This window comes from Pterocles gutturalis, unplaced genomic scaffold (genome assembly GCF_000699245.1).
Source record: "Pterocles gutturalis isolate BGI_N339 unplaced genomic scaffold, ASM69924v1 scaffold8118, whole genome shotgun sequence".
Lineage (NCBI taxonomy): Eukaryota > Metazoa > Chordata > Aves > Pterocliformes > Pteroclidae > Pterocles > Pterocles gutturalis.
Genome location: NW_010118010.1, coordinates 1 through 124056, shown reverse-complemented (window position 1 = coordinate 124056; position 124056 = coordinate 1). Strand labels below are relative to the sequence as shown.

General features: G+C 39.4%; 1 protein-coding gene across 1 annotated transcript; it reads left to right on the top strand.

The window, feature by feature from the left end:
• Positions 1–21991: 21991 nt before the first annotated feature.
• ABLIM2 (actin binding LIM protein family, member 2) lies at positions 21992–118788 on the top strand (the record flags this gene model as incomplete). The annotated part of the gene is made up of 20 exons (XM_010076036.1): positions 21992–22007; positions 30005–30148; positions 43568–43751; positions 53255–53370; positions 57257–57383; positions 59267–59360; positions 74867–74954; positions 78198–78256; positions 82267–82344; positions 86990–87136; positions 92796–92916; positions 94655–94753; positions 100380–100481; positions 101738–101791; positions 107453–107505; positions 108097–108244; positions 114677–114735; positions 117060–117114; positions 118474–118538; positions 118708–118788. Coding segments are annotated over exons 1-20 (1890 nt in total), but the record flags the coding sequence as incomplete, so codon positions are not given.
• Between the last annotated feature and the right edge of the window lie 5268 nt (positions 118789–124056).

Sequence of the window (124056 nt, the reverse complement as noted above, 5' to 3'; positions counted from 1 at the left end):
TTTCCCTAGATCTATAATTTTGACTTGTGATACGCCTGAGCATTTTTCCAAGGTCAAGGGTGATTTTCTGTAGGAATAACACTGTCTGTGTCCTGTAAAGAGTATGAGACTGACATTAGGGTGATACTGCTAGCTCTGAAGAAATGCTCAGCTGGGCTTTCTGCATCTTGTCTCTGAAGCACATAAGGTCTACATAGATCTAGAAGTGTGCCATAGTCATGCCTATTTCAGAAAGCAGCAAACAGCATGAGCTGCAAATTTAAGTTGGCAGAAGAAGCCTGGCTGTTAAGCTAAAGCTGTCAGAAACTGCCATAACGTTAGTTGGATGCTTGCTTGATTTACCTGTCCTCTTATGAATTTGAAAAAGGCAGCTTCTGAGAGTCTTCCAAAGTACTTAATATTTTTGGAAATATATAGCTATGTTGTATATTGGAGGCAGTCCCAGCTTCAGTCCTGGTAATTTTGATCCTGTAGATGTATTTTCTATGTGCTGTAGTGATGCATTCAGTAGAATGATGGCTGCTTTCAGTATACTGTTTGTACTGTGGACATCAAACAGCTCACCAATTTCAGTTCTGAAATTCATCTTTAATTCTATTTATTTTTTTAAACTATTTTTATGACATTGTCTAGGTTATAGGTCAAATTCATTTGCTAAATGGTCTAATCTTCTCCTGCTTCTCTGTATAACTGGTAGTTTTTACTTGCATATCCCAATACTGAGTTGTTTGCAAAAGTAGAGCTGTCTTCCCTCAAGATGACAAAAGATAACAAACTTGTAACCTCTGATAGTCCATTTCTGTACTAAGTGCTCCGCTTGCTTAGAAGATAACTGTAATGGTTTATATTAAAAAAAAAAAAATCTGTTTTTTCTCTGGTTGAACCTATTTTCTGTAAGTGAACCTGTGAATGTATTTTAAGGTGTTGTGCATTCAGTGTTGCTTACAGAGACATTAGATGGGTGAATACCAAACCTTGACATGTTAAAGCAGGCTTCCTACTCTTAGCCTGCCCTGTGGCTTCATCCTGCAGATCGGGAAGGCAAGTGATGACTCTTGTGCTCTCAGTGTGCTGGAAGGCAAAGAACTGAAGTTTAACAGGTAGCCCTTGTGAAGTTTCTAAGGAAATTATGGTAATTATGCTATTGAAAAAAAATTACAGTATGGAAAGTATTTCCACTGCACTGATATTATTGGACTATGAAGAATTAACAGTTACTAAAGAACCTATATTGGTCACAAGCTATTTGGCATTTTAACTTGACAGCTATGTATAGCACTTGAGCAGAAGGGAGGGAGGACTTTGGGTGGACAGTAAGAGCTATGCGGCCTGGAGACATGTTGCACTAACCCGTAAACAAGCCACCCTACATGTTTCACTCCTTTTTGTCTCTAGGCTATAGTCTCTTATGCAGCTGCTGAGATGACCATTGCATCTCACTGTTAGTGTTAAAATATCTTTTTATCAATTTATTTAGACTTTTTGTTGCATACTCCTGTGTAAGCATCCTAAAACATTAAGCCCTAAAGAAATTATTAATGTAATAAAAGTTTGGAAAACTCTTAAATACAAATAATGTAATTAATAGGGCAATTGCTGTTATATTAATATTCCCTGTATTTTGTCTGACTGCAGTTTATGTTGTTTGTAAACTTCGTGGAGGACATACTGTCTCTGGCTTTGTGTACTGTATAAACCGCTGTACTATTTTTTAGTCCCAAGCTTGAAGATAACATCATCTCTTTAGGAAAATTCTGCTATATTTTGCAGAAATTCGTTCCTTTTCTGGTAGGATGTATCACTCTTTACGTTTATGTTCTCTGATGTCAGTGTTTCTTTTTTGTAGAATTTCATTATGGTACTGTTGGTGCTGCATATTTTTATAACTGTATTTAGGTTTTTAATAGTATTTTTGGTCAGTTGACTGCAAAGCTCTCACAAGAGAAGGGAATTTTCTTGTACACACAGGAGAAATGAGAAGACACGTGTGACTTGTGTTTGGTAGGATTAGTCAAGAGGAAAAGAATTTGAAATGCCAAAGTCTGAATTAACTGTTGCATCCGTTAGGTCACTCTGACCTCACGTGTATGAGGCTTAATACATTTTGAGTTGGTTTTGACATTGGCATCAGTGGGCTGGCGTTTGTCTACAGAAGTCAGAAAGGAAAACAAATGCTTAACTTGTTTGCCATCTTCCACTAAGTTTTGAAAAATAATGTTTGGTCCTTAGCTCGTCCAAGGGCTCAATGAGGGAAGGAGGGAGGAGAAGAGTTGGGCTTGTAAAAAACAACTTCAACAAAGCCAGTTTCCTACTGTTAAGTCCATGCCCAGGCAGCCTAGACATCCCCCCGCCTTGATTTTTGTTTCTCTCTGGACCATACCCACAAGGAGATTTCAAAAAGAAACCAGGATTACAACCAGTGTCACCCATCCAATAAGACTGCACATGTAAAGTACTTAAAAAAAAAAATCCCACAAGAACCAAACCCAGGAAAAAGTTGGTTGTTGGGTTTTGGTTTGTTTTTTGGGTTTTTTTTGTTTTGTGTTTTGTTTTGTTTTGTTTTTTACATGGTAGGAAAAGATTGCACGTACTGGCACCCGAGCTGCAAGCGTGCAGCCCCACCAAGGAATCTGTGCAGCCCACAGTGACGCCTGTCCCAGCAGACTCCTGCCAGCAGCTGCCACTGTCACTTGCCAGTTGTTTAAAGCTCTTTAAAGGTGACATAACGTGTCAAAGAGTTAACATGCAGCTCCTTCCTCTAGAGGCAGGCTTTAGTTAATATTTCCCCAAAGGCCAGTGTTATAAGTAGGTGCAGAAATCTGGAAAAGCCCCTGCTCTTCTCTCTGCTCGCCTACTGCTCTTTCCCAGCTGGGTAGGGAAGCTGGGGGTGGAGGCAACTTTCCCGTTTTTCAATTTCTGCAGCTTTCATCGGTCACAATCACATGAATACAGTAGGTAATTTGGAAAATATTTGTGATGCCTTCCAGATCAGACTGATAATGTGTGTCAGCTTTTGTATCTCCCAGTGACCTGAAAGCTTAGTTATTGGGGTGAAGATTATTTCATTCCTGAGGGCTTGTACTGAGTCAAGCTTGTGGACCGGGTACGTTTGTCTAGATAAAGTGGACCTACTCCAAGCCACACATAGCACTTCTGTTCAAAAGACGTTTGAACAACCAAGTTCATCTTAAGACAAATCTGAGTGAAGTCCACCATGCTGATTGTCCCCTAATGCTCTCTGTACGGCAGCATCGGGTTCCTGTATTCATGTGTTTGTCGTCAGGTTTTGATCATTTCATCGTTCCGGAAGAGTGTAACCACTGGTATAATTTAATACCAGGGGAAAAGTGCATCTGCATAACGAGAGACGTTTGAGTGAGACATGAGCAGACGGGTCACACCAGAGGATGTCCCCAGGGGACCAGTGCAGCACGAGCACGGGGTGACTGTGAAGAACTGCACTGCTGAGCAAACTCTTTTCAGCTTTTCTGTTGTTTGAAGCATTTTCTGATGTTTGGCCTTTGTTCCAGAAGTGGCTCACACTGGTTGTGCCTGGACTTACAGTGCTTATGGGTTGTTGAGTCTTATAGGTGAGGAGGGGTCCTTTGACCACCGTCAAGTTGTGTGGACCTGGTGTAAAGACAGGTATTTCTTTGCAGCAAATTCTCAGTATTGTACAAAAAAAATAGGCTTTAATGGGCTTCAAACCACAGAAGTGTGTGTTTCAAAAGCTGTATTTTGAAATGCATACTCCAGAATTTGTTCAAATTTATTTTAAGAAATTCATGAGGTTTATTTTCTGAGCTGTTCACATGAAGCCACTGCTGAAACAGCAGCCAGCCCTGAAGCCTGCAGCCCCCACAGGGAATGCCTGTCACTATGCACCGTGGCAGAGCATTAGGATAAGACACTGGCAAGTTGAATTTATCTTATGCGTGCCCAGAGAATCTCAAGAAACCAGAAGTGCTAATGCTAGGGATGTTGACTTATCAAAGGAGTGCAGCTACATGCAAGAGGATTAATTTTACTAAAACATGCTTATAGTTCATCAAGCTAATAATGCTCCATGACATCTGATGCAAATCCACAAAAGAGTTAAATTTAGTAGGCGTTATATTGTGTGTTTATTTCGAAATGGATGTTATTCATATTTACAGCTTGGCATTCCTCATTAGTAGTGCTTATCGTAACATTTTAAAAGTTATTCTAAAATTGATTCCTTAAATGTTTTTGAGATGAATACTTTTCAAATTCAAGACTAGTTACCCTCATTGTCATGTTTAGTCCCATTGAAGTATAAGGAACTATGTACTAATATAAGAAATAAAACTTAATGCTGTTATTAAAAGCTTCCCCCTTACCTTAGACTTGAAAATTTGAAGACCCTTTTTTTGAAAACGATTGATTCAAATAAGAGTATTTTAGATGTCATAGATTTTTATTGATAATATTACTCAGAGACCAATTCCAAATAATAGCTTTGGTTATCTTTCTTGAGCAGATATAGATACTGCAGTGTTATTCCTTAAAGTTCAGCCCCCAGAGACCCCTCATCTATGAACTGTTGTGCTGCAAATTATTAATGGAATATGTTATTCTGGAAGTTCACAGCTGTTCTATGTCATTTAATGCAAATGAACAGTAGATAAATTATGTTAGGACATTAAATGTTTGTTTGAGATAATAGTTCTGTTTATTCAGCTTGAGGAAACTGAAGGTGAAGTTAAGAGTGCACTTAAAAAAAGAGGCAGGAAGCAAGAAAGCAGGTTTTAATTATGATTTAGAATAAAATCAATAAGCAAATAGGTCTAGAATAAAATTATAAAATATTGCTGTAGGTTGCTACAGTGGTATATTAACATACTAAACTATTTGGAGTGTAACACGTTTTCCACATAATTAAATAAATAGAAGCTTAATGTGTTCAGTTATTTCAGTGACATCTGCTGTCAGTTGCCTACGGGCTGGAAGATTAAGTATTATATCAAAAGATACACAGGTGGCTCCAGCAGCTCAGGATTTGTTGCTCCAAGTGGTGAAGGGCTGGGGGCCAATTTCGGGTCTCTTGGTACCAGTCACATTGGTCAGATACTTTTGGCTGCTGCCTTGGTTTGGTAGGAGATGCTCAGCTATGGGCACTGTCACCACTGTTGTATTTCCCTTCCTGCCGTACCAATAAAATCAGTGAGTGGAATAAAGGGGCCATTTCTGTTGTTTCCAAGAGGAGTATTACTTGCTATGGGAGGAATTTTTTCTTTTTTTTCCTCTAATATTTTACCCTATTATTGGAGCCATACCTGTGAGTGGAATTGCCCACTATCTTTGTCTGCTCTAGAAAGGCAGCTTCACAACAAAACTTGCGTGGCTGCAGTTCTTACACTAGAATACCTTCATTTGTACCACCTCTAGGACTTTGACCTTATACTATAGTTTTTAATTACTATAGTTTCATCAATTTACCAGATAGTATACAAGCAGAAGTGAAAACCTCTGAGATCCTGCTTACCCCTGAGATCTAACTATCAATTATGTCACGTATACACACAAGAAAATTACGGGACAAATTGCAAGCAGTAGCATCTTTATTTGTAAAACAGGATACAAGTTGGAGCCTCTTTTTTTACCATTTGGAATTTGTTTATCTTTTTCATACAGGAAAGGGATGAGGGGACTTAAAAACCTTTAACCTTTTTTCTGCAACTATGACAGCTAGAACTAAATTAAAATAAAATTCAGAAAAGTACAGATTGCTGCATAATCACTTGTCTCCAAGCGATGGTACTTAATTTAAAACATTAAGTATTTCAAGGCTGTGATAAAATCCTGAGACTTAACAATGCTGCTTATATTGCAGTCAAAACTCCCAGAGCTCCCATGTCGAAGAGTCAGCCAAAATTCAAATTGCAGCCAGATTAGCAGTGTTAATCACATTGCCTATTATTTGAATTACAGGGGAGCTGTGCAGGGTATAAAGGCTGGAACCTAGATACCTGCGCAGTAAAGCCTGCACTCAAGGATTGTGACCCATAGATATGTGGTTAGGTGGGATTGCTATTTACTGACACAAAAAAAATCACTACTTCTAAAGCAAATTGCAATGTCAAATGTGTAACTTTGTAAACCAGGTTGGGTTTTTTTATATGTTTGGCGTATGCACAGATTTAAAAAGACCTCTTTGCTTCTCCATTTCAACCGTGACTTTTTGGTGGTGGGATCACCAAGGTCATTGTAGTTCTAATGTTTGCTTTGTAGGATTGTAATGAAATTCCTCCTGAATTCTCAGGGTCAGACCTCGGGCCAGGCTGCTGCAAATCTGAAGGCAGACGGTGTAAATGGAAACAGGCATATTCGTTGTGATTGATAACACTATGGGACAAGAAATGTATTCTGACATTTAAATCTTAAAAATAAAAAAAAGGAATTCGTTTACATGAGTGTGCCTAAAAATAGCTTATCTTCTGTTAGAATCCAATAGTCTAATGCTACGTGTTCAGATCAGAAATGCTGACCCCCCAGGGCATCCCAAGTTCCTTATGACAGATCCGGAGAGAAAAGTTTTGCTTTGTTACTTAAGTTACACAGTACAATATTGTGATGGAAGGTGGCCTTGTAAAAAAAAAAAAAAACTGGATGGGCGAAGATGCTGTGAGTTAAAGGTGTTCAGCAGCACTGAACGCCAGGTTGCTTTTTGATAGATGCTAAATATGAGTTTGGAAGGCTAATTTTAATCACCCGGCTTTAAAGTCTGTGTCCTCACTCACTTGTGATGATGTTCCTGTTAGAGAGTGATTTTAGACACGAGGTCTGTTTTGCTGTCGTGCTGTCCCTGGGGATGGAGTGGAGCAGGTCTGTGGAGGGGCTGCCTGGAGGCAGGGGCTGGGTGTGCGAGGAGGGACTGCGGGAGCCTGGCTTCCTCGAGAGGCTCAGGGAGAAATTTGTCCCCATGTCCCTGTCCCTGCTTCTGGGCTGTGGAGAAGATGGAGCCAGACTCTTGTCCGAGGTGCATGGCAGAAGGACAAGTGTCAACAGTGACAGCTTACGATATGGCAAGTTCTGATTAGATGTAAGGGGAAGCAAAATTCCCAAGAAGGTGATGAAGCAGGCTCTCCAGGGAAGTGGTGGCCTTCCATCCCTGGAGGTGTTTGGATCCGGAGGGGACAGGGCCCTGAGCAACCTGATCGCATGGGCTCCGTGCTGAGCTGGGGCTGGACTGGGTGACCTCCAGAGGTGCCTTCCAACCTAAATTATTCTGTGGTTCTAAATATAGCGTGTGGGAGTGCTAAACTTGGCTTCGGCATGATTAAAATTACGTTTAAAGCTAGAGCAGGACAGCAAGGCAATCCTCCTGGGACTCTCATGCAGTACGTCCAAAAAATGGAGGAACGCATACATTTTCAGTGGGAACTCAGTTATTCTGTAGCATAAAGATGTCTCAGCTGAGAGTTACATGACAGCTTTAACACCATAGCTATGTCTTGGGGCATGTGTGATGCTTAGATGTACTTTGTAAGGGGTCAGATTTAATTCTCCAGGTCATAAACTGAACAGCTGAATGGATTCAAGGCTTCTATTTCCCGTTTTGTGAGAGATAATTAAAAGATCTAATCTCTTGTACAGCTGACCTGAGAATAAAGACAATACATTTCCAATATTCTGTAGATTCTCTGCATAGTAGAGAAAGCAGCTTCTAATTTTTAATTTAATATTTCATTGCTATAAAAAGGCCGATTTTAAGATAATGTCTTGATTTAAAGTTGAATCTTGGGACTGTTATTTTCTTGTGGACTGAATGTAGACCGTATACCGAATTCCTAGATACCAAAGGTAGAATCTCATTAGTATCAAACAGTCTGTAAAATGATTGCAGAAGATATTGAAGAAAAGGAGGGTTTTAAAAACCTTTTCAGGTTTAAAAAAGCAAAATTTATTTTATTACATTTTCTAATTATGTCCATACCTCTTGTACAGCTAATAAATGGATTGATATGTACCAGAGTTTAGGATTAGCATATAATCATTAAAGCCTTTGAGTAGGTCTGAGTCTGTATGAAAGGTTTTAGATTGGTGCTTTAAGTAAAATAATTAAATCTTACTGTGTGAGTAGAACAAAACACTTTAAAGTGAATCTTGTAATTCTACCTTTGTACAAATGTAATCTCACTCATTGAAAAGGGAACATAGAGAATGAACGAAAAACTGTCTCAGTAGCTTTCAGACTGATTATAATTATTTTATTGTCTGTCTTTTCCCAGTTTCTGATAATTATTAGCAGACCAAATATGAAAATGGGAAATCTGTTGGTCTGCTGGAGGATCCCTGGGGGCTGCTGTTGTAGTGCTGTTATAGTGCTGTAGCGTCAGGCACACAGGCTGCCTGTCTGGAGGACAAAGAGATGATTTTACAGCAATTTTCCTTTGCCCTTCCCTGCTGCTAAGTGGAACGCATAACTGGAATTGGCCTAATCAATTTGTAAATAACTGGTGATTATATCCACATAAGTATAACTGTGAAAGCAGTCTGTCAGCAGCTGGACTGATGGTGTGAATTAGGTGATGAATTTGACCGGCAGTTGGAAAGAAAGTTAAATGGAGGTTTAAAAGAAGCAAACTGTAAAGCAGAGCAGAAAATATTCTTGAGGTAGAGGTGCAGGGATTCTGCTGCTTTCTCAAATGCCATACTGAATGGCACTGTATTAGTGGTGTATTTGTTAATAAGGATAATATTATTACTATGTGTATAGAAGACCTCTATGACACCATCTGGACCAAAGAATATTTTATCAAAAAATCCTAGATTTATAGATAACAGATAGTAATCGTAGAATGACAGAGTATTGCTCCTTTTTTTGCAAATGGTTAGTTAGTATTTTGGGCACTTTTCAGTATTTGGGTTAGGAGGAAGGATTGAGAACAAATGCAGGTATTCCTTGCAAAATTACCTTTATTAAGAAAAGAACATGAGAAAAGGCCCCTTTTGTTTCTAGTAGCAGGTCCAAAGAACAGGAGGCAATCTCCTGATTCAGAAACACCCATTTCAGCTGTTTCTCCACTCCGGAGAACCTGTTGCTCTTCTCTTCCCATTGGAATTTGTAATTGTTTGGTTTTGCCTTTCCCCTGAATCATCTTCTCTGTCCTCAGGGTGGTACTTGTGTTTGCCAGTGGTTCCCAGGTGTTTAGATGCAGAGGTTTTCTATTGTTTCACAGACCTTCCTCTGAAAGACACAGCTTCCTTTGTCTATCTTTCTTTTTCACTTAATCTGTAAAGCTTTGATATGAGTCTGTATTAAAGGCACAGTTTGCACTGTGTATTATATTTAATATTTGGTTATATTCTGAACTTGCATAAACAGAATCTGAAAATAAGAGTTGGTAACCTTGTGGAAATACTTATTTCAGAAAGAGAGTCTCTTCTTTCATTGGCTAATTTTAAAGCTTAGAGATTAAAGATGTTTAATTTTTGTTAAGCAGTGCCACATGTTGTTAATTCCTGCCTGAGAGCAATGCTTAAACCCTTATAAATACTTTTGCTTTGAATAAAATATATTTGCACGGTTTCAGTAAACAATGGTCTGGCTAAGTGATTTTGTTTGGGAATTACTAACTTTCTTCTCCTTAAATTTATGTTACTACTGGCAGTAGCATTTCAACAAACAAAAGCTATCATCATATAGAGATACTAAGTAATTATGATCCTTCCTAGTTTGTGGATGCCTGGAGTTAGGTGAGGCGACTACCACCCTAGCAAACAAGGGAAGACTGAAGTTTTACCCAATCTTGGTGTTTGTATAAAGTTCATGTTTTCATAGAGTGAAGAACTGAAGATGTGTTCCTTTGACAATTACACCTGCAATCGGAAAAGACGCTGTGTTAGTCTTCCTCATCGTGCTTTGGAAATATATAGCTGTCTAAAAGCATTGTCGGTATGAAATCAGTGATACAATGCATGATGTTAGAACCTTTCTGCCTTGGGTTGTCAATGTGGTGTCAGACGGTGAAGCTGTGACATGACGGGAGTCATCAAGCTGTATCACTTGGGATGTAAGTGCACATCATGCTGATCTTCCAGACAGAAATTCAGACCAGACTTTTCAACTTTATTTCAGCTCAATGTTAGAAGAGGGACTACAATTGAGATAGCGCTGCAATTTCTAATGCTTAGTGATACAGAAAAGTATTACTAGCAGGCTAGCTTAAGAAGATGGGACTGATTTGTGATTGACAGTATGAAAAATGTTGTTAGAATGACTGAGTCTGGAAGCTAGGTCGAATTAAGGGTTTCTGCAAGTCACGGTGGCTAATTTGGAGATTTATGCTTTTGGCACCTACTGTCTCACTGGCTTGTTTAAGCAAGTTGGTTAATCAGCAGAGAGAAGCACTTCCAGAAGATGTCTCATTTTGCACAGCCCCAATGACAGTTCTAGCTAAAATTATGACAAATGTAAGGATTGGATTGCATTAAGGAATTGCTCCTAGTTCTCTGCATGTTTAGTATGTTAGCCCTTACTGTGTCCTTTTTCTAACTCCTGTGTAAGAAACTATATTGCTGGGAAAATTCAATCATATCCTATCATTTTTCATACTCTGAGGACCTCATCAGTCTTTTCACAGAGTTGGATATCATGCTTTGAATATGAAATGAATAGTCACTTCTTCCAACTTGATCAGATTAACTTTATTAGACCATGTTTTTCATAGGTAGCTCACTTAGTGCTATGTTCATGTCTGTCTTTTAAGGGGGTACAGAGAAAAGCAAAATAACTTTTTGAAATTCAGGCCTGTTCCTACAGAAACACTATAAAAACCAAAAGATTTTGAAGTACAGATACTGATAGTGCTTAGCAGTGCAGAAAAACTAGTCATACTAGAGCAAATGTTGATTTCATTAATTACAAAGCAGAATTGTCCTTTTTTAATTCAGTGAGAGCAGGGCTGTCACTCGAAATGACAGAGAGAAATGGGATGCCGTAGAAAGGGTATTTACTGTCTGAGTTGTCATTTACTTCATGAGTATTTGCACTGGGAGAAGAATTAACTTTGCTTATATTCCATTTTAAAAATAAAGAGTAGAAATGTGCTGTGGTAGCTTGGATCACTTTCTCTTTCAGTGTGTCACATTAAACTGAAGTTGAGCTTCTCTCTTATTGTAGCCAATACTTTTGTGTGATGCTCTTGCAGTAGAGCAAGCCAGACTGTGCTCCGATGCTCCTTTGGTGTATGGTCTGCAGTGGGGAGGAGTAAAAAGCGCTCCCGTGCTTCGCAGCCCTGCAAAACAGTAAAGCAGGTTCGCCTCCTCCTGCTCATGGGGAGACCCAGGGCTGGTGGAAGGAAAGGGTGAAGAAACTTGTGCGCCCAGAAGAAGGGAGATGGCCAGGAGAAGGATTGAAGGTGGGGAAAGGAGGCATCAAGGTGGGTCAGGGAGGAGCGTTTGTGGGAAAACAGAGAAATTGGGGATAGACAGGGCTGGCTGCTAGGCAGTGTACCTTTTCTAGCTGAGCCCGGCACCTGATGGCCACAGTCTGTTGTGTCGTTTTAAACTCTGTCTGGGTTTGAAGGGGGTGCGTGTGCTTACTGGGGGCTGGCAGCCAGCCTCCTTCCTGGCTGTGTGTGGGAAGCATCCCTGTGTCCCATGGTCTGCCCCTTCCGACTTGGCTATGCGTAATTTATCGTCAACACATAGACCAAAACTGTATATAAGTGGTCATCCCTCATGGGGAAGTGGAAAGGAGCTTCAAGTGGTTAAGGAGGAATGACTGTGAACGCAAACAACCTCAGACCCTCGTGTTCAGCAACAAGGGGATGTGGTAAAACATGTAGGCTGAGTCCATGATCTAGGACAGCCGTGTCGGTGATGGCCCAGCAGACTGACTCAGGATATAGGTCAAGGAATAGCATCCTACGTAATTGTTGTCTTAGTAGGTTGTTATTAAAGGCTTGAATCAGTAGGATTATTGGCAATTGGAGCAGCTTGCAGCCAGATGAAACTCCCTGTTTCTTTCGGTTTTGCAGTGGAGTGACTCTTCTCTGCCCTGTGGGGTGTGTCGTGGGGTGCCAACCTTGCTTCCCAGCGACTTCCTCAGCTTTTCTGTGTTAGGGACAGAGACAAAGGTTTCTCTTGAGACAGAGGAAAATAAGGGTTTTTCTAATTTCTGGTGCTCAACAGGCCATGGCTACAATTTGAGATTAATTGGTTTTTTTAGATGGAATGTAAGGACTTATCAGGTTCAGTCCCAGTGAAACTAAAAGCCAATTTAGATTAAGAAAGTACCTTAACATGGTTTCTTTTGCTTTCTTTTGTTTTGACTTGGAAAGCATTCTTTGATGCTCAAACCATATTTTAGAGTTTCAGCCTTGGTGAACAGAAATGAATTTCTGAGTCACACTTTTCATTGTGCAGGGCTCTATTTATTCACAGAATGATAGAACAACTCAGGTTGGAAAGCACCCTGAAAAATCATGTGGGCCAACCTTTTGTGGTAAAGGGAGTGTAGATGAGATTATCTAGCGCTCTTTCCCGTCGCATCTTGAAAACCTCCAGCTATGAGGACTCCACTGCATCCCCAGGGAGGTTGTTCCAGGATGTGATTGTTCTCACTGTGATGAAACCTTTCCCAGTGCAACTTGTACCTATTGTCCCTTGGCTTCTCTGTGCAGCTCCTTGTGAAGAGAGAGCCCCCATCCTCTTTGTAGCCACTCTTTAAATACTGCAGTACTGTGATGAGGTCCCCCCAAGCCTGCTCTTCTTCCTTCTTTTCCAGTGAGTTGGACTGAGTAAAGACAGGCAATATGAAGACTGTGGCAGCTTCTGTTTGTGCTCACTGCAGCCTCACCCTGACATAGCACTGGGACCAGACCTTGGCCACCAGTTTACCTCATCTCCTCTAAACGAAGGTCTCCATGCAAAAGCAACCTGGCTGGATGGGGACTCACAAGCTCCAGCATCTCCTGCCCCCACACTGCACATATCCCACTATTGTTTCCTTGGGACAATGAACATAATTCATCTGTGTTTCAACCCTGTTGAAATCAGGGGAGTGAGGCTAATGTGGGATTTGGCATTGCATTTTCATTTGTCCTTCACTGAATTGCATTTGTGTATGTTACCTGGGAAAAAATGGTGTGTGATATCTTTCTTTTATAAATAAGGCACTATTTTATCTGGTGCAGATTCCCTTTCCATCTGCCAAAAGTGAATGTAATATTCACACCAAAATATTCAGTTTGACATAAAACTCATTCACTGACTGAATAAGGTGTCAGGTTGCAAATTAAGCAACCCAAAACTCAGTCAAAAAGTGTGTTGTATATATAGCTCAAAAATGTATCTGGCAACAGTAGAACTGTTAGTTGCAGAAATGTGCAAGAAGTAGCACAGTGGCTCTGGGCTCCGGGGTTGTGTTTGTGTGAATATAACAAGTTCCTTCTGTGAATGTGGGGTTGAAAGATAGATTGCAGGAATGTGTAGCCTGGGTGTGAAAAGAGAGGCAGTGTGCTGATATATCTGGTGAGAATGAAGCACAATTAGCTTTGTATGGGTGTAATTCAGTCTAAGAAGAAATTCTCATGCTGTAACAACTTCACCAAAGTTAACTACTTTTTTTAGTTAACTACTTTTTTAGTTAACTACTTCACCTGTTTAAAGCAGTGTGACTTTAGCACCAGCACTTCAATAACATCAGTACCTATCTAGATTTGAAGTAACTGTATGATCGCAATAAAACAGCAGCTAATCCCCTCTTAAATGAAGCAGAACAAATAAACCAGGAGATCAGTTTTATATGGTAGAGTAATTATTTAACACACTTTTATATGCCACAGAATACAGCATAAAAAGAAAGAACCTTTGGAAAGGTCCTTAAATTACTGTTTGTAATCCTTTTCGAAACACCATTTCGTATAGCGAAGTGTAGAGTTAGTGAATTATAATTTAAGTAGTGATTGGAGGTAATTCATTGTGGCTTGGCTAACAAAATGAACTATTGTCTTTTACATTATTTTATCTTGCTTTTGCTTTTTGGTGTTGCTATAACAAGCAGGCATTGTTATATTATTCTGTTTGTACCAGAGAATGGAAAGAGAAATGAGCCATGGAAATTCCTTCTAAAATGTTTTTCCCCGGTTCCGAACATTTGCTCGTTTCCAAGCCAGGGAATGTGCTTGTTCCCTGCTTCCATAGGATGACACAAATGGAGCAAATATCCATGTGCAGAGTGATGCCAAGCAGGGGGTGCAACCCCCTCAGTGCTACAGAACTGGGAGGGGGAAATAGTACTGAAATGACAGTTTCTGATCTAGGGTCGTGGCTTCATGCCCTAAGGATGAGGGGACTGGCAGGAACATGGCTTGAGTACCTGGTGGAGGTGCTAAAAATGGTTATTGGGTAGCCAGGGAGCTGCAGAGCAGTAATAGGCATAGAGTCCAGTGATTTTTTTAATTGATTCTTAACATTTCAGAGCTACTTATGCTGGAACTGAACAATAGAGAGTATTAATTAATTTAGACATACTCCAAGAAAAAAAATGTTCTGCTTTGTTTCTTGGTATTAACGTGAACTCAGAGACATAATTTGATTTCAGCTGTCACTGATCAGAAATTGTAACCTTAGGCAAACAGGGGAGAGGCTGATCTTTCTGGCAGTGATGAGTACATTGCTAAGATCAAAACTTGGCTGAACTGAGATCAGGAGTTAATGCTGTTGAAAGTCTTCCACTCAGATCAAGAACAGTTTTACTGGTGGGCTTCACTGGGAACAGGGTGAAGTCCAGCAGCATCACTTTTCCAGTGGTGACTTCTTTTTTATCTTTTTAACTTTCAAAACAGCACTCTGCGTTGTTGATAAATTCCTCAGTGATCATCAACCAAAATTAATGTGTTTAAGTAGGCTTTGGATCTGACCCTCTGCTTTGCAGCTACATCCCTTTATAGAGAATGGGATTTGGAAAGCAGGCAGAAAAATCTTCTCTGGCATGGTCCCTGTGGGCAAAATGTGAAGATTAAAGCACTAGGAGTCAGGTGCGTACACATGGGACGTGGAGAGCTGAAGACGAGGACAGATCTGAAATCCCCTCTGCCCTCTGGGGCAGGCTTCTTGTTCAGGGCTTTACACTTGGGATTCACAGTCTGGATCCTGATGCTGATTTCAGTGTCTCTCTCCTTGCCTTTGAAAACCTGAACAGAGCTGTCTGTGCAAAGGCTGGGCTTGGACTTGCTGCAGTGCAAACCCCTGAGTATCTGGAATTTGCAGCTGTGGTTCCCTGGTGGATCTAATGGGGTTAAACTCACCTTGCCATTTTTTCAGTTTGCCCTATTCAGAAGATTATAGCCATTTTTTTTTTTTTTTTTTTTGCAAAGAGTGGTTTCTGCATGTCTGTTTGGCCACACAAGTCCGTCCTGGTGGTGCCATGTGTTGGAGACGGGCTGAGCTGCGCAGCCGTGCAAAGGCGAGCTGGGCTGGGGGGAAAGCTCCTCTCCAGGTTTCCTCCAGCAAATATGCTGAGAACCTATAAAGCTCTCTATAGTTCTTGGAAAACAAGATAGAAAATCAAATAGAAGATCCTCAGATCTGCTGGGTGACACCGAATAAAAGCAGTCAGCACCCCGCACTCACACAAAGAATATAAGCTACAACCAGCTGTGTAGAGCTGCTTTACTCTTCATTACATATGAAAAAGGGGGGGAAGCTGAAGGCACTTTCTTGCAGTCCTCCATGGACAGCTGGGAAATGGGAAGTGAAAAATCAGCTTGCTCTGCCTTTGGATGTGCTGAGAAGCAGGCGTGACAAAGGGGGTTTTCAGCTTTGCAGCTTTGGACTTACATGTATGGCATCTCAGGTGCATGAGTCTTTCCTTAGACCTAGTCTCAGGCCTCTTAACTCTCAAAATATTCTATTTTTTTATTTTTTTGGGCCGGGGGGAGGGGGAGGACACCAGATGTGTACGTTCTTGCTTTTTCTTTTTCTTTATAAGACACCTCCAAAGTTAAATTTCTGGCTTCTAATTAAAACAAATGAGAGAGCAGGTTGAATTTTTTTTTCTAAATAGCACCCAACCCACATTATCATTTGATTATCTTGCACGATAGGTAGCTTGTGATTGCAGAACTATGGCAATGTCTGTGTAACTTTCCAGAAGAGAGCAAAGCAATGAAGTTCCTTTGAGTCTATCTAGCTACTTAGTTAGTACTGCAGTTTATTCTCCATGTAAGCAGTCTAAAATTCCATTGATTAAAAATCTATTGTATTAAAATGCAATTTAAATGGTAATTTTGTATGTCAAACAATGATAAATTAACATTTAGTAGTCTCTTTCTCTCTTTGTATGCATGTAGCATCAGCCCACACAGAAAAATCCATCGTTAAAACCTGCTCTGTGCATTAATTTATTCCCAGAAGAAATACCCAAAAATTATCCTGGCATCTTTGCAATGCCTGTCATCTTTCCTGCACCATTTGTGATCCCTTAAATGTCACATTCATATTGTAGATTAATCCCTCCTCTATTAAAGGATATAAATTAGCTTTTCTAACTTTCATGCCTACTATGTGTGATTTTTGGCCACACCAGATGACATTTATTGCCTCATTCTGCTTCAATTTCCCTCCGGTAAAATGCTGGGCTTGGGTTCTAGGGTTTTATCTCGGCAGTTCTTGTTACAGTACTGTTTCTGTTGCAGCCAGGATGCCTCCCCTTAATACAATACATCCCATTATCCTGTCCACTTTCCCAGCTCAGCCAGGTATTCAGCAGGTGGTTTAAGTTTCCCTCTCTCACTCTTGAGTCCTTTCTCTGATTAGTCTCTTGTAGTGCCTGACCTTTTAGAAACGAATACCTTCTGTTAATTGCTTGCCTTAACCTTGTTACATGGCAGTTTTTCTGCACTAAATGGCACATGTCACCCTATAATCTCTACTTAAGCAGGTCTTTTCTTCTCTGATGTCTACCCCATTTGTTACTGGCTATCCGTATCAGTTTTGTAAGGTCAGCTCATCTCTGAAGGTGTGTGGCCTACAGTACCATCTCTGTGGCTCTTGTTGTCCCTGTGCTGCTCACCAGACCATATCCCTTTACCCTCTGACCTGTGTCACTTTGCAAACTGCTTTCTGGACATGTCAGCACTCTGTCACCTCATTATGAGACAAGGTGACATTTTTTTCCAGTCCTCTCAGGATTTTCTTATGCCCTATTTATGGGTTTGATATACCACTTTTCCCTGTTATAAAATCTCTGCTAAAGGCTTTGCAGGCTTTATGTTTGATTTCTGCTCACTGCTTCGTGTGTACAGGTTTCTGAAGAATACTAGATGGTGCTTTTACTCTAGTTAGGGGAGGAGAAGGGGGATAACGCACCCTTTGGTCTGTATCTAGGCTTGCTGTAGAGAGGTCCCCCTGGGAGAAGGGAACTAAGAGTGGGAGTAGTTCTGGTTTCATTCATCCGACTTGCTGGCCAGCAGACAAGGGCTGTCATCACAGATTTCAGGGATGAAGGAAGCTCTTTATCCCCAAGAGATAGGAGGGAGCAGAAAGGGACTCATGAGCCAGTTACCTCTGGAGCAAGCACAGCTGCCTGCTCTCTGTTATGCAGAGCTCAGAGTGGATTCTCACTTTTTAAGTTTTCCTGCTTCATAAATATGCAGAGTTGTCAGCGTCTTATACTTCAGTGCCTTGTGCTACAAGAGCCAACAAATTGTTATTTTTCTCGTGCTTGAGTGTATCAATTGAAGATGCCCACATATACGGCTCATAGCTGTGCAGGTGATGAGAAATGTTTTCTCATGCGTGGACTTGAGCACAGAGGTGTTTGAGAGCCAGAAGTTTAAATTCAGGCTGCTTCTGAGTGGGACAGATTTTGTTTAGGTGCGAGTGGTCACTGAGGGCATGGTTGGGTGGCTCTGCAAGTCCATTTCCAGCAGAGAAATGGCAGAAACCTGGGACAGAATGGCAGAAACACTGGGCAGAAAGTTGGAAGATATGGTTTTACTTGTAGAGACACCATTTACCCAACTCCGTCTTATTAAAACTTTACCTTTTTACTGTTAATTTTCACTTTTACCATGGGTTCCTCCTCTTTATTTGAATTGTAAGTGCTTGAGGGCAAGGACTGTTCAGCAATAGTGCCAACTTTGAACACAACCCCTAAGGAATACATCAGTTCAATTAAAAAATTATGATAGTTAAAAGGAAACATCTGTTACTTAATTTTTTATCCTAGTGATCAAGCATTGCCAATATCTATAACAGTACATACAGAGATATGCTTAATGTTATTGCATTTTTTTGTTTGGGATCGTATCCTCAATAGAAAATCTAGATAAACACCAAGCTGGATCAAACCCGCTGTAAGTCAAAAAGAGCATGAAAGCCCTGCAGCCAGTTTGCGCAATTTAGAAGGAAAAATAAATTAAAGCATACTGAGAAAAATCTCTGAAATATGGTGGTTTCTTGTATTTTGCAGCATTTTCAAAGTAAAATTGACTAATTACATATTGTTTATGAAAAGGAAATTTCTTAATCTGTATTGAGAGTGGACTCTGTAGTCTCCATTTGCTATCAAACAGTCATATATGCAGTTGGTTAGAAACTTATTGAGTGATTTAAAGTCCAAGGATGTAGATTTATAGAATCGTAGAAGATCCCGAGTTTGAAGGAACCCATGAGGATCACAGAGTCCAGCTCCTGACTCCACCCAGGGCAACCTAAAAGTTTAAACCAACATGCAGTCCCTGAGCAGCATGAGAATTGCTGTGTGCGAGCAGATACATACGTGTATTGCAGAGTCTCTGAATCTCAGAGGGTGGTTTAGCTCTGATTTAAAAAAAAAAAATTCTCAGTTAGAAAGCACTTTGTATTTTATAGTGAAGAAAAAATCTACAGTTTTCCATATTTAATAAGATAAATAATTGTTTCTAAACATTTTCAAAGACAGGCTATGGAAAAAAGTTCAAAATGGGTCTAGTGAGGTGCTGTGAGCATGGGAGAACAGGAGCAGGGTTAGATTGTATACCGTCGCCTTCAATTATTGTTGACATTCACTTTTATTGGGAAGAGGGAAGTGAGTACAGGAAAAAAACATGAGTAATTAGGAACAGCTCATAAATCTTTTAAAAATGGCATTTACAGCCAATGGTACCATAGGCTATAAGGAATTTGCAGCCAACTAATCCATTTCAGCGTGGCCTAAATTCATTGCTAAGCTGTCTGGCTGCTGTTTGCAAAGACATCAGTGAAGGCATTGACCTTGGTAATACAACCTTGGTGAAAGGAAACCTGAAACAGAGGATGGGCAAGGGCATTGCTGGGGCTACCAGAACTTCACATGAAGTTGTAAGAGGAGCCAAGTGCCTCATCCTTTTCTGTAGCAAGGGCAGGGTTCTGTTATTACTTTTAAAACAGGGGAGTTCCAGGCATTTGGCTCGTGTTGGTTTGAGAAATCAGGTTGAAGCTATACTGCTTTCTGGATCACTTGCAGCAGGAGTGTCAGCAGGTGCTGTCTGAGCTGTCTCGCCTGGGCTGCTGTCACTGCTGTCCCTTGTCATGCTCCCTGAGTCAGTCCGTCATGCCAACAAAGTGCAACAGTCTTGTACTTTGTGCCCCTGAAGCCCATGAGTGGTGCTGGAGTTTCACATCAGCACTGTCACAACCCTCTGAGCTCTTAGGGTGTGATTTTTTTTTTTTTTTTTTTCTTTGCCGGAGCCAAGGAGGTAGACTGCAGGGTGGGCTCAAGGATTACACCTGGAACTGTAAATACAAATTAGTTCATTATGTGACTGCATTATGATCATATAATGTCAAAATGTGGGTGTATAGCTTTTAGCCTTGAAAAGGAGAAAGCCTGGCGAGCGAAGGGAAAGGCTGTGTTAGAGTGAAAGTGCTTTCACTTTTCCTGCCTATTAATTATGTTCCTTCATAGTGCTGCTATTCAGCAAAGTGCCTTCTGCATCCCTGCCAAGCTGAAGTAGCTGCTGGGAAAAGCTAAAGTAGGCCAAATCCTGCAAAAACCTGGAGAGCTCAGCCAGGGTGGCTGGTGATGATCCAAAAGAGTGTGGGGACGGATTTGGCCTCACACAGACAGCACAACGGTACTGAACAAAATAAAATATTCCTGTAAGTTTTTAATGCCAAGAGTCAGTTGCCGCAAGGTAGCGCATAGATAAAAACTTTTAAAAATTGAATAATTCATAGTTTTGATTCAATGTATACAACCTGGGACCTTCAAATCTGCTCTCTAGGTCTCAGGTCATGTCAGCCAGGAGTTATTTCAAGTTCTGGACCACATCTGGCACGGCCCAGGACAGCAGTGTACTCATCATACAGATTTCTGAAGTCAGAACTCCTCAGTTGTCCTTAGAGAAATGCTCATTTTGTTCCCAGCAGTCAATACAGCACAAACAATGTTTTCTTTTGTATCCATAATAAAATGTAAAGACAGTTTCTATAAATAATAAACCAAAGGGAAACATTCTGAAACTCATGGGGATTCTTGAGTTAATGAAATATTTTTAAACTTGATTGTATTTGCATATAGCTGCTTTTGAAGCATTGATGCCTTTTGTTTTCAAAAAAAATAAGAAAGATACTCCACCACCTCTTTATATAGTGTTTATAACAATTCACCCATAGTGAGCTGGTAAGAGCTTAAAAATATACATAAGATCTTCACTAAGCTGTAAAACTTGCACTTTATTTTACACAACTAAAACCCTTCTTTTTCTTTTTCAAAGAAAGGAAAAAAGCAATATTTCAAGTTTTTAAAAAAAGTTTGTTTTTTGATGAAGATTGGAAGGTATTGAACTTTCTGTGAAATGATTCGACATCGGCTGTTGGAGTTGATGGAGACTCACCCTTCAACACGTGCAGATCGAATCAGTTCAATAGATTTTAATAGGCTTCAGTGCAAAATATTCTTCAACCTGTGTAGCAGGTGTTTCTTGTGCAGTGATACACAAGTTGTGTTGCTTTCACAGCCCTCCCTCAGCAGCACTGGGAGCTGAGGAGACCTGTTTTCACATTTATGTCCCTGACTAATTACTGCTTGCTGAAGGAGAGAAAAAGCTGTTTATTTGCTGCTTTGTAAACAAGTAGGCAGTGACTGGGTAAAGGATGGTGAGCAATGGAGCAGGGAGAGCGTTTTGGCTTCTGTGGAGCCTGTAGAGGAAAAAAAATGATCTGCATTGTGAAAAAGGGAGGTGCAATCCTGTTCCTATGCCAGCGCTTTACTCTAGGTTTAGCCAGTTTGTTCTCCAAGCCGTCAGTCCCCTTTCCAAAGCACAATCCACATTACTACCTTCATACAAATGTAGCCCAAAGCAAGGAAGAGCTGCAGATTTTAATCCTCAGGCAGTATTCACATGATAACTGGGCAAGCAAGTATTGCTTTAAATAGCTCAACACATTGCTGTTATTCCAGTGATATGCAGTCCAACTCCACATGAGCAATCGGGGAGAGATTTTGTCTGCCAGGTATCTCCATGACTGCCTTCATGAGACAAGACGTGCCTACAGCATCTCCTTCTGAAACTGGTGCTGTGCCTTCCTGCACCAGGGGGAAGGGACCACCTGTGCTGGGGGATGGCTAGAGGGGTTTCTTCAGCCTGTAGTTTTACTTTTGTGGCCAAGCAGTTTGCAGGTTTTCCTTCTTTAAGCTTTTTTCCCCAGGTGCCAGCACCACCCTGCAGTGCCAATGGAAAGTGGCATCTCCCAATGCAACGACGGCCATTGCTGGCATGTCCTGTGTACGATCCCTCTGGGACCCTGTGGACGTGACAATATTTAGGCTTCTGCAGGACGCTATTTTTACCCAGCGACGAGGTGTTGGCTCGCCTCCTGCCTGTGCGTGGGTGCTGCAGGAGTCATCTGAGCCCGGGTGCGGGGGTGCCGGAGCTCCTGTGACGGCACGTTGCTGCTGCAGCGCCCGCACTGGCCAAGCTCCTCTCCACCGGCCGGACACGCAGCAGAAGGACTTCTGGTGGCGTTTCCCCTCTTGAAGGGAATTAATGTGGGAATGCCGGAAGATACAGGTATAGTCTGATGACTCCACATTTTGGAGAGCCTAGACCTGAAATGAGCTGTCATCCGGAGCTGCGGTAACGAAATCACTGATACTGTTGTGAGAATAATTATTCTGTGTTTACATGGAAACACAGCAGAGTCGAGGAAGGTGGTTAAACACTGATTTTAAATTATGCTTCATATTCTTTTAATTATATGAATGATGATTTGGAAATTATAATGATATTGGTACTTAGCTGACAGCTCAATTTGAAAACTTTCCTCATTTTATTTAATTTAAATTTACTTTAGAGTTTATATTAGATTGTAATGAAAAAAATACATATTGCTTTGTGCAGATATATTGGAGCACTATTCTTATATCCTTTCTCATTGTCACTGTGCTAAACCCATACAAAAATAGCCTTTCCATTGCTTCAGTAATGGTTTCTAAAATTCAGCAGAGATTTTTGCTAACTGCCTTTGCGTTTGGTAAATATTTTATCATAATAAGGAGGGCAGGAGGTTAGCTTATGCTAGGCTTGTTTATGTGACATGAATTTTGCACTGAGCAGATGGTGAGATTTGGAGCTTTCGTGTGCTGAGTACTTGTGCTGTGTTGCATCTCTTAAGCATGGTTGTATTCACGTTTTGCTGGGTGACACCTCTCCTTCATCTCTCATCCCATGAATTCTGTAGTTCGCAGTAAAAGCAGAGGTTGCTTCAGTTGTGCTGTCTGCCTGCTGTCCTGTATCAGCTATACGTTCCTGGTTTGATTATGATCCATAGGAAGTGCTGGAAAAGGCATGCAATCCTTTCCTCAGTGCCAGCAGAAAGGCACTGCAGAAGGTGTTGTTTCTAAATAGCAGAAGCAGGTATACGTTGCTAAAAGGAATGTGATTCTTGAACCATGCTATTTTGTATTTTTGGACTACGTGAATTAATTAAATTAAATGGAGATCTATTGACATAAAGACTTAACTGAATTTGCTGAATTGCCTGTCTTATGGTATAGGAACTAAAGAGAGAGGAAATAGTAGTGCTTTGGTGTAGGAGCCACAGCAGAGATCTTGGAAAGAGCAGCGTGCATTTTTGGGGTGGCAGCTGGAGTACAGAAGAGCCCTGTTGGGGAAGCGAGCGAGCTTGTGTGTACTGGTGTGGGGACAGCTCAGCCCTCTGTATGGCCAGCTGGAGGGTCCGAGGGACAGCGTAATGTGGACTTTCAAGGCAAAACTTCTTTAGGTTTCCCTCTGTCCTTGTGATCTTCTGCTTTGTTGTGAGATGTATGGAAGAAAAAGGCATTGTGTTATAGTGAAAAGGCACCATAAAGCATTTGAAATGGCTTTTAACACAAGCTGCTAATTGAGAAATAAGGTAAACCAGGTTATCACTAGTTATTTAATGTGCTGCTGCAGAACATCTGTTTCTAACACATCTGCTCCTTTGGCAGATTTGGTGCCCATCCATTTGGGCTCACTGTGCTCTCTCCTGCCTTGATGCCTGGACCACCGGGGTGCACGGCCAGGCAGGGCTGGGGTTGGGGAATTGCTCTTCTGTGCTGCCAAACACGGTCGGAAGGATGGATGGGGAAGGCTTATAGAGTCCCTGTTTCACAGTCACTCTTTTTCTCATACTTTCTGTGGGAAGGACTGTCGGGTTCTCAGGCCCCCACAAGGCTCCATAATGAATCACCAGTTCTTAGGAAAGAAAAAAACAACAAACCCCTTATCTAAAGTGAATTTATAGCTCGCACCCATGCAGTTCTCAGAATACTGCATGTGTTACCGCATTACTTATTACCATGTTATGTTATCCTTACCCCCACACCAGCACTCAAGTACTCCTAGTCACTGTATTTTACATGGGGATACAAGGCAGGGAGAGAGCAGGGGCCAGCTTTAGGCACTTAAAACCAGGAATAATGCTTCATGGGATATTTAGAGGCACTTAAATGCTTGTTTCCTTTGCTTTCATCTGGGTGTTTTTCAGTCCAACCCTGAGTGTTTTGACTGAGGTGATACAAGAAGGGTTTGGCAAAAAAACCAACTTGAACTCTGATCTCTTAATTCCGGTCGGGTGCTGCTGCGGTCATCTGCTTCTTCTTTAATCCTACTCAGAGAAGATTGCAAATTTAATTCCCCTCCAGGCTTCTGTGAACCACGCCCTCCCCAAATAATTTGATATAGAATTTCAGCAATCAATACTTTTGTCCTGTTTCTCAAATACTTATAGAGTAAATGGCATTTGAGTCTTATCTTTGTTTATTTTGATTTCCAGTAACTACCTGTAGCTATAGAGATGAAAGGTTTCAGTGTCAACACAGGGATAATTTTCTGCTAATTCCTTCATGCAGAATAATATCTGTATCAGAGATGTGCATTTTTGGTTCAGAGTTGGAATGCGGACTTTGCCATTGAAAAAGCTGAATATTTTAATGAACTAAGCAGCTAATGTTGATAATTTTAGATATTAATGTCGTTCCAATAATTTTTTTTCCACAAAGTATTTTCATCTTATGAAGTGAATGTAATGGGCTGTAAAGAAGGGATGTTCCTCGTGAATCTATAGAGTACTACTGATAGTTGCTAAAGAAAAAAGCTTTTCTGATGAAGGACAGTTGCTGTTGAAGGCAAAGATATTATATTTTATGAGCCTGAAATGAAAGACTTGCACTTTTTCAGTCCAAACTTCAAAACAGGATGGAAAAAACAACCCACAACCCACACACAGAATAGGGGACTTGATCCCCCCCCAAGCCCCTTTGGTTTTCCTTTTACTGCTGCCTTTAGGCTCTGGTTCTGCACTATCCATCCAGGAACCTTGATGAGGAATTGGTACTTTCCCTGCACTGAGAGGCAATTGTTGGGATTGCAAAAACTTGTTCTTTAGAAATAAAATATTTATTCAGATAAGTATTGTCTCTCCGTTCAAATTACACCTTAGTTTAGTTCACAGTATTCTTTTAAATGTCCATATGAAATATCACAGAAGGCCAGGTTGGATGGCGCTTTGAGCAAATTGATCTAGTGGAAGGTGTCCCTGCCCATGGCAGGGGGGTTGGAGACAGATGATCTTTAAGGTCCCTTACAACCCAAAGCATTCTAGGATTCTATGATTCTAAAATTAAATCGTGTCATTTGGCTATTTGGCTTCTGTAATCACCAAGAGCAGTAAATCTAATAAACTTTTTTTCAGAACAGGGTTAAGTGATGTGGAGTGAATATGGGATATGTGGCCTTATTTGTGTCTGTATATTGAACAAAGCAAGTGAAAGTCTTTGTTATTAAAATTCATATTTTTGAGGTTTGATCCAAGAATGAATGTATATTCTTAAGTATGACACTTCTTAGTTTTTCAGCACTTGATTTCTAAGCTCAATAGTGGCTTCTATGGGTCCTTATGACAAGTTAAACCAAAATGCACCAAACTGAAAAAAACATTAGGACTGTGGTGATTTCTGCAGTTTCTGGCTGTATGTGTCTTCATCAGGTCTGTAACCTACCATGAAGATTTCTCTCATTTGGCTGTCAGAGAGCCTGATAGCAAAGGAATTTGTCATCCTCTGTGTGGACCAGTCCTAGACGGGATCTTTTGCCAAGGGTTTGATTTCCTTCAGCAGGCTGCTCACTGCAGGAGAGAAGGTGATGTTTTCCATTCCAGGCGTCAGAGCAGAGCATGACCAGGGACTTGTGAATCTTCTCCCTGAGGCCACTGCCATCAGCTTGTCTTGCGCTGCTTCCAAAACACTCCTGTCTCGGCCAGATCTTGTCCTCATCCCTGGCACCTCATCTTGTTCCCCATTGCTGTTAAATCCTACTTAGTCTTGCAATGCTGAAGGAAGTGTGCTTATTCAAAGGGGTTTTTTTACCTCATATTGTGGATTTTCATGGATCTGGTGTACCTGTCACAATACCCATATCTCTCAGGCTTCAGTCTTATTCCAAGTACTAAAAAAAAAAAAAAAAAAAAGCTATACATTCTTTTTAACATTGAAAAACTATATTGTGTCCTATCCTTTTTTTACACTTTTTATAAAAAGCTTAAACAGTTCATCTGAAATTTTCACTGAAGAAACGAGCTTGAGAACACCACACGTGAATAATGTCTGTGTTGAGGTTTGGCAAAGTTATAAGCACACTGAAAACATAATTTTATGTTTGCCACAAGGTCTCTAATGCAGCTTTAGTAACAAGTGATACCACTCTTCCCTCTTCCCTGTGATAATTACAGCAAGCACATACATCTCGAGCAATGAGTATAGACGTCAATCTGAGGAATTTGTCTTAGTTGACTGAATTAGCAACAGTTTTGTAAGCCCTTTCCAGAACTGCGGAATTATGTACTGCGTAGCCTGTTGGAGAGAGGTTGAGTCTTGAGATCAGAAATATGTGAGCACTGGACATTTGGCAGGATTATTGGCAGTGATGTCCCCAGCAGACAGGTCATTTACACCTATGAAGTGCTGTGGAAAGTGTTTACTCATTCATTTCTTGCCAGTTTTTGTTCTTGTCAAAAAGTAAGTGCAGTCTGATCTTCTTAGGGCTTAGTGGTTGGTGGAGATACCTCTGCTAGAGCAAAATGCAATCTGTCAGAAAGGAAAATGTGGACAATCAGGCAGTCATTTGTGTTTTAATTCAGACAAAGTTGTTTAAAGTTAGGAAGGAAATTTCCAGTTTCATTAGATTCTGCAAATCGGGATATAATGTAAACATTTGATTTTTAATGAGCTCTTTAGCTGTGATCTGACGAGTAGTCTCAGATCATAACATTCTATTGATAATTCACTATTTCACACTTTAAATATGTTGATTGTGTCTTCTGCTGCTTCAGAGACTGATTTTGTTACATAAAGGCATAAAAGTAGAATGCTGACGATTGCCACGTAAATGTATTTCCTTAAAAATTATTTGAAACCTAAGTTAAAATTTTAAGTTGACTAATATAGTTACTTTGTCAAAATTGTCTCAGTAGTTGCAATTTCAACATAAAGCACAGTATATTTTAGAATATTGAAACTTAAGCTAATATATCATTAATTACATCACTTTGTTGTGCTAAATGAACAAATAAGTATTTAAAACTGTCTTCAGAAACAGTTTTTTTAATGAGCCCAAAGGCATTGTATTCCCTCTGGGGTTTTGGGTGAAATATTGATTAGCTTAGTTCTGAATGGAGAGCAAAACAATTATTCATCCGTGTACCATGCATATTTTAAGTATGATTTGTGTTACTTCAAGAGTGATAGAAGAATTCCAACAGAAATACTACATCTTTTCCTTTTTAATTTATTTTATAGCTGAGTTGCTAGTTCTTTTTAAATTCTAAATGTTGATCAAGAGACTTGACGAGAAGCGAATCTGCTAAATAGTGCTGCCCTGTAGCTCTGGACACTGAGCACCACATGCTGTGGGGAAAGTGAAACTTTCTTTTTTTCTGTCACATTGTAGTAATTTTCAGTTTGCAACAGTTTTCACAATTGTTTCACAATTCACAGAACAAATTTGCAACAGTTTTCGGTTTTGTGCTGCTTTGCAGCAAGTGTGGCATTGAACTCCCAGCCACAAGAAAACAAACAAAAAAATGTTTTCTCTGGAAATGTGACAATATTTTCACTTTAGGGAAAGTTTTTGTGTGTTTGACATGGAGGGCTGCCCTTGGGGCTCTCCAGAGGTGCATCTGGGTTGCTCCAGCCCATGCTCAGTGTTGTGGCTGGGACTCCAGGGCCAGGTTACTGCCCTGCCTGCAGGATGCACAACAGCACGAGATCACAGCTGTCTCTGTGCCTCCACACCAGCCAGGTACTGATGCCTCTGGCAAGATGCTGCTCAGAAAGCCTTCACCATGGGAAGAGTCAAGTATTTAAAAAAAAAAAAAAAAAAAAAAAAAGTCAAGTGTTGAATCGCTCCACTCAGAATTTTGTATTACAAATGTAACTTTTTAGGTCAAAATGTTCTGGGTGAGGTCAGCTCTCCATAATTTAATTCTTACATGAATTAGAGGATACAAATGTGATGGTTGTTAGTAATTCTGGAGGGAACAAACCTTCTTTATCCCTGGTTATAAACTTTTAGCACCTACTCTACTAAGTAACTTGGGAAAATACTCTGTTCCTGTTTCTTACAGGGCTGATTCTTTTTCAGGGTGGGCAGTTTGTTTTGGGTAGGTTACAGTAAAGAGGAATTCTCATGTCAAAAGTTAAGTATTGCAAAGGTCAGAGTTTTCTTCATTTTCTTTTGAAGAATAAGGCAGATGTTCATATTAGCTTGAACCGTGTATGCCGTTTGCCCTGTGTAAATTTGAGCATCTGCCTTTCTCTAAACTCCTAATTGCCTGTCGTGCGGTGTTGTTTTTATTGGAGATGTACTTAATTGTAGCCAGGGCTTCAGTAAGAGCTCCAGAGTTCACATTGCCTTGAGCAGGACATTTTGACAATCCAAGAATTTCCACAGACAAGACAGAATGCTGATGGGTAGTGATTAATGCTACAGGCAGCTCAAGCCCGTGTCTGCTTGGGGAAAAAAAAAAAAACCAAACAACTTCATGTGCGTGAGGAGAAAGTGCTGGTTTGGGCAAAACTTGCAGAAGCTCCCCTGGAAGTCTGAGTGGGAGGCTCAGCATCTCATTGAAATACTGAGTCCTTGAAGTTGGTGGATGCAGAAGGGCCTTTTAGGTATCACTGCTGGGTTCCGGTGGTGTGGATGAGGGTGAGAACAGAGGAAGAAGAGCAGCAAGGTTGGGTTTTTGTGGGGTTTTATCCCTTTTTTAATTTTTTCCCCCTTCATAAGACTTTTTTGCTGAAATACCAACTCTGATACTAAAATAGGAATAGCAACTAAAGATCTTGGCCAATCTGAGTTTAACCCAGTCTCTTATAAATTTATTAATCATGTTGCAGCAGTCTCACACAAAAAGTTATTTCCCAGTTTCTTTTTTTGAATGTTGATGAAAGACAAGGGTTGCACAGCAGGGGCATTGTCCCTCGACTAAACTCTGAAGAGAAACATGTCTGATTCCCATTCATACTTAGTGTATTGGCTTATGAGAGGTTGCTCCATCTTGACTGGTTGGTTGGCAAGTTTATTTTGAAGCTAACATTTAAAAAAATTCAGTCACTTTGAAGTAAACAATCCAACCTTAGAATAAGCATGCCACATTACAGAAGAGGGTCATTAAGTATCTAATTCAGTTAAAATGCTTGATGTGTTTTCCTGTTATTAGTTCTTCTTCACATAGGAAAAAAAAAGCCAAGTCTATACTTTCAAGTACACTGTGATAGAAAATTGATGCAAGTACTGTAGGTCATGTCTCACCTGTTCTGCTTAACACATTGGGATGACAATATAATGTTATTGTCAACAGCCCAATAAATGTAATTTCTAATTTATATCACAAGATGGCAGCAAATTTTTAATTCACTTATTATTGTCCTAACTTAGACAAACCTAATCTCTTGAAATCATGGTTTTCTTGCAAAATGACACCAGCCTTTGTTTAATGATCAGGTGTGTGTGGTGTTTACAGAGATGTCAATGTCTCAGAAGTATGAAGTCAAAACATCTACAGAAGTGTATTTTTATCTTAAAATCAGTTAAGACAATTGCCTTGAACTTTAAGGAAGGATCATTAGCTCATAGTGTAATAGTTATTAAATCCTATTAAAGGTATTTTGGATAAAAACAATAGCTTTTATCTATAGTCTTTGATTTCTTGAAAATAAAAAATGCAACAAAGCATTTTTTTTTAAATTCATGTGGAAGCTCTGAAGACTTGATCATGTGTCTTCTTTCCTCCATGAGCAATTCTGATTTATGTTTGAAATGTTTGCAGGTGTGTGAGCTTTGAAGGTTATGAAATGAGAAGCTTGGCTCAGCTCCTTTAGCGGGTCTTTTCTCCTGTGCTGGCCACTAACAGAAGTTAAAACTTTTATCTGCTTGACCTGTTTTGTCCCAGGTGTTGTTATTTGTGGGTCTCACAAAGATGCATCTTATGGTCTTTAAAATGCTCTACCTTTTGTTTTCCCTTGCAGTTTCGCAACCACAGGCTGTACATAGCCAACTGGAGAAGCCATCAAGTACTGCAATTCTCTGCAATAACTGTGGAAAACCATGCAAAGGAGAAGTTTTGAGAGTTCAGAATAAATATTTCCATATTAAGTGCTTTGTTTGCAAAGGTAAGTGTTTGTGACAGCTGCTCCTCTGAGTAGGACATTAACACTGGGCATGTGACTTCATGGTCCTGGAAACTTCCCAAACACGTTTTATGATGCAATCCATGCCTGAAACGATTTACTGTAAACTCTATGACTGCTTCCTTTAAGACTCTAAACATCCTAAATCCTGCAAGTGGAGCATGGTTTGAATAGTTATAAACCTTCAGAGTTTACTAGGGAGTTGGGACCTGAAGAAGAGCAGGTTAAGAGAACTGATAGTGAGATGTGGTGCGGAGTTAGGAGAGAATTAACATTTACAAAGAAACTCAGAGAGTATCCCTCTCCTGTCTTTCTAATGTGTACCATGGCATGGGCCATGGCTACGTCTGTTCAGGCTCTCTCGTGTTGAACTCTGATGTTTGAACCTGTGTGACCCTCTGTGCTTCTCCATTTTTGGGGGGGAGCTACTTGGTTTGCTCCAGGTTGGTGCCTGGCTCTGATCTAATATTGACACGCTGTGAATGGCGGAAGCATGGTCAAGGAAACAGGGAATTAACCAATGCGACACCCCTTCTGTAGACTGATTGTTTGAAAGATTGGAAGTTGCAAAGATCTAAATTGTTTTGAATGTCCAAATGAGTAAATGTTAACTGATGTTTACTGGACAACCCCCTTGCTTCATTATTAAGCTGTACTTCGAATGGCATTTATTAATCCTTTTAGCACTGCCTAGAAATATGAGCATGACTCTGGTCCCAGCTGTGTTAATTTGACTATTTCATTTCTATTTAGAGGAAAACTATGGAAAGAAAACTGTCATTATCTGTCAGCTATGCTGATATTTTTATAAATCCCATGGAATTAAGTGTATAGAATTCAATACCCGAGTCAGTCTTTAGTGAGTTAGGTAGACAGGATTAAATGTTCAGCTCAATAACTGTGTTCTTTGCAAAATTACACAGCAGGAAAAATAAGCCTAGTGCGCTGTCCTAAATAGCAAAAATATTTTGGTCACCTATTCAGAACCAGAATGGTATTTAAAGCAGAACGCAACCCATACGTAAGTGTTTCAAACTCTTTTAAGGCTCCTGTTCTTGTGGCAAATTTTATTATTGGATTAGTTTTTCAGACCTAACTCGGGAAGAGAGCAGATAATTTGTTATTCAGGAGTCTTGTCTCCTGCATGAACCCTCAGTAATGTATTGGTATGTGCTCCCTATAATCATATTGATGAAATCTAAGTCCCCTTTTATACAGATCTGCTATGAAAAAGAAAATTAACATGTCCGGTGGAAAGAATGAGACACAATTATACATCCACATTTTCATTTCATACGGCATCTCCTTTTAGAGGTTCCCAGGTCACCCGCAAATGCAGGAAGTGGATTCTGAAACTATTCACTGATCCCAAATTTAGGCGGCGCAGAGGCTTTTTTTCCCACCCCCGTGTAGGAGAAGATGATGAATGTACTGCAGAAGCTGTATTACCCCTGCTTGTCTGTAAGAGATAAGAAGGAGTTTATTTGCTTCAGGCAAGACTTGGATAAAATGAGAAAAAAAATCTCAATGTTAACAAAGAAGAAACAGGATAGCATCTGTCAGCCACCCATCAGACTCAGTTGGCACGGGAGGTAGTGTCAGAGATGTGTGGTTAAACTGCTTCTTGGTGTCAGGACTCTTGGAATGCTTAAATTCCTCCTTACTAATCATTTTGCTAAGTGCTAAGTTTGCACCCATTTTTTTCCCCCCCTCATTATTTAAAAGAAGTAATTCCTTTTATCACTCTTCAAGGGTTTCCATCAATTTACTGGCATCCTTCTGGTATCTGTTTTTGTTTTGTTTCTGGGTTTGTTGCTTAAGAAGCATAAGTTGCTTTCTAGTGTGGATTTACCACATTGTTACATGAGAAGAGCTTAGGAACAGAACAGAGCACTGAACATACATTTCACTAGCTAACAGAAAGGGATAGAAATCAGGTTAGGCAAATGTGATTTGAGTGTTTAACCACGTGCTCAAGTCAATGGATTAAAAAATATAGTTAATGTTTTCAGGATCTAGGAAAAAAATGGTATTCAGTTCTCCTGGTTGGTTGACCACCTACCTCCATTCAGACTTGGAGGAGAGGTTCATGCCCCAGCTCCTTTTCTGAGCCCCTTTTCTCGTCCTGCCACGGGCAGGGTGATGATCCTGGGAATATGTTTACCTTACAGTTGACTCCTCCCTGCGGTGCATTTATTTTGATGGTACTCAGCCATGCAATTTGCCCCCTCTCACCTCATCTGCCAAAGATAGCACCTTGAAAGAAGATGTGTGGCCAGCATCCAGCACAGCGCAGGATGCTCCCAGGACACATAATCCCACATGTGGGCTGGCTGCATTGCCCTGATGAGCTGTCTGCCTGCTAAGGTTGACTGCTTCTGTGTTAGATCATCCCATAGCCTTCATCAGAAAACCTTAGATATTTGTAAATCTGCAGAAAATTGTTTCTTCTCAGAGTATTTACAGGTGGATGATGATGGAGAACGCAAACTGGCAAAGAGTCCATGAGGAAGAATGACGAATGACCATGTCTTGAGAGGGTGTCTTGAGGTATTTGAGGTCTGTTTGAATGACTTGATCAGTGACACGATGTTGCACTGAAAGAAGTCACACTTAAGTTTCTGAATATGTGTGATACATGAAACCATTTGTTTGACAGAGTTGGATAAATTCTGAGGTTTCAGGGAGGCAGACACATGTCATTGTTTCATTATTTTGGGGTAGAAAGGTAGATTTTGTATTGCCATACTGCCATCTGATTATTCCTAAGCGTGCTGTGAGTTTCAGAATGGTAACAGCAAGTAAGTGCGTGCCTTTTGTATTTAAATTAAATTATATGACCAAGGAGGGTTAGTAGAAGTCACTCATTCCCAGCCAGTTCTTACATTCCACAGATAGTGATTCTAAAGGATTTTAAGAAAAGTTTTAAAAATCAAATAATTCTTATTATTCAAGATGGAGATACACATCCAGACTGAAAATTTTAATAGCAATACTTTGAACATCTGCTAGTTTTTCTCAGTATCAAAGTTTAATAGGACTTATGGAGGTAAATAGTAATTATAAAGAAGGTTTGTACTCACATCTCTTTGTATATATTATTTCTTGTTAAGGTGCTCATCTAATCTGCTAGTAAAAGGCAGTAGGGAATGTGCCATGTAGTCCACTTCGAAGTTTCACTCAGTCTTTATTTTAAAATATCTCCCATTATAATGAGGTTTAATAAAAATGCAGTTATAATAGAAGTAGATGGCTTTGAAATATAAGCCAAACATTTTATTTCTTGGGCTTCAAGGGCTTTGGTTCCCATGTCTGCGAATTCTCCTATTATTTCTTACTGCTGTAATGAAAGCACCGAGGAAAATGACAAAAGGTGATAAAATATTGATGACTCAGTCTGTCAAATTAAAACAATTGGTGGTGTCTAGTTCATTCTGAGGGTGTCTGTCAGGTCAGAACTGCTTCTCATACAGGGTATGGTCTTAGGCAAATATTCCCTTGGAGCTCAATTACAACAGCGTAATTTAGTGAGCCAGTAGAGACAGACTAACGCAGAACCTTAGATAGGAGAGATGTGGGTGCTGCAAATATATTGTCTTGGATAGCCTCTTTGATCTTTCATAAAGGTAGAAGTTACCTTGTTTTATGATTGTTGGTCAAGTATTTCTTCTTTTGTGGTGTGATAGCATCCTAGCATTTCCAAAGTAGCAGTAACCTGTGTCAAATACAGTATTTAGGAAATATTGGAAGTGTGAATCAAAGCCCAATGTTTCTAGGGGGTCTGAATAATTTAGTTACTACATCTTTATATAAAATCAGAAAGTACAGTATTTTATATAGTTACTCTAGCAGACCAAATAAGGGACAATCCATAGTGCATTTGCAAATCTATTTGCATGCAAAAATCCTGCAGCCTCCACCTTAGTTAAATGGGAAAATCCATGCAATCCTGCAAAAAACTGTTCTTTGTACAAGGTTACTGATATGTGAGAAGAACCATAACTCATATCTTTGTCCTTTACTGGTTTGGTCTTGATGAAATAAAGTAAGCTTGCAGTCCGAGCCACAGATGTAAAAACATCAGCATTGTGCTGTAGCAGCTTTGCTGTGTATGTTTGTGTCTTGTTTTACCTCTAATCAAAATGCCCTGGATTGCTGTCTTGCTACGGATGCAGCACGTGCAGTCTTCCATGCCGGCACAGCTAGCAGTTTCAAGTATACTTTTTTTCCCCATGAATTTTCATCTACTTGTTTCATTAACTACTTAGAACATATCACATATTCAGTTAGAGTTGGGTATGTGTTTTTGTGGGTCAGTGTTGCAGATTCTTGTGGCACTACAGTTTTCTGGGAATAGTGGAAAAGCCCTGGGCTGGGTATATCGCTGTTATACCACTTTTTCAGTAGAACATACAACACAACTCAGAGTTACATCATTTATTGTGAAGCCATGTTAACAGAAAGGGCTAACACAGAATATATAGTGAAAAGGTTAAAAACATCAAGTAACTTGGTAATAGGAGTGATTTGTTTGTTTAGATCAAATGCATCTGCTGGGATATAAATATGTTAAAAGCTATGCTGTGTAATCTGAGGGACTTGCGTTTGAACATAGCTACAGGGTTTCACGTTTCAGAATGGCAGTCATTTACAGGAAGCTCACTAGTAAGATTTCTGAGTCCCAACTTTTGGCCAAGCATTAGTGGTTTATGGTATGTGTGGTATCTTAGGCACTGGGGATGAAGCGTAGTGGGTCTTGTTCATCAGGCGCTCTCAGCAACGTGCCCGTTGCTTCCCAAGTCCTTCAGGAGTTTGCAGTCCCAGATCATGTTAGCTCAGTATAGTAGGAAAAACTGTGTTTTCGATGTAATACCCTCAGCATCTGGCATGGACAGTACTGTGGGTTTGGGGCTGACTTACCAATGTCATGTTAGCTTAATATTTTATTCCATTGAAATAATGATGATAATAATAATGACACTTGTGCCTGTGTAAAATGGTTCTGTGTTGTGGTTTTGAGATTTTTAAACTTAAACTTTAAAAATCATTAATCACTAACTTTCTAAAACCAACTCAATAATTAAAGCATGAAAAAAATTAATCGGTGAACTCTTACAATCATAAAGTTATTGTTAATTTTTCTGTTGTTTTGATCCCATACTTGTTAGTTGCAGGCTTTTTTTGGATTCGTGAAGAACTTTCTGCAACCTCTCATGTCTTGGTTGTATACCAATCACATCAGCACTTTAGTGAAAGCTTTATTTCATGGCATATATTTAATCCAGAGTCTAAGAGTATGTTTCATGAATTTATGTAATATTAGTAAAGTGTGGGAAAAGGATGGGGAGGAATCATGGTTAAGAGTATTGGTAAACAAATATCTTCCTAACATTTCAATAAAGGTTATTTATCTATCCACCACAGGAAGCCAAGCTTCTGTTATTTCTGGTTTCCAACTTCATTTATCTCTTTGAAAGACACAAATTTTCTGGTGTTTTAGGTTTTTAGGGCATAGTAAAGCTATACTTGCTTACTGGAGTCTTTATATCCAGGATATTACGTAGTACCCCTGCTTTACTTTCTTACTAATAGACAAAGACAGTTTTCTTTAGTCTTTTCATTGCCTTGCTTTTCTCCTTATTTATAACCTTCCAGTCCAAAGACTGAGAAGTTATGCTAGAAACTTAAGTGCTCATTAAAAACATGGATAGGATTTTCAAAGAAGTAATTGCTGAAATTTCTTGGAGATGATCTAAACTAAAGATACAGCCACGTGCAGGTGTTTGCATTGTGGAGGGCTGATTCCTCCCTGGGAAGAGCTGCCTGGGAGAGGTGCTTAACTGTGCTGGGTATGCTGAGGTAGATTAAGACAAAGATACCAAATAAATGGAGAGTAGTAAAACTCATCCTGGTTGAAAGCAAAGCAGAATCAGGATAAAACTTAATGCATTTAAAAATTATGCCTGATGTTCATGAAATAAAGCTTTGGATGGTAACATAAGCTTTGCAGGCAGTAAAGTTCTTATCCAGATAAGGCAGTTTTGAACATACTAATTTCAGCCCACATTAGATAATGTCACGTGCGTGAAGAGCCTGTAATTCTTTTGAATTACTCAGGTTCTCTTCTTAGGGTAAAGTTTTTCCCCACGCAGAAAATGTCAGTGCAAGAATGCCTTTATGGAGGTGAACTTTCTCTCTGTATCATGCTCTTTCACGTGGGGATGCAGCAGGGATACAGCCAGCACGCTGGAGTAGTTACTGGGCATTTCGATGCACTAAGGCGATATGAAGCCTGCATGGAGACCCAGAGAGTTGTTGCATAAAATTCATCACTGCCACAGGGGTGTTATTCCACCTCCTGCTTTTTGAGACTCATTAGCATGAGACCATCTGCCATATCTGTGCATAGTTAGAGCAAGCACTTAATTTGCAAACCTGTAACTGACACCCAAAACATCATTATGAAAAATCAGAAAATATTTAAGGTTGTTGCTTTACATGTTTTTCTGCAGTGGGGCAAAAAAAAAAAAAAAAAAAAAAGTAAAGCTTTACTTAGTCTGGCAAATGACAGCAGTATTTTATCATAAACACTTGAGATGCTGTTAGGTTGAAAATGGATTAAAGCACATTACTCTGTTTCTCAAATCTATTTAGCATGCTTGTAAATTAAAAATAACCAGATTGATTCCTAAAAACAATAAATCAATACAAACCAGAAATCCCAGCTTTCCCTGGGATTTGTTTTGGTAGCTTGAAACAGCCATGTACATAGTGCTATGATGATCTCTCTTGCCCTTAACGCTATGGGAGAGCTTTTATAGGGCAGTAACACTGTCTCTGAGCTACGGGGAAATTCTGCTTTCCAGGAGGGAAATGGAAAATGGAAATAAACTTTCTAATGCAAAAAGCTACTAGATACATATTTACCATGAATTATAGGAGTCAAGTTACATAGTGCACAGAAAACTCCCCAAACTCACCTTTATTTTAATTAGTACACCTGAGTCAATGTTTTGTGAGTCTCATAAGAACATTCTGAATCTCTAAGGGTTTTCCTCCACTGAAGTACATACTCCACAAATCAACTTACGCTTATCATGGCCAGCCTAGCCTGGGAGCTTATATACATATGCTGTATGCTGTGTCCTTTATAGCTTTATCAATGCTACACATGCATGGTGAAGTGTGGTAAGATGGATAAGATATAGCCCACAGTTCTCTGTATTTACCCATTCCAGAAAGTTGGTCTGGTTTTCCTCTGGCAGAACTGTCTGCCTTCCTGCAGTTCCTTGCTGGGAGCTGGGGAAGGGGCCAGCATGTCTGCCCCGACTTTCCTGCTGCTGCGTACTCCTATTTTTGTTTACCCTGGACTGTAACAAAACGAGGTGAGATTCCAGTCCTTATGATTATAGCTGGTATTTCAGATATAACTAAAATGCTGCCAGTGACTGGCTTGGGTATGCTTGACTTTGCAGACATCTGCTTGAAAAGACTTAGATGTAATCAGTCCTGCCTAGGAAGAGTGATTGGATTATATAGATTATATACCATCACAGAGTTCCTTCTGTCTTCCTGCTGCCTCACCTATAGACAGAAGTCTCAGGTGTGGATCGTCCACGAGGGCAACTGAGATGATGTTCCCATTCAGATTCTGCATGGCCAGCAAACTTCCAACTGGGGAAGACTTCCCCAAAACCTTTGTGAAAAGCTTACCTGGACTCATCTGCACCAGAGCAAGCAACAGAAAGAGTACTGCAATCACAGTTACCTTCTGGAAATGGGCTTAGACTGCTTCAAATTAATTGCAGTTCAGTCTAATGTTAAGTCAAAGCTGTAACAGTGGGAGTTTGTCAGGTGATTGCTGTTGCTTCTCACAGGCATAGTGCCCAGGAAAAATGTTCCAGATACGATCATGGGCTTTTGGAGAACAGGCTCCCAGATTGCATCAACGGTGTACGAAGACATGCAGTTTAGCTGCCAAAAGAGAATTATGTCAGCAATGTGTCATTCTTGGGACCTTAGTCAGCCACCAGTGTCCATCTCGGAGATGGAGGGAAATACTAGAAATGGACGTAAAGCTGCAGTGCTGAGGAAGAAAACTTTTCTTTAGCTCTGAGCAAGCAGAGGTCTTTTTCTTGTTTTCTCCATAACAATGTTATGAATGGATCTTTGTTCCTTTTTTATTTTCAGCGTCTCTGCCTCTGTCTCCTGTGTTGGGTTGATGCTTGGTTGCTTACATCAAGCAACAAATGGGAGAAAAAAAAACAGACCTCATACAAGCACTTGCAGGTTGATAACCAAAACACTTGGTTGTCTGGCAGGCTGAAAGCAAAACGGCACTGTTCGGATGGCAAGACCAGTGCATTTTGCTGTTACAGCCTGCTGTAGTGTACAGCAGCACAGCAAGCGTAACATCCTCTGAGCCTTTCAGCACAGCTGATTTTCAGGCCCAGCACACAGCCAAAAAATTAATCTACTTTCAGTATGCTCATTTGCCAGAAAGGAAAATAGAGATGTGTTTTATATTTGTACAGTGCAAGTGGAATACTGATGACATACAGTAGCGGGCTAGCGACGTGCTTAAAGTGCATCAATTAATTGCTCTTGCTGCTATTTATTTTTATAGGCTGTAGGCAATAAAGAATTATGGAGTTAGATTGACTGTGAAATCACACAGCATAGCTGACAGTGCTCCAGGTGCTGTTACAGACATGTAGCTTGGGGAAAAGGTAGCCTGCTTCTGAGCAAGTAGAGGAACCCCTCAGATCTATTTGAGGTATTTTGGTGTCAGATAACTGCAAACCCTCTTAATGAGTGGAATTACTGAGTTGTCAGAGAAGCCATCCTGTGGTACCCTCCTCAGAAATGGTGTGGGTATCTTCCGCCTCGGTCCCTTAGCATGGCCAGGTAGCGGCTTGCTGCCACATACCATAAGAGGAGACAAAGACTTATTTATTCACTACTTAAAAATTACTCCTACAGCTTGTAACTGTTCAGGATAGGGCATTGCCTTGGTATGCAGGGTAATGCCAAGACAAGCAGCTGAGTTTACTCAGTGTTAGTCTCTTCATTATCATAAGCACTATGCATATGCTATGTGTATGCTTTTCTTGTTTCACTAAGATGAACATCAGTAATGATTGGAAACTGTTTCTAAGTTTTAAATAACCCTACCTCCAGATACTCATTTTGGATGACAAGTGTTGGGTAGGAGTGGATCTGTGACATAATGCTGATTTTCTATACTAGAAGATTTAAGATCTGCTGGTTACCTTCAAATGTGCTCCCTAGGCTTCCTCCAGCTTTCCTTTCCCTGGTTTCTTGTCTCTGCTGGTGTACAGGATCATCTCTGTCCACATAGGCAGCTGCCAAGGGACACAGCATCTCGCCCGAAGGATGGCTAGTGGGTCTGTTTTCAGAGCTATTCTTCTCAGCTTTAGATCGGGACTATTTCAATATCCAATAGAGTATTTAACTGGATTCCTTGTGTTCTCCTCTGGTCAGCTGGGTGTTAAGTTATATCAGATGGTTCAAAGAGTGGGAGCATGCAAGAGTTTTGGGTTGTGACTGATGTCGGAGTGGTGTATGAAGAGCAGGGGAGGAGTATTTGGCTTGTAGAAAAGCTGTGGCTTCCCCCAGCCTGTGGAGTTGGAAGGTAAGAGGGAGGGTTTAACTGCAGCGTCTCCCTCCTGTGCCCCAGATTCACTCATGAGCTAGATTTTTCTTCATTTATGAATAAATATAAAGATTTTGCAGAGGGTAGCACGTCTGTGAACTGTCACACGCATGGTCTCTGTTATGGACATATGCCAAAATAAGATGGAAAGAGAGGGCCAATTTCAAGAAAATGATAATCCTTTTCTGTAAAATGTTCTGGCACTAATCTGAATCACTAGTCATACTGAAGTTCTTCAGGAGATTTAATAGCCTCGCTGAGCGTAAGAGGTTATCAAGTCTCCAAAGAAGAATAAGCATGTCAGCCGCTAGTCTCAGTTCAATTTTTTATGGACCTAATTGGTTCCAAACAAATTTATACTCTAGCCTATTTGTATGTCAGTTGATTTCTGCTACTGTATTACACAGAAAATAATACTGTCAATGAAAAAGAAAGAGCTTCTTTCTGTACTTGCTATGCATTTTCTGCTGTAACAGTAAAATTCAAGGACAGTTGAATAAAACTGTTAGGTATTTGTTATCCTGTAATGTTTGCTAAGTGCTGATTTTCTGGAGGATGACAGATGCATCTGCTTAATTAAGTAAAAGCATTAAACAGAAAAAAATGTATTTTTGAATGTTGATATTTATATTTTATGAATGGTGGTGTTGGGTTTTAGGTACCTGAATCCTAAGAAATTTAGAATAATAACCTTTTTTTTTTTTTTTTAATTTAATCCAAGCTTGTCTCACATTTGATATTTTTAATGAGTCTGTGATTTCTCTTGTTATCCTTTAAAAAATAGTCTCTTAAAGCTAATATTTTAACCATATGTTATAATCCAGTTTAAATGTTGCTTAGACTTCATTCTAAAGCTATAGAGATCTGAGGCCTTTTTTTCTATCTTTTTTCATCCTTACTGGGATGTTCTTCAAAAACGTCTTTCCTGTGATGGTTAGATACATTTCTATTAATTTGCAGCCTCCATTTATTCATGGACAGGGTTTCCTCACTTGTTCTTCTGATAACATTCTCATTGGGTTTAAATAGCCCTTCAACTTTTATTTAATTCACTCTCTTTAAACCTCAGATGTATGTTTAGATATTAGTTGTTTGCTATGTTTTGGGTTTTTTTTTTGTTTTTTTTTTTTTGTTAGGCTAAACAAATTCTACTTATCTCTTAAAATAGGCTTTAATTCTTTAGGTCATCCTTGTAGCCTGGCTCTGCTGTGAATCAGTCTTTTGTGAAAATAACTGAGCAAGTTGTAACCTGTATGCTAGAGGAGGACTCACAAGGTATACTGTCTTTCGTATTAGCCAGCTCTGTGGGACCTGCTTGGCCAGTGCATCCTTTCTTACTGCTTCAAAACATTAACAACTTGTAGATGCTGTGTGATTGCCAACATTTGCAAGTCCTTTTTTCCTTCTGCCACTCAGAAGGAAATCTTTTGTTGCTCATGTTTGAATGAAGACACTTCACCTTGTGCATTTAAAGTACATTTATTTTCTGGATCTCAAGATGTCCAGCTCCCCTTCTGTCTGGATCCCCCTCTGCACTAATAAAGCCTATAGGCTTTGGGTCATGAGCACATTTCGTTGCCATGGGTCTGCTTTGTTGTAGCAAGAACATTATACCTACTGGTGTTTCCCATAGTCATTGGTCAGCTGTACTAATAGCCTTCCCTGGGGCTGTGCTTCACCCTTCTTCACAAACTACTGCCTTGGACACTTTCCTAATTGCAGTCTTACCCTGTGGATTTTTTTTCTATCCTATCTGTTGCTCTAGAGCTGCAGGTAGGTGAAATTTGCAGTGTCATCTTAAATCTATAGTTCATTTGTGCTTCTGTCACACAAGTATGTACCTAGATAAAATGTATAGACTGAAAGAAACTCATAATATTCAGCAAGTTGTGCCATATTTTTGAAAAGTCTTTTCAAAAGGCATGTTCTTAGTAAAAATTAGATCAAGGATGCAAAAGAAAAATGAACGTGTTAAGCCTATGAGATAAAGCACATGAACAATGTATTGTAAGACAAATCATCTAAGCTTTAGATGTTGTCCATGACAAATGCAATATAATTGGAATATTTTGACTTATAAGAAAGGTTAATTAATCCATGGTTCTTCAGTTCTTGGTCATCTGCTAATACAGCTTTGGCATGATTGTTGTTTTCTGTCATTCAGTGGTTGGGGCCATCTCCAGGGAGAGGATCAGGATTTAAGTGCCCACTCAGGGTTTAAAAGAGAGCCTGGAGCCCAGGCCTCCTGTGCTGTGGTCTCTAGCTACTGAGAAAAATGATGAAAAAGGCAGGTGATTGGATGTGTTTTTGAATGAATGTTCAGGATCCTATGCTTTCTTGGGCTTTCTGTGCTATGAGTATGTGTTATTTTGTGCCTTGAGCATGCCTGCTGGACTCATTTCTCATAGTTTAGCTGCAGGATGACCGATTCTGGCATTGCAAACTGTCTTTGGTGTGAGTTGGGAGGCTTTGTGTTTAAAAACCAAAGTGCCTGTGAACTCTCAGGTACCTAAGCAGAAATCTCAGTCTTGAACTTTAGACCTGTAGGTACCTCTGCTGTTTTGGGACCAAGGCACTGAGCAGCTCTGCAGTGTTTTGTGCACGCAGCCCAAATTTGATTAGCAACATTCCCACTCTCTGTGTGTTGCATGTGGGTAGTGACACTGCCACGGTGATCTGTTCAGCCTCGTTTAACTGCAGGCACCGTTTGCTGCTCGAGGTGCTTCCCTGCATGCATCTCCCCAGGAGCAGAAGTACGTAGTTACAAGTGTGATGCTGTCACTTAAAGTAACAGTCAGCAGAGCAGCAGAATCACCGTGTTGAGTTCCAGTTCTCTTTATAAATCACTTCAAGTCTACTTTCAAAGATCCTGGTCAATATGGATGAGGATCATCTTCTACATGTCAGCCTACTTCTGTATGACTTCAGTCAGATGGTTGTATCTGTCCTTTCCCATCTTAATTGTTCTCAAAATACCAGCCTAACTCCATCCCTGGTGCAATGGAGAAAGCCCCTGAAAAGTCTCACAAGCCTTGGGTTACTCATCCTTTAACTCTTTCCTACAGATTTAGCTTAAAAAAATATAAATTGACAGATAGGATTAAAAACTGTACTTTTGCCAGGAGCAAATGGTTCTGGAGATCCGTCCGGTTCATGCCTGGTGAGTGATGTTTATCAGGTAAACATAAGACTGATATAAAGAAAAAAGGATCTTGCAAACTTGTGGAAGTTTACAGCAGTTGCCATGAGTGTCAGAACCCGTGTTTAGAGGGAGCAGTATTTTAACCACTTTTGTGCCTAGGAGGGATATCAGACAGTTGCAATCTGTCAGAGATATTTCTTTGTAACATTGGTGCTTTAGATTTTGAAGGTTTATGTCTTTTATGCATTTCCTTTCACCTATTAATTGTGACAGGTGGTGTATATGCTAGCCTTGAACTTAACTCCTAAAGACTTAACCCTGTACTAGCAGCTCTGCACTGAAGTTAATATTTTTACATGGAATAAATCCAAACTGTTAGTATACAAAATACATCACTGGTGTAATTTACTATAAAAGTAGTGTTTTTCGGATGCACAACTGATCTGTGATCATCAGCCTATATACTGAAGTACTTAAATACTCCACTAGGAACCGTACTGATCATAGGTGAAAAATCAGCATCACCTTAGAGAGCGAGCTTTGCTTTTCCAGCCTTCTGAGTCTGCCTTTTCTCTTCCTGCAGTTTGTGGATGTGACCTGGCTCAAGGAGGATTTTTTGTGAGACAGGGAGACTACATCTGTACTTTGGACTACCAGAGACTCTATGGTACACGGTGCTTCAGTTGTGATGAATTCATTGAGGGCGAAGTGGTCTCAGCACTGGGGAAAACCTATCACCCAGACTGTTTTGTGTGTGCTGTCTGCAGGTATGTTTTTTACATGAAGTCATGTTTCATTTAAAAACTAGGTTTTGAAAGACCGATGCCAGGCGTTCAAACTTATAGCCTACAGATGGGGGGAAAAAAAAGAAGTTCTGTTTTCTATTATCCACTCCTTAAAAAGTAGGAGATTTAAAAAAAAAAAAAAAAAAAAAAAAGGCAAATTCTGAGTGCCTCGGTTTTGTTCAAATGCTTTTTCTGCTTTATAGTATGTCATGCGTGAGGTTTTCAAAGTACTTAAGAAACTGCCACTGCCTCTACCAAAAGACCTTTTTCCCCAAATGTTGCTTTTTTTCTCTGGTGTCTGCTATTTTGTCTTTTGTTGACTGAAGTTATAAAGCATTCAAATGCCAGTGGCTGAGTCTTTGTCGAGCCAGCAGCATCCTGTATAAATAGATTTAAACTGGAGTTTCACAGTGCTGCTTCCAGAAAGTCCAATAGTCATTTAAAATAGGACAGAAAGGTCCTGGACTCACAAACACTTACGTACGTGTTGGATTTCACTGAGGGTCACTGGCAGTTGTGGAAGTGACAAGTGACACAGCCCACAAGGTTTCTCCCCACCCCGGCAGCCTGGTACAGTTCAGTGGGACCATTTCCCACAGGGGTACGTGCGATGTTGTGACTTGGTGTTGGTGGGGACGTTTGCAGGCTCTGCAGTACAAGCAATTGATGTCTGTTTGACCTGCATCTTAAGCCTCTGTTGTGGAAATAGCACCAGCAAATCTGTTGAAGACTTCAGGAAGAAACTTTAAGTCCACCAGACCTTCAGGAAATGGACTGTTATAGCAGCTTGGAGCAAATGGAAATGCTGTCATAATTTCTCTGGCTAAACTTGAGTCTTTAGGAGTACAAGAAAAGTAGCCCCACGTTCAAAGGGAAAGCACATCAAGGCACTGATGCACCACACTGTAGATGCTGTATGTGCTGGTGCAACGTTCGGGTGACACTGCAGCCCAAAACCAGCGTGTCTGTGTGGCTGTGGCCATCTGCCAGCCCAATCTGCCCAGCTCATAGGGCTGCTGAGCTCAGATGTCCTCCTGTGCTGATGTGGAAGCAGGACTTCAAATTCCAGAACAGCCATGGTTAGTGACAGGATGTTGATTTAATATATCAGTTGCAGGAATAATTAAATAGCCATGTTAAGGGGAAGACCCTGAGACTGACAAGTCTTTATTAAATTGTCTGTTCAAGTTTTGCTGTGTTTGATGAGAGTTTTTTTTCCTTCTGGATACTTAAACATGAACAGTAAAGATAACAAAAAAGCCTAAAATCTTCTCTTTTTTTTATTTAAAATAGGAGGAAAAATTATTTAATTGGGTAATTGTGCATCTTGTGAGTTAACAGCTGGCTGCAGGTGCTCTTGGCCTGCAGCCTGTCAGTATTACAGCTGTTCTGCAGATGGGCACAGCTCATCACGGTACCTTTCTTCTTAGCACTTCTGCAAAGTGAGGTACTTCTTCATTTAAGAGAAAAACTTGTCGATTCTGATTTCTTGATAAATATGCTTGTATCCTCAGCCACACCATGAGGGTTTAGCATTGAGTCATAAATTATTTGCCTGTGTGTTACTGTACTTAGCAGCTTGGTACCTAACTTAGGTTTCAGCCAGGCCATTGGAGGTACTAACTTCTTGCTGTACTTAGTCATTCGGATGATAGTTTGGAGCTTGGTGGTACAATTCGTCTTGTTTCCCTGGAAATTCAGAACAGTTTTCTGTATGGCTAAACAACTTATTCTTAGGTACCTAATAATTCAGGTGAGCTGAATTGCAATACAGTGAAAATACTCATTAGAACATGCTACAAATATTGCGTGTCTTGACGACACACTAAAGCTTTTAAAAGTGAAGTGCCTCATCCAATAATATCTTGTATAAAAAAAAATAATCAGATATGTTCCCTGACTTTCTGTATAATTAAGTAGTTGGATTAAAATCTGTTTCACTGATGAAATTTCTAATTGCTGCTATCTAAAACTTCAGCAGAAAGACCCAGATTTGCTTCTGTTGATATACTTAGAAGGACACAAAAATTCATGTTGCCTTCAACAGAGCCAGCTAATGCCCTGCTGACTAGAAGGATTCAATTAGTGTCTCCCAGGGGGGATGTAACACTCACTTTTAGTGCAGAGCAACAGAAGAATTCTGTCATCTGTTAATAGTAAAAACACTGGACCAGGTCCTCAACTGCTTTAAGTCAGCACTGCTTCAATTACCCCAGTCTTTGCAAGCCAGACATAATTTATGGGATTTTATGGAAAGAGTGTCCTATCTAAACATCATCAGCATTTATTTTATTGAGTGATATTCTCAGTAAAAATAAGGTGAGTAAATTGTCAATACATGTGGTTTAAGCAGAAAAATGAACTTTTTTGTTCGTTTAAATATTAAATGGCAAAAAAAAAAAAAATAGTGTGATTTGGTTTGAGGTACAGGATTGTAAAGCACCCTACCCTGGCATTTTCTTTGGTGGGAATATTCAGGAATACCATTTGTGTCCTCATTCCTTACAGATGGGCAGAAACCTTAAATAATGGACCGAAAGCACGCCATCTGAAGCAGTTGGCTGATCATGCAAAATGCATCCGACCTTGCCTTTTACAGCTGGACTTTAATGTGGGTGCTCTGTTAGAAATCTGATTTTCAGAATGGTGTGAACTTGAGAGGAGATGACAGCCTGACAGTGGGGCTGATCTTGCTCTAATGGAAACCAAGCAGACCTCTTACCAACCTTAGCAGAAGAACATTGTCAGCAAAAGGCACTTTGCACTCATGACACGGGGCTCCAGAGTGGTGCAGGATCATTAAGTGCTTTAAATGAGCACTTTCATAACCTGTATTTCTGTAGCTGCTGAAAGAACACTTTTAAACTGTTCCTACATTAAACCAGTGACAGTAGCAACTCCTTTTTTTCTTGTTTTCGGTATTTTCAGAGAAGATAAGATTTGAATAGAAGCTGGTGGGAAGTGTATATTACTTCAGATGGTGAAATCAGTGAGAAAATATAATGTGCGCACAGCTAGCTAGGGCAGTGGGAAAAAGCCAGCAACACAAGCCCAGTTGTTTTTTTGAGCTCCTGGTATTACTACTTTTGAATGCCACGTGGCTCAGGGTCACAGAAAAGAACTGTGTTCCCTGGTGGCCCCTGCACTGTGGTGATGAGCTGCTGCTCTGTGAAAAATCTTGTGTGTCAGAAACCCAACTCATCTCTGGGCATCCCTTGGGACTTGGATGCTATTGCCCTGGGCTGCCACGGGTCAAAGTGTGAAAAAAATGTATTAATATTCATTATAGATGAGAAAACCAGACTATTAAAAGTAGAGTATAATTTAGAGTCAACAGAGTATTACCTAGAGTACTGTGTGATTGTTTCTCTCTGTCTTGCATTGAGAAGTTGGTTCTTAAAACAAATTTAGGTTTTAATTGTGTATTCAGTCTGCTGGCATAAAGATTGAGGACTAAGCCCCTTCTCTCAATGCTGTTTATAGTCCAGTGACACTTATTGTATAGTGTTGTGTTTTGTGATGATGATGCCTTAAAACTAGGAATGAGAAGAAAAACAAAATAGATTAAAAAATGTTGCGTATTGCCGGCTTATTCTGGATTCCCGGGAAGCAGGTGAGCAATCTTATTCTTACAGTTTCATTAGCTGGCAGGGGCTGTGCCCTGGAGAGGGCAGCCAAAGACATTTCCTCTGAACGGTTTGTGTGTTTGTAAAAGTAAAATAGAAAGAGGGAGAAAATTAGGTTATCTGTAGCAACAGAAGCTGAGTTTTATTAAAATTGTGCACACAGTTCTTAGCTGGCTATCAGAGACAGGACTGTAGGGGTCCCAGGGGTATCTTATGCATGACGGGAAACGGAGTCTTTCACAAAGCAATGGGAAATTATATTTGTGATAATACTTTTGAAAATGGAATTTTCAGAAGTCTTAGTGTGATGGGTTATATAGATGTATTAATACATCTATACATACCTAAGATGTGGGGTCTGCATAAGGTTGTACTATACATAGACTCTGTATTTTATTTCAGTGTAATTGATGTGCTGTGTGTGCACAGAGTATTAAAAAAATCTGGAGTTTGGTTTTATAGGTTAATATAATTGGTAAAGTTGGAGTTGGGGGGCAGGGCTTATTCACTTGGAGGAAAGTATATAGTAGTTATCCCTTTAATTTCAGTACTCTTGTAATTATAAGCTGGAAAAATACAGCTTTTTGTGATGAGTAAATGATGAAGAGAGGACAGTTTGACCTGTAGCAGGGGATAAATTAGCACATACGTTCCAGGTTAGTAACCAAACAGGTTCGTGTTTGCTTTACAGAATTTGGATATCTAAGTTCATAGAATCATATCCTAGAATCATAGAAGTTTAAAATTCAGTTCATTCTGAAATGTAGCAATCAACCCAGACTTTTTGAATATGCTAAACCTTTTTAATTGTTCACTTTTTTTAGTGCTGCTGAACTTTGAAAGGGTATGGTTCCCACTTAAGCAGTACTGGGTACTTCTTAAAGCATCTTGTGAAGCAGGCTTCTTTATCTGGATGTTGAGGCCAAAGTTTTGAAATCAGACTGAATGCTCTTCTTGGCATTTTGATTCTAAACAACATATATTTATCAATATATGGTGCTTCCTGGACAAAGCAGTCCTGCTGTCCTGCCCTTCAGGTTTACATGTGAAGCATATCTATAGACCTAGAGTCATGTAAAATGGAAGGGACCTGTGGGGGTCCTGTGGTCCAGCCTCTGCCTCAAAGCAAGTCCAGTTCAAGCAGGCTGCTGACAGCATTCATTTAAAATATTTCCAAAGATGGAGATCCTCCAGACTCTCTAGATAGCCCGTTCCAGCATTTGAGCACGCTCATGGTAAATTTTTTTTTCCTTGTATTGAGTTGACATTTCCCGTGTTCCAGCTTGTATCTGCTGCCTCTTGTCCTTTCACTCTGTACCTTTGAGATGAGTGTGGCTCCAATTTTGTATATACATCATCAGATAGTTTTATACAGCAATAAGATCTCCCCTGAGTATTTTAAAGGCTAAACAAGTCCATCTCCTACAACCCCTGCCCTTGTGTCCTGTGCTCCAGCTATGGACTAGCCACCTCCACTGGTCTCCCTCCAGTAAATCTTGTCCCGAGGAGCCCCAGATGGTAGACACTGCTCCAGATGCAGTCTCTCAAATGATGAACAGAGGGGAAGATCAGAATCCTGGACCTGCTAACTACACAAATGCAGCCCAGGATGTGTTTGGCCTTCTTTGCTACAGGGACACTGTGCTGACTCACATTCAACATGGTGTCTGCCAGGACCCCAACATCTTTTGATGCTTTCCAGCTGATTGACCTCCAGGGTGTACTGGTGCATGGGGTTGTTCCTCCCTGGGTGCAGGACTTAGCATTTGCCCTTGTTGCAATTCATGTAGATAGTAGATAGCAAGTGATGTCCACTTTGGTTTAACACTCTGGGTCAAATTCATCCCTGTGGAACAACCTTGAGGGATGTGATTGTACCAGGTACCAGTTAGAGCAGAATTTGATCCTGTAGGTCCTTAGGTTGCAGTCTGACATTACACCTGACCCAGTGTAAATGCAGGCTGCTACTGAAATGGATAGCTCTGCCCTCACCACATCCCTGACTGTATACTTCTGTTAATTTTCTTATATCAAATTTAGTTGACTGTTCAGCCACAGGGTCAGATGAGCAACTTAAAGAACAGAAGGCCATCTGTCTGCTCTGAAAAAAATCAGATATTTTCTTTTGGCCCAGAAAGCTTAAATGTCATGCCTGCAGTTTGCATAGGTTGAGGCATGGCGCAGAGAAAGACAACGCCAGGTCCAGACCTTTTACTTTCAGCACACAGTTATGCTGGATTAGGCTGATGGTGGTTTGATGATTTACAATATAATTTTGTTGGTCAGCTCCAGTCATTTCTGGGTTTACAAACATTGTAGGCAGGTGGATAATGCAAAATTAATTGGGAAATGAATCATGGAAGATGTGTTACAATCCTACAAGTCATTTCAGAGAGCTGCTTTAAAGATGCTCTTAATTCTCATTTTAAAAATAGATCATCCAACTGTGAAAATCACACTGAATATTTTTAAAAGGATAAGTAGCTAATTAAAACCCATAGCAATGTTCAGTGGGTGACTGGTTGTGAGGTGTCATTATATTCGAAGGCAGATACACTGCTCTTAACCTACAATGCTATCTATAGTCCTGCTCACAAGTTAGAGCTCAGAAACTGAAACCTCATTAATTTACTGTTACCACCTTCTGTTGTGCCTTCACTTCTTCTGGCATTGAAATACTCGAGCAGGGCTCCTTGTGAGAGAGAGATGTCCGATGTTACAGAAATACTGGCAAATGTGTTGTGTACGAATTCTGGATTCCCAGTGAACAAGACAGTGAAGCAAATGCCGAGACTTAATTACAAGTTTAGAAGACCGGCAAGGGAACCTGTACCTTTGGGCAGACAATTTCGAAGGAGGATTTCCCTGCTTTTATAGACCAAGGTATCTTGCAGATGTGGAAAACTTAACAGAGAAGTTAAATAGTTGCTTTTTGTCCTTGGAATGGAAGGTCGTAGTGAATAGTTACTAAACTTTCAGAAAACAGACCAAGTAAGATATGTTTATGGGGTAGGAAAACCCCTGTAGACCCTGTGGCATGCTGTGGTGCCTGTGAGATTTGGCATGGTTTGTGGGTGTCATCTTCCTGGCTCTGTCTTTGTACTGCAGGAGGTCAATTATCCTATTCCTCTCTAAGTTTTAACTGTATTTTCTTTCAGATCATTTAATTGCCTAACATAGCTGAACCAGTTCAGAGTGAACAGTCTCTACTTCTACTTTACTTGATGCTTGGTGTATCTGTTTCAGATGGGCGTCAGTGTTCAGCTGGAAGTTCAGCTGGATTTTTTTAGGTAAATCATTGAGTAAAAAAATATATTAAATTTTTGTCTGGCTTCTGCTCCTAATATAGTAGGTACAAAAATGCTCAGTAGTTGTGGTACTTCTTCAGAGCAGTGAATTGTTGATGGCTTCCAGGATGTCACCATCTCCAGGATTATTAACGGTGCAAAGCCTCCCATTTTATTGAGACCTCTCGCGAGAGTCCAGCTGGGTCATTAGCTGAGTCCCAGTCTTGTTCCCCGTAAAGAGTATGGCAAACCATACTTGATGGTAATATCCTGTGTAGGGAGTGCAACTGGGCATAAGAATGAAAGATATTGGGGTAGTTGTATGGCTGTATAGCTGTGTGATTGTATCTGTGCAGCAGGTTAGTATTTTAATTTGGAATAGATTAGCAGTGGTCATAATAAATCTATGGATATCTGTAAATCAAGATGAGATGTCTCCCTAAAAACATGTAGGAGGTCAATCACAAGTTCTTGTCACAGTTCTGGAATAGCTGAAATTCCTTGGCTTGTACCTTTCCAAGTCAATCAATAGTGCTAAGGTCTAGACTTGATTTTGTAACATTTTGTTAAAATGGCAACATGATTAAATGGTCTCTTTCGCATTGGCAGTACAAAACTAGAACAGCATTTGATTTATATCACTCCATTTTTCAGTTTTTGCTAACTCGTCATTAATTTTCATCATCTATATAGAAGTGTATTGCATGTAGTAATTTTTATTCAGATGTATATATGTTCATTTGAATAAACTACTGTGTTGGACCAGATGACCTCCAGAAGTCCTTTCCAACCTCGTCTGTTCTGTAACATTCATGAAACTTTTTCATCATTCCATGTATTAGAAGGCTGCATGACTTTAAGCAGTATAAAAATCTGTGACTTTAAGCAGTATAAAAATCCATTGCAAATAAAAAACCCCTGTTCTTCATAACTGTTATACATAACACAGGAGCTTGCTGCTGCTGGATTGCTGGAAGACAGGACAACTTTCTGCTCACTTGGAGCAGTGAGGTTCTATCACATCCTACCTGTTACACTAGAGACAGAGATCTTCTGATCGGGTTATTGAATAAAATTCATGGTAGAAATTCCTCTCTTGAGCAGGTGGAAGTTTAGAGCTCCTGGATCTGTACTAACATGGCATTGGGCCTGTTTGTAGCAGAATCACACACAGAGCGTTTAGTTATGTCAAAGAAGAAGGCAATTTTAAAGGCTATTTTCTTAAAATCTTTTTTTCTTATCTTTAGTTAAGTGAGAAGGTAGCAAGTATTTAGTCATTTGCGAAGTGGGGGAAAAAAAAAGTGAAAAGCATAATTCCTTACACGATATCCAAAGATATAATATTGTTTAAACTCCATGTGTTATTGTAATTTTTAAAGTATCGTCTATGGTCCAAAATGGATGACAGAGTTGAACACTTACTTAGCTGGTTTAAAATAGATTTTAGTAATATTATTTAGAAAGAAAGGACAGCATTGCTTTTTATTCTCTGTTTAATAAAAAAATATTTTAAATGCAACACAAATGTAGAATAATCCACTCTTGGCCAGTTTAGGGAGGAAAATAATGTTTATGCTTAGCAAGAAGTATCTGTGCAGCTTTTGTAGTGAAGACAGCCTCTCAGTTGGTATGAATTTGATAGCATTTGTGGGGGAATGCTATCCAGAGTTTTAATTAAATGCTAATTAAATAATCTGATCAGATGGACTTCACCATGAGGCAGAAGGCTTGTGTTATGTTTGTGCCCCATTTAAGCCATATTTTGATAGCTCACTTGGGATTTAGTTGGACGTGAGCTTTGGGTGGAGTGAAATGTCTTTCTGAATCCTCACCATCCTTTTCTGCATTATAAAGTGATTTGTCCATCTGGTCGTCTTAGAGAAAAACCTCAGCAGTTTCTGTGCCCAGACAAGAAAGCTCACAGTGGAAAGCTTTTTGTTTTAAGGACATTGACAAAAAGAAAGGATTTAATTAAGTGTAAGGAGAGCTGTTGTTGAGTAGAGCAAACGAGTAATGTAGACACTTTGGGCTTTATAACTGGGATAGATTTTTCTCCTATGAGAGTTCACCAACATTTGCTTTCTGAACATATAGATTAAGGACTTTGATATGATCAAAGTTGGGAGGACAATTACTGTTTTTTTTATGTATACGAGTCATCACTCTCTTACAGCATTTTAACAACATAAAAGCAGCTGCATTTGCCTGTCCTTACTCCCTGTGATGCCAATTTTATTTTCATTCTGTAACTGATCCTGTTAGTGATCAACCCTTGCTGATACTGCGTTTCTTAGATACACAAGGATATGGACTTGAGTGCTCAGTGTGTTTTTGTATCTTTAGATACTATTTTTTTTTCTAAGTAGCTGTAACATCTGCATTTGCAATTGTCTGCTCGATATGTCCCTTTGATACCTTAGCCTCCAAGTGGCTGAAAAATAATGATTGAGAGCTGGGCAAGCAAAGAAAAAAAAATAAAACAGAGTAGTAATTGGTTCCTTTGAGGAATGATATTTCATTTTGATAAAGATGTGAGACCGTAACCTGTTTGCTTTTGTTTCCTCTGTTGTAGGCTGCCTTTCCCTGCAGGCGACCGGGTAACTTTCAACGGGAAGGAGTGCATCTGCCAGAAATGTTCCCTGCCCCCTTCCAGCAGTACTGGCTCTTTCCCCATACAGAACCTCCGAAGTAAGTAGGGGTTTCTACTTTTTTCTGTTAGTACTTCTTAGTCTGCACAGGCTTAACGACAAAAATTTTACACTAATAGGTGTAACAGGAACTTCTACCACTGTACTGCATTAAAGGTGTCAAGAAATACAAGGTAGTCATGTGAAAAAGTATATGGTAGTTTTTCAAGAAAATCTGATATTAAAAAGAAACACAAATGGTGCCATTATAGGGTTAACAATACACAGAACCTCGCAAAACATTTGATTAAAACTGGAGTAAATCTAGTTATTTGGATAAAGGCATAGTATAGATGTTAATAATTTTGAGGATTTAGTCCAACTTCAGCTATGTGAAATGTGTCTTTGTGATGGAAATTGTTTGCCTGATTGAGTACTAACAGGACACCTTCATTTGATTATCTGTGATACAGAATCTTTGTGGCAAAACCTGGCTTTGGAAAACAAAACTTTAGCTTTTCCTTGAATAAAATCTCAAACAGATGCAAGTATTTAAACCTCAGGTGCAAGTCTGCTTCAGAACTCATTAGAAATGGAGGAAATCTTGCTTGTTACAGGTTTCAGTGGATTCTGATAAGAGTCTTGGTTCAAACCCGGCTATCTGCCATGGTGTAGACTGGATGTCCAAAATAATTAGATTTGGTCTTCACCTGAGACTTAACAGCTCTGCTTCTCAAATGATGTGGTGATGGGGGTGAGCTGATGATACCATGACTTCTTAAAGGGCAGACTGAGGTCCACATCTGGTCTGTAAATACATTGTGCTGTGGCGTTATCAGGATCCCAGATAAATATCTTCCTTACCCGTGTAGACTATTTCCATTCTTCTCTCTTCCTTACTCCATTTCCCCAGTATCTTGCAATGCTGCTGCAGGGCAGCATCTTCTGATTTCACAGTGACATGCAGCACCCAGCTGGCCCAAGAGCTGCAGAGCTCTCAGGCTTCGGGAAATTGGGTAGAAATGATGTAAGCCCTCCTTGGTGTGGGGAACAGAGCTTTGATGGGTCAGTGGGAAGCACTGCAGCCACAAATACATGGAAGTGCATGCATGTATATGTAGCAGGATATGTCAGGATATGACCAATGACAATATAAAGAAAATTAACAAAATGTCTAAAAAGATAATAAGGAATTTGGGACACATTCAGTTTAATGTATAATATGTGAAAGGGCAATATGTAATACCAGCTGTTTTCCAAGTTCTTGCTAGTCCTTGGGATAGAACCAGTGTTTCAGGAATAAACAAGCAGCGTCAGAGACTTCTTGGTTGAACTGGAAAACTGAAAGTCCAGAATGGCTGGCTGTAGCTATGCTGCATATTGTACAAAGCAATAAATGGCGTTAGTGTCTCCTTGTTTTAACAACAGTCTTCTTGGAAAAGACCTTAATGTTTTAAACGAACAATTCTTTTTATAAAAAAACAGTAGTGCACAAAAACATGTGACTTCAGGCAAGTAATATGTTGACCCACTGTTGCGTTGGTTTTGCTCCTGGCTCAGAACTGCTTGATACATACTATGTACGTTATTCGTCAGCCTATTTGTCTCTGACTTGGGCTCAAGAATGCTTTCAGGAGATCTCTTGGGACTCACTGAGCTCCCAGTATCGCTTCCCCTTCTGACCAGTCCTTCTGTTTTCATCCTCCCACTTTGGTTTTGACCTCCTTTATTTATTACATTTGGAAGGAATGAAGAATGTCAAATATTTGCTTTTTGCCCGAGTCCTTGATTTTTTTCTTATTGTATAAGTATCTGCCTACCTGTTTAGTTTATAAAATGCTAGCTGTGAAAACCTCTTGTGGCACTGTTGACATTGAAAGAGTACTCAGGGCAGAATATTGACATGTAGCAGCAAATTGATGTGTTCTGCAGAGTTATTGGTTGAAATTAGGTGAGTCACCAAAGGATGCTGCATCCAAGACAGGAAGACAAGGACGTTGCATCAATAGGCGCTGTTGGCATAGCAACCACAATATTTGTTTTTAATTATCTGGAACTTAACAGAGAAAACAGCAGTTAGGAATAAAAAAGCAGCTCATAAAATGCTGCATTTCTGCCCACCCAGGCTTAAACCAGATGAAAGGTGAATGACATCTGAACACACAGTATTGTATTAAGTTTGTGAAATAAACCCCCAACCCCTGAGATTGAATTAGATTACCAGATGAAGACCTGGTGCAGGGGAGATCACAAACAAATTTCTGATTGCAGTTAAAGAATAGATACTGCAGTATTTATTGTCTTGTGGGACTAAATCCAGGCACACACCCAAATGTTCTCTTTTATTAGCAAAACTCAAATGTTCTGATCTGTGGTGCACACACTTTTGTGCTGGGCTTGTTTCCACATACTGGTGCTCTACAGGGTGACATTAGAGAGACATATTATTACTCCTTTAATCCATTCCAAATCCTCTAAAGGAAAATAAAAACTATCTTTTATTGCTGTGCCCTCAGAAATTAAACATCTACAATTGCACTAAGAGTGTCTCATTAGGGTCACGTAACCAGCTAAGTGGAATCTTAAATCAGGAAGTTTTTAAGAGGGCTGTTCAATCTTTTAATGAGATCCTATGTTTGGAGTTCTTAATAACTAGATAAATCTTTGTTAATGCTTTTGTGTATCTTTTTCTTCCATGCAAGTCGCTGTTGTGTTTCTTTTCTCTTCTGGCATCTCTAAATGACTCTTCCAATGTCTTTCAGAGTTTGTCTTTTCTCTAGCAAATTGATGATATACATGAAGAATTCCTAAAAAAAACACACCACATTTTCACATAAAATGGAAGATATAATAATGTGGAGGATTAGAAGGGTTACTGAGACATTGATAATAGAATAAGTTTATTACTGATGTTTATCCCTATTTCTCAGCATATTCTGACAATTTTAACATTTTGTAAGAAAATTGTACATAAACAGGACTGTGGAGAGTGAATGAGAGCAGGACTCTGTAGGGTATTGGAGGATTTATTTAGGATACAGAGAACCAGCTTCAAATGCCATGTCTATGTAGTATCCCCAAGCAGGGCCCTCATCAGGCGACTGTTGGCGTGGAAGCTAAGAGCAGATTTGGCTTTTACTGTCATAATAAAAAAAAAAAAAGTTATAATCACAAGCATCCATCATTTAAAAAAAAAAAAAAAAAAAAGACAAGACACTCCCCCCTGAAGTCTTGTCCTCAATTACTTTTTCTAGGCAGTATTATTTTTCTGGGCAGCTTCATATATACCCTGTTTAACCAATATAGCCCAGCCTATGTTATCCAATTATGACATGTTTTGCATTTAAAAATTTTCCTTATAACTTTTTGGATCTTTATATAAGTGAATTTCTGTAAATAATAAACATATAGCCAGACATCACTTGCACATGTTGCAATGTCGCTACCAGTCCGGAATTTATAATGCATCTGAAGTGTTAGTGTATTTTTCTTGGTTACAGAAGTTCACGTCAGAATTTTAGCTTGTTTTTTTCCACAGTTGCAGAAATAATTTTTAACTGTGAGTAAAGCTTTCAGACCTAGAAGCAAAGACTAATATGAAGGTTCTATTGTTTTAATCTCATGACTTTTAGTTCTTTCTTATTAATTTTATTGGGCTGATTTGCAACGGCTGCAAACTTCATCAGCAAAACTTCCTATCTTTTAAACAGTGTAAATCAATTAGAATAAAACCTAAGTCACTGGAAAACCTATGTCACTATTTTTTTCTTTCAATTATTCATGTCTTCTGGCAATGTTAGGGCAATACTAGGGCAGCACCTCATCAGTGTGCAGCCAGCAGCGAGCTGTTACTAGGACACCAATGGATGCTCATACTGCAGTACCCAGTATTGTTGCGTGACCATCTAAAGTGTATGATTCACTCATATTGAATTTTTCTCTTGCAGATTGTGGGGGCTGTGGTTCAGAAATAAAAAATGGGCAGTCATTGGTTGCCTTGGACAAACACTGGCATTTGGGGTGTTTTAAGTGCAATACATGCGGCAAGCTACTGAATGCAGAGTACATCAGCAAGTAAGTTCAGTGGAGGAGCATTTTCATTCATTTTCAGCATTCTTTTAATAGCAAATAACTAATTCAGTGTTGCATATCCCTTTGCTTGTTTTTATCAGAGTTTCGAGATATATAAAAAATTAGAGATTATTACCTAAATTATTATGTAATTTGTATTAAATACAGAAAAAATCAAATGGAGAAAAGTAGAATGTGAACAAGCACATATTATCCTTTCCATGTGTTTCACATAAGCAAAAATGTTCTCAAAAAGTTCATTAAGGAGGTATGTATCATGTTTTTGTGCTGATCCAGACCTGAATGCTGTCAGATTTGGACTGAATGTGATGACAGCAATGAGAGGCAGCAGAAAGCACACACGCAAACCAAGTCCCATGTCAGCACTCATATATGTCCGCTGAGCTACATGGCTTTCACTGGCCAAGGCACCTGGGATTAATTTCTGCTTTAGAGAAGTGTGTTGATAGGATGAAATTTTCCTAAACAGCAAAGTAACTCAGTTACCAGTGCCCAGAGGTGATGGAGTTTCAGAGGTAATGTCCCAATGACTTTCAACAATTCTTTGAATTTAGATTAATACAAGTATAACATTTTAAATCACAGCTTGCACTGGAAAGAACAATATTGAATAAATGGGTGTTCTGAGATAATGCAAAACCTTATTTAAGATGTTATACTACTCTGCTGTATTTTGGTACAGGGCTTTTTCTTTGCTTGTTATTTAATAAAAAAAAAAACAACCCATAAATTGTAATGATATAGTTATTGTGAAATAGTCCTTCTGAAAAAGCTAAATGCCAAACAAAATATCTCGAGAATTAGTATCGCAATAATTAATTCAATTAATTATTGTGATAACTTATAGGTTAGTCTCTCTCCAACTAGTATGCTATAAAATTAATTTTTATGCTTCTCCAGGGAGATGTCCAATTAAATTGTGCATCTGCTAATAAATCTGTCTGATTCATGGGCTGTTTTAGCATAACACACTAAACGTATTTAACTATGTTTAATTTGCACTTTCAAACAGAAGAGACTCCAGTTTCTTCTCAAGTAATTTATTTTCATCAGTTTAGTGATCTAAATGTAAAATTTTGTGAATAGTGATCCAAATATAAAACAAATATATTAATTTCAGAGCAATAGCCCAAGTGTTGTGGTTCTAACTTTCTAGAATAAAAGCTAATACTCCTGGTTTTATTGTTCATGTTTGTAAATTGTACATTATCTTAAATCAGTTGTGGTGAAGTAACTGTTCACATCATGCATGAACGTACTGCAAGATCTATTCAGCTGCTCAAGTGGAAGTCTCTTGGTCATTACTGGCTTTCACAGAGCAGGTTCTTGTTAAGTTAACCACATGGTTAATTTGTGACTGGCTTTAAGCAAGTCTGGTCAAGAATGTCAGTAGGCTTCAGTGTTAATCAAAACTTGGTTTACAGTCAAGATAAGTCAGTTGAGAAATTACTCTGCAATCTAAGCTAAGTACAATTGGATGATAAATAAAGAGGGAAGGAATAGTATGTAGAAGTAAGGATTTTTTTTCCAAAGAGTGGGAAACACATGGAAGAATTTAATGAGTAACTCAATCAAAACAAATGCTGTGAGAGTCTCGGAGAGCAAATGTTATGACTGGGGGAGAGGCAATGGCTGAATTCAGCAACAAAGCAGGGAATTGGGATCATGGTAGAGTCAGAAGGGCGATAATAGTTCATTAACTGTTCCGTTCTTACAAAATTAATAAATACAAGTATCTGGGAGGTGGGAGTCCATAAACACCCTGTGGAGTGTTAAAGCATTAACAAATTTTAGCTGTATAATCTCCCAGTAAACCTGTAAACCTACCTAAAGCAATCTCTGTATGGCCTGTTGTTCTTCACTAGGGATGACATTCCATACTGCGAAACGGACTATCATGCAAAGTTTGGTATCAGATGTGACAATTGTGAAAAGTATATCACAGGAAGAGTGCTTGAGGTAAGGACAACCTGTCGTTCAAACACATCTCAAAAGTGTACAAAGAGACTTACTCTTTTGGATGCAGTCATATGCTCACAAGTGAGTGTTAATGCAGCAGTTTAATGTTTCTTTTGTGAAATACTAGGAACTTTTTTTGTAATTCCTTTCTGTTTCTTCTTTTAATGGTTTGATAGTACACATACTCCCTAAATGGATATTTGTGGTACTAGAGAATGTTCAGGTAGCAGAAGTAATAAGTGAATGGGTTATCAGGCACATTTTAATACTTAAGCTAAATTCCTTTGTAAATTCTGCTCTTTGATTCTGTTTTATGTTCCCCAGAGTTAGGGTGAAGCTGCTGAAAAACTAAAATCAATCTTTTGAAATGTATTTTTGTACCCAGAAATGAGCTATGTTGCAGGGATTTTTGTTTTAAAAAGCAAGGAGGTTATTTAGAGTAGGTGAATGTTTATGTTTTATGCAAAAGAGATTTCCACATAACTGACCCAGAGTCAGAAATGGATATATTCCTTTGATCTAAATAGAATTTATCCTTGGATCTAAGTGTGTGGTTATCCAATCACTGTTATAATTTATCCACTTTTTCTTTCTGCCCTTTCCCTGTATCTTGGGAAGCCTTAGCAGTACTGGAGTTAGGAAGAGTTTAGAACAGGTCACTCAGTTTAGTCCTTTCTGTTCATCAATTAAGAAAGCCTGGAGAAGTCTCAAAGTCGTTTTCTACCAGAGAAAGATTTGCTGGGAGTCACACAAAGACTTAACTAGCCAAATGGGGGATAATTATAGCTGTGGAAGGGATTGAGAAGCAAGTGGAAGGAAACAATGAGTCTGTACTAGATGGCATGGTCTGATGTTAGGGTTGGTCATGGGAGGCTTTTCTGTTATCAAATATTTTTACGAACCTCAGGCAACGGACTTTTTTTTAGTGTAAAGACAGAATCCTCACAATTTACAGATGGCTGTCTCAAGTGAGAGAGGCAAAACAGAAAAGAAAACCTTAAAAAACATTTTAAAAAGTAAGGGTTGACCAGTGGAAGCTGCTACATGTTTTCAGAGATGTCAGCTTTTGACACTGAATGAAAGGTAGAAAGAGGGGGTGGGCTTTGGAGGTGAAGCTAATTAACTTATGCTTGATGAGATAAAGAAGAGAGAGGTGAATGTAGAGAGGAGAGGGTCATGGTCAAAGCTATAGCAAATTTGGGGTGCACTTACCCATCACAGGTTACAGGGAGTGCTTAATGCTGAGATGGGAGAAGAACAGAAGCTCCAGTTTCTCTGCTGATTCTTGGCTTCACAATATTGTGTTTTTCTGTCCTGGTTTTTGCCTTGAAATGATTGTACAAAAATACTCATTTTCTTTGGTAATATTTTACTGGCATTATGGTTAAACAATAGCATGTGGTGTGATGTGATTAAGAATTGGGTCCTTACTGTCTCTGTGGATGATGAGAAGAAAAAGTTTAAAAGACTTGCGCAGTAACAGTGCTGAGTTGGATTTGTGGGACCTGGGGGCACATGTGGCTGTATCTCTTTCTTCTGATTGCTTCGTGAGTGCATACTGAGCATTAGGAGAGTTCCTTGTCTTTACTATAGATGGACCAATAACAAGCTTGAGAAAAGTTAATTCTTTAAAGATGTTGTAGGAATTTTACCGTGACTGATTATGTCTGTCATTGTAGTTCTAGGTGATGTTTTTGGTTAGTGCATATGTGCCTCTCTCCTCTCCCTTCCCCAGTGTTGCTCTGATGACAGTGCTGTAGCACTGATTCTTTTCTTTCTTTGGTACTGGTGCAGGCTAGGAGCAACTTTGATTGAAGTCTGTGGCATTTAACTGTGGAAAAAATACTGATGCAAGGTTCTGAAACTTTAAAAAAAAAAACAAGATGAGGAGAAAGGGCTTTCACAGTCTGTAAAAACACACTGTCAGATAGTGTCACTGTCAAATAGGAAGGACAGGATGAAGTTAGTGTGAAGCAGGCAATGAATTTGAACAAATACAATGATATTGAATGGCTGGAGGCATGTTACAACGACCTGGAAACTTTATGGTCCATAACCTTCTTTCCATAAGATTGTTTTGTATGCAACAAAACAAATGAAGCTTCAGTATGGGTGAATGTCCTATGTCCTAGCATTCTGCTGTCACAATAGGTCCTGTTCCTCATGACATCTCCCAAAATACCTGCTCCCATCCCTTCTGTTTCCCCATGAAATATCTTGAGAGCTCTTTACATTTCCACAGCCTGTTCACATGGTCAAGAGGTGGCACACAGTGTGAGGCTCCTTTCATGGTGATCACATGGGGATTTCCATGAACCTTTGGACCTCTCTCTGTAAGGCCGTTGAGTTTCAGTGTTGACTGTGGAGAGCAGTCAGATGAGGAGGTAGCACACACACCTCATTTCATTAGGAAGCTCGAATAAAATTCATGACCTAATCAGACAGGTTTGAAAGAACGCAGAGACTGTATCCGTAGCTAACATGATTAAGTCATTTGTTGTTCGTCTGCAGCAGATGGACTTGTTCAAAAGGTTTGGAATTGGGGCTGATCTCTTCCATCTGTCTGATATCAAACTTGGTGTGAGTTTGTCACCAGACAGCTTGCCAGTACGTTTGTGTGTCTTTTGGTCAAGAAGACAGAAAAAAGTAGCCATGGCTGCTTGTTGTTGTGAGATGTACTTTTTGTGCAGTTGTCTGGAATCTTGAAACGTTTTTCAAAACTTTGGTATTTTTTTTACCATCTTGAATGTAATCTGGAGGTACATAGAAATAATAGGGTAAATTGCTATTAAAGTGAGGGGAAATCTTGACAGCAATACTTATTAGGCAGAGGAATAGTCTCCCAAGGGAGCTGCTGGAAGCTATCACTTAGATCGTATTAAAACAAGATTGGACAAGGCACTGGAAAATCTACGTTAGGGAACAGTCCTGCAATGACAAAGGGAGGGACTATATGACCTAATAGGATTTTTTCCATCTCTGATTTCTGTGATAATGTCAGGAGGCCAGCTGCTTCCACAATTATTCTGTGCCCAGATTTTATAATATTGTCTCCCTTTCCAACACTTGTTCGTTTTAAAGTGTTTATTCAGCAGAGGAGGAAGGGAGAGTCTAGTAGTGTGAGTTACTGATAACTTATAAAAATATGGCTGGTTTTGTAGGTTGCCAGCCAAATACAATGTTGATTTAGTTACTTAAATTCTTCCTTCAGCTCATTTTCTGAGGGCCAGATTCATTCCATCTAGTAAATGGGCTTAGACACAGGATAGCTCTGTTTATAATTCCTTTCTTGTTTCTTTCTTCCCTTTCAGCCCACCTTGGCTTGCCCCCAGTATCCCAGGGAACTTGTACTGGAAAAGCTACAAAAAGGGGCTGAGTAGATAATTTACAGAGACCATAAATTCTTCTGTTGCTTTTAAAGGCAACAGTTTTGCTGTTCTTCTTACAAAAACGCTGCTCACCAGTGCTTTTGTGGACAAGGTTTGGTTTGCTCATGAAGCACACAGAGCACTGTTTTGTACAATATCAATCCTCTCCTAAAAATTGCTGTTTTTCCCCTGACTGTATATATTGATAAACCTACCATCTTAAATGGGAAGAAAGAGGGGGATGGAGTTTACTTGTAATTTGACTTAAAATGCAGTGCAGACTGAAAACCTTTAGGAAGAAAAAGGGTTTATTTTAGTGCTTATTCTGTAGCTTGTTCCCAATCCAGCAATAGCTAAAATCATGCAATAACACAGAAAATAAACAAATTTTAAAATAACAAGCTGTTGATTTTTATAACCAGCCATATCCCTTTTGTTGTGTTGCAATCTATTTCTCCACATTTAGCACTAAAAATATTTTTTTCTCTTTCTATCACAAACACTTATTTATTAATTAAAATTTCAACTTGTGCTAATGAGCATGTTCTAAAAAAATAAAATAAGTGTAATTGCCTTTTTTCTAAAAATAAACTATATTTCACATGATGATTCAGAGCCTGATACAAACCCTTTTCAATCAAGAAACACTTTCAATTTTTTCATGATCCTAAATCCATCTTCTAGCTCTGTTTAGCTTGGAGGAGGCAGAGGTAGGTTGCCTACCTCTTGGTCCTTCCTACATGGCAAGCTGTGCAAAGGCTTGGAAGGCTGTTGAAGTTCCTAAAGGAGCTGTGTGGCAGCCAGCGACATGTTTTAGCCTTTTTGATCTTCTCCCCTGTAATTGATGAACTCTAAGGTGAATTTGTAGAAAACAGTCTTAGTTCTTCCCAACTTTTATTTTGCAAAACTGAACAAGCCATGGTCTCCCCTGCTTATAAAGTCAGCTCCAGGCTCTTCTGGTGATGCTGGTGGACCTTCTCACTGTCCATTCCCAGCTAGAACCACCTTCTCTCAGCATGGGTGGACAATGTACTCCATATAGTGCCTCACCACTACCTTGTGCAATGATAATAACCCCTTCCACTGTTTCTGAAGAAAGTACTTTCCCTGGGTGTATCTTGCACTGACTGTGTTTTTGGTTTTTTTTCTGTGGCTTTGTTAACATTGACAGGCTATAGTGAGATGTGACTTGGGGAGGTTTCTCTTCGTCTGCTGTTTCAGCTAATGAGGAAGCCTTCATATCCAAAGATAACCTCCTGGGGATGTTTTGATGGCAAATGTGGTAGAGGCTGTGAGGGGGTCAGGTGTGATTGCTCCATTAGGCCACTGCAGCACCATGGTGGCCAGATTGAGCTGCCTCTTAGGAGGCATCTGTGGCCAGCTCTGCTGGTAGCTGATGAGCAAGCTGGAGCTCTGCTGCTACTAGCTGATGTTTTGAATTTCGTGTGAATAAAAGCTGACAGTGTAGCATGCTGGAAGTTATGCTTTTGGAAAAGTCTCTTGGGGCTTATTTACATGCAACCCAACTGCTTCTGTAAGCACTGAGGGATATTTTCAGCATTTGACTAAACTTTTGTCGACAACTGTCCTTTGATTTATAGCTACATGGCTGTGGCATAAATGTGTACTACAAATGCTGGTGAAACAGCTGTAGCATTTGCTAAACATAAAGACAAGTCCAACTGTTGTATCTGGCATCCTAACATGGCAGCGTCACATTCAGTACATGTGGGGAAAGAAAGGGTTAATGTTTTTCTTGTTTATGTGTGTGTAAATGTCTAGAAAAGCATAATCAATACTTTTTAAAAAATCTATTCATCCTAACCGTGTGTTACTTTAAAATAAGGGAACAAATGCAGTAGGCACTAGACAGAAATGAGGCTAGAAATGTCAATAATTTATATGTCAATGAAATGCCACTTGTACCTCAGTGACTTATTAATTAAAACATGAATCTTATTTTTTGTAGTTTGGTTTTTGCTTTGCCCTAGGCTTGAGCTGTTTTTGTTTGCAGCCATGTCTACTTGGTAAATCAATTGCCTTTCCCTTTGCAAAACTCTCGGTATAGCAGAGACGAGACTAATTCTTTACAGCAGGGTGTACAAATTTCTGCCTGCAGTGTGGAAGAATGGTTCATTCTGAAATGTCTGTTACCCCGCTGTTTCACTAACAACAAAACCTAGTGATGTGTGAAAGGTACTTGAGCAGCTTATAATATAGACATTAATACTGAAACGTGCAATAAAAGTGGCTCCGTCTATACGAACGAAGGGTTTCCTGTAGCATGGGCAGCCTTGCGGAGGCTGTCAGAGCAGCAAAAGGATCCAAGTGTCAGTACTGATCTTCAGTTAGAAACTGCTCTCTACACCAGGTTTCTCTCGTCAGGAGAGAAGAAGGAAGACTGTGGAAAAAGATACATCTAAATAAATCAGCATTAGCTCTTGCGAAAGGAAACCATCTAAGGTAGGAAACACTAACTAGCACTTTCAATGCATAGTGTCTGCTGGGGTGCAAGGCGTTTTGCTGCTTGAGAACGGTCTCTGTTTTGGTGCCACTTGCATTTGTCTGGGGCTGCTGGTTTGCAAGGGCAGGTTAATCATCAGTGTATAGTGTCTGAACTTGTCTGGGTAAATTGGCAGTTGACTTGGGCTTTCTGCTTTAAAACAGGCTTAATTAAAAATACTATCAACAAGCATATAAACAGCAATGCAAATGTATGACCTTAGCTTTTAGCCTTTTCTGTAGTCCAATTGTGTTGTTTCAGATACATTCAGCTTATCTTTTTCCCACTCTCATCGATTCCCTTTTTCAATCACCCCTTCCCTCCAGAAAGAGATGCAGAACTACACCTATCCATATTTATTATCTGAACTGTTAAAAACTCACAATTGTTGATGTATCAGGAAAAAAACAGTACATGTTAAAAGGAACTGTTTGCAGTTTTTACCCTGTAATTCAGTTTTTAGGTTTATTAAGAGCACTGAGAAGCATTTGTTAATAGCTTAAGCCTGTTACATTTTTACCAAAGTAAGGGATTTTGCAAGCTATTTCTGAATAACAGAATAGAGATGTTCAGAATTTGAGGGAAACTGGTTGATACAGATGAATGACTATTGCATGTTTTGGGCTGGGTTTGTTTTTGTTTTGTTCCAGTTGCTTGCTTTCACTTCGGTTGAGGATTTCTCTTGTATTTATGGGAAAAGTCCCTAGTAGTGCCGCTGTGCATTTGTGCCTGTGTGGGTTTGTGTGTGACAGTTTTAGTGTGTAGTTTGACTCTTGAGCCTGGCAGAGAGGTGAATGCTGTCCACTGCTTTCCATTATGCAAAAATGTAGTAGCCATTAACTGTCTTAAATTATCTTAATTGACTAATTGAAGCATCAAGGCGGTAGTTCCAGTAGTCACCTTGATACCTTCTGAGCCTCAGACACAAACAGCATACAGTATGCCAGTTACAGTGCCTTTCTAAGCAATGTGTTGCTGTGGTGATGCATTATCATCTAGTACTATTTGCCAGAATTTGAATATTTTGACAATGTGAAACGTTGCACTTTTTGGATGTCTTCAGTTCCTCATCCTATTACTTTGCATAATTTCTTTTGTTTCTTGTGGTCTTCTGACTCCTGCCTGGGGCATGCTGCGGTCAGCCAGACCACTGCTCTGAGGTGCCTTGTACCTTCCCCTCATCCAGCACAAACGCCTCCCTCCAGCTCTCTCCCGTAACCATGACAGTGGTGCAGCAGTAAGTGCACTTAGTGACAATTGGCTTTGTTGATAAAGTAACTCCAGGATGCTCTGGCACATGTGACAGTGGTTTGGTGTGTCTGCTAGTAGCAGGAAAGCAGCCTATGTGACTCGCTTTGTGAACCTTTAAGATTTTTCATCCTGCCAAACTTCAGCAATTTCTGTGCTTCTTTGTATTTCTTTTTTCCCCCCAGTTAAGAACTTCTGAGTAGTACCTGTAGCGGGAAGTGTGTAGATGAATCTGAAAGTAGCAACTTCCTACTTCCAGGAAGGACTATTAACGTCAGTTCTGCATATGACAGTGGCATTTCCAGTCCCAGCTAAATTTGGAAATCCAAAATATCAGTCCTTATTCAGGCACGGAATGAGAGACAGCTTCTGTCCTCAAATGTTTGCTGCCTGGATCACCATGACCAGTGTGAAAAGAGCTGCGCTGGCTTCATCTGATAAATCCTGACGCCTCTCCAGGGGTGTTTGGCGTTGGTCACAGCTTCACTCTTCCCATCTGAAATGAGTGGGCTAAATCCACAGCTGCAAAGTTGAAAAAGAAAGGGAATATGTCTGCAAGCCATCTTTCTCCTTCTTCGCTCTCTCTCCCCTACCAAGGGATGGCAGAAGTGAGAGCCAGCTGCAGCTTGTCTTGGCCTGTAAGTGGGTTTTAAGGAGTGGGAGAGGAAAAGAAATGGAGGTTGTTGAGCAAACAGAAAACAGAAGCCTCTTCCAGCCTCAGTGGGTGGCAAGAAAAATCTGCGAAGCTGAGAAGAAAAAGACAAAAGGGGCAGATCGCTCATTGCATAACAAAAGCAACTGAGTGCAAAATCAGTCATTTTAGGAATGACAGATCATTTTGGCTTACAAGATCATGTACCAAATTCTGTAGAAAGAATGCACTACTGGCCTTTTCCAGCTTTTGTCTGACCACGACAGAGCTGAACGCTCCTGAGTCAGAATGTGTTTGCAGATGTCACAGAATGAGGTTACAGTTATAATAGTGCTAATTTTTTCTTCCCATTCCTTCTTTTTCTTAATTATTCCCTTTGGGTATTTTAATTTTTTTTTTCTCCTACAAGTGTTAGAAACTTCTCCTTCTGAGAGTCCAGTATATAGTAAGTTACTAATATTCTGAGATAAATGTCCCCATTGTACATTCGATCTGCACTTTATACCTGGAAGAATAAAGAGTGTGTGGGAGGCAGTAAAAATGACTCAAATGTGGGTGGGAAGTCTCAAGGCTCTGCAAAGTACAGTGGGATGAGCCAGAACCGAGACAATATGAAATAACCGTACATGTGAGACAGCTAAAGCTGTAAGTAATGCTGCAGGTGCGTGTACTGAACATTTCTCATGGTTGTGTCTTGGCATCTAGTGGGATGATAAATGAATCCAGTAAGGAGAAGATGAGGAGAAGGATTGATTCAAAACATTACTCTACATTTACGCTGGTGTAAACCCTGTTGAAAACGGTTCATTTGCCCTGGCACACTGCTGAAGTGACTCAGTGGTGAGTCAGGTCCACTGTGACTAAGAGAATTAGTGAGAGTTTTCCTCCACATAATTCTGTCTTTGTCTCCTGGGTCTCACGGTCTTATCTCCTCGGCACTGTTGTATAACATAAGCAAGAGATATTTTGCCAAATACCTCTGCCTTGACAATGTTGCCTGTCCCTTCATACCCAGTAGATGACATGACAGCTGTTTACTGACTGAACCAGTATTGTATACAATTATTACTGAGTAATCCTTCAGCATATGCAAAACTCTGGCTTTGCTGTAAATGTGAATGGAGATATTATGTGGTTACTCTTAAAGCTGGTAATTGAGCACAGTATTCTGCTCCAAGCAGCAAAGGTTATCTGATTTTTCTGAATATCATCACTCTAGTTTGAAAATACCCTGTAGAATCCAGTTTATGGAGCCAGTATAATCCACGTAACATGCCACTATGTGGATGCAATGGCAAAGTTATAAGCGTGTGGCCATTGAACAACGCTTGATGGTGCAGTGCTGTGCACCTTCTCCATGGTACTCTTGAGATAAAGACAGAAAGGCAGACACCTGGACTCTAGATTTTACACAACCTTTAGGATTAAACACACATCACACAACTCCCTGTTGAAGTGCTGGCCAAGAACATGAGGGTTGTGTTAACAGGTGGGAATAAGCAAGAACAACCCCATGATTTCAGCCTAGTAGGTGGAATAACTTGATAGGAAGATTTTCTGGGACAGTTCTGTGCTGTTAGGTCAGAGAGTTGCTAAATAATAACTAATATAGTTCTGGGAGGAGGAACTAAAACCTTAGCTCAGCCAAAGTCAAGGAATTGCATTTACTTACATAAATTGTGAATTTGCCTCCATAAATCAGTGCAGTGACTGGTTGGGCCATTTAACATCGAATGCTATATCTTCTTCAAAAACTTTATTAAATTTCATAAAGATAAATATCTGGATTTCCTTTTTATGCCTGTATTTTATTATCAATTTCCTGTACATTTCTACTACCTAAGAAAAAGAACAGTTCATTCACATAATATTTTAATACCCAGTATAAATAGTTACTTGGGGAATGAATGAGAAAGTATAAACAGGGTTAGTTAAATATCCAATAAGGGAGTTCAGTGGTGTTCCATCTGTTCTGATTTGCATACTCTGGAAAAATTTCCCAGTGAATTCTCCTCAATGCTGAATTGAAGATGATGGATAATGAACTTCCCTTTCCCAGTGTTAAGATGTTTTTCTCCCCAGATCTACTCATGAATATATGGACATAAGCTGAAAGCAGTAGGGGATCCATTTACCAGGCATTTATGTCTTGATTTTATGTTCCGTTTCAGTATGAGGTACATCAAGCACATCTTGATTTATTTTGATGTCTTATATTTAATTATCAATCCTTCAAAATGCATATGGGATGTCTGGGGCCCTGGTGGACAGCCAGCTAAACCTGATAGCAGTGTGCCCTGGCAAGGATGAAGGCCACAAGCAAAGAGGGCAGTTTTAACAGGAGCACAAGCAGTAGATTGAAGATACCCCCTTTCATTGAGCATTTGCAAGATCACGTGTAGGATACTGCATCCAGCTTTTTGCCCTCCCAAACCAAATGAGGCTGATTAACTGGAGCATGTTTGGTGAAGGGCCACCATGATGGTTGGGGGCTGGAACACATCTCCTGTGAGGAAATGCTCAGGGGGCTAGACTTTTTCAGCCTGGAGAAGGGATGGCTTCAGGGGGACCTAATAGCAGCATTCCCATACCTATGAGGAGGCCCTCACCAGATGTGGAGATGAGCTCCTGATTGAGGTGCAAAGTGGGAGGAAAACTGTCATAAATTGAAAGAAAATAAGTTCTGATAGGATAAAAGAGAAAAAAACAACAATGTAAGGGTAACTAAGCCTTGAAGCAGTCTGCCCGGAGGCTGTGCAGTCTCCTCAAACTTCCACTATTTAATCTGAGAGCTCATCATTTGGAAATGATAGGGAAGGAGACAGGCTTAGATAAACAGCTCAATTTATTCTGTTTCCCTTTGCTTGAACAAGGTGGTTGTCTGTTGATGACCTAACTCTCCATCAAATCTGTTCCATGTGGAAAGCTTTTAACTAAGAATGCTTTATACCAGTCTTCTGTGGGTTTGGTTTCTGGGTCATGCAACTGCACCGTACCTTGGCATACCAGCAGGCTCAGTGTTGCGTAGGCTGACTTCCATTGTCTTTGTTCAGGGTAGGATACAGTTAGGACTTCGTTTGGTGATTTTAGAATATGAGGATGGCAGGATTTGGCCCTACCTCAATAAATAACACTCAGTGGTAATAATGTACCGTTACAGCAACCTATATAGTGTTATACCCTTAAAATGGAAAATTGAATCATTGCAGCACTCCAGCCTTTTCTCATTTCCACAAACTCTTTGCTACCAGCAGTAAAAGTTGTCACTTACCACTGTGCATTTTGATAATAAGATAGATTTTTTTAATTATTTTTTTTACAGGAAAAATACTGAAAACTCATTCTGAGAAAAGGAACCAAATAGTTACAGGTTTATTTAACACATTAAATGATTTTTGTCTACTTTCTTTCTTCCCTTTGCTAGCTACTTTACTAAGTGAGTAATGCAGTGAGATAGGATGTACTTAGACTTCACTGGTGAGAGATTCATCAGAAATCCTGACTTGGCTTTCCAGGACTCGGCTCATGCTTTGAGCTCTAGGCCCTTCTGGTTCAATCCCTCATGTGTCAATCCATAAGCAGTTGTCGCTCATCAACTGCAGTAAAAAATGACCTCAATCACACTCCTAGCAATGGCATGAGAGGCCAGACATACAGTGTCATTGTGATAGAATTACAATTATTATACATATCATCTTTCATATATTCTACCACTTCATCAGTTATTGCAGCCATAGCCAGAGAATGAGCAGAAGTTTTCGCTGAGCTGTCTGCAATAATGTAGTGTCTTTTTCCTGAGTGATGACAGCTAATTTAAAACCCAACCTTAACTAGTTAAGGTTATTCCTTGCAGTATTAATTACTCCAGTTTTGCTAGCATTGCATGTTTCTCAGGCCCGGTGTTCATACTGCTCTGCAGACTCTAGGATTGCACCCCTTATTGTCTTCAAATTGTGCTTTAAATTATGCGATTCATATTTGTCGCATCAAGTTAATTCTTCTTTTATCTAGTCCAAGTCCTGAAGGTAAGGAAAGTGAGAAAAGGTGGTTCTATGTACTTTGTTGCAGAGCTTTCTGGTCCTGTTTTAAGTGAAGCATGGGTTTACTTGTCCATGTGCTGGGGGGACAGGCAGCAACACTGTGGTGCCCCCCATGCTTTGGGCAGGGGGTGCAGGGAGGTCCTCAGCTCTGCTGGAAGAATGTTCCTCGTGCTGCACAGAGATTTGCCATTCAGAGTGGCTCCCCTACCTGAAGGGAATGAAGTAATTCATAATGCTTTGTCTCTGAGTGTTAAGGACTGTTTTGACTCCACCTTTAAATTATACATTGAAACTTTGACTCAGTGACTGTGGAAAGCTGGTGTAGTCGCTTGAAGAGAAATGAAACTGTTGGTAGTGTACTACGTTCCTAAGGACATGCTTTGCTCTTCAGGTTTGAGGAAATCTCAGCTGAGAATTAATCTTTAAATTGATCTTCATAATAATACTATCTTCACATCTGTATGCCTGGGCACAAAGACCTGGTGCAGTCTTGAAAGAAATGTAGGATATTGAGGTGGTTTCTTACAATCTACAACTTGAACCATAAGAGATCTCATTAAGATGAATGTCACTTCTTCTGTGCTATGTGCATGTTGATATTTTATTAAACACTGAGACAACAATCTGTCAAACTGAGTTTTCAAACTGTGCAAAGAAGTAGTAACCATATGGTTAGGAATTTGTTTGCTGCATTGAATTCCCTCAAATCAATATAACCAAGAAAAGAAAAAATAGTGAGGCCATCATTACAACTAAACCAACAACATAAAAGAGTTGCTGCCCTAAGCTTATAAAATTTTTGGGTTCTGGGGGAACCAATTGTTCATCTGTGACATGAATCCTCTGAAACAGTCTGAAGAGAGAAGAGAAAGGGCCATTGATGACAACCTCCCTGGCCTGCACCCATGTGAGGTTATGATTCACATTGAGACCCAACACACCCAGGTGTGTTGTGATATGTAATTTGTGATATCTAATCAACTTAACTGTATAGACATATCAGGGAGTATTATTAGTTAATTGCTGCATCAAATCTCTAACCTCAGATTTAGCTATCACCTTTCATTTAGAAAGATGATGTGATCTGTTATAAATACTTAAAGTGATGAAGAGTCTACCATGTCTTGTCTTCTGTGCTTTGGAGAGACATAATAAAAAAATAATTTAAAAGGTGGAACAAAGAAGACTGTCAGCGCTTAGAATTGTATGAAGAGTTTGAGTATGTCCCATTTTAAATCAGAGGTAATTATGCAAAATCCATTGGAGTTATGCTGGTCTGAGCATCAACAAAAGGGTCACTACACCTTTTCCCCCTGATTTTTGTTATAATTGTATCTAAGTTATAAAAAGATGTCTCTTTGTACCATTCTACAGCTAGTTGATATTACTTACTCTACAGAGTGAATTAAAATGATGTATTTGGTTGTGCTGTTAAATTTAGGGATATAGATTTTATTCTGTGTTGCATCCAGGTTATCTGAGAATGTGTTCTGTCAGTTTATTTTAGCAAAGGAGTAATTGAATTCCCTTGGAGAATGTTAGCCTGGGAATTGTATCAGCTGTGCTAAAACAATTGAATTATTGAGGCTATGCATTGCATTAGCAATGCTTGTGCAGTACAAATCTTCCCAGGGAAATTATGTTCCTTTTCAGCTTGATATTCCAAATTTAAGTTTATCTCTTGATAGTTAAATAACCTTCTGTGCCTAAGCACCTGCCCTCAGTCAAGCAATTTTAGACTTGAGATTTAAGCCCAGTACTGATACTTCAAGGTATGATGCTTTAAGGTGTTGACACAGGTAGTAGTAACTGTCTTCCATGTCTAAAGCTGCAGAAATCACCCAGCAGTCTGCACAAATGACACCAAAAAAAGAAGAGTGAACTGGAACAAAGCTGTTTTCAAAATAGCAATTCAGATGGGATGTGTTGCTCTTCCTTATTCCTGATTTAAAATACAGCAACAGGTTTTCAGGGGTGAACCAGGTTAACACTGGTGAAGTAAAACCAGAGATTCTTTAACCTAAATTTATCATGATCCTGTATTTGATATTGTGAATGGCAAAATAGCCCCCAGACACGGATTATGTTCTTTAGTATAAATACTTCTGAAGGCTTTGACAGTCAATGAAAAAGAGTAAGACAAGTCATCCCTGTAGTAACAGTGTTAAATTTCTAGATTAATAGAAGAGGGATTTATAGTGCAATGCTGTGAGAACATGTTTACATGCTGAAGACAGTGGGGCAATACTTGATAGTAATTTCTTAAATGTACATGCAATGCCCTTTTAACCTTTTCCATACATTCTACATGGGCCAAAATTTGCCTATTTTTAACTCCAGGGGAATTTCTACTGAAGTCAGACTTAGCTTAGTTTAATTTAGTTCTAAGCTTTAGAGTTACTTGGTCTCCTGGCCTTTGTTTGTAATGGGAGTGTCACTGACCTTAAGCCCCTTAAACCGTGGGCCATTCTATCACGGAAGGGTGTGGGGTCAAAGAGGAGGAAGGAGATGCCAAGATCTGTCTTTCAGTTCTATAAGGGTTTTGAAGAGTGAGGAGTGCTGGGATTATGTGCAAGAGCCGGCTTTGGGCTGTTGAACTCTGTTTTGTGAGTTTCATCTGAAAGATGGGGTAGAGGTGCAGTTTGGAGAGGCTGGCCTATGCCGTTCATTCAGAAGGGCACAACTCCATGAATGCTGTTTTTGTCACTGGCTCAAGCCAGCACTGCCTTGTCGTGCTTCTGTGCTTGCCTGTGGGAACCAGAGCTAACAAGTTTGCCCATAGTCAACCATAGAATTGAATTTTGGCCAAGCTACCAAAATTGAGTCCTGTGTAAATATCATGATCCAGGAATCATGACTTTCTTTCTGATAGTCATTTGAGGTTAACTTCACCCTCCTCTTGGGAAACACACTGAGGTCAATTGTGAAACAGTTTAGATTAATGGGGATATAAGGTAATTGGAAGTTTAAATTTATGAAAATTGATAAGTTACTGAGCTGTTCTGAGCAAATTTAGGACTCTACTATTCTCATTCCAATCAATGAAAATAGTGGTATTAAGTTATGAGGATTAATCTCAGAACAACTGTCAAAGCTCCTGGCTTGTCTGTGTGAGGGATTTAATGCACAGTACCCAAAAGTGGCAACTCTGAATTTACAGTCCTGTAGGCATGCCACACACATTCTTCATGGAAGCCCTTTAGTACCCATTGCCTGCAAACTACTTTCAAGCATATGCAGACATTCCTTGGACAAGATGGTTCTTGTTGTGCATTGAGAGTATGTGTTCAGTAGGATCATGAACATACAGTGAACTACAAATGCCCACTCAAGGTTCTGACCTCCCAACTTCCTTCTGCAGATGAGTCCTAAGCTACCTTGCACTTGGTGAACAGGATGGTTGTTTACAGGGAAAATGTGTTTGCTATGTAGAATTGTTTCCATTCTGTAAATTCAGAGACTTAACTATTGCACGTTAATTTTTTATGTGTATACAAGACCATAATTACATTTTAAATCATGAATTGCCTACAATCAAAAGTAAGTATGGTGGTTGTAGGAGATTGTTGAGCTAACTGGCATTAAATAATTTATTCTAATTAGTCATATTCTAGAAAATGAAAGAAAAACTCCTCACAGTGAAGCTACTAAATCGATGAGTGTACTTAATCATCTGTACCTTTTTCCCCAAACAGGCAGGAGAAAAACATTATCACCCAACGTGCGCACGATGTGTCAGGTGCAGTCAGATGTTTGCAGAAGGAGAAGAAATGTATCTTCAAGGTAAAAACAAAAAAACAAACAAAACCTCCAAAACCAAACGAATTACACTTGGCAGCATGGCCCTCTTGCCCGTACCTAGTAGCGTAGCTGAGCTGTTTTGCACATATTGTCACTTCAGAGCTACCAAAGAAAGTGAAGAATGCAGTGTGTAGGCTAAGGAAAAGCAAAAACAAACCTTTGTTACTTCTTACTCACTGTTACTTCTCTCTTGGTTCGAATCCAATAGCAAGTGTGAATCATAGAAAGGATGAGTGGAAGTAGTTATTTCCTGCAGATGGAAGTACTTGACAGTGAAGATTATAAGATTTTCCATTTAATGAAAAACTGATTTTTCTGCAGTAAGAAATGATCCAGATGAAAGTTACACATAGGGGACAGCAGGTACCCTAAAGCTGCTGTTACAGTCCTAAGTCCAGTTCTGTACCCATTGCCCATTTAGGTACAAGAAGAAAATCTGGAGGTCCTTACCTGAGTTGCCCTCAGGTCAGTCAGCCCTGAGCATCCTCAGAGGGTGGAGAAGAGGCTGCCATGGAGCTGAAGCCCTTACCAGACAGTGTGCCTCTGTTTTATGCAGCCGTAAGCTTGCATCACGTAGGAGAAAGCTATGCAGGGACAAATTCAATCTTTCTTGTCAAGGAATTTCAGTGATAATAGAGAACAACTTGCACAATAAAAAAGGTTATTTAACATAGATATATGCTAAAATCTGTATTTCATGTGTAGCAACTTTTAGCTGTACTAAACTGATCAAAGAAAAGAGTGTCTACACAGTTAAATACAGGGTCAGACACCAGAGAAAATGAAGGCTTTTGCTTATGTCTTTGACTGGCAGCATCTTTTCAAAGGAAAACAGAAAGGAGAAACTCAGTAGGATGTGGGAACTGCAAGGCTGGTGTGTTATCCTAAAATCACATGCTTGCCCAGTTCTGTATTACAGCTTTGCAATTGTCCACAGTTTTCTAGAAATGTACTTTGAAATCATTCATTAAGCTGGAAAAGTTAGACTTTATTTAAAACACAACAGTGGTCTCAGATCTAATTATAGTTTAATATGTTATTTAAAATGACAATTTTATTGACGGTTTGGTTTACAACAAGAACTAGCTCATTAAAGGACATAATGATCCTTGTCTGTGCTCATGGATTCTCCCTCAGGAGCCAGAAAATGCTGCGGTTCTTCTGATTGCGAAGTAGCGTAGCAGTGCTAAAATCCCCTGGGAAATCAATGCTTTAAAAAGGATATCAAACTACAAGTTTGTTTCTGGATTTCAAACTCTCTGAAACTGAGTTGCAGTGAATCTTCTTTTTCAGTTCAGTTTGTTCTAAGGGTGGATATTCGTTAGGTTTTGTGCTGATTTTTAATTCAAGTAATCACAAAGAATGGATAGGTCCTGTTAATTTGGACCCATCTTGTTCACTTTATTTTCTGACGCATGAAACATTCATATCAGCTTACAATCATACACTTTTTGTCTTCACATGAAGAGTGGTTTCCATTAGAAACTAGTGTTAACTTAATGAAAAATCTGTGATTAAGTATTGAACTGCCTGACCTGATGTGTTTTAGATAATAAAAAATGTTAGAGCCCAGGGTTTTATAACTTGTTCTTCATCCTCTTAATAAACTACTGTAAAGTTCCTTTAGGTGTTGCATGTTCCTTAGCAGAAATAGAGTAATGAGTGGTCACCTAGCAGTTGACTTCTGGGTGAAAGGACTCTCCTTCTTCTGTGTGAAAAAGTTTCCCAGCCTGTTTTGCTTGACCACAAATAGGAGTAATTAAAAAAAAAAAAAAAAAAAAAAAAAAGTTGATCTAAATACTTCTTAAAACCTTTGGGAAGATTTACATCAACTTATGCAGCAGTTGGGACAAATGCTTTCAGTGGGCAAGCTCAGACCCACTCATAATTGGAAGATGAATTAGCATTGAATTTAAAGGTGCTGTAAAGATGTTTCTTAGTGGTTCAGTCCCAAAAAACTTCAGTGGCTTAGTAAACATAATTTATCCAGTCTGTACTTATAGATAGTCTTTCTGCTTGAGTCAGGGTTCGTCTGGGTTGTTTTTGTGAAATAAATTCTAATTATCTCCATCTGTCTTCTGGGAAATAGACTTCTTGTTTCTATCTTGTTTCCAAAATCCACTGGTTAGAAAACTATCAAGCTGCTGTGAAAACAAAGCATTTCCAATAAATCTTCTTGGTGCTCACCATTAAATATTTATAACACAAAAGTTCTCAGCTTCCCATTTAGTCAGGCAGAAGTTGGAGTGCATTCATATTATTTAACTATGCAGAGCTTTAGCTTGTCTGAGCTCAGACTGGCATAAACTATTTTACTATTAGAATTTACAAACAATTTTTTTATTTTATATAGTTACACACATTCCACTTCTATTGAGCACTGAGTATTGTACACTATATTCAACTTTTTAATAGGTTTTTTTCCTTTGTGACTGATGCTCACAATTGTGTTTGCTTGTATCTCTGGAGTTGATAATGCTCTCTTCAGTACTTACGTGCAGTACCGAATTCATTTATTCTGTATTTACTGCTTCCTCTAGGATGGATATTCCCCTGAATTAATGCAATTCCTTAGTATTTTAGGTATAAGAGACAAACATGTAGGAAGTGCAGGGTCAGTACAATGAGTAATTCAGAAAGAAAGACTGGATTTTCAGCTAGTGTTGAATGCCACAACACTATACCATTCCATCCCATCCCAGTGTGCCACTTAGTATGAACTGGGCCAAACTATTATGAGAGTAGGTATAGTAAGAGTACAGGGAATTCTGATTACGTAAAAGGGAAAAAAAATTACCATGAGAGTGGAACAGATTGCCCAAAGATTCTGTGGGATCTCCATCCTTGGAGATATGCAGAACCCAACTGGGCACAGCCCTGAGCTGCCTGCTCTAATGGGACTTGCTCTGAGCAGGAGATTGGGCTGGAGGAGCTCCATTACACATTGTGCAGCCCTGCTTTCCTGGAAATGGCTAAACACCTGCCTGCCGACAGGCAGTAGTGAATGAATTCTTTGTTTTGCTTTGCTTGCACATGCAGGTTTGCTTTACCTATTAAACTGTCTTTATCTCAACCCATGAGTTTTCTCACTTTTACTCTTCCACTTCTCTCCCCCATCCTGCCAGGGAGGAGTGAGCAAGCAGCTCTGTGATGCTTACTGGTAGCTGGGGTTAAACCACAGCATTGGGGAACTGAACTAAGCAGAACTCTAACTATACTTTCCAGGTACATCCATTTGGCATCCGGTTTGTAGACAAGCTGCAAAGGCTGAAGAAAAAAACAAGGTAAAAATACCTTATTTTTACCTTGTGTTGTTCCATTGTCATCTTATTCTCTATCCCTTTTTTTTTTTGCAGCAGGCATGGATGCAAAGATTTGGAATTTTTTCTCTACTGTAATTTTAAATTTTGAAAGAAAGAAATCTAGTAGGTTAATGTAATGTAATAATGTAATATAAATACTGTGCTTTTACTTAGTGATTCAAGCTACAGCTTCAGGAGAATGCTGACCTAAGAGTTATATGTGTAAGATGAATAAGGAAAAATGTAAAATGTGAAAATATGAATAAGGAAAAACCCCTTAATTTTTAACTTCTGTCTGATTATGATGTGATCAGTGCATGACCTCTTCTCTTTTTTATGTGGCTTGGCACTTAAAAGATCAGAGGACTTTCACTTTATTTGTTTTTGCAAAAAAAAAAAAAATCTCTCTTTGGAATTTCTTCTTTGTTTGTGAAATGTTGGCAAGCCAACCCCAACTTAATTTAATTTCTGGGTTTAAGTACCTCCTTAAGTTGGATGATTTGTGTATCTGTCTGTGTGCAAGGGGAAAAAGGGGGGAGTTCTGGCAATTTTAATAATTACAAGGTTAGCAGATGAATAAGCTGCCCCTAGGAAATGAAGAATTAGTCTGTAACTGGGGAAATGATCCCTCTGAAGTGGTGGGACTGAGATGCAACTATCTCATTTAATGCGAAGGCCAAGTATGGGGTTTTCCAGTTCTGCTATTTTCTGATGCTTAAGTGATATCCTTGTATCCTTGTACCCTGGTATCCTTGTTTGAAAAAGCTCAGCTTTGATTCATCAAGGTTGGGAGACAAGGCACATGGGACAAGTCCGAACAGCGGGCAGCAGCTATAAAAAGAGTGTTTACAAATCTGAAGTGCTAGCAAGTGCATCTTTGACTAAATTACAGTTTTGAAAAAAATTTGGTTTGAGCTTTACCCTAAAGGATCTTGGCTGTATTTTTTGTACCCTTGGGTTTGGGAAGCAATTGTTCTGGTATTCTTCATGGTGAGCTCTGAATATCACATAAGTAGTGTTTCAGTATAAAATGTGTTGTTTAATATGTGTGCATTTAAAATTGTCAAAATACTTTAATAAGTGCTGCTGATTCAGCCTAATACTATTAAGCAGTATTTCAGGCTTCCTGAGGATTTTATTCTGTCTGAGTAACTGAAATTGCAGGGCTAGAACCCTATATAATTTATTGAAAATGTAATAGCTTTTTTTTTTTTCTTTTCCTTCTTCAAAGAAAGACAGTGGATGAGGCTTCCCACTGGCTGCCTTTTCCTCACAAAGGCAAGGAAAGGGTACTTGTAAGATACTGTACAAAGGCTGACTCATTTGTAACACATCTCTCCTGAGCACTGGGAGTCTGTCCCTTCCCCAGCAGAGGAGAAGACATCTGTATCTGAAAGTCAGTGGGAATTTTGCCTGAGTAGGGAAAAAAAACAGAATGGAGCTCAACAAATTTTTCCAGGTCTAGTCATTTTTCCTTTTCGTCAGGTTTTTTGTCTTTATTTTGGTCTTTACGCTCATTACTGAACACATAAACCAAGAAGAAAGGATGCTGTTTCAAAGAGGGTAGTAATGGACTTTTCAACATAACTTGCAATGTTGGGGGTGGGATATACTGTTGAGAAATTTTCTCGTCAAGATTTGCAGTTTGTTGTTTTTAGAAGTTATCTTTCTATGTATAGATATATGCCCAGCATGTAATAAAAGTAGGTGACAAAGGCAGAAGGAGTAAGTGTCAGCACACTTCAAAACTTTGGAGATGGAGTGGAAGGGAAAAGGAAGTTGTGAAAGAGAGTGACAGCAAAAAGAAAAATGAAGGGAGAGTGAGATTGTAAGCAGAAGGTATGAAGCTGGAAGAGACAGAAGAAATCAAAGTAGCAAGAGAAAGAACAGGATTATCAAAAGGCATAAAGGAAAAAGAGGTAGGTGGAGGGAGAATAAAAGTATGTAGTATGGAGAAAGGAACTGAACAGAAGCAATGGAATCAACTGAGACATGAGTTTTTGTTGCAAAAACGAGGAGATTATGTGCAGCACTCATGGACTGGGGGTGCTAAAAGGGTTACTGGAACATGAAGAGAATAAAGAACATGTGTGACATGTGGAATGAGCAGGTTTCAATCATCAGGAGGAGAAATAGGACAATTTGTGGGAGTAACTGAATAGCGTAAGGAAGCACGGAAGCAATCTGCAGAAGTACCTTAGAAAGATGACACTCTATACTTTGATTGCAAAAGTTAGAAAATTTAATGAATTGTAGTTCTTCTTAAAAACAAGATGGCAACTCTAAGTTGAGGAAAGCCCTGAAAACACTCCAGGAATTTATTAAGATATATTAAATATATTCAGCCCAGGTATGTTATGTGTTTTAAGGTCATGCTACACTGAGTGATCTTAAAACATACTCCAGTGGTGCACATGACACAGAAAGAAGCTCTGAAGCTTTATCTAGGGAGCCCTGAGGTTAGTCCAAAATTGTCACTTGACTTCAACAGGGTTTAAAACATTGAAATAGTTAAGTTTTATTCATTTTTTTTTTTCTCTACTGCATTGGAACTTCTGTAGGGACATGCACTGATTACACTTTCATGTCACTTACACAAGTTCTAGAAAGTTGGAATATGCTTCAACTATGCAGAAGCTCAGTGCAATTACACTGTGCACATTGAATGATTATTTCAATGGCAGCCATAAGTATTTCTCAGAGAATACTCTATTTCCATGCCAGTGTTTGCCTTGTCCCCTTGGTCCTTCTGAGCTTGTCCAGAGCCTCAGTGTGAGACAACTGAAAATGAGAGGGAGAAAATTCCCAAATCCCAGTCAGACATGCCAAAACAATGAAGCTGAATCTTTTTTATATGGATAAGTATCTCCACATACTGTCTCGGAGAACTCCGTAGGACTATTTTGCTGAAGAAAGTCTGTGGAAGGATAGTTGTGATCATTGAGTTTGTTTGCTCTGTGAACACAGTGCAGTACAGATATAATCACATATTGCGTCTGAAAGCTAGTAAATATTTCAAGCAAAGACTGGAGTAGGAGGAAGGATGCTTCCTTGACCTGACAACTTAATAAAAAAAATCCTTAAAATCCTTTTAAGGGTCTGAACAGTAGTAACCTCCAGTTGAGAAGTGCCAGCCTTTGGTGAGACAGTAAGTGGCAGTCATTCAGAGCACATGGAAACATACATACTTTTTGCAAACAGGAACAGATTTTTCCATGGATAGGAAAGAGTATTTTATGATGAATTAACATATCTGGGTAAAAGAGGGTATAAACCCCTTGATTTTATAGTAACACTTGGTTAAACTTCAGTTATGAATGTCAGTTCTGTTTGCTCATGGTTAATAGCATTGTGTCTCACAACCTTTTGTTATTTAAAAGTAATTAAATTCTTCATCATAAAGGAACCTACCAAAAAGAAAGCAGTAAAGGTCTGACATTCTGAATGCCAGCATGATTGAAAACAGAGCAAAACCAGTTGAGTATTACAATTAATCTGATAGTGTTGCAATCGGAGAGGGGAAAGCTAACCTCTTGGGTGACTGGTTCAGGATGCTCTGCAGGGTGTCGTGCTGTTTGCTATGGGTGAATGGCATGGTAGTGTGACATGTTCCAGAAGCAATGTAGATTGGTTTGATGGTATAACCTTAGAGTAAAAATGCTGTTGCCATATCGTCTTGTGACCTGCTGTAACTTGACCTGTCCCTGATAGTGCCCAAAGGCTGTCGTGGCAGCCCAGAAGTGCTCCAGGCCATTTTATTCTGAAGGGAGGGGAAAGCCATATGTAAAATAATTTCTGCCTTTCCAAAGGTCAGTTTGATTGACTAAAGGTGTTCTTTTATTTGTAACTCTTTGGTATTCCTGTATGTTTTGAGCTTGCTGTAATATGCCATTTTTGAGTGGTAGATGCTAAATTTTTTTTTACTCTTTCTGAAGTAACAGTTACATTTTCTGTCCCTCTCATCTTTTTCTTTTGCACTTCTCCTGCGATAGGAAACGAGGACTTCATCTGAGAGTATTATTTCTGTACCTGCTTCAAGTACATCAGGTTCCCCAAGCCGTGTGATCTATGTGAGTATTTCGTGGTGAAATTCCTCTGAGGGACGGGGAAAACCCCATTCTTCCTCCTACAGTGTAGCACATTGTGTGAAAGCTGGTGTCTCCAAACCACTGCAGTTGGTGACTCCTCTAAAACAGAATTTAGTTTCTCACTTTTAAAATGTTTGAGTACTACATTTACCATAACAGAATTCTGGCAGTTTCCTGGTATTTTTTTGTGGTGTATTTATAGCACTTACATTACCATTAGAGCTGGCGTATACAAAAGCGTGCAAAATACCACAGTACTTTCTAAAAAGAAAACAGTTAAGTAAACAGTACAGCCCACAGGTAGATTACAAGCCTAGATCTGAACACAACTTTTCTAAATCGAGCTCTTGAGCCTGCATCTGATTGCTTATGAAAACACTTGTGTGTGTGACTGTGGGACTTGGGCCCTGACAAGTGCCAGCCCCTAACCTCAGAGGACCTTTGATGTGTTTATGGTCTAAGAAGTGCTAGCTCTGGAAAGCTCATAGAGAGACTTTAAAATAACAACTATGATAAAAGCTTAGGCTGAGTATTTTTTTCAATACCAGGTGTACTTTGCTTGTCATAATTGCTGTAGCTCGTGTTCATGGCCCAATTCTCAAGGCTACTACCAATAGCTAAAAAAATCCACAAGTGTGGCATGTTCCATACAAACATCTCTTGGAGAACTTCAGTATTCCCAGGGATATTCTTTGTCCTGTCCAGGTATCCATCAGGTAGGCAGGTTGTTCTCATTGGATAGGACCATATGCAGAGAAAATTGCTGGAGATGCAATTGACTACTGGAGAGTTATTATACAAATATTTAAGGGCTTTTATCTGCTATATTGAAACAAGCAAAAGAGTGCCTTGGAGCCGAACTTGTCTTCTTTCTTCAAGTGAAAATTATTTTGAATATAATATACCCTTTATCTGAGTAAGACTAAACTAGAAGTGGAGGAACTGTCCCTTATCTAAATGCTCATCGGTGTTTCTGAGTTCTCCTTCCAGCAGAGCTCCATGCTGCTGGATACCAGTGGTATTTTCCTAGTAAAAAAAAAAATGTCATTGCCTCAACTGCTACGAAGACCATTCATTACACTAAGAACTTCTTATCATGTAAGCACTTTCTTTGGCCAGATGGTCTGTATCTCTCCAGCCATACATCACTTTATTGTTTTTATATGCATGAACATTCTTTTAAGATTTATATGTTCTTGGTGACATTTATCTAACTGTTGGGTGGTACTGTTTTTCATGATATTTGTGATTATAGCTTTAAATATGCTTCACAGGCTGTTAAAAGTCAAGGACAAACCTCCATTCTCTTTTTGTGTTTTTTTTCAAAGGATATAATAAAATCAGCACACAACTCTAGTGTTTGTTACTGTAATATACTTCAGGAGCAGCTGGGACTGTGAAAGAATAAAGTTTTCTAGCAAATATGAGTCAGTTAGGAAAAAAACATTCCCCAGAGGCATGCAAGTTCTTGCTATATCTGTCTCATCTCTGACTGCTTAATTGTCCAAGCTGTGAGATTGATTAAATCCAATTTTAGCTTTCATGAACAGGAAAATAAAAAGAATTAAAAACATGTTATTGGACTTCTATATTATCAAAATGATTCTTTGGCTATCTTTTGCATCTGTTTTCTATTACAGGAGTATTATGACATACAGAGATGCTCAAAATTTTTCTTGGGTGTTTTCATGGTTGGTTTTACTAAACCTAAATTCATGCTGTCACTGAAAGGAAGGTCACACTCACATGTGTACCTGTCCCTCTCCAGGCATGTCTTCCTGTCTTTTCCTTGACGCTAGTACTAATGGGTACACAAAGGTATGATAAGTCAGACCAGATTCAGCTAAAAAATAACCCAGGAAAAACCTCCAGACAACCAAAGAGGCAAAAAAAGAGCTGACCATCTACATCTAATACTAATGTAGAAGGCAGAGCAGAATGGGAAGGTGCACACAGGGCAGCCACTTTCAGCAGTAGCATTGATTTGTATCATTAAAACCAATAATGAAAGTTTACCTTAAGAACTGGTGAGCTCTGTGAAGTACTGTGTTGAATAAAAGAGAATTTAGAGAAAACCGTTGAAGCTTAGTGACCGTGAATTCATGGTGCTTGTACTTTCAAAGACATCAAGTCAGAGCAACGCAATTATTCTGAACAGTGTGCTGTCTCATGGGAGACATGTTCCTGAATCACGATTGAGTGGTCGGTTAGGGAAGGAAAAAAACAAAACATGTTTTGACTAAACCTGAACATGGTTCGTACAGGTGGTTTACTAAAGCTGTACTACTTTTTCTTCATCTGTTGTTATCACTTTGGTGTCTTCCTGCACTGAGAGAGGGCATAGGCCTATGCCCTATGAAGTTAATGGGCATCTTTTCATGATCTTTGGTGATGGCTTCATTATATCCAGACTGAAATTTACCCCAGTGCTGACGCTCCCTCCAAGTCCCTAAATACTACTTAAAAATCAGTTAATTTCTAACTTATGCTATTAAATAGGGTTTAAATAAAAGTCCTTCCTTGTACTTGGATAAATTTTATGAAGAGAGAATTAAATGCTCCCTGCAAAGATACATCCAACTGGAAGGTTTAGGTTAAGTTACATGGCTGTGTTGTATCTTCTCATCCTAGGAATAGAAATCACATTGTATTTTTATACAGATCATATTTGCAATTATACAATTGTAAAATTGCATACTACAAATGAAATAGATACTCTAAACCTATGGTTTTAACAGAGTCCAAAATACCAGATTATTGAAGAAATGGCTTAAAGCCTCTTGGCTGCAATTTCAGCCTTCCCTAGCATATGTGAATTACACTCATGTATTTTAAAGTACAAACAAATAAAATAAAAATTGGTGTAGGCCAAATGTTTGTAGAATGAAGTGTTTAGAAAGCAACTGTATCTCTGAGGTGTTTTTCCAACCAAATTTGCCTACATTCTGATATTTAAACTGAAAGGAATTACATAACTAGATAAGTTTTACTCCTGACAGTTCTGAAGTCTAGTGGGAGGATCTCAAGTTGCACTTCTACGTGGAGAAATAGGGGCTAAAATTACCACAATTCACATTTAAATATTCCCAATTCTGAACCTCTTTGGGTTCACTAGAATAATCTTCACAGCCCTGGGGTACCTTAAAAAAGAAACTGTCACAGCCTCCTTGGCCGCCCTCGTAGGTACAGTGCTGCCCAGAGTTTTCCTGGAACACACCTGGTGTACAGACTCCTCCTTGTCTTTGCATGACCAATCCCTGCATCAGAGCTTGCCACTGGCTTCTCAGTAGGGAGAGATTTATTTTCATTAAGAGGCTATTTCATTGCTCTTTAGCTTCTTAAAGGCCCTGCGAGAAAGGCTACATCTCTAGATCACTAAAGAATCACGTTTGATTTAACTACTTTTTTTTCATTAATTTTGAGGATGAGAATATGTGATGGTTATGGCAGCTTTGTTCTACTTTCTTAGTTAAGAGGAATCTTCCTCCTTTCCGTGTTGCTTACATTTGCACAAATTCATACATTGTTCTAGAAAAAGGGATAAATGAAAGTTGTCACACTAAATTTTTCCTGTATAAGCTAATAGAAAACTTCCCTGGAAAACCTAATGAATTTTCTTAGCACTTACTAAGAAAAAATATAATCAATGCACACATAAATCCTGGATACTTTCATGTTTTTGCATGTGGAAAACATTACTACAGGTTTACAGCTAATCATACTGAGGTTTTCAGAGAATAGTGAGATTCACCCATCATTTTGTTGCCAACAACGAGCTTATCATTCTGCAAAACCTGAATTGGAAATGAGATGATTATGCTGCTCATTTCTCTGCTCTCAATGTGGCCAACTTGTCATCGTATCTACAAGACAGTGTGTGCTGGATACAACTTCGGTGCAAATTACCATTATCCAAAGTATGATATGTGCAAATGTGGCATTTTTATAATTATACTTTTGAAATAAGTGTACTAAGAGAAGAATGGGGAGCAACACAGCCCTTTTCCTCTGTTGACTGTGTGAGTCAAATGGAAGGATTTGATCTTTACTTATGTGGCATCTGTGATCTTCCAACTAATCCACCATGGTGCCAATCCATCATCTGCTGGTTTGTGACCCATAATTAAGGGCTACTTAGACATAGTCAGGAAAGGAGGTGAAGCTGTGGGACACAGCTGAATAGAAAAAATTAAAGACCTGACTAATTTTTTCAGCATCTGGACAGTATATGTTGGAAATATGTACTTGATTATTCACTACTGCTTATGGTAGGGGAACCACTTTAAAATGGAGGGCGTTTTGACTGAAAAAGACTACCGTGTCTGTCCCACATGTGTCTCTGTGAGGTAGCAGTAAGTGGGATATAACCAAGGGAACTGAAGTCATGCCAGGCTACTCCTATTAGCCAAATGACAAAGGCAAATAGAAAGGACCAGTATATGAAAGAAAACAGAGGTAATATTTAGCATTGTGTAGTAAATATTAGAGATTCAAATGCGCACAAACAGGAAAAAGTGGTTTATTACTGTGATGATGGCTTTTCTACCTGCATGAATCTGTCTTTTTCTGATTGCTTCCTGATCATATTCTTTCTTATTCTCACTGCTTTCTTTCCTCCTTTTCTTAGGCAAAGCTTGGAGATGAAATTCTTGACTACAGGGATTTGGCTGCTCTTCCTAAAAATAAAGCCATCTATAACATTGACCGCCCAGATATGATCTCCTATTCTCCATATATCAGTTACTCTTCAGATGACAGGCATAGTTATGGGGAGGTACAGAAACATGGGTATTTTTTTTACTATGAATTTGAGATTTTATGTGCATCATGAAACATGCTCCTAAAAAGTCTTAAATGTGCATAATTAAAAAAAAAAATATAACTTCAGTTAACTGAGTCATGTCATCCATTCATTCACAAGGCATTTTAGCCTTCCAAAAACAAGTGAGATGTTAATTTCACTTTTTAGTTTGTGGAGACTAAAGAATTACTTTCTATGATTGTTTTTTAAACAGATGACATGTAATTGAAGCATGTTTTTCTGTGAGAGGAGTTCTACATGCATGTGGTAGGAAACAGGAGCCATTGCTAATTATAATGCAAAAATCAGAAGCAAATCCAAATGTCTTTCATTTATTTTTTTTGTTTGTTTGAAGTGTACCATGTTATTTTGGTAACACAACAATGGTGTCATGTTCCTATGCACATATTTCTTTCAACTGTCCCTTACTAAAGTTCATCCTCATGTCACGCATGCATTTCAATCTATTCATATGCAGAGCTAATATTACGCAGCTTGTGCTAATTAAATCTGATGGAATATAATCTTACTAATACTGTTTTTTGTGAAGCATCTTTGTATATAACCCCCGTCATGAAAGTTAGCTTTTCTTCTCTAACCACATCTACCCTTAGTTTGAATTTCTTTTATAAATTTAGATACTTTTTTACAAATCAAACCTCTTATATATACTAGGTATATTATCAAGATGTGTGTGATCTAGAATGAAAGTCAGCATTGTTCTCCCTAAGTGTAAGTGAATGGGTAGAAATAAATACTATAAATAATAACCATACTGTTTATAATAGTCCCAGTCCTGCTGTCACACCTTTAAACTTTACTACTAAAATCTTGGTACTACGCTCAGGTAAAGTGCAGTACACAGGTTTTGCAGACTCCTTTCCAAACCCTCTCTGCACAATACTCAACCACAGTAGCTCTATTTTAATGTATGCTAAAAGAATTAAGATTGTATCTGGTAAAGGGTTTAAATGGTATTCAGGTTTCTGAATTCACAAAACTGAAAGCTGCTCAGTAGCCCTGAACCCATGGAGTATAAACATTTCCTTTCTACATAAACATTTGTGGGTGCTGATAATGTTTGTGGCCCTCCTCAGCTGCCCGTTACATCTCGACTTGACAGAGGTGACATCTAGGCTGGACAGAGGTGCACAGACTAAACAACCTTCCACTCCTGTGAGGACTCACTCCTTGTACCCCCTCCGAGGTGATGGTTGTAAAACCATCACACCCAGCATCTGTGCTGCTGCTGCTGGAGGCAGTTTCCCCCTGCCTGCTCTTAGCATCTCCTTGGCCACTTGCTCCTTTGCCAGAGCAAGTGTCCATCTGTCTGTGCTAGGGCTTAGGTTTCTTCTGAACCCCTCATGTGGTCTGACTCCATGCCGTCACTTGAAGGCTGGAGATCCAATGTGCAGGACAGCGGCCTAGTGGTATGGTGAAACTGCCCATCTTGGTGGCAGTCTGGCCTTTGGTGAGACCCAGTGGCTGTGAACTGTGGGAACCTCAGCATCGCGCTTTCAGGAGTGGGATAGATGGTAGTTGCAGTTGAGCTCCAAGATAACCAACCGACCAAAGAAATAAAATCACAGCAAAGAGGGTATTGCTGCTGCCACCTGCTTGTAGTGAGTAGCTCAGTGATGAGACCACAACAGGAGGGGTTTGTTGGGACAGCTGGAGTCATTGTCCTTTTCAGTAAACATATAGCTTAAGATAAAAGGGACCACATCATGAATGAGGACCCTTTCCCTTGGTGCTGTAGGAGACATCTACAGTGTTTTCGTCACCAGCTTAATGCTGTCTCATGTAGGTCTGTGCTGATGTAGGTAGGCATTTATGTCAGCAAGACCTCAATGATATCTTAAAAAATAAAAAAGTGGAGTCCAGTCATCTGTTTCTGTGTGCCTAACCAGGAAGAGATTTTGGGCTGTGCTTGCAAGCCAACATGCACGTTTTCATGATGTTCCAGATATTTACATCCTTGAGATTGCCAAGGGAAAAAATATAATAGAATATCTCAAGTTAGAAGGGACCCATAATGATCATCAATTCCAACTCTCTGCTCTAGCAGAACTGCCTAAAAATAGACCATATGACTAAGAGCATTGTCCAGACCTTTCTTAAACTCTGACATGCTTGGTGCTGTAATCACTTCCCTGGGGAGCCTGTTCCAGTGACTGACCACTATCTCTGTGAAGAAGCTTACTGTCCAATCTGAACTTCCCCTGACACAGCTTCATTCCATTTCCTCGTGTCCTGTCGCTCATCACCAGGGAGAGGAGATCAGCCCCTCCTCCTCCGCTGCCCCCCTTGAGGAAGCTGCAGACTGCCACGAGGCCACCCCTCAGCCTTCTCTTCTCCCAGTTGAACAAATCAAGTGACCTCAGCTGCTCCTTTTAAGTCTTACCCTCGAGGCCTTTCAGCATCTTGGTTGCCCTCTGGACACAGTCTAATAGTTTGATGTCCTTCTTATACTGGGTTGCCCAAAGCTGCGCACCGTACTGGAGGTGGGGCCACCACCAGTGCAGTGTAGAGCGGGACAGTTGCCTCCCTTGACTGGCTGGCTGTGCTGTGCCTGATGTACCCCAGGACACAGGACATGGTTGGCCCTTTTGGGAGCCAGAGCACATTGTTGACTCACATTCAACTTGCTATCAGTCCACACCCCCCAGATCGCTTTCTGTGAGGCTGCTCTCCAGTCTCTTGTCCCTCAGTTTGTATGTCCTGTCTTCTGAATTTCAGCATCCTGGCTGCACCTGCAGCTGCACTTTCAGTAGATTTCTGCTCACCTGAGTTTAGCCTTTAATTTTGAAAGGAAAATGAACGAAGAGCAAATTTTCAAATTACCTGATGTTTAGTTAAAAATTAAATAATACAGATATTTTTCTTTCCCTTAAAACAGCCAGCTCTGAGCAACAAAGTTCTAGTCCAGCTGCTTCAATGCAGATTTAAATAAGGCTTGTGTCTGGTTTCAGGCAGTTGCTTTAAGTGTGGGTTTCCCGACTAGCAGCACTCTCTGTGGTACTGTGCTGGCCTCACCAGACTCCAGGATTTTGTAGTAAAGAAATGAACAAAAGCTCTATATGATATTATTTCTATCTTATTCCTCATTTGCTTCTTTACAAATAAAGAAGAAAAATTGCCCTAACTTAACTGACAGGTGTTTTTCGTAACCTTGTCATGTGTTATACATGGATATTGATATTTTAAAAGTAGTTTTTCTCACAAGTAACATCATGCATGAATCTGTGTCACTAATTTGTTGTGTGTTGCTGTTTGCAGTCACCTCAGTTGCCCCCTCCAACACCTACTGAGGTAATCCCCAGTGCCTTTGTTCTCCTGTGCTGACCCATTTTGTGCTGCATAAACCTGGCCATACTGATAACCAGCAGCATCTGAAATGTGGTGTTTGCCTCCTGCCTTTACAGTGCATTGGGTTTTATAATTTTATGTTTTTCACAGTGTTACTTGTGTTGAATACATGCTCTGCTACTGGATTGTCATCTGTATGCATCTATCTCCACTGTCATCTGTGATTCTGCTTTCCAAAATAAAGGTCATATTGTGGTCACTTATTCAAGCTCTACTGAATAAATTATGTTTGTAAATATAATTTATGTTCACATTTAAAGCTGCCAGCTTGGGTTAACTTGAATTAATGCTTGTTATAGCTTTCTCTTCTTTTTTTAATTTTTATTTTTATGTTTTTATTCCACAAATAGTCAAACTGTATATGCTATTTGTGCACACATACTGTTAAATCATTTGCGCATACCTGAACTTCTAGGTCTGTGTTTTTTGATGTGCATTAATGATCAAAGCCAGTCATTTTTTCAAGAAACATCACCTTGGAAGCTATGAAACCATTTCACATAGCTTCCCAGGTAGTAACTCAATTACATATCACAGGCCTGGCTAATTCCCCCATTATCCCAATTTTATGTTAAGAGAACTATACTGCAAAACTATGGTAATAGTGGAGAACTGTGAATTTTCATTAAGGATTGTAAATCACCAACTGTCACTATAAGCATTGGTTAAGCAGAGAAGTTAACCAATACAAATATAATTTAATTGATAGTTTAAAAATAAAAAAAGTACTTTATTTAATATGAACTGGATTGACTGTTCCTTACAGAGACACAATGTACACAAAAGGTAAGGTCTGAAATAATTAATATGAAATCTTGGTATTTTGGAAGCTTATAATAATTTCCTTTAAATTAGCTATCAGTTAGCAAACAGCCATACTATTAAACTCCAGAAGTGACACTAGTATAGAGGTTGGTGCTGCCATGGTTCACGTTATGTGAATTCTCTAGGTTATCCAACGTTGCCATTCTTGCTGTCTTTCTCTAAAGAGTCTGTGATCAGGTGCTCAAGCATCATCATCTGCACCAGTTTTGTTGCAGGGATTTTTATTAGAGGAAAGTATCACTGTATCATGCAATTGGATACATCATAGACCTTTAGCTAACATCGTATGGTATTTAAACATCATTGCAAGACTTTCTAGACATCGCTGTATTGCTTGTAACTCTCTTTACAAGGGTTAAAAGGGTTATTAAATGGATGGATGTAATTAAGTTGTCCTGATAGGAATCTGGGAGATGATGATGGCGCTAAGTAGGGTCTCCTGTGTGTTTGAATGATGAGTGATCCAGTCGGAGTCACACAGATGCCTAGAGATGTCTCAGGATTCATGAGAAGTGATGAACACCTGCTATAATATAGCATATCCTCACACACTCCTGCTGGAATAGGAGAGGGGAAGCATTTTTTGCAGTATGACTTTCCATAAGGGAGCATCTGTGGGTTATATTGACTTGTTCTAGTTTGAAGTTAATTCAAGCCAATTCTCACTTGTCTTAAAAGAAACAAAAAAAAATTGAATTTGCTTGTATGTGCAGTTTACAAAAAGTAGTTTCCACATTTAGTTCACTAAGTAATGCTTTTACTGTTAAGAAGACACTAAATGCAAATTGCAATTGTAATTTAACTAGCTATAGAGAGCAAGGGGTTTGGAATGGGTGGATGTGGTTTTAAGTGGTTGAAGCCAAGGTTTAGTGGGAAATGGGTTGTATGACTTGCTTTGCACAATGCTGCAGTATTAATGCTAATGCTGTATATGAGTGTTTATATCAGTTACCTAACTAGTAATGACCATGCTGTAATATGGTATGCTGGGCAATTTATACAGCAGAGTGATTTCTGTGATGTAATGAATGCCGATTTTTGTGTTGTCTGTAACCATTATGCAGCCATTCCTATGGGTACAAAGTGACCATAGTACTATCACGCTAACCTGAACTCATCTTCCACCCACCTGTGTATGTTCAGGGAATTACACTGTCCTGAAAGAACACTTCTGCAGTGTTATATTCTTTTCAGATATCATCATTTAAAATTCATGTGTCTGTTGACTTTCCTGGGAACATGACCATCCTCTGGCACTCATGCAGCGGTGGTGGTGCTTACGGCTGAAAGCCACCTTATTTCGACTGGGATTGCATGGAGTGTTATGACAGCATAGTCTTCCACCTACATCCATAGAAACATGCAAGCCAGCATATTCTGCCTGTTTCAGAAGTTATTTCTCTTCCCTAATGATGTATATTTCCTCACTTCCTCTCAGGGTGACCAAGATGACAGATCCTTCAAGCAGTACAGGACATCAAGTCCTAGCTCTGCTGGCTCGCTGGGCTACGGTCGCTACACTCCAACCTCCCATTCTCCTCAGCATTACAGCAGACCAGGTAATTGAAAAGCAGCCTTATTTATTCTCTAGATTTTTCCACTACTTTGTCTTTTGTTGTAAATAGGGTAGACTCCGGCAGACAGGCGTTTAAGATGGAGTTGCAGTTCATTGCAGTTACTTATTTACTGTGAACAGAGAGTCCCATGGGGAGAAAGGACACAAGTGCTTCAGGAATGAGCATCTAAGCAAACAAAAACAGGCACCTGGAAAAATTAATTTTATGTATCTTTAAACTGAAGATAGAACAGTTTAAAGGACTTAATCCTGGTCGCATCCTGTATGAAACTACCTGTTCAATCCGCGGCTCTTTCACGGTGTGGCATAGTAGCAGTAAAGACACACAAAGCCAAGAGGGTGATAAGAGTGACTTCTTATCCCTTCTTGTACTGCAAGAGTTACGGTCTATGCCTCCTCTCCACAATGCAAGAGCTGGAGGAGTGACTAGTAGTTCTAATGGCTGGATTTTGAAAGCCAAGTTGCTTTAGTTGAGAAGCTTAGAGCAATGTTTATCACAGCTTTGGTCTGTAGTGTCAGCTGTGTTGGTGCTCCTGTCGCACAGAGAGGAGGGATCACTCCCTTTTGATCTGTGCACGGGGGCCCCATATGAAGGCCCGTTCATATTTTGGCTTTGTACTGAGTTTTAGTCTTGGAAATAATCAACTAAATTGGTCAAAATTCATTCTAGTTTTTTCCCATTATTTTGTTGGAAAACACAGAGTATTTCTATTATTCTTTTGGTGTCTTTTAATTTCATTGAGGATACATTATAATTATAAACTGTTTTGGAAAATTGGGAGATCTTAATCTTTGCAGTGGAAATGAAAATTTTATGCATAACAGAAACAGTTTTTACAGTAATTGTATATTTGTACTACATAAAGTCTTTGACGAAGTGGAAATTAGGTTGAGTATCAAAGATCTATGAAAAAGAGGAAAGACTAGTCTCTGCTGAAGGTCAGGCAGCTGTGTTATGCTTAAGCTTAGCTGCACACTGTTAAAGCAAGGAAGAAAGACAAAAGAAATTCCAAATTAATTCTAATGTTTTACAGCTTCTGTGGAAGTTCAGAAGTTAGGTACCATAATTGCCTTTTTTACTAATTGCCATTAGTCCTCCAAAATGTATCAGGACATTATTACAACAAAGCAAACAAAGATGACTTTTGAGAACATTTTTCAAAGTACTTAATAATATGTCTAACTTTCAGAGCTTAAATAGCTTCAGGATGCTTCTTCAAATGCTTAAGTTAGCCATGCACTGAGTGCCCTGGTATGTTGAGAACTAAATCCTACCAGTGTGCACCAAGAGCAGTGAGAACTGGACCCACTCATAGCACAGTTCTCAGCAGAGACACGGCTCTCCCCATTTCATTTCATTAGATCCATTATGAGCATATATCATTCCCTCTTGCAGCTTTTGAATATGCATATTTTTCCCCTGAGTGCAGCTATGCTTTTTGTGGTGCCTTTTCTGGAATATTTTCTGATGCGTTACATTATCAGCATTTTGTGATACTCTTTCTGTCTGTAGAGAGCCCATGTCCCTTGGCCAACCACACAGTATGGCCACTGTGATGTTTTTAGCAATAACCAGAGAAAGATGAAGTCTTAAATATGAACTAAATGTTTTCTAAGCATCAGGAGGAAAATGTTCCTGAAAAAAAGGATGGCATTGTAATTTGTGGCTTTCAGTAAGTGAACTAAATAGTTTATTTTCACTTACTCTCTGTTGCCCCCAGCTGGTACTCAGAGTCTTGGTACCAGTAGCTGCATCTCCCTGCCCCAACACCCAAGCCCTACATCTACATTCAGACATCATTACATCCCTTTCTTCAAAGGTAAGGTCCAGGAATGCAAAACTGTGCTGTGATACTGTAGACTTATTCAGATGTGTTTCACTTTTATGTCTGTGCAAGCATGGCTTCCACTTGGATAAAATTTGTCTTAATTTTGTGCAAGTGCTTTCTTCATGTACTGTGTAAGTTTTAAGAACTGAGTGGGTATGGGTTCTTTTTTATTTTTTTTATTTTTTTGCTTTTTTTCAGTGAGTGTTAAGTGTTTTTCATATGGGTGGAGGGAAGGAATTAGATTTTCTAATGAAAATGAGGGAGGGAAATAATTTTCAAGTCTCTTTGTTCTAAAACACAGTGTTTACCCTGTTTTGGTGATGCTAAATAAAAAAAGCTTATACGTTGGATCCAACATTGGGTGATCAGTTATCTAACCTTCTAACCTACATTTAGAGGTTCTTAATAATATTATTTCTAGCGTTACCAACAGTTATGCCAGATAAGCTGGTTAAATCATTATAGTTGCACCTATTAGCAAATAATGCAAAACAGTAACTGAGTCGAGTGTCCTTGCCATTAATTTTCTTTACAGTGGATATTAACTTTTAGCAATCTCCATGTTGCAGATGTGAGACAGTTATGAAAAGCGACAAGAACTTTTGAGGCAAAGGCTATTTTTTTAGCTAGTTAGTTAAATATCAGAAAAAGACACTTAACTGCTACATATCTTCCCCTGAGTCTGTCCTCTCTAGTAACAATACAAGTGGGGAGGAAACATGAATGATGAATGCCAAACATTTTCAGTGCCTGTTCCTTGACTCTCATGTACTGTTTGATTTAATGAGGCAAAACAGTTCTTGTTGCCATTGTAACCATTACAGAAAAGAAAGTGACCCTGTGCAAGAACCAGACTTATGAACAGGTCTGGCGTGCAAACTCAAATTAATTGCAGGCACTCATTGCCTTTGGAAGAATAACTAAGGACTCTTCGTTGGGCCCTAATGCATTCAGAAACATTTCTGTCCAAAGCCAGCTGAATTTCACTGGTATAAACAGGAACAGAACCAGGCTCGAGCCTCCCTAACGTGATCTCTGAGAGAAAATTTTGGAGGACACACATTTCTTGGAAGGCTGACACACACCCTGGTATGTCCTGAGGCACTGCTTGATCAGTTTTTTGATCTGTCCTCTGAGTGTGGACAATGTCATCCAATCTGACGTACTGAGTGAGAAAAACGCCTTTAGTGTGCAGCAGTGCACAATTTCACTGTGTGGAAAGCTCTTATTTGAAAGCCCACCTGTGGTTGCTTAGCTGCACTCTTGCTAAAATGAGGTTTTGTTCAGTGCTACCTGCTGTTGCTCAGAGCAGCAGCAATTACTTAGTGCTGCTGTTTGGAGGATGAAAACCTCAAGCTGCAGCTCGTTGTGCCCAAACAATTATTAGTAGTGGGATGAAAATTATTAGATTTTGCAATTCTGCAGCACTTTTTGTCAAGGAGATAAAATATTTTGCAAGCAGTAGCCTACAGTGCCTCACAGTGCTTCTCTGAGGCAGGGAAACCTGTTTATGTTTTTTCTATATAGGTCATCGTGAGCCCTGCAGAGGTTATATAGATTATCCACTGTGAGTTATCGTCTGTGTCTGAAAGGGGTCTCTTCAAGTTCTCTGAACTCTTTTCTCTGAGTTGCAGACTGTATTTTTTTTTTCCTTATCTGGAGAAGCCTTTTGAGGGTTTTGATGTGCTCTCTTTTTCTCTTCAAAGTGGTTAGTGTCGGAAGAATAGGATTGTACCAATAGTTGCCAGACCAAGGTTAATGTTGCCACTTCAGTTTGAAAAACAAGAAATCATGCTCATTGAAAAAAAATTATTAAATCGAAAAGTAATACGCTGCTTAATAATACTAGAAGTAATCTTTGTAAAACCAGGACTCCATGATCGTCATAAAAAAATATTTCCTTAAACTTCCAGGAGGCAGAAATGTTACTACCCTAGGGAAATTCGATCAGGCAGGATCTTCCTTTTGACTTGACTGAGTTTGCATCATATTCATCCTGAGAATGACATGGTTCATCATATCTCCAGTGAAAAATCTGATTACTGAGTTCCTGTTCTTTCTTCAGTATACTTTAGTCTAGCTCTCATGAAGTGTAATAGTATGACCTACTCTCTATCATGCAGACAAATAATTTGGTTCTGTTCTTTTAAGATTTTATTGTCTTTAAAACATCTTTAAAATAAATCCTGTGAAAGTCTCACTTCAAGAAAGCTTCACAGTTCGTAGGGTGCGATATTCCAAGTATCTGTGCTTGGTGTAACTCTTCCTCTTGAGGTGACGGAGTCAGTGAGCGTACAGGCCATGCTGAGCCCTACTGAAAAAATGCTTACTTAAAATGTGGTGGAAAGTGTTTTGTCTTTCTAGTGCAGCCCATCGGGCTTTGAGCGCTTGAAAAGAATTAGTCATCAAACTTAAAAAATCTTTGTCTAGCTTAATGCACCATGTGCAGAGATATTAAAAGATGCAGTTTTGGGAGGAGACTCCAACATCTCCCTCATTAGGCCAGTGGTATCTGTTGTTCGATCCTGAATTTAGACAGCTCTTAGGGTAACTTGTTATCAATAATTTCCCATCCTCTCAGATAAGATAAAAGCTGACTAGGAAGGAGACATAAGCAATGTGATACTTTTCCTGACAATCCCTTGAAAAGGGAGCATGGTCTGAGCTCTAGTCAGCTGGCTGCACACACAAAAGGTTAAAAGAACATCTTACCCTGTCAGCAGCCAAAAAACACAAGGAAGTTTTTGTGGTTGACGCTCAAGTTCAAAGTAAATCCTTCCAGATTCTTTCCAAGTTAAACAAAATCCAGGGAAGAGTTCATGGTTCCTTTTTTTTTTTTTTTTTTTTTCTCTGCGCTGACCAGTAGAGCAGGTCACAGCCTGCAGCTGCTTGTGGCAGAAGACAAAACCAAAATTTTGAAAAATTGCTCTCTCTGGTAGTTATGTTTTCTCTGAGACCTTATTTGAAGTTATTCTTCAGTGTATACGGGGCAAACCTTGAAAGAGACAAATTCTTGGCCAAGTCTGGTTTTAGAGATCTTAATTATAGGCTAGATTAAATGACTGTCTGTAGTTCCTACACATGAACTTTCTACATGGGTCTTCAGTTTGCTTTATTATTAAACACTTTTTTTTTGTATGCAAAATGTGAAATACAACTACTCCTGTGTGTTTGTCCAAATCAATGGCAGAATTAAAGTTTAAATATGCTGCATCAGCGTGTACGAGTGGGCTGCCAGAAGAACCTTTTCTTTCATTTCATCCTTAATTCTTCCCTTTTGAGGAAGTTAGAGGTGATGGCTTTGCAAACTGCTTCACACAGATGATCCTTGCATTGAGCAGTTTGCAGATTTGCTGTCCTCTGGTACTTGTGCTTGTATCCTGTTTTCTTACAAGTTTATTCCTTTTAATCAATGCTTCCTCCTGATTCCTCACTGGCACTCTACCCTACCCCTGAAGAAGGGCTCTCTGTGTGTGCACCATACCAGCACCTTGGGGTCAGTGCTCAATGAAGTGATTATTCATGCAGGTCATATATGAATATATGTTTCTAATAATATGTTAATTTTTATGTAAATGAGAAATTAATACACTATGAAAATCACTTGAAAACTTTCCTTTTCTTTTTAAATCAAAAATTTCCAACATTAACATCACATTTGAATGAGGGACATTACAATATTTTTAAAGTTGTTGGCATTGTAAGGGACCTTACTTACCTAAGCGTCTACCATGCTCTTTGCATTCAAACTGGGAGTGGCACTGAGGCTTCTTCCACTTCGTAGGGTTGGCTAAGCATCTGGGCAGCAAAGAAAGAGGGAATTAATAAATGTACAGTGAAAACCTGTCACCACTTCTTCCAAGAGCAAAGTGGGAATGAAGAAACTGAGTAACTGTCTGGTTCCTTGTCTGAGGACAACTTGACTGCAAGCTGGTGGTGATGCACCAGATTTTTAGCAATTCTGTAATTTTTCCCCTTATTTTTTGGAAGGACCACAGACTATCAGCATGTGTAGATGTGATTTCAATTTCTCAACTGCTCAGATTATATTTTTTCTTTACATTTTTTTTTTTTTTTTGCCCAGAGAAGTTGTGGATGGCGCGCCCTCGGGGGCATTCAAGACCAGGCTGGATGGGGCCCTGAAGGCCAGGCGGGATGAGGCTTTGAGCACCCTGGTCTAGGGGAAAGTGTCCCTGCCTATGGCAGGGGGGTTGGAACTAGATGATCTTTAAGGTCCCTTCCAACCCAAACCATTCTACAATTCTATGAATCAATGAGAAATTGCTGTTGCTGAATACACAGTGGTAATAGCTGTGAGTTTCAACTTTTCACCAACTGTGAAAATAACTGAAACAAAGTTTAGAATGGATTAGTTAGCGTATTGTCATGAGATGCACAGCACATGGTTCTGACCTCATCTGACCTGTTTCTGCTCCCGTTGAACTCAGTGGCACTACCCAGTTGACTTCAGTGGTGCATGTCAAGGCTGGCTTTGGTGACAGACCGATGACCATGCATCCACAGCTTGTCAACAGAGGCAGAGACCACCTCCATGGGCCTGGCCTAGACAGTTATGGTAATCCACTATTTTTATGGTTATAAAACTTCCCCTCCTTGAAGGCAGAACTCAGTTACAAATCTAATGCTCTGAGCTGCTACACTTCCTTTACCCCCCAAAACTTGCTATAATTTCATCATTATTAGCCATTAAATTTGTGCTCCATTCACACTAAAACAATAACAGCCAATTAACAACCATTTTATGTTAGAATAAATGTCATGTTTGGCTTCCAGTTGCTTAACAGTGCTGTAAATTAATAGGATTTTACAAGTCCCAAAAAAGTAGAGCTTTACTTTTTTGTTTGCCAAGCAGCACTATAATGCCATAGAGTGGGCTTTGGGGAAATCAGCTAAGAGGAAATGAATGGCACCTAATGAGCATTGGACAAAACAAGTGAAAAAATAAATACAGATCAATCCTATGTATATACTGAAATTTGGTGAAGTGACTATGGCATTATAGATCCATGACTTGATAATCCAACCTTGTTTGCATAAATAAAAAATGCTGTGGCATGTTACCTGTGGGAAGAGTTTGCAATTAAGAAATAAATTTGAACATCTGTTTTTGTCATGGATATATGCAGGAATATTTGACTTAACTGTAGCATCTGTTTTTTGGTCTAATCCTGCTTTGAGATATTTTAAATACTACTGAATGATTTCATTACTGGTTTCAGGGGTAGGCCATGAGCCATAGGATTAATCTTGTAAAAACTTGATTGATATATTATGCAGTTAAGGGTATGCAAAACACATTACATGATTGTGGATGTTCTTATGCTTTTATTTTGTTCATTAACATGATGTTAAAAGAGAAGCTTTAGTTTCAAAGTGGAGCAGTTTAATCTGATACTCTCTATCAGATACTCATTGTTGATGAGATGTTTGGAGACTGAGCCAATACACTGTGCTGAAAAATAATGGGGTTTACAAAACCCATGTATTTAAAAATGTTGGATTAACAAGTCATTTTGAACAAGCTTTTATGCTTGAAATACTCTACTTTGCTTTCCATTTTTTCTTGTATCTGCTTTCTTTGCTCTTCCCCTTGGAGGCAGTGAAAGTGGTCGGAGCACTCCAAGCTTATCCATGTACTCAGACAGCAAATCTTCACCTTCTGTCTATCAGCAGGCTCCTAGGCATTTCCATATTCCAGGTAGGCATTCACTGCTTAGTTTTTGATCTTCAATTGCTGGCACCTGTTTTTTCTCTTATGAATGGATTTTTTTTTTTTTTTTGCATTGATTTGTGAATTTCAAACTGCAAGAGAAGAAAATGTCTGAGAAGTGAAAATATGCTAGCTGTTAAACTTTGTGTGGGAAATAAAGGAGTTAGAGAGCTGTGTGCGAAAGTATATATTAAAAAATGCATTAGAGGAGGCACAGGGTGACAGATGTTATTAAGCCTACAAAGATACAATTATTTATAGTGCTGTGGCTGCAAAGGTCTGTTAAATTTATGTACAGGAGGGAAGGCTGAAGGGGTTTTTGGTTTTGTTTTTTTCCTTATCCATCTACTCTCTGAATTAAAGAGTCATATTAACATAGACTTCAAAAATAGCTGGAAGACCTTAGAACTCCAGGAAGCTCTCTGTGGCTGTCTTTGCATATGTACTATGCTGTTTTCAAGATCATGTTCAGTCAACAAACACATTAAATTTACTGTACCGCATTGTTTATCTTTTTGATAGCTAAACACATCTACCTGAGCAGTGGAATAGTTTGTTTATGTATGTATAGCTTCTGGGGTTAACATTTCTGTAAACACACCAAATTAGGAATTGCATCTGCTCCGGTCTCTAGTACTAAATAAAACTGGTGTCTGTACATGATATGAGAACCCTGGACTGTAGCTCTGGGGGCTTTCAAAAAAATCCTTGAACACCAAGTTAGCTGTACAATTCAAAATATAGACAAACTATAGGATTTCCGATAAGAACATTGGACATTTCCAGTATAAACATCTATATCTGAACATGTACACTCTCTTCATAATTGATGGAGAAAGTCCATTTTCAAGTATGACTAGTAGTCTGTTGTACCTGGATATGAATTTTAAGTAACGACAAGTGTAGACAGTTTCTCTTTGTTGTCTATGAAGTATTTGTTGGTAGTGCAGTTGTAACCACCTACATTTCAGCAAATGGATGCCGTTCAAGATGTCTTAAAACATTTTGAGGGATTTAGGGGGGGATTATGCTGCATAGGTAGGTATAGCCAATGTTTTAAATATGTAATTATGGATAAAGCTTCATTCTCTTGTAATAACCAGTGAATGACAAACCACTGAATGAACGCGTAGTCTGTGCTGAAGTGTTTGCAATTTTAGTGTTGTTGAGAGGAGACAAGAGCAGCATGGTCTGAACTGCTTGCTTACTCTTTTATTCTTTCCTTTCTCTTTCCTCTTCCTCAGACACGGGCGTAAAAGATAACATCTATAGGAAACCTCCTATCTACAAACAGCATGGTACAGTCTGCTTTTCTCTGTTGCGGCTTTCTAGCTATTGACTATTTCTAATATTGACTTCCAAATTAGTTTGCTGTAGTCTTTTCATTTCGTTATGTCCCTCTAATCTCAAATAGAAAAGGAAAAAAAAAGAAGTGAAAATTAAATAACATTTTGTATAACGTGCTGTCCAAGGATTCAGTAAGTTCTCTAAAACTGGGGTGGTGATATTTTGATTTGTCTTGCTAATTCAGAGCTGATACTAACTTTAAAGCAGTTTTCTTATTTATGGAATCATGTAAAAACATGTAAATGTTTAAGTTTGCTCTCCTGTTTTCAGACCATGCCTTGGGATGTCTAGTTGCTGTAAATAATTCTGACTTCTGTGTTGCTGGATAAAAAAAATGTTCTTTGATAGGTCATGTATTTGAAGTATCTTCTTTTCATCTGCAAGTTCTTTAGGCTGTAAAATATCAAGAACAAATGCAGTCAAAACCATGGCAGTTAGAAACAAATTCAGTAGCTGATGACATCAGCAAGAGGTGATTGGAAAACCTTTCATAGACCCAACAACAAGACTGCTGTCTGAGTTTCTAAACAACAGAAAGAAATATGTGGTGTTTTGTGCCACTGAGAATCTGACTTAAGAACCTAGTAAATATGAAAAATAGAAATATAAAGTCGTCATTTTTCTATTCTTATTTTTGCAGTATATTTAACTAATCAGCATAAATGCAATTTCCATGTTGGTGTCGGTGCCCACTGTGTTCTCAGTGATGTTTGACAATGATCTTGGTTCACGATACAGGATTAGTAATAGGGAATTCATTTTTCTAAAGTGAATTCCACTATTAATCTTTAGAAACAAATATGTAGGGATTCTGCTGCAATAAGGGTGCCTGAAAAGTGCAGAAGTACATTTCTGATTAAGAGTCATGACTGGGGTACTCCTGTACTCAGAAGCAAAGGACAAAACTAAAAATAAAATATGTGATGTAAATCTGCCCCACCCCAAAAATTTTGTTTTAATCGTGATTGCATCCCTGCTTGGGAACAAGTAAGAGAATAAAATAAACATGAGAGATGTTAATCACACTGTGAGCTAAGGTACTTTGGGGATAAAAGTATCTGTCTTCAGGGATACAGATGGGAGAAGGAAGCTGTGCCACTCTTCATGGCAAGGGAAGCTCCAGACTGTGCCTGTGAGCAGTGTCTCTGTTGGAGCAGCTCCTCCCATCCTATTGCCTTCTCCAGCACTGTCCACACAGAGGTGACTTCCCATGTAACTATGATTGAGAAAGCTCCATGTGTCTGTTCTCCCATACTTTGGCTTCAGCTGATAACTTTCACTGAGTGAAAGGTTAGGGAACTGCAAGTATATCTCTGCCTTCATGGTCAGAACAAGGAAAATACATTTTACATATTTTTCTTTTGTGGTAACAAGGGCCTTTAACTTATATTAAAATACCCAATTAACATAGTTTTAAAAATTATGCTTTTATATAAGGTTTGTTTGTTTGGGGTTTTTTTGCTGTCTCTCATGGAAAATGACAGTTATTTCTGTTTTGGATTAAGTTCTTATTTGGATCTGATACAGTAATATAGGAGAAAGAAAATTGTCAACTGATGTCTCCCAACTGAGTGAGTCAGCCTGTGCACATTCTCTGTAACTGGTGCTTTATGCTAAAGTAACATGCAGATTTAGATAATCTCTCTGGTTTTTCTTGGTATGGTTTTGAGCAAAGTGAGATTTGCTGACGTTTCAGTGCACTTTCGGTGTTGGTCTTTGATGGGTATTTTCTGCTCACAATATCCTTAATCTTGGACAAACTAATGTTACCTCTCAGGCAAAAAGATAGTATCTGTTTGTTTTAGTGCTTGATTTAATGTAATCTATTGATTTTATAGCCTGCCCAAGCTCTCTAATTCCTTCTTGACTTTAGATATACAAATCATTTGAGGCTGAGCAAAAAAAGCTACTGACAAAGGCAAAAGTTGAATATTGTAGTGATGTTTGGAAAGATCATGGGTAAATGCAAAGTTACAGTAATCTGATGTAAATCAGCATAGTTTCACTGATTTATGGAAGCTGATGATATGGCTCCAATGTCCTGTATCATGGCTGTGTCATTTAATTTTATAGATGTTTTTGGTTTACAAAGAGGATTCTCAGCAGCAGCTTTTTTTTCTTCCAGGCCAGTCATTTTTTTATCAATTTTTCATCCATCAGATATGCAGTCAAAGTCTGGATTATGTCAATTTTGCATTGCTGGATGGAGTTGTCCCTCATAATCACTGGAGTCAGCAGAGAATTAAGTAATTGAGTCAGCAGTCCCTTTAGGTGTCATGGTTAAACACCAGACAGCAACAGGACCACACAGCTGCTTGGCCACTCCTCCCCCGGTGGGATCAGCGAAAGAGTCAGAAGAGTAACAGTGAGAAAACTCATGAGATGAGATAAAGACAGTTTAATAAATAAAGCAAAAGCTGCACACAAACAGAGCAAAACAAGGAATTAATTCACTACTTCCCATCGGCAGGCAGGTGTTCAGCCTTCTCTAGGAAAGCCAGGCTCCGTCGCACCTAGCTGTTACTTGGAAAGAGAAACGCTATAACTCCGAACATCCCCCCCCTTTCTTCTTCCCCCAGCTTTATATGGTGAGCATGATGCCATATGGTATGGAATATCCCTGTGGTCAGTTGGGGTCAGCTATCCCAGCTGTGTCCCCTCCCAGTTTCTTGTGCACCCCCAGCCCACTTGCTGGTGGGTTGGTGTGAGGAGCAGAAAAGGCCTTGACTCTGTGTGAGCACTGCTCAGCAATGGCAAACACATCCCTGTGTTATCAACACTGTTTCCAGCACAAATCCAAAACACAGCCCCATACTAACTGCTATGAAGAAAATTATCTCTACCCCAGTCAAAACCAGCTGGTTAACAAGGTAATGTGTTTTAAACTTTCTTTTTAGATTATAGATGTTTTGAAAGGTTGTATTGAAAGTACATGCTCATTGTTTTTCTACTGAAGAACAAAACATAATTTACACTAACCCAAAAAACCAAAAAAATCAATGAACTTTCCTTCCAATAAAAAAAATAAAATAAATAAAATTTACCTTTTTTTCTGGAAGAACTCCCAGCTAAAGCGTGAACACACGAGCAGCTGATGATTCAGCTCCTCGAGCTAACAGGACACTGAAGTAATACATGCTGAAAAGGAGCCAGAGAACATTCCTCTGTTGAAGAGACCAAGTTTGAACAAACAAGCACAAAAATGTTCTTTAAAACAAAAAGTGCAAGAAGCTCTTCCAAAACATTTGGCTTTAAAAGGTTTCAGTTACAGCGGTGCCCAACAGATTTGCTGTAGCTAGAGCTTCTGTGTTTTTATTATAAACACCCAACTTCAGAATGAAAAAAAAAAAGTAGTGGAAAAATGGGACATGAGAGAGATTAGGCTAAGAGCTGGGGTCACAAAGTGAAGAGAGCGAGAGCCTCTGTGGTTGTTCGTGTGTGTGTGTTCATGTTTCAGAATTATTTGACCATCATTCAAAAAAAACAAAAAGAAGAGGTTTGCTGTTTGGTAATATTAGCACTGGTCCATGTGAAACATGCAGTTCACATTGGGGTTCACCACAGAGCTGAGTATCCCTTGTAGCAGTGAAGCTAATGCTCAGTACTGATGAAATTCAGACCACTTGTATGTGTCTGCCAACGATGTGTTGGGTGAAGCCTTCTCAGGAACTTGGGAGAGACAGGCCTTCATGGCCCCTGTGGGTTTTGGTTTTACTCTGCTGCAACTCTGTATAAAACATTGGTGTTTAAGTATTTTGAAGTCAGATGCTCTCACAATCCCATGGAACATATGAAATCTCTGAATAACATTTTGGATTCAACGTGTTTTTTTGCTTTGAGAAGATCAGTATTTTGAAACAAAAACAATTTCTGAAAATGCATCAGATTCTCTATATGGATTTCTGATTTAGTGAGAGCAAGATCCATACATATAACCTGGAACAACTTGTTGCTTGGTGATTTAGGATATGCTCACAAAATGTCAGTGAACTGGATTTAAGTCCTCCTTGCAATGTAGGGATTTTATTTTTCGTCTGTCATATATGGATATTTGTTCCTATTTCTTTCTCAGAGAAGCAGCTCACCATTTTGGGAAATTGCCTTCATCAGGATGCTAACTGTGAAGACCTTTGGTTTTTTCATAATGCTGTTTTTATTTTATGACCCAGCTTTGTTTTGCCACAAATAAATTGAGAAAGAAAAAAAAAAAAACAAAAAACCTCTACAGTTACAGATTTTCACCTCTAGCCCATAGATTTTTTCCTTACTGAAATCTGTCATTTTTTTAAGTATCACCTCCTCAATAAAACCAGTTAAGGTCTGGATATGAGCTGTGTGATGGCACCAAAAATGAAACAGAATAATACTGAAATGCACATAATCATGACCTTTTGCCTGTGTTGTTTAGATGCGGGGCAGATCCTTTGCAAACACGCTGGCTGGGGCAACAGAGAGAACAGATTTGTTCCCAACTTGCTGGGAGTGTTTCAGCACTTCTAATGGTGCAGCTTGATCTCTTCTCTACTTCTGTCTCTGAAAATCTAAACTGAGCCTTAAATTTTTTATATAATCATACTGTTTTTATTATTAGTAAATGTTTTCTGGCTACCTTACGTTGCATGGGGCTCTTGTGTTGCTCTTTTACTCAGGCATTGCAGACAACCCCTGTGTTATGATGACTTCTCATGAGCTTAAAATTATGCTAGATCATTGCGTTACTCCACTTTTGCACCATTAAAACTCTCCCCAAAACAACATAGAGTGATACAAAGGCAGGTGGGACTCAAATTTGGGGAATTTAACTGAAATGATGTGAAATTTGGCACAAAATCTTTCTGTAAGATTCTGATGTCTAAGTCAGTGTTTGGAACAATACTCTGGGACATAAAAGACAGGGAAAAAGACATTTGAGGGCTGGGAATTATCTAATGAATAGCTTCTAGGTTTTCAGGTTTGAGTTTTCTTCTCTGCAAGTTGTAAAGTTACCAGAAAATAAACCAATATTAAAATACCAGCAATGTTTTTTTGTTAAAAGACTCTTAAAGAGGGCCATGTAGTCAGAGAAGTGGTTGGTCAAAGAACTGTGAATTTTAGAGTCTGACGCAACCTCTCTTGCAGATTTCATGAAGGGGTAATACCAAATTTGTTCCTGTCTTCTTTAACATGGTTATCTATCCTTTTTGGGAATGTAGGAGTCCCAGGTGTGCAGACCACTAAATATCTATGTAACCATATGTACTTTCATGGTCACAGTAACACAGAAGAATGGGAAAATGTCTGCACTATGTGCAGTGACCATATAAATCTGTCCCTAAATTACGATGTTGGTTTTTTCCTACCAATCATTCCACAAAAGTAGTTTCTTCCTAAAAGGATCAATCCAGCAAGAACAGATTGTCTAAATTCACTGTGCACCTAAGGATGAGTAGTACTGTAATAATTTCAAAATTATTTTAAGTAATTGTGAAACCATCAAATTTCCTGCCCAGCTATGGGGTTTTTAAAATTTTTTTTTCCCCTTTTAAAAATATTTGGAACATATTCACAGTCAAAACAGAAGAAAAGAAGAGATGTGATCTGTTCCAATTTTTAAATTTAACTTAATCTTCCAGCAGCAAGAAGATCAGAAGGGGAGGATGGAAGCTTGGATCAGGACAATAAGAAGGTAATGATCGGAAAGAACAGAAGAGAGTAGTTTATTGATCTTTCTTGAAGCAACTGCTTTTAAAACACATTCGTATGTAAAGGTATTCTTTCATATAACTGAAACTGTCATTACTACTTTTAGGTCTTTCTAAGAAGATACAGAAAATCTTAGTCTCTCACCCAGAAGGTTTAGAATCTACATTCTGCAGTAAAGAAAGAAGTAGGGATATTGAGATGAAGAGCAGTAAGCTCATGGATTTTCAATAAGTCTCAATATATACATTTGTGATTCAGCTAAGCCTATGGACTTTTAAGTATGGGTCATATTAACATACAAGGAAAATGTTGACAGCAGATTAATTATAAGAAAATTGCATCTTCGTCTTCTAAAGTGGGGCAGAGTGGACAGCTTAATTCACAGAGAAACTATTCTCAGCCCACCTGAAAGTTAGAAGTTTTTGGTAGCGGTGATATCTAATGGGGACATGATACAGTCAACTTTTGCAGTTTGGTCGATGTTGGCACAGGATGTACCAAGCATAAACATACAATCAGTTCACAAGACAGTCCAAGACAGGTGAAGCAGGGGAACTGCTTTTGCTCTCTCCAGCTAAAGACCAGTTGGCTTATGCTGAAAGGGGACGTGGACACCAGAACTAATTCCCCGGATTCGGACACCCGGTCCCTGTCTCTTTCTGCTGGAACTGACAGAGAAAACTTCCCGAGGGCGCAGGAGGGCACGACTGCCGGCTACTCCCGTGAGTACTGCATCCCCTGTCCTGCCCGTGCTGCTGAGTGGGAATGTGGCAAAGGAAGGTGGCCTTGCTGCAGCCTCGTCCACATAGCTCTCTAGTTGGCTTTATGCTTCATTTCTCCAGCATAATTACGTATCAGTTTGTTTTGCTATGGCTTGTAAGTGTTCAGTGCCTTCAGACTTTGATAGTGAAACTAGTTATAGCTTCATATTGAAGAAGCATTGATTGTATAAAGAAAGTGTTGTATCTTTGGAGAGCAGAGATTCCTTTCCACAAAAACCTGCCTCTCATTAATACATAAATGCACCTGTTTATTATATGCTATCTCTTTTCAACAGACAAGATGGTAGTATCAGGCAAATTGTTAACTTGTGCTAATTACTTCTTGATACAAACTATGTATTTTGAATATTGTTAGAGCCATTTCTTCCGTATTGTGATGAAACATAAAGAACACTTTACTTTGCTCCAAAGATTAGCTTAAAATAGTCATTGTTTTATTGTCTCTCACTGTTATATTGATACGTTCCCAGAAACCTTCCAGGTGGAATAACGGGGTAATTTTGTTACTGAATACTGGTCTGAACACCGTTTGCCCATGCTAGCTGTCAGTACCAAAAGCATGTTCTACACATTTCTTACTCCGCATTTCAGCAAGTCAGGAGGTGTAAGAAATGTTAATCAGAATTGGGTCCGAATTTTACTTTTAGATTGCATAAATTGTATAACAAAAAAATAGGTTAAATTAATTTTAGCAGATAACTGGGCTGTTTCTCTCCACTTTACACCACAGCAGGTCATCTGGGGTGAACAAGTTGGGGAAGCAGTTTTCCAAAAGAATGCATCCAATGCAAGGCATGTCTGGCAGCAGGGCTAGAATGTCAGTCTTGTGGGCAGTTTGGTATTGTGATAGCTGGCTCCATTGAGTTATATTAAGGAAATTATGGCTTAGCTATGCAAGGAAGAGGAAAAACAGATGCTACAAAGTCTGTCACAAAGCTGTAACAAGATAAAGAAGAAAAATTATTTTGGATCATCAGCCTCACTGTTCTAACCTGAAGGGGTTTGATTCCTTAGTCCTCACCAGACACCACATCCGTATGCACAAGGTGTACTGTAGGATTCCCTGTGCAAGGGAAGTCGAGTCTGACCACCTCACACCCCTAACATCTGTAAGTCATTGCCCAGAAATGAACACTTAAACCTTTCATGTGCTTGTTAGGTATGTTTGGAAGCTTTCTGGAGTGATCTGATATTTTCTACATGTGTATTAAGAGAATAGTCCTTCCATGCAAATTTTAAGTAGGGAGAAGTATGTAGCACACCAGGAACTGTGTTATATAGGAACAACATTAGGTGTCCATTTTTTTCATGAGAATATTGCTACACCTGTCACTCTTCTATACCAGCATTTATTTTATGTGTTTTATTATCTTGGGAATGCAGTGATATTAAAACTAGAAATGCAAAAGAAGGTTCACACCTCTGTCAGGGTCAATATCACCTTTGTGCCACTGTGGTGTCGGTTGTGTAGCTCATTTTCCATTGTTATTTTCTCACATTTCTCTATCCCTTGTGAAAGTTGGCCCTTATACCCAGTTAGCAGCTACACAGAAATTACATTGAAGAAGTTTTCTTTTCCTGACATTCACGCTTCTTTTTTTCCCTTTCTTTCTGATTTTATTCAGCCACATTGACTCATGGACATCCTAAGTAATTCCTTCTCTACTCAATGTTTCCCTATGTAGTTCTGGGTATTTGTAGTCTGTTACATGCCCTGTTGGCCATGGAAGAGTGACTTCCTGCAGTTACGGTTGAGAACTCTGACATTCAGCCCCATCTCTGTGGCATAGTCAGTGAGTATCAGAGAAAATAAACTTTTCAGGTATAGGTTTGGTGCCAAGTGGTTTCATGCAGAGTGGAGGGGTTAGCAGGCATCAGACTGCAAATCTCAGGTGATGTGTCCAAACATACTGTGCAACCAGCCCTGCGTTCATCTGTCCAGCCTCTGAGCAAACCAGAGAAGGGTTGTTCTGCTCTAGAAGATATTTAGCCACATTACATTAGCTATATGCTCAGAAGAATATATCTAACAATGAAGCACATGAGTATAAGGGCTGTGTAATTAGCAGGTGTCTGGAGTGGAGCTTGCCTCCCCTTACATCCACATGTGTAATATGCCTTGTTCCTGTATGTGTAGATGTTTAATCGTTAATCATTTGCCCTAATTGATAATTTTAAGTGTCACATACTTAGGAAAGCAGACATCTAGCAAGATGTGTAACCTTGCTGTTCATGTGTCCCTAATGTGCTGAGAGGCAACCTCAGAATATCCAGATTAGAGTGAATGTCACAATGGAAGAAGTGGGAGCAGTACCTATGCAGACAGTAGCTGATCTTCAGATAATGCCTAATTTGAGACAGAGATTGCTTTATCTTGGCTAGTTACTCCAGAAAATTTACTATAATGGTAAAACTGTGGTTGGATGTGGTAATGAGCGGTAAGTGGTTGTTGGCTTTTAGTATTATATTTTTCCTTTATATTAAAAAAAAGAAGCAAAAAAAATAAAACGTGTTTAACTTTGCAACTAAGTTCGTGGGAACGATAAGTTAAGTGAAATACTGTTCCCACTGGAGTTAGTGGTTCTTACTAGCTTGTTTTGGACTATTTCAGCTTTGTTCACCTCTTGGATTTTTTCCAGCCGGCCACACGATGTCGCTTGTGCCCGCGGATGCGGCTCCATCCTAGCAGCCTGGGAGGCAGCTCCAATGCTGCTGCCTGCTAAAGTGAATTGGGGCTGGTTTCAAACTGTGGTCTTTACCTTAGTGCATTTTTCCCTGGTAACTGAATAATACTATTTGGCAAGTGAACAAAACAATCCCACCCATCTTCTCTGTAGCCAAGAGGCCAAGAAGTTGAGCTCCATGCTGGTGTTCAACACCAGCATCTTTTTCCAGGTGGGACTAGAGGTGACAATTTTGTTGCAGGTCCGTTTGCTCTGTCTCAGAGATGCTATGTACTCTTTTTGCTCAGGTGGAATTACCATTGAAATAACAAGCAATTATAAGTTTCCAGTTTCTAAACTGGAATAGGTCAGTGACCCATGTAATTCACCATTCATCACTACATCCCCGTATCAGATGTGGAAAGCCCCTGTAGGGGCAACAACAGAAGTTCTGCTCATAGTTTGTACCCCTCCTTGATGGTGGTTGATCATGTTTCTAAAATATCTCTTGCTTTTATAGGTCATCTTCATTTTGCTAGCATAAATAAATCAAGCTTACAAGCTTTCTTTTCTTTCATTGTCCCAGTTATCCTGTAGGCCACTGGTCTAGTGGAGTTAATTTAACCCACTGAAATACGGATGAACAAGAACAACACAAACGATTCCTCCAGGATATCCTGTCACTGCCCAAAAATACTACATTTATTTCCATATTTTATATTTATCAAGCCAGACATTTCCAACTTTTGCCTTTTTTTTTTAATACTGTTGTGATTTTGACCCACTTGGCTAGCGTCCAAATCCCACACAGCCACTCGCATCCCTTCCTCCTCCTGGGGATGAGGGAGAGCATTAAAGGGATAAACGGAAAAGAGACTTGTTGGTTGAGATAAGAACAAACTACAGTAATAGTGAAAATAATAATAACAATAATGATAATATATACAAATATACAAATGAGTGGTACACAGTGAAACTGCTCACCACCCAGTGACCAAGGCTCAGCCCATTCCCGGCTAATGATCCCAGCAGAGAGAGTCCTGAAACTGTAATCCCAGAAAGGACATAAGAGCCCAAGAGTCCAAGAGATCGAGAGCTGATGGAGAGAGTGAGACAACCCCAAGAGACAGGTGACCCAGAGAGACAGGGCAACCCCAAGTGAGAGAGGGAACTTCTGGACTGGACAGATCCTCACCTACATACTGGGAATGACGTGCATGATATGGAATATACCATTGGCCAGTGCAGGTCTCAGTCCTAAACCTAAGGTTGAACCCTAGGCTAGTAACTGGGGCTGTGCTGCCTCCCAACTTCTCCTGCACCTGCAGACACTGGCACAGCAGAGAAACTGAAAAGTCCTTGACTGTCCTGGCAGCAACTATAAACATCAGCATGTTATCAGCCTTCTTCTCAGCACAAATCCAAAACACAGCCTCTTACTGGCTACTGTGAAGAAAATTAATTCTGTCACAGCTGAAACCAGGACATATACTTACATTTGCAACTCAAGGTCATCTTGTGATTGAGCTGTTTATCTAAGCCTCTCTCCTTCCCTATCATTTCCAAATGATGAGCTTTGAGATTAAGCAGTGGAAGTTTGAGGTAGATCTTAGACCCCCAAATGCATGAGCTTTCCTATGAATTATTAAATTTTATCCCATTTCTGTTACTCTGATGTTCAACCCAGTTCTTTATGATATCCCAGTCCTCCCCTATATTGTCAGTGTTTTATTACTTTGTTTCAACAGCAAAGTTTATTAACCTGTTACTATTTTTGGTGTCCAGATGATTAGTGAAAATATTAGCAATTTCAACTCAGCACCAGTCCATGCTGACACTTTTCTCTATCAACACTGCACAGTTCTCAATACCCATTTCTTACATTTCATTATTTCCTTACTGATGCTACATTTCCTTTGATAAACTCCGTCTTCTCCAGATTGGCATTTAATTTAATGTGTGGCAACATACCAAACATTTTAATGATATCACATTAGAGGAGATCCAATAAAATTTACCTTGTGCAGAAGCAATTTGTCTAACAAAGAAAGCTACCAAGCAAGTCTGGCACTGTGTCTTTATCTTATGTCAAATCAATTAAAATCTATGTGACTATGATTGATTCTCTGTTTACTTTGATGTTTTTGTTCAGTCTTTCCTTTAGTTTTCTGTTGGAAGCAAACTGATAGCTCCTTATTATCTTTTTCCCCTCTTAAATATAAAAAAACTATAGTTGCCGTTCTCCCATGGTGAGAGGTATTGGACTTGCAATTCGTGGGAGCTTATTGCTTCCTGTTTAAGTAGATTGAAAGTCCATTTGAATTATGTTTCCATCATCACTGTCATTCATTGCCCTACCCTTATTCTGTTAGCTTTCCCTCCTTGCCTCAGTACTTTAACTTTTGTTCCTTAAAACAGAGGTGAAATTCTTCTTCGGTGTTGGAGCCCTACCTAGGTTACCTTTCACCTCTGCTGTGTACTGACACAGTGTAACTCCCAGTGATCCCGTTTCTTCTTTCCTTGTTCTCATTTTATTTGGATAGCTGGAGAACCTTTTGCTATTTGTTTTAATACCATTTTCAGTGTTTAACTCAGTTTGACTTCTGGCAGTTCTCACTTTATCTCAGCACATTGTGAGCTCTTTGCTGATCTTTCTGTATGCTTATTCCTAATCATCTCCTTAGGGTATTTATTAATCCAGTGGGGTCTGGATTCCCTTCCTGCATTCCCCTTTGGGCACAGATTGCTAACATTTTTGACAGAAATAAGCATTGTACATTCAGTTCTTTGAGCTAACTGACTTATCTGTCTGCATCTATTTATCAAAATTTCCTGTACTGGAATCAAGAATGTTTATTATAGACATGTTTTTTCATCTTCTGTTCAATTTAAACTGATGCAGCTTGTCACTTCTATACAGCATTATTTTTATTAACCAAAAACTAATCTGCAACACTTTTTGTCCTTTCACTGACAAAAGGGACTTCCAAACTTTCTTATTAGACTCTCAGTATTAAAAGTATGTCTCTAGAGTTGTTACACACTGACCACAGGCAATTTCATCATGTATTACGTGCAGTTTGTTCCTGGTAACACCACTTCACCAGTTTTGTCTATCTTACAGCTTTCTTTCTGTTGAGTGTTTATACTCTCACTTACTACTCTGTCCATTGCCATATCTTAATTTATGCTTTTTTCCAGTAGAAGTTGTTTTAAAGAAAGCAAATTTTTTTTTTTTTTTTTTTTGTAGTAGTAGGTTATGGACCCTTTGTTTTTAAGAAACAAAACAAAAACCAGACCACATACATCATGATCAGAAGTGATATAACTCTGAAATATGGTGCCTTTAATCCCATTTTAAAGTCATGGTTTAACACCAAGTTGGAACGCAGACATTTCACAAGCTCTCCAATGTGCTTTGCATCATGTAGCTGCATAAGGCTTCCATAACATGAGTCCCACAGCTCTCTTCATGTCATGCCTGGCAAGGTGATTGCATCCTGGGATGCAATTATAGACATTGTTACACATGTTCATGCACATTAAATATAGAGAAAAGATGGGCATTGCTCAGTTGTATCACACCTTGATAACAGAATGTTCATATTGATCTTGTAATTGCTGTTTCTTTTTGTTTTCTTGAATTCTGTGTTTTAGTAGGCTGAAAAGGATTTACAAAAAATACCCCTGTATGTTATGTCTTTTACAGGATTCCCATATTCTAAATCTACTTCTCTACCTGGCTATGGAAAGAACGGCTTACATCAGGTAGGCAAACATTTAAATGCATTCTCCAGGCAATAGTGTATCATAAATAGTCAGCTTCGTAACTACTTGAAAATCTGCACAGCAGTAACGCTTCAAAGGTGTTTTGACTGCAAGCCCTGTCATACCCTATGCAGGTTACAGTTTGTCTCTCTGCAAGAGGAAGACAGACTGAGGCTTCTCCTTTTGATTGTGTGTGTCATAAGCATTAGGAATCTTGATTCTCCTCCCAAAACAAACAAAGGTCCAAAATGTACAGGCTGCACATATTAATAGATCACAGTATAGCTTGAATTAATGATAGAGAAGATTTGGCCTATAATTAGGCAAGTAGTAATCTTAGAGCAAAGGTGGAACAGCCCACATCCATTGCGTTTCTTGAACCATCCGTTCTGTTTTTTCCAGTGTGCATGTGTATATATATATTTATATGTATATACACACACAGTCATCATACTTTTAAGACAGGGGAGGGAGCAGTACAGAGAGAATGGCTGGCAGTGATCTAGAAAGCAAAATGTGTAACGAAATTACGATCAGATCAGACTAGGTGTTCTTTTTATAATCCTTTATTATAATTTTTGCAGTTCCTCAGGAAAAAAAGACATTTTTGATGCTGTGGCCTCTTCTCTCTGGCATCCAGCATTATGGGTTCTCAGTTCATGGCTTGTATTTTTAGGTACAAATAGTGGTAAGTAGTCAATACATAAACGCGTGGGCACTTACATTTTGAAGATTGATTTTTGTTTAAATTTCATGGACAGAATCTCATTCAAATTCCTTCCTTTCTGTGAAGGAAGATGTGAAAGCTGCAAAAGTACATGAGCAGGATCAAACTTCCCCAATGATAAGTGTTAAACTGCAGGTCATTAGAAGGAGCTGCAAGAAAAGAGCTGAGAGAGTAGCTAAACTAATTTTTCAGTAGGTACTGAAATGTCTGTCCCTTTGAGTTAATATAACAAGATTAATTGTGCCTGCATTGCTTCAATACCTGTCTGCTTGAACTCTTCTCTGAAGGAATCAGTGGCACTGCAGCTTGATCAAATGAGATTTATGAATTTGAAAGAGCTTAGACAAACCGGTCCCCAATTAAGAGTCAGCAGCTTTGTTCTGACTTTTCAAAGTAACTGTTACCAGTAACCTGAAGTGAACCAGGGACTGACTTGTGCCCAGCCACTGCGCTGGTAGGGCTCCAAAACCACCTGAAAGCTCGACACAGATGAGGCCAAAGCAAACCCGTCAGCAATGGAGGTTGCTGTGCTCGCAAGCTAAAGCCATGCAGTGTGAGAGGAACGCAGCAGATGGCAGCATTGGTCCCACCTAAAGTGTCCAGCGTCCCAGCTGGAAACAGTAGGAAAGCTGAAAAGGTCAAATCCTCGAGGCCCAAATTCTTCTCAGAAGGGATGTCCTCTGTTTGGATTGCAGGTTCATACCAGCTTCTGTGGTTTGTTATTTTTGATCAGCCATCCCAGTGCTGCATAACAAAATAAACCAAAAGCAAACAATAAGGAGCCTGGCAGGTTGTTGTGAGCATCGCTGTGCACACTGTTGGTACCCTAACAGGCAAAAATGAGATTCAGGGAAAAAGTCATATAATAGTGCTTTTCTGATCTCCTGTAATGTTTTTCATCATAGCATTTGCCAGCAGAAGAAAAAGGCAGTGGGTCAAACAAAGCTATAGCACATGCGCACAATTCCCCCTGGTCTTAGTGGGATCAGCAGTGTGAAGCAGAAAGCAGAATGAGACCAGTTTTGGTGCAGCATAAGTAATCTGTGACAACAGCACTAAGACGTCTGTGTCACAGGGAAAGGCATGTGACAACTTCAGTCTTACCTTAGGGCCAGGTCTTAAAATGGGGTTGGCTGGTGGCTTCCTGACACCTTTCTGCCTCATTGAAAGCTGTGAGGAATCAGAGCTTAAAAAGGTCCAAAGGGCTTAGGGGTGAGGTGGGTTGATATGACACTGCAGTTGCCTCTCTGAGTGACATCCAAGCTCAGACTTTCACTGGTCTCTGGGAGTTCACAGCACAGGCAGAAACTGCACCTGCAATACCTCTCAGGACCCAGGCACTCACTTGACACTCCATCCTCTTCTACAGGCAGAGCTGAATCTCTGTAATCATAGATTGATGGGTGCTGTGAGCACTCGGGATGCCTACTTTGAGCAATTAGGTCAAGTTCGAATTAGAATTTATTCTCTTTCTCTCCTGCAAGGATCTGTATTTTGATTGTATGGTACCAGCTGGTTTTCTTTTTTCTCTTGACAATGTGCAGAGTCGTTTTGTGGTGCATTTTGCTGCTGCATTGCTTTTTTCTTTGTCTTTCAGCCTGAAAATATGGCCCAATATGAAATGGACCAGGAGGCAAGCTGGGGGATGAAAGGTACATTGCAATATCATTTCTGCTCCAGTGCATGTTTTCTTCCTTTGAGGATGCTTGTTAACATACTGCCATAAAGGTTGCTATTCTGAGATCTTCCCGTAGTTCACGTAATAAAGACTAGACAGAGACCCAGCTCAGTATCATGTTTATCACTGAGAATCTTATTTTTATCTAACTGAACGTGAAGGCCTGACTGAAGTCCTACATCATACAATGGTGCAACCGGGCTCAGTCAACCCCAGTATCCTCCATATGTGGCAACAGCCTCTGTGGTGGTGGTCTCATATCGAAGAGAGGAAGAAATTTAAGATAATCACTCCTTCAGAACATTTAAAAAAAAAAGTCCATTGTTCTTCTTGTTTGTGCTACGGGGTGGTTAAAAGGTACAGAATTCAAAAAAGCAGAATTTATTTGCATTCATTTTTTTAAATTACAGTTTAAGTGGACTGTGAACTTAATATGGAATTTGGATTGGAATTTTCAAAAGAGCTGAGGAATATAGGAACATGCATCTACTTTTTTTTTTTTTGAGGATTTTGTTTCCAAGACAATTAATCTCTTTTAAAAAATTGTATTCTAGTGCTTCACTTCATGCCTCTGTGTTGATAGAAATCTTTGTCTCTATGTTTGAATAGTTTAAAGTACAGATTTTGAAAAGTAGACCTATCTCTGATTTCATTTCAGACCATAAAAAGGTCTATGAAAACATACTGGCTATCCTGGTTGCATTTAATCATTGTTGTGAATAGATGAACTTATGGTAGTCATATCATATATAGTCTTATACTGACCTAACTAGAATACCCTTGGGCTAGTTTAGATCTAGGACCCATTGTCCCCACACCCCCAAATCATCTTTTCTTCACTATCGTTTTTCCCACTGCAGTCAGCCTAAGTGCAGGATGTTGGCATCTTGGAATATTGTATTAACTCAATGGTTTTCATATATGTTCCCAGACTGACATGCCTGTAATAATCCATATATTTTAACTATTTTCAGTAAAGAACAATAAGGGCAGGACTTTGGGATGACAGACTGACTTAACTGCACAAAAGCCTCCTGTAAAAGGAAATTCTCCGTTTTGCCAGACATATTCACTGTGTAATCCAATGGCATCAGGAAATGGATTTTCTGTAATAAGCCTTTGATTTCAAGGACTATTGCTTCGGCAATAGTGTTCTAGGCATTCAGAGCATGGGGGTCAAATGCTTACTGTGCATGCAAGTTATCCAACAACTATTGAGAAGAGAGAAATGTAGTAGCATAACAAATTGCTGGTGTACCTGACTGTTCATTGTGGTGTCTCCAAAAGAAGCCTATAAATTCTAAACTGTGAACCTGTTCTCATTCTTTTGCAGAATACAAGGTAAGAAGGGCTTTTCCAACACTGGAAGAAAAATCAGATTCAGCACTTCCTAGCAAGGTTACATGTGTTCTTTTTATTTTATTTTGTTAATTTTTGTCCCAGTGAAATATTTGACAAATCAGGATGCAAGTATGTACCGTTTAAATTAGTAAGTGCCCCACACTGTCATTTCCACACATTAGAATCAGATTTGTCTGGAGTTCATATGCTCTTGTCTTTTTAACAGATTTATCCTTACGAAACACTTATTGTAACAAACCGAATTCGTGTGAAATTGCCTAAGGATGTGGACAGGACCAGGCTGGAGGTAGGAATGATATTTGCTTGATGGCTTTGCAAGTCTTTCTCCTGTTTGTTTACCATCTTAGGTATTCCTGTACCCAAGTAATAGCAATGAAAGAAGAGAGAAGAGAGGAATAATATTATATGCTGTATTTTATTTCAAAACACTAGCACGTAGGCAATTTAACTAAAAAAGAATATTAAAAAACCTCCCAAATTTCTGACAAAATGGTATTTTATGAAGATACCAATGAAACCCATTCGTTTTGGATGATTACAGGATATCCTGAATACAGGATATTGAAAGCTGGAATGAGGCAGGTGGAAACTTTTTTTAATTTCTATAAAAGCACCCTGTAGAATAATCCGAGTATTATAAAAAAGCTCCACTTATCCTGCAAATATATGGACCTATGTTGCTGGTCTTATTCCACCTCTCCTTCGGCTGTGTGATCCATGATCACTGTGCTGTAGATCTGCTATGCCATCCGCCTCTCTCAAAGAGTAGTAGTATAAGCTGGAGAAAGGCAGATGTAATTTTTTTGTAAAGGAAAGCTTAGTTTCCAAAGACCAAATCCTGAAGCTGATGTTCAAGCAAAATTAATGAAGTTCCTTTTTTTTTTGACTGAGTAATGACAGGACTTAAAAAAGGCTCACCTAAATTATTAAACTAATATATCTTTGTATGAATTACTATTACGTGACTAGCAATATTGGGCCTTTGGGAAGATTTATATTTAAATAAATTTATTGTATTTTTAACTTGATAATGTGACAAGGAAAAAAGAAAGAAAATATAATATTAAAGCAAAAAAAGAAGAAAATCTATGAAGTAGCAGAAAGTTCCTCATTAAAGATTAAGGTTTAAAAAAAAAATAACAAATTCTTATACATGCAGCATATTTTGGAAATGGTGCATGTTCTTAAATACTTCAGTGTGCTTGTCGCTTGGTTAGCCAGCAAGTGGTATTGATTTGATTGTAAGGAAAAAAGAACCTCAGTCGTGTGCTGTTTTAAGCCTGGGGTACAGCAAGGCATGATAGCAATAATAAAAAGCATAGTGACTCCAGAAAAAGGAGCAGGGAGTTCGAGGGATACTCATCTGGGCACATTCTATAAAGGATTCTTTTATATACATACAGATATATAGATATAATGTGTATTTGTGTGTATATTAAAGAATAGAGTCTTTGTTTAAACACATCAGGCTGGTCTGAATAGCAAATGCAGCTCCAAATTGCTTTTCTAAGACACCATATAGTTTGCTTTGGATGGAACATGCCTGTCCTCCTGCCATTATCCATAACTCGTACACTGTCCTCAGCTGGGATCGCTGTTTGTTTAACATCGGAGTTGCTCGGTCTGCCTCACACCAGGTGCAGCCCAGTGCCTGATGGCTCGAGGAGCCCGACCACTTCAAAGATCTCACAGAGGTTTGCAAAAAAGAACAATAAACAAGATCTGCTTCAAACCTGCACCAGGAAAGCGATAAGGGGACCAGGCTGATCCTACTGATTGTTGCACTATGTTAAACATCTGCATCTCCAGCAAGGACTCCTTTGTAGACCATCTTACATTTATTAGGGATTGGTAGTTTTTTAAACAATTAAATTAGCAGCATTTTAATAGGATCACAACTACTGGAAAAACAGAGGCAGCAGCTCATCTATACATTCAAACCATATGCAGAGTTGAGTGACAGGCACGAACTGTCACTTTCCCCACAGGCCTCTTCCCCACCTCCCAGTCCCTTCTGCCTTAAAGAATAGCTAGAAGTAGCTTTGCACAGAAGAGCAGTCTGTCATTATTTCCTCTTGTGGCAGAGGAGGAAGAAGATTGTAACTTAGTTGCTGACTTTTGCATTCAGCAGATTTCAGGCTTGGGCAAGACCCAGGACTCGGGGGAACCCAAGTGGGTTTATAGGTCTGCACAGGAACAGACCAGGATTAGACACACACACATGTGCACATAGACACACCCCCACTTAGCATATCTTGGCATCTTCAAGCTTTTGGGAGCAACACTGGGAACACTGGAAGCAGGTATTAGGGTTAGATTTCACCTTTTCTTGAGTTCCATTTCACATTTGCTGCAGGGTACGGTTCAGTGCTCACAGATCTCTAGGAAGCAAGTGCTCTCTCCAGGCAGAATGGGTTGCCAGCTGATCTTCTGTTTTCATCCTGCACAGTCAATGTCACTCTTGAAAGGGCTGGATTGTGCCTACAGCAATGGTGAAGGTGATAGCACTGCTAAGCCCATGTGTTATCCAAACTACAGAGTGGTTTATCTAGGAAAATCTTTTAAGAAAAAATCCATGTTCTAATGTTCCAGTTTTATCCTGATAAGTTTTGCGGGCTGAAGCCTCACCTTGCTTTTGCTGCTGCAAATCAGAACAAGCTCCTGGCTGTGATGGCTGTGGACGCAGGGTGTAGGTGGTGTCAGTGAAAGGAGACCTAAAACTGTTGTGTTTTATGTCAACTATCAAACCTGAAAGATGTCTTACCATGTCCAGTATGATTAGAATATCTCACACATGATGTTTCTGATTTCCTGGTCTACTTAGGATCAGTGAGTGACTAAAATGTAAGGTGACTAAATCTGCATGAGCTAGGTTTTTTTAACAGCCTTCTTGCAACTTGACTTGAAGCAGGCTCCTGTTTGTGAAGCAGTCTGTTGTGAACTTTGAATGATCCAGCATAGATGTCATGGAACAAGGACTGTTGTTTGTCCCTGATTCCCTCTTCCAAGGGAAGTCTCCTATATTGAATGTTCCTGTAATGAAAAATGAACTCAAGTAAATGGTATTAGCTCCTTGGGTCAAATTCAGGGAGGCTGCAATGAAGGCCCTTCTAATGGTCAAGGACTGCAGGAGGGTGGGGTTTTAATGGGTGGTAGTGTTTTCCTTTGAGTATTTTTTAGATTACGCTGTTGGGCAAGAAAATTATTTTAAGGATTATAGAAAATGTTTTCTTGTAAAAATGCATGTTTTTCTAAGCCCAAGAGGCATCTAGAGATTAGGAAGGCTCAACTCGTAATAAATGCATTCAAATAATAAGAATTCTTTCTTCAAAAGCACATATATCTAAGTGTAGAAACACTTGGCATGTTTTTGTTTGCTTGTTCTAACTCAGCAGTGAGGCAGAAGTAGCCCCGTTCCTTGTGCTCCTCGAGGAGATGTTTATGCCAACAGTGAACTAATACATGCAGCATTGAGAATTAGTTCTAATAAATGACCTGCTGATGTTTAAATACATTACTGGCGCTCTCACTTTTGAATGAATAGCTTGGATCTTCATTTAGTATAAACTAATTAGAGATGCAAGGAATTTACATTAGATAAGGATTTGGCCCAGGAATGTTTTCAGAAGTTTCCCTCTCCCACAATGCTGTTTATTCTGACATTAGATGAACGGAGCAGCGTTCCTGTGAGCTATTCTAAAGGGAAATGGTGAAGAACAAGTTAATTCAGGTAATGTTGCAGGAAAAAAAAAAAAAAAAGCAGTAGCACAGGATTGGATTATACAATCTGGATGAAGAAGGGGAGTTGCACCCTCACCACATCTGCGGAACCCGGCACTGGAAGCCAAGAGGCAACAGTCACAAGTTGCAGGAAGGGAAATTGCAATTAGATATATGGACGAGTTTGCCACTGGGAGAATAGTGCACTAGAACAGGTTGCCCAAGAGGCTGTAGAGTCTTCATCCCTGGAGGCATCCATGACTCAGTTGGACAAGACCTTGAGGGACGTGTTTGAATTTTAAAGTTGTCCCTGCTTTGAAGACCTCTGTAAATCCCTAATTTGCTTAGGTTGGTATATTCTGTGAAGACAAAACCTTGACACAAAATAGTACTTGGTGCTCCTGCTGCAATAACATTTGACAAAAATACATTATTCGGCTTATCTTGGAACATTTTATCAAAAAGATAATTTTATTAAGTAAGGACTTAAATGTAAGTGTCCTGGAGCAAACTTCCCTATTTTGGACAACTTAAGTCCTGAGTTTCCAGGAACTAAAATGTCACCTTTGGATGGTACACATATGCACATTCCTTACCTGCTGATTTCCACATGATCTGGTTGGGGTTTTTTTTTTCTTTTCCAAAGGAAATTGGGTTTAGGGACACTTGAAAATCTTGATGCCTCTTTTAAGTACTTGGTTACCTTTTTACGATTTAGGCTTTAGGCAGCTAAAAGCATGCACTTGATACTTTTATCTTAGATTGGATATTGTGCGCCTGTTATTCAGTCATAGCACTGTGGTTCAGTGCTTGCACATTCAGATTGATGGTTCATGCCTAGCGGCATAGACATATATATATTTTTTTTTCTTCCCAAAGTTGCTTTTATCACAGAGTATAAGATTTCTTTTGTGGTCACAGGCTGGTAGTTTTGAAAGCCAACATAGTGAGAGTTTTCGATTTGGAAACTGTCTTTTAGTGTTTTCATTTGATTTTCTTATCTTAATGTATCTTTCTTTCTTTAGCCTTTTCTTTTGAATGTCAGAGAGGTAAAAGCATTTTTCATTCATGCCTATCAAATACAGTAGAAAGTAAATTATTCTACTTTTGTTTGAGCCTGTTCATTCTTTGTTTAACAAGGATACACTGAAACAATTGCTAAGGAAAAAAATATTCTGGAATGTCAGCTAGCGAACCTTCATCTGCCACCTTGTTCTCTTGTAAACAGAAATGAGAGATTTAAACATGGGTGCGGTCTTGTTTGAACAGAGCACTCACATTAATTCAAACATGCTTTTCCTCCTGAAACTGCTTGTCTGGATTTGTTTTAAGGATGACATTTTTTCCACTAGTTTTCATTCAGCAATCACCCTGGGTTCTAGCCATTTGGGCTGTAACCATTTTAGGACTGGTTTCCAGTAACTGAGCCTGAATTTATAACAACCCCAGCTCCTAGATGTCATTCATGCAAGTAATGTTGTGTGTCCCATCTCCTCTGGAGCTCAGATGGGGAAAATCGGAGCAAAACTGGAATGCTGTGTGTTTTAACATAGAGAAGTGCAGTTTGTAGTTTGGGGCTGAATTTGAGGTTACGGGCTCACTTCACAATGAAGCTCATAACCTAGTGAAAAAGTGCAGCTCACTGACTTGAGTGGAACTTCACACTATTTAACTTGCAAAACATTTGTGTTATGTTTCTTTTTCTGTTCATATGGTTGTGTTGTGATCAGTGCTGGATGTCTATATCAGTTTTCAAAGCCGTTATGAAAGGAGACATTATAAAATTAAAATATGCATTAGAAATTACATGATGTCCTGGGTCCAGCTGGGATAG